The sequence below is a fragment of the Lactuca saligna genome, chromosome 4 (genome assembly GCF_052625555.1).
Source record: "Lactuca saligna cultivar CGN05327 chromosome 4, ASM5262555v1, whole genome shotgun sequence".
In the NCBI taxonomy this organism is placed as follows: Eukaryota; Viridiplantae; Streptophyta; class Magnoliopsida; order Asterales; family Asteraceae; genus Lactuca; species Lactuca saligna.
The window spans coordinates 200,597,252-200,741,430 of record NC_136420.1 but is presented as its reverse complement, the minus strand read 5'-3'; positions in this window follow the sequence as shown (position 1 = coordinate 200,741,430).

Here is a 144,179-nt window from a genome sequence, read left to right as displayed (position 1 = left end):
GATCTCATCAGAACATGTGTTAATTATACCTTGGATGGAATGTAGTTGATCAGGCTACATTCACTTCTTGATATCGCTAAAACAGTCCTGAATTAACCGAGATACTAGCGTTATATTGTTTGGTTCGACGTTATGTTCTTATTCCTAATACAAGCAGGGGTGTTTTATTGTTATGTGGTACTTGTCTTGTTCAGAGTTGGGTTAGTCCCTCTTTTGGTTTATAGTTGCATATCAATGTGTGGTTAGACATGCTAGTTCACTATAAACAAAGCCCTGATACCAACCTGTCACACCCCCGAACCAGACGGCGGAAACGTCCGAGGGCGGTTGTAACTCAATTGAATACCATCACAGTGAATATACATGAAACATAACATCATTCATCACCGTGCATTGAAATAGTACAACTGGTAGTGTTTACATTTAGTACATTGTCTCATAACATTACATTCCCAAAAAGTAGATTGTTCGATACTAGTTAAACAAACAACATGACATCACTGAATACATTTTTCCCTTCGATTTACCTGTTACCTGAGAATACAAGCATTTTGAAAAATGTCAACATATGAAATGTTGATGAGTTCATAAGTAATGTTTTAAATAAAACGGTTTGTATTGTTTTGAAAAACCACCAGAAAATCCGATATTTTCTGAAAATAGTATCGTATAAAAAGTGTGAAGATCCGTAAGTATGCTTGTTTGTTTCTATAAATGTAAGAAAAATTGTTAGACTTGGTATGCATCTCGCAGGTGTATGTATTGAAAACCCTAGGAAAACCCGATGTTTTCCTAATACTTCGAATTACGCGTTATATAATTTGTTATACCGTTACGACGTGTGTATTCGATAATTCCAGGTGTCATTGGATTAATTATGGTTTGTGAATCGTTATAAACACGCATTAATGAAAATGACTGGTTTACAACTATACAAACGATCCCTTAGGCGTCGTCTGTATCATTCACTTAATCCAACCACCCCGACTTCTCATAGCCCCACAACCAAGGAGAAGAGAGGGTGCGAAGCCCCCGATATTTCCATAGGTTGTTCAAGGCTATCGTGAATGCTAAGGGCCCTTGGCCCGACTCGCATTGGTGAATTCTCGACTTTGCTGGCAGTACCAAAGGACCCTTGGGGCCCAACAGCACAAAAGCCATTGAAAGTCCTTTTACATGAAATTAGGTCATATAAGACCCAACTACATGTAAGCGAGTTACCTTTGGGCCTAAAGATCATGTCATTGGACTAGCGAGGCCCAACAAGCACGATTTGAAACTTTCAGGCCCCAAGATGGTGTATCGACGTCTGGTGAATTCTTACGTATGTATTGACTTCCCAAAATTTCCGCGTGTGTATTGAATATCGTCGTGTTAGTAGTTTCGGATTCGTTATTGATTTGGACCGAATCAATTCGTTTAGTAACGATTTTTGGTGTTGATGGTGTATTAGGTTTTGTCGGTAGTCGCGGTACCAGTATTTTATCTCAACAGATTTATTGTTTAAACTTTGGAGTTTTTCTGTTTGCAGCCCCTTTCTTTTATGAGTTTACACTTTTAACCCTTTGAATAAAAGAATTTCCAATTTAGTCCTTAGACCATTTTTCTTGTCATTTTAATATCAAAACTTGTTGAAAATGGTATTTTTCAGCTCATATTTATTTGAAAACAGTTTTAGTCCCTCAAAATGAAGTTTTCTCGGTTGAATCCTCATTTTTCGCAACTTTTACACTTTTGGCCCAAAATAGAAATTTTTTGCATCTTTGGTCCTTTTTAAATATGAAAAGTGTTTTTAACCCTTGAAATGGACTTGGAGCACTAGTAGTCCCCTGTTTTACAGAAAAATACAGTTTCAGCCCTTCAAATTTGAAAATCTCGCATATGGGCTTTATTGGGCCGAAAAATTCATTTTTGGCCCATTATGCTTAAAATTTTACATTTTAGTCCTTCAAAAGAGTGTATTTCCAGAAAATTCATTATTGAAACTGTTTTGTCTCACTTCAACCATCAGAATTTCTATTTTGTCATTTTGGGCCCTTATACTTTATATTTTTGATATTTTGAGTCCAAAAATGGGTTTTTAGCCCAAAGAAGTTCATATTAACCAACTTGGTTATTTTTCTAGAAATGATTTGTATGTAGTAATATAATTTATACTAGTATCATATAACTTGATGCAAATCTCGGTTTTAAGGACTTTTTGACTAGATCCAACATCACAATCACATAAAAACACAAATATAAACATAGAAATCACACAAAGCATACATATACACATAGATCTACACATTTGCTTGTATCCCCCCCACAAAACTTATAAAACCAAAAAATAGGCGGTATGAAGCTCACCTTTGGGTGTGGTGTCGGTTTTGGAGAAGAGATGGAAGAAAATGAGATGATTTTCGGTCCTAGCAACACTTTGATGAAGATCTCAAATTTGAGGTGATTCTAGGATGCACGATCATGATTTCGTATGAGTTAAGAAGAGATGTTTGATAAATCAAGGAACCTAAATCATAGATTTAAGTATAAACTTACCTTAGATGATGATTCTTGTGAAAAATCTCCTTGAAATGCCCTTAAGTCTCGAAAATTTGGTGAAGAGAGGTGAGGGTGTTCCTTGAGAGTGTTTGATAAGCAAAAAGTGATTGAAGTGTGTGTGTGTGTGAGCTCTCGGCCGAGAACAAGAAGAAGAGAAGAGAGAGAGAGTTGAGAAGACAATCCTAGATGCATGTTGGTCCATGCATGGAGGTATGTGATGCATAAATAAGGTGGCAACTTCTCTAGTCAACTCTTCACTCCTTGGGTTTGGGCTTGGGCCGAGATTTGGAAAGAAAAAGGAGATTATTGGGCTTTAATGCCCCTAAGCCCATATGAGAGTTAGGTTGGGTGATTTTTAGCCCTATAAAATATAAGTGTGATTTTTATGCTTTATTAGGCTAGATTAGGTTAATTATGGTCCATAATAGTTCATAATATTTAATCTATTTCATTCTAGGCCCAATATGGCCCAAAATGTTGAAATAAATGAAAGTGGGTCCAATTAGAGCCCATTTAAAGGTTCTAAGCCCAAGATAGTCAAATTGGAAACTTATTGGCCCATTAGGTCCAATAAGGAAGTCCTAGTCCAAAATAGACCTAAACAAGAACTTCTAGGGTTTCCAATTACTTGTTGACTATTTGAAATGCTTGTATGGTGTACTTGATTGAAATTTTTGTTGCCATGAAGTAAGCATCTTACATGCTCTTAAGTTTTTGATTCAAAATTTTACTTGAGTGTTGTGATTACAAGGCATAAAATTTCTAGTTGTAACATGAACTCTTGGAGTTTAAGTAAAGCCCTTCACAACCAATAACGCATTATACATGTGTACTTTCCCATCCATATCGGTTTTCTTCTTAAAGATCCACTTGCACTCGACCATCTTACAACCTGGTACGTTGTCAACCAAGTTCCAAACTCGATTGTCATACATGGAATGAATCTCGCTGGCCATAGCCTCTTTCCACTTCACAGACTCTGTGCCTGCCATGAATTCCTTATAGTTGTTAGGTTCATCCAAATTTACTAGTGTGCTATCACTAATAAACTTATTGAAGGGCCATGAAAATGGTTTGGGCTAGGCTTAGCATGTGATTGTTTTTGGTTTCGTGTTTGTAATCTCACTTTATGTTATTTTGTACTCTGTTGTGTTTACGACCGTAAACACGTTTACGGTTGTAAACGTGTTTACGGCTGCAAACTAGGTTTGCGGTCCAGTTGGGTGTATATAGTGTAGAAGCTGGTCATTTGGGGGGCTGGATGCTCTAGAAGTTTACTGCCAGTCTTTGATTTGTACCTGACGATTTCTAGTGTTTAATTGTGTGCAAGCTCAATTCATTAATCTTATTGTGTTATTCTCGATTCATGTTTGTTTGATTATCAGTTTTAGATCCAGAATGGGACCTAACAATTGGTATCAAAGCAGTAAACTGATATCAAACTCATCCGATCGAGATTTTGTGTGTTCAAGCTGTTATTCTCACCGTTTGATCATTAGATTCTTCGTTCTAGGCATTGGAAGAACTACTTTCGTTTGGAAAATATGAATTTTAAAGGCTAATTGAGAGTTTACTACCAGCCGTGAACTTTGTTTACTGTCCACTTAAGTACCGTAATCTCTAAATATTCATACATCGTAAACAAGTTTGAAGAACAGTGAACCCATAAACTGTGAACCCATAAACCGTAAACCCATAAACCGTAAACATCTAAACCGTAAATCCAATACCATAAACTCAGTTTACGGTCGCAATCATTTCAACCGTAAACCTAGTTTACGGCCGTAATCATCTGCCTTGTCATATCAACCGTAAACTCCTTTGGAATTGTTAAATCACTTTAAATTTCAAATGGATTCTCAAACTCATTTTCAAGAACTTGATGCTGTTATGGGCACTACTACACGCATTCCGAGGTTGATGTCTGCTGAAGGTTTTCCCGAGTGGAAATATAGAATTGAGAAATACATCAAAATGAAAGATTTCAAGATCTGGAGAAGTATCCTTAGAGGTCTTGTTAGAGTCACGATGACAGTTGGAGGTCAGTTGATTGACAAAGCCATTGAAAACTACACTGATGAAGAGTTTGAACTGGTTGAAGAATAGGTAAGAGCATTGGCGACTCTAACCATGGCATTATCTCCTGATATTGCTCAAGGTTTTCGTGAATACACTTCGGCTAAAGCTATATGGGAAGCTCTTATTGAGGTCTACGAGGGCAATGAAGATATGAAAGAAGGTCGGCAGGACATGCTAAGACAAAAATTTAACATGTTTAACTACATTCCAGGAGAAACCCTTGAGGCTCAATTGCAAAGGTTCACCGCTCTCACAACTGACATGAACATTTCAGGGATCTTTTTGTCCAATTCAGAAATCAAGAAGAAACTTCTGAATGCACTTCCTTGATCATGGGAAATGAATGTTGCTGTAATTAAGAAAACCAAGGACTTGAACCATCTCACTCTTGCAGAAGTCATGGCAATCATCAAAGCCTGTGACATTGATGACAAACAGAGAGAAATCAACCATATGAATTCGTATTCTACTGCAAACCTTGGTGTTTCATCAAACAATGCAACACTATCATCCTTCATGACTTCCTCATGTCAAGCTTTCGCAGTTCAACAACCTCAGATTCAAACCCTCAATGCTGCAACATCGATTCCTCAACATCAAACTTCAAGTGTGCCCTTTCCACAAACTGTTCTTGCTCCCAATATGTCAGCCAAAGTCTCCTCTTTAAACACCAAAGAATCTGATGAAAATCTGGCTCTAGCCACTGGGCTAGTTAATTGCTACAATGGATTTGTAGTCGGAGATCTTCCACCTTAACTATCCTTTGCAGACTTGGACCATATACATCCCGAAGATGTAGAGGAAATGGACATTACTTGGCAGATTGCCATGGATGTCTTCAGAGCCAAACAATTCGCCATGAAAACAGGGAAAAACAATTGGGCTATGAATGCTGACAAAAAGGTGGGATTCAACAAAAGTATGCTGAGATGTTTTAACTGCCTCGAGCCGGGTCACTTTGCTCGTGACTTCCCGAAGCCAGATCGCAGAGTCAATAATAACCGAAAGATGGTTGCAGTAGGAAACAATCGTGCAGGAGCTACAACCAATGGAGAGACAGCTATGGTTGTTCAATCATTTGATTGGGAGGATCAAATTCAAGCCTTAGACATCATAGGGTCAGAGAATGCTCATCTAGCTCAAATCGATGATGCTGCTTCAAAGAACAATGATATTGATCCCGAGGCAGAGATGATGGAACTGCAATTTGCCCTAATGGTTTCCACCTCTTCTGAGACCAAGAAGCACGAGGTAAATCTACCATCCTATTCTTTTGCTTGCAAAGAATATGTTACACTTCTTAGCAATGAAATTCAAACCTTACGTAGACAAGTAGAGGACCAAGGTTATCAACTTAGGAAGGGAAAAAAACCACTTAAGGCCCAACTAGAAGCCAAAACAAAAGATTTTAGAAAAATTCAATCAGAATTCAGTGAAAACTGTGAAATTTATGATTATACTAAGAGACAACTTGATGCTGTGACCAAAGAACTTGACGAATTAAAAATTAAAAGTGGAAAAATAGATGTCAGTTTCAAAAATCATTCTGCTTCTAGTAAAACAGTTGAGTCTTTATATGAAACGAAATTGAAATTCAAAGAAAATCAAAACAAGGGTTTAGGGTATGATTGTGTTCCTCCTCCTTTTAATCATAACTACACATCAATCCCTTTGACACAGGACGAAACTGACAAGGAGCCACATCTTCGATATGGCAAACCTGCTGGTTTTGTTTCAAGAGGTTTTATTAACATTGAAAGTACTAATGTTTCTACTTCCTCTGCAGATACACCCTTAGATCAGGCCAAGTGTGAAGCTGGAGAATCTATTTCTGTTTTTAATTCTGATTTTTCTATTGTGAACAAATTTGAGTGTGTTTCTGATGTTAAGACTAAAAAAGCTTCTTGTGTTAGCTCATCATCGAATACTGTTGAATTTAATTTTTTCGATATGTTTGATGAATTGTTTGGTAATTCTGATGCTTTTGATTCTCATGTGGAATCATCAACTCCACAAGTCAAATCAAATGAGGCACCCTCACTTATTTCTCAATCTAATTCTCATGCATGTTCTTCTAAGAAGAGTAAGAGTGTCCGTAAAGAAAATAAATCTGAAAAATGCAATACAAATTCAAATAATAAACAGATTTGTTTTAATTGTGGTGTTGGTGGTCACATAGCTAGAAATTTTCAAAATAGGATCTTTGTAAACTATTTGTCACCAAGAGGGGAGAATGAGTCTCGAGGAAGTTCTTTAATTAGAAAATCCTCAAGAACTCGCTCTCGAAGTAAGGATCAGAAAGATAGTAAGAACAAAAAAGGGCTGGTTTTCAAACAAATAAAAAGGTTTTTACTAACAAAACTCAAAACAGTTTGTCAAAAACGAACAAGGCTCAGCCAAGATCGATTTCATCAAAAAGCAATTCTAGATCTTCTACTAATTTTGGTAGAAAAACCAAAAGGTCTATGCAAACTCCTGTGAAGTCTATTTCAAAACCATCAAAGAATGTTGTAAAACCTAAACTTCAATGGAAGCCCAAATCACTTTCAAGTTCATCGTTACCTCCCTCTGAAGTGATTAGAAATGAAGATCCTAATTTGCAAATTTTAAAATTTAAATCAGAAAAATTGAAAAGGAAACCTCGGACAGTGATGACCTGGGTTCCTAAGTCTAAATGATTCCGCTCATTTTGCAGGGGCAGTTGCGGAGGAATATCGTCCATCCTTGGTACGTCGATAGCGGCTGTTCCCAGCATATGACTGGAGACATCTCCCAGCTGAGCAAAGTTCAATCTTTTAATGGGGTTTATGTTTCCTTTGCGGGCGGAGACAGTGGAAAGATCACACAGCACGGAACTGTTACAAATGGAGTGTTGAGCTTTGAAAATGTCAACTTTGCACCTGAATTAAAGCATAGTTTGTTGAGCGTTTCTCAGATATGTGACAAAGGCTACTCAACTCATTTTACTGATAAAGAGTGTATGATTCTGAAGCCTGACATCGTCATCCCAAAAGAATGGATTCTATTCAAATCGAAACGAGATGGGAACACCTACATCATTGATATGAACAGTGCCTACCTGAACAAGTCACTTGTTTATTCTCAAAGGTTTCCGAACACAATGCAATGTTATGGCATCGAAGACTTGGTCATGCAAATGCGAAAAACCTGAATCGTCTTGCGAAAAATGAGATGGTCCGAGGCCTTTGTCACACTCCAAAACCATGAATGGCGGAAACGTTCTGGGGTGGAGGACGTCATGTAAAGTATCACAACACAGTATAACAGTAAATAATCAAACAACATCATCCATTGCATTAAATATATAATTTTAATACAAGCGTGTTCTGTACAGTTATAGACACCAAAAATAATGTAAATCAAAATAATAAGATGAGTCTTGGATGCGCTCCATCTTCCCAAAAGTTGGTCCGGGTACCTGTCTACTGATGACCTGAGAATACAAGTTATTTTGAAAGAGTTTATTAGCATAAAGCTGGTGAGTTCATAAGTATTTTAGTGTCGGTGTTTTTATCAAAACGTTTGAACATGTCTCAAGTGTAAGTTTGTAAAATGTATGTAAGTGTTTGTAAAAGTTTGAATCTCTCAGACAACCCTATATTTTCTATTAAAGTAGCCTTCTACCAAGGCTTAACTGTTTTGTATGTTCGTGTACTGTAAAAGTGTGTAATTTACTCAAGTGTAACTATCATTCTCAAAATATAGTTTGTACATAAATGTTTAAGTGAAAAGATCACTAATTGTGTAAAGAGTAAATTAATGTAGTACTATAGTGTTGTATTATAGGAACTACTGTTGTACTAACTACCTTAAACCGGATTTATATTAAGGTATCATGTGATAAATTGCACCATACTATCAACTGGTAACAACGACATACGAATGGTCGTAATAACGGAATGACGTTTGGCACCCACAGACCTACAGGTCCGGCTGTAGCTAGCAGCAAGGTGTAGGATAGTCAATCCAGTATAGATCTATACGCAAACTCACGCTCTCCCTCCAAGAGAATTCTGGCTACAACTCGGGCCATGACATTTAAGGCATGCTCCGATACAATGGATCACAATTGTTAACGTATTCTTGTATATGTAATGTAATGAACTGTTCTAGTATAGTTGTATATGTTCTTCCTCTAGTATAGTTGTATATGTTCTCTATCTAGTATAGTTGTATATGTTCTCTTTCTAGTATAGTTGTATAAGTACTCGTAGTAATAAGTATTGACTCATGAATGAACTGACTCATTTATCTAGAAATTGTAGTAGTATGATCCTATGTTACCCCGATGGTAACTTACTGATGATGTACTGATAAGTATGAATATGGAAGTACTTTTATGACTATACATGTATATTTGATATATAACAAATATTGAAACGACCTTCGGACGGTTACCCGAAATCCCACCAGACCACATCCAAATCGAGAAAAAGGAAATAGGGCGGATGGCCTTCCTAAGCCTTTTAAACATTTCTTATATATCTATATATATATATGGGCATGCAATTTATAAGAAGTAAAACAAAGTTGAATAAAATCATTTGATAAGTAAAAGAGTTTGTAAAACATTTTGAAGTAAAACAGTTTGATCAACAGTTTGAACAGTGATAAAATCATTGGTTTTCTAGTTATTAATCGCATGTGATTAATGTAATCACATGTGATTGATGCAATAACTATAAGCATTAAACTTGTATTCCCCCATAAAAGTATTTAAAACATTTAAATGTATTTCAAAGGTTAATTAACAGGGTATGAACTCACTTGTGGTGAGTGGATTGGATTGAAGTATCGGATACCGTGCTAGGTGGCAAACGGAGACTTGTTCACACGCACGAGCCTAGTTATCATATAATGAGCATATATATAACTAATTAGCCAAATAATAACTTAATGAAATAATTTGGGACACTCAGGAACATGTAAACACTTTGTATAAGTGTTGTAGGGCCTAATGGTTGCATCTAAGTTGCTATGGGACAAGGCTAAAGGGGTTTAAAGCTTCCAAGGCCCTTGTATAAGTGTTTACTACTCAATAAACTCCACACAAGGAGTTTACGGTCGTAAACCCTTGAGTTTACGGCCATGAACTCCAATCTTGGTGGTTTTTGGTGTTTTGAAGTGTTGTTTGATTTCTAGAATAAGCCTTGCTTGGTGGTTTAATCCTTTGGGTAGTTTAGGGCCTTAAAATACTCCTTTGTGGAGTTTACGGCCAAAAGACCATTTATTTTAAAGTTTACAACCGTAAACTCTCAAGGGATGGGTGTTTTAATTCTTTCAAGTCTCTTGCACAAGTAGGATAACTTCTAGGCTTTTGTTTAAGGCTAAAGAGGACCCTAAGCGCACTTTGGTGCCCTTACTTGGTGTTTACGGCCTATGAGCATTCTCTTGGCCGTAAACTCCCTTTAAGGGGTGATTTTGATGTGTTAATGTCCCCATATTAGCTAGAAGTAATTGAGGGTTAAAGTCTAAAGCCTTTAGGAGTGATTAGGGCACATTTAAGCCCTTGAATTTGGTGTTCACGGTCCAAGAAACTCTTGGGCCGTAAACACCTAAAGCTTGATGTTTTTGATTGTTTTCTAGTCTCAAATATGCATACATAATATCCTAAGCTAGTTACCTAACAAGGAAATGGGACTAGATGGCCTTTAAGCTTCATTTTGGAGTTTACTCCCCAAGAAAGTTCTTGGGCGGGAAACTTCCGAATCTCACATATTTGACATGTAATCTATGTTATTAAGCATATAACAAGCATTATAAGACAACTAGAGAAGTGTACTCACGATTTGGGATGAAAACCCGAAGATCCGTGAGAGAGAAAATGGCTTTTCTCTAGTTGGAAATGTGAATAATGAATGAATTTAGTTCAGAAATCTATTTATAGTCCTGAGATATTTTTGGCAGAAAATATTTTTATTCCGTAATTGGACTCTAACATTATGAAGTTTTGGAATGCTCAAGTTTCACAAACCCATGAGCATCCACTCTCTTGATATCTCCTTAAACGTAAACCCTAATGTACACAAACTTATACGAAAAGTCTAAAAATCGACTATGACTGTTATAACTTCTATTGAAGTGATATTGTTTGTATAGAATGGAAATTTCGGGTTGTCACATCATCCCCCCGTTAGAAGGAATTTTGTCCCGAAATTAGAATTTAAGCAAATAAGAAGTTACAAATAACTAAGAGAAAAGATGAGGGTATTTCAGTTTCATCTGATCCTCGCGTTCCCAAGTGAATTCCGGTCCTCGCTTGGTGTTCCAGCGAACCTTCACAATCGCGATACAGCTTTGTTTCGTCCGCTTGACCTCACGGTCCATGATCTCTACAGGTTCTTCCACGAAGTTGAGGCTCTCGTTGATCTCGATCTCGTCGAGTGGGATTACGAGAGTCTCGTCGGACAGACACTTTTTCAAGTTATATACGTGGAATGTAGAATGTACGTTACGAAGTGTGTCGGGTAGGTCGAGTTTGTAAGCTATGGGGCTGACTCTTGCGAGAATCTCGAAAGGCCCTATGTACCACGGATTAAGCTTCCCACGCTTACCGAAGCGTATCAAGCCCTTCCAGGGTGAGACTTTGAGAAGGACTCGGTCTCCCACCTGAAATTCCAAAGGTTTTCTTCGCTTATCATCGTAGCTCTTCTGTCGGTCTCTAGAGGCTTTCAATCGTTCACGGATCTGAATGATTTTCTCTGTCATTTCCTGAATGATCTTCGGAACGGTGAGAGTACTGTCAGAAGCTTGCCCCTGGCTAATTGGGTATCACCCACTTCTGCCCAGCACAGAGGGGATTTGCACTTTCGGCCATAGAGGGCTTCAAATGGAGTAGCCTTAATGCTCGTGTGATAACTATTATTATAGGAAAACTCAAACAGGGGTAAATGAGTATCCCATGCCTTTCCAAAGTCAATCACACAGGCTCGCAACATATCTTCCAGTGTTTGGACGGTTCTCTCACTTTGTCCGTCGGTCTGTGGATGGTAGGCTGTGCTCATGTCTAGCCTTGTTCCCAGGGAATGTTGTAGTGATTGCCAGAATCTTGAGGTGAACCTACTATCTCTATCGGAGATAATGGATATAGGCACACCATGTCAGTTTCTCCATCTTGTCAGTTTCTTTGATAGGCAGGAAGTGAGCAGACTTGGTCAATCTATAGACGATGACCCATATGGTATCAAGTCCACCCGTTGTCTTGGGAAACTTGGTTATGAAATCCATAGTGATCCGCTCCCACTTCCATTCTGGAATCTCTGGTTGTTGCAGTAAACCAGAGGGCTTCTGGTACTCGACCTTAACCTTTGCACAAGTAAGGCATTTACTTACGAAGGTAGCAATATCTGCTTTCATATTAGGCCACCAATATAGCTTTTTAAGATCTAGATACATCTTATCTGAACCTGGATGGACGGAATACCGGGTGTTGTGCGCCTCGGTCATGACCAAGTCTCAGAAACCACCGTGTTTCGGTGTCCAGATTCGGTCCATGAAATATAAGGCTCCGTCACCCTTGGCTTCTAAATTCTTGTCCATTCCTATGAGGGATTCACTCGGCACATTTTCAGGTTTCATGGCTTCAAGTTGGGCCGCCTGAATTTGTTTAGACAAGTGTGAATGGATGGTTATTGATAATGACTTGACCCTGCGATCAGAACATTCCTTCCGACTTAGGGCGTCTGCTGCTACGTTGGCTTTACCCGGATGATAACGAATATCACATTCGTAGTCACTGAGTAGCTTGACCCACCGTCGTTGTCTCATGTTGAGCTCCTTCTGATCGAATATGTGTTGTAAACTCTTGTGGTCGGTAAATATAGTGCTTTTCGTCCCGTACAAGTAATGTCTCCAGATCTTCAAAGCAAACACCACTGCTCCCAGTTCAAGATCGTGGGTCGTGTAGTTAACCTCGTGTGTCTTCAACTATCTCGAGGCGTAGGCGATGACCTTACCTCGCTGCATCAGAACACACCCGAGCCCTTGATTTAATGCATCACAATAGAGTATGAAGTCTTCTATCCCTTCGGGGAGGGATAGTATTGGCACGGTGCACAAGGCTCACTTGAGCATTTGGAACGCTCTCTCTTGTTTCTCTTCCCAATCAAAGGCCACGCCTTTCTGGGTCAAGGTTGTAAGGGGTTTCGCTATTCGGGAGAAGTACTGAATGAATCTGCGGTAGTAGCCAGCGAGGCCTAGAAATTGACGAATTTCTGTAGGCGTCTTCAGGGCTGACTAATTCTCAATGGCTTTAATTTTGGCTGGTGTCACACCCCAAAACCACGAACGGCGGAAACGTTCATGGGTGGAGGACGTCATGTACAGTATCACAACAGTGTAAAATAATAAACAAGCAACAACATCATCCATTGCATTATAAGTAAATTTTTAATACATGTGTGTTTCTTTCATTGTAGTAAGACACCAAAAATATACAATCAAAATAAAAGACGAGACTTGTCTGCTCCGTCTTCTCAAAACCTGGCCTCCGTACCTGTCTACTGATGACTTGAGAATACAAGTTATTTTGAAAGCGAGTATCAGCTTTAAAGCTGGTGAATTCATAAGTATATAAGTGTCATTGCCTTGTTTGTGAAAATTTGTTATAAAGGCCATGTAAATCGTTAAATGAAAATGTTGATGTACGTATGAAAAACCCTAGAAAATCCCTTATTTCCTATCAGTTTGAGATGTAGTCTTCTACCAAGACCCGAATGTTTTGTAAGTAAAATGATAGTTTTCCTTTAATTGTTTAGTACTAAAGTACTTAGTCTAACTCATCCTTTATGTGAAAGTATCACAAAATAAAGTAAACAGGAAAATGTACTACTGTAAGTGTTGTCACTGGGTACTAGGACTAACACATCATATGTAACTGTTATCCCAAGGTACTAGGGTTAACACGACCTATATAATATAACCTAATGAACATTTGAAGATTGTCCAATTGTCCTCTGTAGCAGCAGCAGGGGGAAGGAAGGGTTAGTCCCTGTAAAGGTACTCCTAATATAAGTAATAACCGTAGGCATCCGTAGATGTTCATCACCCACTGTTGCTAACAGATGGGTTCCGGAATGGTTAGTCCCGTTCGTATATCCCGAGGTACTACGGATAGGGGCCCATCTAGGTATCCCGAGGTACTAGGGATAGGGTCCTGTCTAGATATCCCGAGGTACTAGGGATATGCAGGAAGATTTACACAGAAGGTACTAATAAATCATCCTCGCAATTCGAGATACAAGTATTCATGTTAATGTACACAATTAAGTGTATCTACATAAAGGTACTCATGAAATGCGTTCATATAAGCGTGTTCATGTATCATGTAAGTATATGTAGACGTACTCTTGTATCATGTAATCAAATGTAAAGGTACTCATGTATCAGGTAATGTACTGGTATAGACTCATGAATGAACTGACTCTTGTGTGATTCCTTGTAATAGGAATCATGTTTGATATCTCCAAATTATCCCTATAATAATTTACTGGAAGGTAATTGGTTGTTCAAGTAGGTTTATACACTCTTACTACTCAAGGGTGTGAGAAACTAAATGAAAACTGTAAACTATAACATCAATACATATATATAAGAATATAAGTGTACATGCATAGTTTAGTTCAAAAATGTAAAATGGTTTTATAAGACATCTTATGGGTTTTGAACAATAATTAACAATGAATTTGGTGCAGTGACATTACAAAAGGATCGTTGCATAAAGTGTTAGAATCTAGTATATTTTATAAGTAACAAGAATTTGATATTCTTACACTTAAGAAAATGGATTTGGAGTTGTAAAATGAGAATGATTGGAAATGTGTTCAATTTGTCTATTTCACAAAAGTAAGAACCATAGGTAAACAGAAGTTAGCCGACTGTCAATACCTTTGATATTTATGATGTAAAAGTTTGGGAAAATGACCTTGTAAAAGGTCTTACATCATATCCATAGGAGATAGTTCTTGACATCATAAAGACCTAACCAAAAGTACTTACAGTACAAGGTAGTCACAAAGAAAGTACTACACAGAACATAGACATGAACATGGTTCGTTAAAACAAAGAAGGAAGTAAGCTATCTCTTACTGGCGACAGTCACCCCCAGGGTGAACCCTTAGTTAAGTTAGTTGACGATCCATATCAAGCAGGTGTCTCTCGTACACTCTCTAGTGTACTTGGAGCTCTATGACTTTGGCTCGGTTTTTCAGCTAGTGCTTGCAGTAGGGTCTCATGGTTTCGCTCTGATCTATCGTTAGCATCTTCTAGATGAATGGTGTGGAGGGTATGCATTCTCGCATTGGTATTAACATCTTAGATACGTTGAAAAGTCGTCCTGCTCTGAATTTCGTTTTGGGAAACTCTACGGATTATGATCTGTAGAACTCTATCTGCTGAGATTCCTTCACTTGAGTGGTAGAAGCTTCGGTATCCATTAAACGGCATAGGTTGATCTTTCTCTTCACTCCATTTTTCCAAGCATTCTACCCTAAGGAGGCGTCGGGCCATGAAGAGCTGGACGAGGGTTAGGGTTTGAATTGGGAGCTACTAGGGGTAGGTTCTCATCCTCGGGTTCGGAGTTATCATCATCTGAAATGTCTTCAGCATGGTGATCATTCAAAAGGGAGTGGATGATCATTCTCTGGTTCTTCTCCAAACCAACCAGCTATGACTTCGTTCGGAAGATATTGGTTGTCGTGGGGATGGAGTCCAACTATATTTTCTATGCGAGAATTTAAGGGTAAGAGAATAATTTATTAGACGAACTATCTAGATAATTATTTAGAAAACCTTCATTAGTTACATCGCTATTTGTGAAGTGCATACCAGCTATGTGTAATTTAACAGGATAGACCTTCGAATAAGTGACCTTAACTCCGTATTCACACAGAATAGGGGTGAAGTAAGATTTTCACAGATTCTAAGTCTATAACATCCTAATTACATATAGCCTTAGTGTATCCATTTAGCAACTATCAACTTAGTGATGAAGATACCGTTTTTAGTTTTCAAGTATAAAGTACTTATAGTAACACCAAATACTCCTATAGTATTTTAATTTTAATGTTATGTTCTATTGCTCTCATTGAGGTAGGGTTGGTAAGATTTTAGCATTGTTGCAACTACCCAATTTAAACTTAGGCACATGCTAGTCGACCCTCGGATAATATAGGTGATCAGGCTATATCTTCCCAGTTTTGACCATATGTCTCTAAGCCCACTTGTGTTGCCCAACAATCATAAGTCTTTTGTACTGTCCTAGTAACACGGGTTTTAGTATGAATGCAGGCACGTATACTTACTTAAATATTTTATTATTTAAAGTATAAACTCTAAATCAGAGTATTTTTAATCCCATTGTATTTATAGTTAGTATATCTTTTATGGGTTGATATACCGAATTCACTATAAACAATGCTCTGATACCAATCTGTCGCATCCCAAAACCAAGAACGGCGGAAACGTTCTGGGGAGGAGGACGTCATGTAAAGTATCACAACACAGTAAATGTAAATAAGCAAACAACATCATCCATTGCATTAAATATATAATTTTAATACAAACGTGTTCTGTACAGTTTTTAGACACCAAAAATATAATGTGAATCAAAATAATATGATGAGTCTTGAATGCGCTCCATCTTCTCAAAAGCTGGCATCGGTACCTGTCTACTGATGACCTGAGAATACAAGTTATTTTGAAAGAGTTTATCAGCATTAAGCTGGTGAGTTCATAAGTGTTTTAGTGTCGGTGTTTGTTATTAAAAACGTTTGAACCCGTTGCAAGTATAAGTTGTAAAACGTATGTAAGTATTTGTAATAGTTTGAATCTATCAGAAAAACCTATATTTTCTATTAAAGTAGCCTTCTACCCAGGGCTTAACTGTTTTGTATGCTCGTTTGATGTAAAAGTGTGTAATTTCCCAAGTGTAACTATCTTTTAACAAAATATAGTTTGTACATTAAAGTTTAAGTGAGGTTATCACTAAAAATGTAATGGGTAAATCATTGTAGTACTCTAGTTTTGTATTATAGGAACTACTATTGTACTAACTACCTTAAACCGGATTTATATTAAGGTATAATGTGCTAATTGCACCATACTATCGACTGATAAAAACGACATAAAGAACGGTCGTAATAACGGAATGACGTTTGGCACCCGCAGACCTGCAGGTCTGGCTGTAGCTAGCAGCAAGGTGTAGGATAGTCAATCCAGTATAGATCTATACGCAAACTCAATGCTCTCCCTCCAAGAGAATTCTGGCTACAACTCGGGCCATGACATTTAAGGCATGCTACGATACAGTGGATCACAATTGTTAACGTATTCTTGTATATGAAATGAACTGTTCTAGTATAGTTGTATATGTTCTTTCTCTAGTATAGTTGTATATGTTCTCTGTCTAGTATAGTTGTATATGTTCTCTTTCTAGTATAGTTGTATATGTTCTCTTTCTAGTATAGACTCATAAATGAACTGACTCATTGATCTAGCAGTTGTAATAGTATGATCCTGTGTTACCCCGATGGTAACTTACTAATGGTGTGTCTAGTACGTATGAATATGGAAGTACTTTTATGTCTATATATGTATATTTGATATATAATTAATATGGAAACGACCTTCGGATGGTCACCCGAAATTCCACCAGACCACATCCAAATCGAGGAAAAGGAAATACGGCAGGTGGCTTTCCTAAGCCCTTTAAACATTATTTATACATCTATACATATATGGGCATGCAATTTATAAGTAGTAAAACAAAGTTTAAGTAAAAGCATTTGATAAGTAAAAGAGTTTGTAACACATTTTTAAGTAAAACAGTTTGAACAATGATAAAATCATTGGTTTCCTAGTTATTAATCACATGTGATTAATGCAATCACATGTGATTGAAGCAATAACTATAAGTATTTAACTTGTATTCCCCCCCCCCATAAAGTATTTTAACATTTAAAATTATTTCAAAGGTTGATTTCAGGGGTATGAACTCACTTGTAAGTATGAAGATAGCGAGATGGAAAACCGGGCAGAGTTTCGTCTCGGGAAACGGATTTTTCTCGGGATTCTCGGGAATCTCGGGAGTAAAATCGACCCTTGGAACTTGAGCAAAATGACCAGGGATTCGGGTCTGAACGGGCACGGAAAACGAGGCAAAACGCAAGAAAATAGAGAGAGAATGAGCAAAATTTCCGGAAAGCCTCGCATCCCTTTTATAGGGGCTAAGATGCCTCGCGTACGCGGGGCGTACAAGACGTCACAGCTTACCGCATCCTCGGAAGAAACATCGGAGCGATGTGGACAGTTTGGAGCCCTTGATTTGAGTACGCGGGGCGTACGAGGGTACGCAGGGCGTACTCCGGTCCTATCTGCTGACTCCCTTTCGGATATTATCAAGAGTTTTTATTTATTTTTATATTTATTTTAAATAAACTTCTAAAATTCATATCTCCTTCATACGAACTCCGTCTTCGACGTTCTTTATATCCACGCGAAGGTGAGACTACGATCTACAACTTTTGTTTAGACTCCGTCGGCTAGTTTTGACTTTATTTTTAATATTATATTTTTAATAGGTCGGGACAGGAAAAGTCCGTTAAAGTTCCATAACTTCTTCATCCGACGTCCGTTTTCGTCAGACTTTTTACCGTTGCGCTAGTATTGTTGAGACCTTCGATTCTCATTTAGATTTTGTCGGCCAAAAGTCTCTCAATCTCTATTTCGAGTTTTTAGCTGTCTACTGTTATATCTGTAACTTAGAAAAATCACAACTTCCTCATACGTAGTCAGATTTAGACGTTCTTTTTATGTACGTTTACGGTTTGATGATATCTAAAACTTTCATTTAGATACCTAAGGCCAAAAACTATTGTATTGAAACTTTGCATTTTACGTTTATCAGTATTGTCGGTTTTGCCGAGAATCTTCGGTTGGTCATAACTTCTTCGTTATAACTCGGATTTTAGTGTTCTTTATATGTATGAAAACCTTGACACGATTCCTAATACTTTATTTAACCCAAATAAGATTTTTGGAAAGTTAAATTTTGACCTAAATTTGACTTGCGTTCCATCGTATTGCCTCGAAATATCGGGTTGTCACAACTGCTCCTAGTTCAAGATCGTGGGTTGTGTAGTTAACCTCATGTGTCTTCAGCTGTCTCGAGGCATAGGCGATGACTTTACCTCGCTGCATCAGAACACATCCGATTCCTTGGTTGGATGCATCGCAATAGACAATGAAGTCTTCTATCCCTTCAGGGAGGGATAGTATCGGGGCGGTGCACAAGGCTCGTTTGAGCGTTTGGAACGCTCTTTCCTGTTTCTCTTCCCAGTCAAAGGCCACGCCTTTCTGGGTCAGGGTTGTAAGAGGTTTCACTATGCTGGAGAAGTTCTGAATGAACCTGCGATAGTAGCCAGCCAGACCTAGAAATTGACGAATTTCTGTAGGTGTCTTCGGTGCTGACCAGTTCTCGATGGCCTTAATTTTGGAAGGGTCCACGTGTATTCCCTCTTCGCTAACAACATGGCCCAAAAATTCAACTCGTCGAATCCAAAATTCGCACTTGGAGAACTTCGCATAGAGCTTCTCCGCTCGCAATGTTTCTAAGATTTTACGGAGATGTTGACTATGCTCCTCCTTACTTCGAGAGTAGATAAGTATGTCATCAATGAAGACGATGACGAACTGATCCAAGTAAGGACGACACACTCTATTCATCAGATCCATGAATACTGCGGGCACGTTAGTTAATCCGAATGGCATCACTACAAACTCGTAGTGCCCATAACGAGTTCGGAAGACTGTCTTGGGAACATCCTCCTCTAACACTCGTAGTTGGTGATATCCAGATCGCAGATCTATCTTCGAGAAGTAGTTGGCTCCTTGAAGTTGATCAAATAAATCGTCAATGCGGGGCAAGGGATAACGATTTTTAATGGTAAGTTTGTTGAGTTCTCTATAGTCGATGCACATGCGAAACGATCCATATTTCTTCTTGACGAACAAGACCGGTGCTCCCCATGGTGAGAAGCTTGGTCGAATGAATCCCTTCTTGAGAAGTTCGTTAAGTTGACCAGAAAGTTCCTGCATCTCGGCCGGTGCCAAACGATAAGGAGATTTGGCTACTGGGGTAGCTCCTGGCACTAAGTCGATTCTGAACTCGACTTGGCGTTGCGGTGGTAAACCGGGAAGTTCCTCTGGGAATATGTCGGGAAAGTCGCGTACTTCTGGGACTTTCTGGATGTCCTTCAGTTCTTGACTGGTATCGACGACGTGTGCTAGGAATGCATGATATTCTTTTCGCAAGCACTTCTGGGCTTGAATGCACGAAATGATACGAAGGCTCGTACTAGGTTTGTCGCCGTAGATAATTAAGGTTTCGTTGTTAGGAAGGTTAAGACGAACTGCTTTTTCAAAGCACAAGATGTCGGCGCGAAGAAGACTCAACCAATCCATACCGATGATAACGTCGAAACATTTAATTGTGACTGGCATGAGATCTATCTTGAAAGTATTGATGGGTTTTGTTCATAAGACATCCTATGTGCTCATACAAACCCTAATGCTTGGATCTAGGTTTCTCTATTGTACATGCTTTGAATCCAAGACTATAAACCCTAATTCTAGTATATGAAATCGATATTAACATATGAATGGGTTCAAGAACATACCTTGATTGTTATATAGCAATAACAATCCTAATTCCACCTTGAATTGACTTTGGAATGCTTAGAGTCACAAGTGTCACTCCTCTAATGGCTTACAAACACCAAGAGCAAATGGAAAAGGTATAAAGAGAGAGGAGAGAGGTTAGAATTCGTCCTTAGGACTCCTTGGGAACAAGTACATGAATTCTAAGGCCTTAGGGTCTTTATATATGTGTAGAGATAGGGTTTTAGTCATTATCCTTATCTAGTTGCTTATCCACAAAGCAACCATAAGATAAGCTTTGAAAACCCTTATCCTTTATCCTTTGGACGATTTCAAGGATCCTTATCTCTTTGAATTCGTTCAACCCATATTTAGGATAACCATTACCATATTTTGTAACTATCACATAATTACAATTCAGCCCCTCAAGTTTAATTAATTACACTTGATCACAAAATTAATTCCTAATTAATTATTGACCAATATTAATTAAGAAAATATGATTTCTCCTTTAATATATTATTCTTATAACATATTAATAAATCATAATAACCTCTCTCTCTTTATTTATTTCTCCAATCAAGTTTCTTTGGTGAAGGCAACCCAAAAGGACCATGCACCATCGGGTCAAGTACATACCAAAATAGTTATGGACTTAGACACTAATCCAACAGTCTCCCACTTGGATAAGTCTAATAACTATTCTGCATATGACTTCAGATCCTGATCTGCAATCGTAGCTTTCCAAAGCCGCTGTCAACTCTGATCCTATCAGATACGCGTGTCCTTAGATAAGGGATCATATATTCCTCCATTCTAGATATCGTATGAGATATGATTTCAAATCATTCTCTTTGTACTACTTCTCAATTTCCGATTTATGATGACAGACTAATTGAACAAATCAAATTAGCCCTAGCCCGGCCGAGCATTTACGTTTGTCATCACTAAACCATCGAGGGGCCCAAAGATATCGCTTTTATCCTTCTTTGGATAAAAGGAACGGATAAACTTTGATACAATGCTTGCTTGCACTCACTAACCAAATCACACACAACAATATGTTTTATAACACCAAGTTACTAGTGCGTTTTCATATTACCAATGTGCAACCGATTAGCAAGATACAACTCACACATCTCGGTTTCAAGAATATAAGATGTTATCGTCTCACCAATCACTTGTGATACAATTCATGGAGTGATCCAAGTGAGCGTGGGTTTAATCCAATGCTCAAATTCATTTTCATAAGCACTCATGAATGTTGCAGCAAACATTTTCTTATGTCTAATACTCTTTTAGACAATCCACACACCAATTCACGACAGTCTTCATTCATATCTACTTCCAACATATTAACGACTGTGGCCCGTTTGAATAATTCGATTATTCTTAATAAACTCAATTATTCTGGAAGTCAAAACATGCAAAGTGAAACACAAGAATAATACTAATCCCATATGGCCTCAACCCTTTGAGCATAAATAAAACACGTTTTATTTATCACCATATCGATTACTCATTATTTGTCGTTTCGGGTAATCAACTTCTTACTTGAATTATTACACTTGTCCCATGCTCCTAGCATGCACACAATGTTTACCTATGGTTCTTACTTTTGTGAAATAGACTAATTGAACACATTTCCAATCATTCTCATTTTACAACTCCAAATCCATTTTCTTAAGTGTAAGAATATCAAATTCTTGTTACTTATAGAATATACTACATTCTAACACTTTATGCAACAATCCTTTTGTAATGTCACTGCACCAAAGTCTCAAAGACTATTGCCAATGATATTACAAAGTCCTCTAACGTAGATTGTTACAAGACAATTCCTTAGATATGATGTCTCTCACTCAAAGTACATTCCTTTGAACATCCTTTTGCATAAAAGTTTCTAATCTAGACATAGATTTTCAATATTTACTTCCTAATATGAACACACTTCCATATTTTCCTTATGACAACTCATTCTGAATAGAATCTGTTCTATTTGTAATGATGTCGATATGGTCCATCCAATATGGAAAGATTTCCATATTTTCCAATACTATACTTCCAACTACCCACAAGCGACCAATCCTCGTCGAACTTTGGATTGTCCTTTGATAGTTGTTTAATTATTTTAGTCAAAACCAATTCTAGTCCCTTTTTCCCTCTAAATGCGCTAGAAATTTGGAAAATTTTAGAATGGTCAAACATTAAAGCATTTGAAATCGATCCTATACCTGAAGCGTATGGGACACGACGCATAATGTTTTATTTGCTATGTTCTCAAAATTCGAATTGTGAAGAGGAATGCCGTAATCATAATCGAAATTTAAAGAACACACTATGTACCTTTGACTAAATTTATCAACACTTCTCAACCTAATCCTTTAGATTTGAAATGAAGCATAATATTCTCTACCTTAATTATAGCAAAACAACTTTACAACCCTTACGACTTTGCAAGGTATAACTCTTGTTTTTCTATAATTAATATTGCCAACTTGCAATACTTTCTATAATAATCATACAATCATAACTTTTATGCTCCCACTATCATGATGATTACTATAAAACATAACACTTATGCTCCCACTAGCTTCGACATGTATTCATAAACATCTTAACTTTCAGAGAGACAATACCTATTGAATTTCTTAAGTCCATGTTTCTAATACTTAGTGCTTTGATAATCTTTTATCAAGGCTTCTTGAACTTATACACCTTTGCCTTTAGATAGTTCATATGTGTGTCTCAAAAATTAAGACTAATTGCCAAACCTCACAATTCAAATTATGGAAAGGGATACCGTAACCATGATCGAATTCGAGAATGCAATTTTACAATCATTATCTTCTTAAAATCTTTCTTAGTGAAAGCATTTCCTCACAATCATTTTCATGAAGGAGGAAAACTTATGACACTTAGATTTAAATGGTGTATTTGTTCCTATCCATGTGAATTTGTTAAAACCAAAGTTTACGACAAATTCAAACTCATATGGACCGAGCCTTTTTTTAATCTTGATTTCTTGCCTTATGGTAGCACATCTGTCCACCACGTCTTCCAAGTAGTTAAGCATCTCACCCTTTTCCTATCAATGTACCTATCATTGATCAAGGTGTTTTGCCTTTTATGCGTTCAAAATGAGTACTCATAGGACTCACATGCATAATTAACTCAATTGGAACAGCACAGAATCAAAATATCGTCAACACGATAGGTTGTAAAACTCAACTCGTGTGCTAGTGATGATCGATAAGGTTTATTTGATTTGTTCTTGAAACTTTTCAAGACTATTAAGACTCCCACTGACTCCTTGACATATAAGATTCTCTTGTCAATAAACATTTGTTAACAACCAAATATTCAAGAGTTAGTGTAGCTTTTATCAAAACACTTCATAAATTGGTCCAAGTTGGTCTTTGTCCTATTCAAGACATCACAACTTTCCACATTTTATGAATGTTATAAACCTTTAATACTTCTCACTCATTGCCACAATCTTAACTTTAAGACTTGTTATTGGAATGAAGTATGATAGACTTCTTGATTTAACCATTTCTTCAATCCTTGATTCCTCTTCTTAAACATACAATTGTACTAAGACTTACTTAGAGGATCAATTGAGACATGGTTCTTAATCATTAAGACCCAGTATAAAGCATAAAATCTACTCTCCCTTCTTCTTAGAATGGAGAAACTTTTATCTTTCTGCCTACTTGATTCTTCTTGTTAGTTCTAGTATTGATCTAAACCCTTTAATCAATTCAGAATTACACTTAATCTTGTAAGGGTAATCATATTTACTAAGCCATTAGTAAATCATGACAAATATCTTTGTTACTCTTATGGTGAACTTGATCAACACACAACTTTGTGTACTCGATCTCCTAGTCCTTCACTTGACACTTTGTCAACGAATTTGTCTAATTTCCAAATATGAAATTTCTCATTCATCATGCAACCAAGTTGCGTGATTCCAAATTTCAGTCCAATTGAAACTTTGGGCGATGAGAAACTCTCCCTATTTGGTAAATTCTCGACATTCCCATAAATAACATAACTAAGAATCATATCCATTCGTTGTAGAAATATGAAAACATCAATTTTCATAACGATTTCATTGCAAGGAAGTAAACAAATAAATAAGTCAAACAAAATTTATTTTATTTATAAAAGCAGCGGAAAAACATTTGTCCTTACAATGCAAAATCTATTTGAAAAACTATGTAAAAGTAAAATTTCTAACAACTCTATCATAACTATCTAAGCTCAAAATCCAATCTTCAAGTCCATGCGATCAAGATCCATCTCTTGTGATTAGATTCATCTTGCTCTCTTATCAAGCTTCCTTTCTTTTCACCGATCCTTCAAAACATTCAAATGCAATCTTATCACATCATGTATTAAGAATCAATGAATAGGAACTTAACGAAGTTAGATAGTGGATTTTACTAGAAGTGTGGTCATACTTTTGACTCTCCCATCACTTAGATCTCTTAGGTAAATAGGGTAACTTCGTCTCCAATGCCCCTTCTCTTGGCAATAAAAGCAAATTGACTCTTTTGGAACAACACATGGAACTACTTCAGACATCGCCTTTCTCTTGTGATCAAACTTTTCGATCATTGCATGTCTTTCATTGCCATTGTCTATATCCATAAAGGTCTTGAAGGCAGATTCACCAATCAACTTTGCTTTTCTATTGCGCCAAACTATTGCTGATTCAGCAACAATAAGCATATAGGTGAGATCTATAAGGGTCACGTCGTGGTTTATCATATAGTACTCTCTTGCGAACTCACTATATGAGTTAGGAAGTGACTGAAGAACCCAATCAACAGCCATTTCCTCACAGACAACGGATCCCAACATTCTTAACCTATCAATGTGTGACTTCATCCCTAGGACGTGTGCACACACCGACTTTCCTTCTTTATGTTCACTTGCCAAAAGGGCTTGAGTGATCTTGAACTTTTCAAGCCTTTGAAGCATGATTTCTTGTTCCTCGATCGAATCGTGGAATATCATCTTCATGTGGAATGCTTGTTCCACGGGATTTGGGAAGACCATAGTTGTCGAACTTTGACATCTACAAAACGGGAGAAAAACGAATTCAAGTTAGTTGATAGATTGAGTCCTTAGTAAATCACCCAAATGAAATACTAAGGCTAGGACCCAACACAATATTCTACAACTCGGGAGAGGGATGCCGTAACCCTAATTGCAGAATATTTGAAGGTAAGTGAATGACGATTCACTAATTTCCACCACGAAAAACGAAAAAGAAATTTAAGTTTTAAATCTATGAAAACTCCTAGATCCTTTGAGATTCATTGAACTTTCAATGGCATGTTTAAATCTCGATATGCCCCTCTTGTTTGTGACTGGGATGCCGAGGATCACAAAGCGGGTGTGAACAACCATGCAAAATTACATGGTGCCCTCACATGTTACAGTCACCTATTCGATGTGTCGGTAAACCACACACGCTCCACCGAACTATGACAAACATTGAGTCACCCTTTGCTACCTTTGCTTAGAACCATTTAGTGTGCCGGTAAACCACACACGCTCCACTAACGTCTTCGCAAGGGCACAAAGTGTAATTTCATGGAATTGCATCAATTCACTTTTGCCTAAGTAACTAAGATTGGGAATTTGAAAAACATTTAGTTACTTTGTATTTCATTATACTTATAATGGAAGGTTTCATCCTATCCTACCCGTTCGACTAACGACCCTCCACTAGTCAAGAGTGCGGTGGGTAAGAGTGGATACCCATTCAATCGCCATTTTATTGGCAATTTCCTTAAACACCCCTTATAGACCAGCTTCATGAATGAGGCCTACTAACGGTAAGACTGACTTTTACTCATACATATATATAATGTTACACTTTTAATGTTATATATATATATAATATAGGGTGCATTTCATACTTTTAAAATACTATGTGGTCGAATTTAATAATTATACCTTTAATTCAATTAAATTGCAAACCAAAACTTTTATGGATTTATTAAATCTCTTTTAATTATACACCTTAATTAATTAATAAAACCATAAGGGTGTGATTTGAACTTTTCAAAACAATACTAGGGTTTTAGAATTTAACACTCCTAATTAAACCTTTTTAATCAACTTTTAAATTCCAAAACTTAAGGGAAAGTTTTGAAACATTTCAAAACAATTTAGTTTTAATCTATCTTAAAATTTCGAATTTATGACATTTAAATTAAAATTTTAAATATTAAAACTCTTGATTTAATAATTATCTTGAATTAGACTATTAATTTAATTATTAAATCATAAGGGATTATCTAAATAATAAGGATAATTACCATTTATACATTTAAGTTATCCTAATCCCTTAAATATCTATATAGATTTCGAAAATATGGATGGATAATGCAAGATCTTGAATTACCATATATAACAATTAAAGGATAATTACAAGATATGGGATAATCCAAATCCCTAAAAATTAGGATCTTATCTTGGGGAGGAGGCAAATTTCGAAAATCAAGGGATTATAACAAACCCTAGATTTCGAAATTCAAGGGTTTAAGGAAAGGATTTGAAGATCTTATTCAAACTCTTGCAAATTAGGGTTTGCAAACCCTAATCTCGAAAAACCCTAGCCTCTTAGGGTTTATTGGCAATAAACCCTAATATATAATGTTCATACAATTGAAACCAAACCAATGGCTCTGATACCACTGATGGGTTTTGGTCATAAGACATCCTATGTGCTCATACAAACCCTAATGCTTGGATCTAGGTTTCTCTATTGTACATGCTTTGAATCCAAGACTATAAACACTAATTCTAGTATATGAAATCGATATTAACATATGAATGGGTTCAAGAACACACCTTGATTATTATATAGCAATAACAATCCTAATTCCACCTTGAATTGACTTTGGAATGCTTAGAGTCACAAGTGTCACTCCTCTAATGGCTTACAAACACCAAGAGCAAATGGAGAAGGTATAAAGAGAGATGAGAGAGGTTAGAATTCATCCTTAGGACTCATTGGGAACAAGTACACGAATTCTAAGGCCTTAGGGTCTTTATATAGGTGTAGAGATAGGGTTTCAGTTAGTATCCTTATCTAGTTGCTTATCCACAAAGCAACCATAAGATAAGCTTTGAAAACCCTTATCCTTTATCCTTTGGACGATTTCAAGGATCCTTATCTCTTTGAATTCGTTCATCCCATATTTAGGATAACCATTACCATATTTTGTAACTATCACATAATTACAATTCAGCCCCTCTAGTTTAATTAATTACACTTGATCACAAAATTAATTCCTAATTAATTATTGACCAAAATTAATTAAGCAAATATGATTTCTCCTTTAATATATTATTCTTATAACATATTAATAAATCATAATAACCTCTCTCTCTTTATTTATTTCTCCAATCAAATTGCTTTGGTGAAGGCAACCCAAAAGGACCATGCACCATCAGGTCAAGTACATACCAAAATAGTTATGGACTTAGACACTAATCCAACAAGTATGGCCATCTAAAGCTAAGGTACAACCTACGTATATGAAGTTTGAACTCTCCGTTTTCTCGTTATCCATTTCTACCGTGAATGAGTTATCTAATGCACATGGTTTTTGTTTAAGCAGGTGTGCAAATTTGTGACTTACGAAACTTTTCTCGGCTCCACTATCGAAAAGTATGCAAGCATATGAGTTATCGAGGAGGAACGTACCAGTAACTATCGTAGGATCAGCTACTGCTTCCTCATGGCCTAGGGCCATAACTCTTCCTACTCCGCCAGCCATCCCCTCTTTAGGGCAGTTCCTCTTGTAATGGCCCACTTCGCCACAACCGTAGCAGGCTTGGCCCATACCGACATTAGGGACCTAGGTGGCTTGGGCTGTTGGAGCCTTGCAGTAACAGGCGGTGTGCCTCTTCCTGTTGCAGTTAGAGCAGAACATCTCCTTGCAAGGTCCGTGGTGGTGGAAGTTGCACTTGGTGCACTTCGGAAGGGTTCCAGCATAAGTTTTTGCTGGTAAGGGGTTCGCAAGGACAACCGGAGTCACTGTGGCAGCATTGATCGCCACAAGTTGTTGTTTATTGGAGGATCCTTGCGAAGCCCCTCTTTTCCTCTTATTCCACCCCTTCTTGTTGTAGTCGGGGTTGGACTTTTGTGGTACAGGTGTATGGTTTGTTGGGTTCTGAGGTTTCCGGTGATCTATGAGAGATTGTGCCAGTTCCTTGGCACTATCAAAAGTAATAGGCCTGGAAGCTATAACACTTGACTGGATCTGGGGCGACAGCCCCCAAATATATCTTTTTATCTTTTTGCTCTGGGGAGCAACCATGTCAGGGCATAAGTTTGCCAGATCACAGAACCTATTCGTGTAGGTTCCTATGTCAGATCCAACCATTTGCAGGCTCCAGAGTTCCTGCTCGAGTTTTTGTATTTCTCCCCGAGGACAGTACTCTCTCATCAGCATGTCCTTCAAGTGTTCCTAGTTGATGGAATACGCAACCACCAGAGTCAGGTACTTAACATGGCTGTTCCACCATGTTAGTGCCCTATTAGAGAAGGTACAAGCTGCGAACTTGACCTTGTTGCTTTCTTGGCAAGCGCAGATTTCAAAGACAGATTCCATCTTTTCAATCCACTGCCTTAACACCATAACCCCACCAGTACCATTGAAGCTGCCAGGTTTGGTGTTTGTGAAGTCCTTGTAGGTGCATTCCCGAGGGTGTCCGTGGCTTTCACTGTGGTTCGAGGGAGGTGCACCTGTTCCCGATCCACTAGGGATAGGAATGTTGATTGCTGACACAGCAGCTGCAACTGCTACTGTGAAAGCTGCCTGGAACATGTTGGCATCAAAGGGGTTAGGTGGTAGAGGAGGTTGAGGTTGTGGTGGTGGAGGAGGCGGTGGTATCGGTGTTTTGTTGTTTGGGTTACGCCTTGTACTTCTGCATGGCGGCATCTTTAACTATACGTTTAAAAGATGACGACATGAATAAGAATAAATGATTTATGAATGTGTCCCATGGACTAACTTCCCATAGTCCAACAACAGAATGAATAGAACGACTAACTGAAAACGACAGTAGTTGGATAATAATTTCCATAAGATTAGATATTTGTCAATAATACTGGAATTACAGATGTATCAAGTTCGGGAAAAATGGCCTAGAAGTAGGCTCTACATCAACAAAGATGGAAAATTTTGACAGAATCAAGACTAGATCAAGAACTAACAGGTCTAAGATTTATACAGATAGGAAATTAGACCCAAGTTTTACATAAGCTAGGTTATATCCAAAAGATGAGTCGACGAGCTTCTATCGGCGACGAGAGCTGCTTGCATGAGTCCTCGATCCCGACAGTAGACGTTCAATGTCCCTTATACGCCTGTCCGACCTTGCTTGCTGAGCTCGAAGTTCTCTAACTTCAGCTCGGGTTTCAGTAAGTTCCCTCTGCAGATTTTCATTGTGGACTAGAGCCCTTTCATGAGCAGACTCTAGTTGGCGAATGTGGACAGTGTTAACACCAGAGTTGGCGTCAACTTCCAAAACTTGATTGATAGTCTCTTGAGCCATTATCGTGTTCCGAGAAATCCTACGCACCATGATTGGTAGGACTCTATCAGCAGAACCTCCTTCAGTGAGGTTGTAGAAACTTCAGTCTCCATTGTAGGGAATGGGCTGACCTTGTTCCTGACTCCATTCAGTCAAGCTAATGGCCCACAAGGGTGTGGGTCCTTGAAACACAGGATGGGGGTTCGGGTTTGGGTTTTGAGCATTTGGGGGTAGGTTGTTGACTTCTGGCTCCGAGTCAGAACTATCAGAAAAACCCTCAGCATGGTGATCATCCAAGGGGATTGGGTGATCATCTTCTGGTTCTGCCTCTAGCCAACCAGCATTGCCTTGTTTTGGGAAGTACAGATCGCCATGGTGAAATCCAACCATTTTAATCTACGCGAGAAAAGGGATATAAGAAATAGCTAAAATAGAGGAACCAACTAAGATAATTTCAGTAAGATCAAATACCCATATGGTATTTCTTTATGGTTGTGTTGGTAAGTTTTTAGACTTGTTGCCACATCACAACCATTCTTGGGCATATGCTAATCACTCCTCGGACCAGCATAGTTGATCAAGCTATGCCATTCCCAAGACTGATCATATATCCCCAGGCTTACTTGTGATATTCAACAATCGTAATACTTATGTTCTTGTCATTGTGACACTGATTTTAGTATGAATACAGGCACGTATAGTTACTTAAATATTTTATTATTTATAAGTATAACTCTTAGACAGAGTGTTTTAATCCCATGTATTTATAGTTAGTATATCTTTTATGGGTTGACATACTTAATTCACTATAAACAATGCTCTGATACCAATCTGTCACACCCCAAAACCACGAACGGCGGAAACGTTCACGGGTGGAGGACGTCATGTACAGTATCACAACAGTGTAAAATAATAAACAAGCAACAACATCATCCATTGCATTATAAGTAAAGTTTTAATACATGTGTGTTTCTTTCATTGTAGTAAGACACCAAAAATATACAATCAAAATAAAAGACGAGACTTGTCTGCTCCGTCTTCTCAAAACCTGGCCTCCATACCTGTCTACTGATGACCTGAGATAATATCCCATTGAACTTTGATAGCAATGATGTGTTTTTATCCGAAGTAAACCTCGACAACTTGCTTGACAATGTCGATGAAGTAGCTCATGTAACTGCTGAGACAAGGGTAGAAGAAGAAATTTTTGTGACTGCACCTTCCACTTCCAATCTAGAGGCGGAAATAGTAGTTCCTATGGTGACGGTGTCAGGAATTCCTCCTTTTGACACTGGGTTACCTACATCCATGCCAATGGAAGAAGATCTCACCACCATTCAAGCCACTCCTCCTCCAACAAAACGTTGAAGACTCGTTCTGAGACTTGCAACTTGAAGTTCAACGACACAAAGTGCTACAGCTCCTCCAACAATCACACCAGCTATTGTCTCAGCCGAACCCATAATTGAAGGTCCCAACACTGTATTTGAAGCAGGTGGTTCCTCAATACAAGCGGATCTCTTCCCTCCAATACTAAACAAAGACGATGCCTCAGTTAAGCTAGCTCATTTATTAGCTGAGGAACAATTCTCAACACCACCTTCTCATGGCAAGGGAATCTTCATCGGAGGTGACAACACAAGAGATTGCTCCCCTTCACTCGAAACCCAGATTAACACTCTCAAACAGAAAAATGTTGGACTTGATCAGAGGAATACTGAGCTGATAATCAAAGTCGTAGAACTCCATTCTGAGAATACCGAGCTCAACATTCAATTGGCTGAACTTAAAGAAGAAGATGCTCTCAAGACAAAGCAAATTTCTGATATTCAGACGCAGTATCGTCGTCTGGCTGCAAGTTTCCTTGAATTGCAGAACAAGCTTGAGAGCAGGTTTGGTGAGAATTTTAGTATAACTACTGATGAACCTCATATTGATCCCCCTGTTCCAGATACCCATCATGTTGATGCTCCAATCTCCTCTCAACCAATTAGATCCACGATAATTGTAAATCGTTTTGAAGTGATCCAGAACAGGCCTACAGAGCTGCGAAGGTAAAAGGAGCTAAACGAAAGAAAGCTACTAATAAGTCAACTGATAAGAATAAATGGCTCTTTAAAAGAAGTGTGGATCATAAATCTCCTTGGGATAGGCCTCAAGTAACCTTCACTAACCTAAGCACCCAAACCTTCAGATACATATATGGTGATAGGTCAGGAATTATATCATGGGGATTTCATGATACACTAGATATGTTCATGGTTCGAAGGAAGAGTGGGAATAAAGAACCATATAAGGATGCTCATGATTTAAACTCCTTAATAAGGTTGATCTCATTGAGCTATCTAAAGCTCCCTTCTCAAATCCGTCAAAGAATTCCAAGGCCATTCAATTCAAATCTTTCTTAGAAGATCAAGTGGCTAAGGGATTTCCATCAATGAAAACTGCGGAGTCCTTTGTTGTAGTTCACAAGCATGTTTTGGATAAAGAAATCAACGAGCCTATCCGGGCAGTGATGTGGCCAGCCACCGCTCAAGTTAAACACATCCCTGTTCCTCAAAATTGCCCTGATGGATCTCTACACTCTATGCTTTATTGGGTATATGATGAAACATCAGATGCTGCTGTTATCAAGCTCAAGGAAGATTGCATTCGCTTGTATAACAAAAGGGATCTACTTCAGTTTGGTGAGCAAGACATTCATCAGCTTGCAAGTCATCAGATTGTTGTTGCTAATGAGCTATTTGAGCCTGCTGCAAAGGAATATACAAGGATGGTGGCTACAATTATCGACAAGAAAATATGGAATGGAGCTATGGGGAGATCCGATGTGCTGGTTGTTAAAAAAGACAAAATCCAAGCCTGCTCCAAACCAAGGGGGAGATTGAAGGGCCATGAAAATGGTTTGGGCTAGGCTTAGCATGTGATTGTTATTTGTTTTGTGTCTGTAATCTCACTTTATGTTATTTTGTACTCTATTGTGTTTATGACCGTAAACACGTTTACGGTCGTAAACGTGTTTACGGCCGCAAACTAGGTTTGCAGTCCAGTTGGGTATAAATAGTGTAGAAGCTGGTCATTTGGGGGTTGGATGCTCTAGAAGTTTACTGCCAGTCTTTGAGTTGTACCTGATGATTCCTAGTGTTTAATCGTGTGCAAGCTCAATTCATTCATCTTATTGTGTTATTCTCGATTCATGTTTGTTTGATTATCAGTTTTAGATCTAGAATCGGACCTAACACTTATCACCTTCAGTCGTAATATGGAAACCATAAAACTCTAGGGGAACACTAACTCTAATGGAACGTCTAAGAGGTAAGGACTCGTCAATCGGTTCAACAGGAGTTTCCTCCTCAGGTTGATCGCTAGTGTTGGAGGTTCCTTCACCACTTGATTATTCAAGCTCTTCAAGATCAATTTTACTCCCACTATCCTCTTGTCATATGAGTTCTCGCTCTCGAAAACCCCTCTCCTCGCAATGAAAACAACATTGTCACTCGATCTATAGAAGAGATATCCAAAGGACTTATGTGGATAGCCGATGAAAATACATCGCTCACTCCAAGGTTCAAACTTGTCATGAGTCTCTCTTCTTATGAAAGTCTCGTAACCCCAAACATTGATATGTTCCAACGAAGGAGCCTTCCATGTCCCCATCTCATGAGGTGTTTTGGCAACCTTCTTCGTAGGGACTAGATTAAGGATATGAACATCAGTCTCTAAGGTGTACCCCCAGAATGAGATAGGTAACAAAGACCAACTCATCATGGAACAAACCATGTCCAAAAAGGTTTGATTGTGCCTCTCAGCAACACCATTCAACTGCGGTGTCCTAGGTGGCATCAATTGTGAAACGATTCTTCTTTCCTTGAGGTAGTCGTGGAATTCAATACTAAGGTGCTCAACACCTGGATCAGATCAGAGCATCTTAATTTTCCAGCCCAGCTGATTCTCTACTTCTTTCTTAAACTCTTTGAACTTTTTAAAGGTTTCTAACTTTTGTTTGATTAAGTAGATATACCCATATCTACTATAATCATCGGTAAAAGTCATGTAGAAGCAGTTCACATCCCTTATGGTGGATCTAAAGGGCCCACACACATCGGTATGTATGAGATCCAATAAACCCTCACCCCTTTCCCAAGTACTAGTGAAGGGTGAATTGGTCATCTTTCCAAGTAAACTAGACTCGCACGTGTCATCGTCCCTAAGGTCGAATGACTCCAACACTCCATCCTTTTGGAGTTGGGATATGTTCTTCTTGTTGACATGTCGAAGACGACAATGCCACAATCATTCATTATCCAAGCCATTGGAAGAATCGACTTGCAACACATTATTTCCTACGTTATCTACAACCATCACAGCTTCATATATACCATTACAAGGCAATGCTTCAAAATAGAAAACACCATTCAAATAAGCATTAATAGAACCAATTTCATTATTAAATGAAGATCTAAATCCTTTTCTATACAAACCATGAAAAGAAATAATGATTCTCGCCATTCAGAAGAGTAGCAACAATTATTCAAGTCTAATCCTAACCTACTACTAAGCACTAAAGAGTAAACCCTAATCTTGGTGACAAGTGACACTTTCCTATTCCCCATGATTAGGTTCATCTTCCCATGCTCCACATCCCTACTTCTTTTAGGCCCTGCAAATCAGAACAAATGTGAAAACCACATCCTGTATTGAGAACCCAAGACATAGTATGCGATGAGTTATTATTATTAGAAAGAATATTATAAATACATGCGAAGGTGGTCTTTATCTTCCCATCCTTGATGTCCTATAGGTACCTCGGGCAGCTTCGTTTCCAGTGCCATTTCTCATGGTAGTAGAAGCACTCTGCTTCTTTGGGGTTGGTAGAGGGGGTAGCAGAACCATCTTTGGTCCCACTAGAAGAGGAACCATCATGAGACTTTCCCTTGAAGCTCTTATGAGGATATTTCCGCTTCTTTCCCTTCCATTGAACCATCTTTGGTCCCACTAGAAGAGGAACCACTAGTAGGAGTCGATGCAACAGATTCATCTTTTAGACAGTTCTCAGCAGTCCTTAGTAGGCCGTGAAGCTTGCTCAGAGTGACCTCCTTCTTGTTCATATGATAGGTCATACGAAACTGGTTGTAACAAGGAGGTAAAGAGGGAAGAATGATATTAATCTCCAAGTCCTCATCAAAGTTAGCATTTAACTTCAGCAAGCGGTCCACAAATCTCTACATCTTTTGTAGGTGGGTTGTGATGGACTCTCCATCCTTCATTTTGGTAGTGATCATTACAATGATGATCTCGTACCTTTCCTTCCTAATGGTACTTTTCCATCAAGTCCCGATGCATCTTGTAGGGGTAGAAGTCGTCGTAGGACTTTTGGAGTTCACCAATCATCGTCGCGAGCACATACTATTTGTCCTTGTTACGAGTGACCATTCAAATGTTGTGAATCCAATCATTAAAACTAGATCTATCGAAAATCACTCTCCCACACAAGTTCATGAGTGAGAATGAGCCAGAAGGAGTCAAGCCAGAAGTGTTGTTGTTTTGAGTAGAAATTTGAAACAGAAAAGGAACAAAGTTTAGATTAGATAAGAATCCCCAATTAAACACCCAAATAAGAAATTAGGGCTAAGAACCAACACAATTATTTACAATTCAGAAGATGGATGTTGTAATCTAATTACAAATAATTTGAAGTAAGTGAATGACGATTCATTAATTTCCATCATGAAAAACGAAAAAGAAGTTTAAGTTTTAAATGAATTGAAACTCCTAGATCTTTTGAGATTCATTGAACTTTTCTATGACATGTTTAAATCTTGATATGCCCTTCAAGTTTGTGATTAGGATACCGAGGATCACAAATAAGGTGTGAATAACCATGCAAATGTACATGGTGCACTCAATGTTATTATCACCTAATCAATGTGTCGGTTAGCCACACACAGACCATTTATCTATGAAAAACATCGAACCACCCTTTTCTACCTTTTCCAATCCCAAATACGTGTGTTGCTTAACCACTCGCGCTCCACTAACGTCTCGGCAAGGTGCAAAGTGTAATTTTATGGATTAGCATACAATTTTACATTGTACCTAAAGTATCTAAGATTTGGAATTTGTAAAAACATTTAGTTACTTTATAATAATTCTTTATACTTATTAGTGAGGAATTAGTTTCCCTATCCTATCCATTCGGCTAACGACCCTCCACCAACCAAGGAAACAGTGGGTGAGAGTGGACACCCATTAAACCACCATTTTATAGGCAATAACCTTATACGCCTTATAGATCGGCTTCGTGAAGGAGACCTGCTAACGGTAAGACTTGCTTATCTTATATATATATATATATATATATATATATATATATATATATATATATATATATATATATATATATATATATATATATAATTATTAGTCTTATAATATTATAATAGTATAAGTGTTGAATTTTAAACTTGTAAAACTCTAGGGTTTAGAATTTAAATATTTCAAAATTAAACTTTTAGTCAAAAAAATTCAATTCCAAAACTTAAGGGCAAATTTTGAAACATTTCAAAATATCTTTTAGATAAAATTTGAAAATTAATTAAATCATATAAATAATAGTTATCACAAAATTTGACATAATCTATTTACATACAAGATAATTCAAATCAATTTACAAATAATTTATCTATATCTTATAAAACAAGCAATTATCTTAAATTGACAATTATCCATTAATTCGATTAGGATATCAATTACCATAACAAAAAATCTGATTTTTATTTTTGAAAAATAGTTTATGGTAATTATCGTAAGAAAATTTAGGCTGAAAATTCGGAATCCAGCAAAACAGCTGAACTCACGTCCTGACCTTCTCTGTGTCACGTCGTGAGTCCACTCTCAAACAGAAAAATGATTTTGCAGCTATGATGTAACGTCTGTGTTTCTAGGTTAAGCATTAATGTAATGGTGCAATAGTTAGGGTCAACAATTATAACCTACTTTGAAGTAATAAATAAAAATTATTTAATATTATATGATTTTGTGTGCATTATACTTAATTATAAGATAAAATAAGTTAATAATAAAAATAAGTGTCAAAAATAAAATAATAGATAATTCAAATATCTATGAAGAAAGTTTTAGTGGTCGGGATAAGGATTCCGGAGATATAAAGAACGCCGAAATCCAAGTTATAACGAAGAAGATACGACATGTTGAAGTTTCGCGTCAAAAACGGCACGACACGGGAATCGTACAAAGTGAGTTTATGATAAACTACTTTTTATCCTTAGGGTTCTAAAAGAAAGTTGTAGAGTACGTCTCTACCTATGCGTGGATATAAAGAACATCAAAAACGGAGTTCGTACGCAAAAGTTATGACCTTCCGAAGATACAACTGTCTAAGGGCATGACACGTGGCAGAAACCCTAGCCACCTTAAATCATGGTGTGAAACATGTCACGGACACTAATCGGGGCTAGAAAAAACGTTTTAAAGCTACGGGATCACTCATGGAAGTTCACGACGTGAACCTATCATGTTCACGACGTGAATGGGCCTAAAACAGCTTATAAATAGCAACTTCAACCCTTTCATTCCTTACATCAAATATTCTTTCTCTCTCTTGTTTTGTGAAGTCGTTCCACGTCCCGATCCTGATGATCGTTTTTAGTTAGATTCTATCTACTCACGCTACTAAGGTGAGTGCATATTTATTTTCATCTTACGCATAGATATGAAGTATTTTATATAAATTACATGTTATGTGTGCATATTGTCTATATACTTGTTATCTATGTTAAATGAAAACTATTATACATGTTTTAAATGATTTAAACTATATATGTATTTTATATCTACAAATATGTTGGGGTACAACATGGGTAGATGAAATATTTGGTGTGTGATAAAATGATTAGAGGCCTCGATGTTGTTGTTGATCTAGTCATTTTGCAGAGTATAGATGACGACCACAGACTATTCTAGACAGTCAAGTGGAACGCTAGTAGGCCCGCAACATGTATGTGTTTGTGAATGATGTGTTCACTAGTGTACTCTATCCCCCTCATGGTTGCCTTACGAACATTTATTGTTGAGGAAAGCCCTTAGCAGTAGTGTCCATCCCAATCATAATCCTTAGGCTAAGTCCCTTACGATAGGTGTTTTAGGGACGTAAAGTGAGGATACCAGGAATAGGTAATCGGGTTATTGTTGGTTGATGAAATTAATAGATTTATTTATTGCGGGTTGAAAACCCTATGTGCTCACCAGGGTCCCAAGTCTGACACACTCAATTTTCTCATATACAGGTACTGGAAAGACAGCACAAGAGTGATGATCAGATGAGAGATCAATGGATTATAGGCTAGTAGAATAAATAGATATTATAATGCCTATGTTGTTTAAGTTTATGCTTTTGATCTGTATTAACAAACTAGGAAATTGTAGGATTTGATGATTGTGAGATGAGTGTCTGCTATATTTTAGACATGAGCACTAGTTTATTTTAGGAAAGATGCCTAAAATGATTTTATGTGCTAAATTCTTTATGTTATAGTTGTAAGAATGCCTTATATGCTATTATTTGTTCAAATCTATGGTCTATTGTCGGCCGGATCTGGAAACCTTATGTGTTCAAAATTCTAAACGTTCGACTACGATATTAGAACTAGCATGTAAACGTTTTGGATTGATAAGGATGACTTAAACATTTATCGTACATAAGGATCTAAATTCGCCTACTTTGGTGTATAGATCGAAATGGCAAGAACCCGAAGTGGAGTTGGAAATGCCAATGTAAATAACAATCAATAGCCTCAACCCTAAGTAATTAAGCAAGTACCAGTTGTAGCAACTGCACCTGAGCCAATGACGATGGACGGGGTACAAGCGATGATCCAGATGAAGTTGGATCGCCCGATGGAGGAGATAAGGCGTTTAATTCAACAGAATAGGGATGAACCTATGATACATGTTGAACAACCTGAGTTGAATGACAGACAGTCAGAAGAAGGGAATTATAGTAGGATTGTTAGTAAAGCTGAACCGCCAGTGGTTAGAAGGAATAACCAAGATGGAGGAAACGACGAACGTGGATGCAAGTACAAGTACTTCATGGAATCCAAACCACCGTGTCTTTCTGGAAGCCCAACACCAGTGGAAGTTATGAACTGGATCTCCGAAATGGAGACAATGTTTGAGAGTTGCGTGTATAGCAACCGACAGAAGACCTTTCCTGCGAATCCTCTATTAAAATCTGGAGTACTGAGCTGGTAGAAGCTACTAGCTGATTCGATGCCGAAGGGAGAAGCTAGCAAGATGTCTTGGGAAGATTTCCCGGTGCAACTAAAGATGCAATACTGCTCTGATCAGGATCTTCTAGAAATCAACAATGAATTTCAGAATTTGAGAAAAGGAAAAATGAGCGTCACTGAGTATGCCACAAGTTTTACAGAGAAGATGAAACTTGTTCCTTACCTAGTTCCATCTGAACTCTCCAAGGTCAACAAGTTTGCCCACGGATTACCAACAAATTTTGGTCCAATGGTCAAGCAAACAACCACCTTGAAAGCCGCCATCTGGGCTGCTAAGAATGTGGAGACCTAGATAAAGGAAAAGGGTCTGGATAGAAATGAGGTTGGTGAGAAAAGGATGTTCGATGGATCTTTAGGGTCCAACAAGAAAAATACATTTTCAAAGTCTGATTCGAAGAATTTTGGAGGAAGAAGAGGTGAAGAGAAATGGTGCGAGAAGTGCAAGAAGAATCACTTAGGGAGATGTGACGGAGGAGTCACTTGTTTTAGGTGTGGAAAGCCTGGGCACTATGCCAATGAATGTACCCTCGACAAGAAAGTTTGTTATGGGTGTAATGAAGAAGGTTACATCTTCAAGGATTGCCCGAAGAAGAAGGAGGCGGCAAGGCCCAATGTTCCACCGAAACCAAAGCCAGAGGTTTCCAGATGACACTGGAAGCAGCAAGGGATGAAGCAGATGTTGCTTCAGGTACCTTTCTCGTAAATGGATTACCTGCCAATGTATTATTTGATTCAGGAGTAAACTACTCCTTTATATCACATAAGTTTGGTAGAAAACTAGCATTGCCTATAGATAAACTTAATATTACTATAGTTGTAGAAGTTGCCAGTGGCAAGTTCATACCTGTTAGTAAATGCACTAAAAATATTGTTGACTTGAACGGGAATAAATTCCACGAGGAATTATTACTCATTGAGTTGAATGGTTTCGACATCGTGCTAGGAATCGATTGGCTTAGTACGTATGATGTTGAGATAGTATGCAAGAAGAAGATGGTGAGAGTAAACCCATCTGGAAGAGAGACATTTATGGTGTATGGGGACAAAAGTAGAGTAAATTCTGGAATCATTTCCCTGATGAAAGTTAGAAAATGTTTGTCCAAAAGATGTACATCATACTTGGCATTTGTGATCGATACTAAGAAGGAGAAGAAGGAGATACAAAGTATACCCGTGGTGTGTGACTATCCGGAAGTCTTTCCCGGAGATCTTTCTAGATTGCCCCCTAATAGAAAAGTGGAGTTTCAAATAGACTTGTCGCCAGGATCAACACCAATAGTGAAAGCACCATACCGATTAGCACTGATGGAGATGAAGGAGCTTATGATACAACTTCAGGAATTATTGGACAAAGGTTATATTAGACTTAGTTCATCACCCTGGGGAGCTCTAGTGCTATTTGTGAAGAAGAAGGATGGAAGCATGAGGATGTATATAGACTACCGAGAGCTTAACAAGGAAACGGTGAAGAATAAGTATCCATTGCCAAGGATTGATGACCTGTTCGATCAGCTGCATGGTTCGAAATATTTCTCAAAAATCGATCTTAGGTCAGGATATCATCAGCTGAAGGTGAGAGAGCAGGATATTGAGAAGACTGCATTCAGAACAAGATATGGACACTACGAGTTCTTGGTTATGTCATTTGGACTGACCAATGCTCCAACAACGTTTATGGATTTGATGAATAGGGTTTTTAAACCATTCCTTGATAAATCTATAATAGTGTTCATTGATGACCTTCTAATATACTCAAAGAGTCAGCAAGAGCATGGCAAGCACCTGCGAGAAGTATTAGAAGTTTTGAAGAAGGAAAAGTTGTATGCTAAGTTCTCCAAATGTGATTTCTAGATTCAAGAAGTCTAATTTTTGGGTCATGTGGTTAACCAAGAGGGGATAATGGTTAACCCAACAAAGATATAAGTTGTAATTAAGTGGGAACAACCAAAAAGTCCCACGGAGATTCGAAGCTTTCTGGGATTAGCTGGATATTACCGAAGATTTATCCAAGGCTTTTCTTCTATAGTTGTTCCACTGACAGCTTTGATCCATAAAGGAGCCACATATGCATGGAGTGAGAAACACGATGAGGCATTCGAGAAGCTAGAAAAGAAGTTTTGTGAAGCACCAATTCTTTCTCTACCTGATGGAGTTGAAGACTTCGCAGTGTATAGCGATGCGTCGGGAGTCGGGTTAGGATGTGTTCTAACTCAAAGAGAAAAGGTGATAGCATATGCATCTCGACAATTAAAGGAGCACGAAAAGAACTACCTTACTCATGATCTGGAGTTGGCAGCGGTAGTTTTCGCCCTAAAGATATGAAGGCATTACCTCTATGGTACAAAGTGAAAACTTTTCACTGATCATAAGAGTCTCCAGTATCTCTTTAATCAGAAGAAATTGAACATGAGACAATGATGCTGGCTACAGTTACTTAAAGATTTCTACTGTGAGATACTTTAACACCTTAGTAAAGCGAATGTTGTAGCTGATGCTCTAAGTTGAAAAGTAAACTTTGAAAGAAAAATGCCAAGAGCGTTAAGAATTGAATTTGCCTCGACGATTGTGGAAAGCATCAAGAAATCTTAGGTTGAAGCTTTAGAGAAAAATGACCGAAAGGAAGAACGTTTACGCAAAATGTTGGTATTTGGTACAAATAATCAAGGATTGAAGATATTTCAAGATAGAATTTGGGTACATAAGATGGGAGGAATAAGCGATCTTCTAATAGAAGAAGCTCACAAGACCATGTACTCGATTCATCTTGGTAGCACTAAAATGTATAGGGATTTAAAACCCTACTACTGGTGGCCGATGATGAAGCTTGATGTTTCAAAGTATGTGGCTGAGTGTGTAACTTGTGCAAGGGTTAAGGCACAACATCAGAAACCGTATGGGAGTTTAGAATCTTTACCTGTACCCATCGGTAAATGGGAAGACATTGCCATGGATTTTGTGACTAAACTGCCCATAACGAAGAACGGTCACGACATGATTTGGGTAGTTGTGGATCGCAATTGCGTACGTGAAGGAAGTGGTAAGACTTCACGGTGTGTCATTAACGATTGTATCAAACCGTGTTAGTCGTTTCACGTCAAGGTTTTGGAAGAGTCTACAAGAAGAAATGGGTACAAAGTTGTGTTTAAGTACAGCTTACCATCCACAGACTGATGGTCAGAGCGAAAGAACGATTCAAACACTGGAAGATATGTTGAGAGCATGTACCCTAGAATTCCAAGGTAATTGGGATGAGCACTTACCTCTGGTAGAGTTTTCCTACAATAATGGTTACCATTCGAGCATCAAGATGGCACCTTATCAAGCTTTGTACGGACAAAAGTGTGTACGTTGTCTTGTTGGCATGAAGCTGGAGAAAAGCAGTTTATGGGCCCTGAGATAGTCCATCAGACTGCTGAAAAGTTAAAGATGATTAGAGAAAGGATGTTAGCAACTCAGGATCGTCAAAAGAGCTATACTGACAAGAAGAGACAATCGATGACATTCGAAGTTGGAGACTCGGTTTTGCTCAAAGTCTTACCATGGAAGGGACTTATACAATTTGGAAAGAGAGGAAAGTTGAGTCCAAGGTTTATTGGACCATTCAAAAATCTTCAGAGGATTGAGAACCAAGCTTACAAGCTAGAGTTTCCAGAAGAACTGGATGGTATTCATAACACTTTCCATGTGTGTTACTTAAGAAAGGTTACGGGAGAAGTTCCCGATATAATTCCAATTTCAGAGTTAAGGATGGATGAAAATAAGAAGCTAATCGAAGAGCCTGAGGCAATCATTGACCGTAAGACTAATAAGTTGCACCAAAAGATGGTTGATTTAGTGCTTGTGCATTGGAAACATACGAATGGGCCGAACCTCACCTGGGAAATATAGAGTGACATGATGAGTCGCTGCCCACATCTGTTTGTTGAAGCATGATTTCGGGATGGAATAATAGTAAGGAGGAGAGAACTGTAACGTCCGTGTTTCTAGTTTAAGAATTAATAAAATGGTGTAATAGTTAGGGTCAACAATTATAACCTATTTTGTGTGCATTATACTTAATTATAAGATAAAATAAGTTAAGAATAAAAATAAGCATCAAAAATAAAAAATAAAATAGATAAGTCCAATATCTATGAAGAAAGTTGTAGTGGTCGGGACAAGGATTCCGGAGATATAAAGAATGCCGAAATCCGAGTTATAACGAAGAAGATATGACATGTTGAAGTTTCGTGTCAAAAACGGCATGACACGGGAATCGTACAAAGTGAGTTTATGATAAACTACTTTTTATCCTTAGGGTTCTAAAAGAAAGTTGTAGAGTACGTCTCTACGTATGCGTGGATATAAAGAACATCAAAAACGGAGTTCGTACGCAAAAATTATGACCTTTCGAAGATACAACTGTCTAAGGGCATGACACGTGGCAGAAACCCTAGCCACCTTAATTCACGGCGTGAAACATGTCAGGGACACTAATCGAGGCTAGAAAAAACGTTTTAAAGCTACGGGATCACTCATGAAAGTTTACGATGTGAACCTATCATGTTCACGACATGAATGGGCCAAAAACAGCCTATAAATAGCATGTTCAGCCCTTTCATTCCTTACACCAAATCTTCTTTCTCTCTCTCTCTCTCATTTTCTAAAGTCGTTCCGCGTCTCGAGCCCAACGATCTCAAACCGTTGACCGTTTTTAGTTTGATTCTATCTACTCACGCTACTAAGGTGAGTGCATATTTATTTTCATCTTACACATAGATATGAAGTATTTTATATAAATTACATGCTATATGTGCATATTGTCTGTATACTTGTTATCTATGTTAAATGAAAACTATTATACATGTTTTAAATGATTTAAACTGTATATGTATTTTATATCTACAAATATGTTGGAGGTAAAACATGGGTAGATAAAATAGTTGGTGTGTGATAAAATGATGAGAGGCCTCGATGTTGTTGTTGATTCAGTCATCTAGCAGAGTATAGATGACGACCACGGACTATTCTAGACAGTCAAGTGGAACGCTAGCAGGCCCGTAACCTGTAGGTGTGTGTGAATGATGTGTTCACTGGTGTACTCTATCCCCCTCATGGTTTCCTTACGGACATTTATTGTTGAGGAAACCCCTTAGCAGTAGTGTCCATCCCGATGATAATCCTTAGGCTAGGTCCCTTACGATAGGTCTTTTAGGGACATAAAGTGAGGATAACGGGATTGGGTAATCGGGTTATTATTGGTTGATGAAATTAATAAACTTATTTATTACGGGTTGAAAACCCTATGTGCTCACCAGGCTCCCAAGCCTGACCCACTCAGTTTTCTTATATACAGGTAGTGGAAAGACAGCACAAGAGTGATGATTTGATGAGAGATCAATGGATTATAGGCTACTAGAATAAATAGATATTATAATGCCTATGTTGTTTATGTTTATGCTTTTGATCTGTATTAACAATGATATCCCAAGGTTTTTAATATAATACATTTCTATGGAAATGCTTTGATAAATTCTTTATCATATTTTTGGGAACAAATTCCACAATATATTTCTTTAAAAATATACTCTGATTTTCAAATAAATTATAAACAAATCGGTCTTTTATGGCCGTGAATTTGGGAATGTTACATATGAACAATTAACTTTGCATCAAATACAAAAGAATAATCATTCTACTCTCTGATGTAAGTGGTGGGTTTTGAGCATTACATCATTCCTATGGTGCACATACAAACCCTAAAGATTGGATCTACTTTTTCTAATTGTACATGCATAATTTTCTAAGACTTTCAAAACCCTAATCTAGCATATCATAAAAATCGAAATTATGTCTAATAAACTAGTTAGAACATTACATTTGATTGTTGCTTGAAGAACTTAAGCTTTTGAGAAATTTAGCACCCTAAGTGTTGTTCATCTAATAGATCACAAACACCAAAGCAATGGAGAATCTTAGAGAAAGAGAGGAGAGGATAAAAACCAGCTCCAAGAACTTCTTAGGGTTAGTGTAGCCAATTTTGGGAGCCTAAGGGGTTCCTTATATAGCTGAGGAGTTAGGATTTCAGTCAAACACTTATCCGGTTGCTTAGGCTCTAAGCAGCCCATAAGAATCTTTTAGAATCCTTCCTTAGGCGAAATCTTATGGGCTTATCCATAAGGATTTCGTCCCTACCCTACTTCAGGGTTTCCTCAAGCTACTTTTCAATTATCCGATAATTACAATATTAGTCCCCTTTATTTAATTAATCTCTTTTAGCCATAAAATTAATTATAAATTAGTTCTTGACCAATATTGATTAAACAATATGATTTCACTTTTAATATATTGTTCGTATAATACATTAATAAACCATAATTATCCTATCTCTCCATCATTCATCAAGTCAGGTTGATTTGATGAAGGAAACCCAAAGGACCATGCTACTATCAGGTCAAGTACATACAAAATATAGTTATGGGCTTAGAAACCTAATCCAACAGTTTTTATGTTTGTTTGATTGTTTGTCTGATTTATAAGTCGACGTATTTGGTGGTGGGTTGAGGTAGTCCTACTTTGTGTGGTATGCCAAGATACCTGGACGGGCCAACCGTGTGTTGTAGGCCAAGTGCGGTCTAGTCATAGACTAAAGGCCGATACTGTAGAGCGGTCCAATATTACTGTAGGCCTTTGAGGCGGTTCAGTCAGACTGAAGGCTCATGTGTGAATGTGGTGTATGTATATTGTGGTGTAGGGGTGAACATTTGGACCGGTGGATAGGACCGGATCGGTGAACCGAACCGGACTAGACCGTTTTTTTGGATCCCCGATCCGGTTCTCGGTTCTAGGAATCCCTCAAAACCGGTCCGGTTTTTTCCTGGCCCGGTGCGGTTTTTACCGGCTATAGAACCAATTGGACCCGATTTAAAAAAAATTATAATCTGTGAAAATTTTTAAACAACCATAACTCATTTGATTTAAGTCGAATTGACATGCGGTTTTTTTCTAACGTTTAATTTACAGTTTGTAGAAGAATTTAGACTATAATTTTTTCTATTTTGGTATTATATTTAATGAGTTGTTGTATTTCAAAGTTGAGCTATCAAAGCTGAAAAATTTCAGCTTTTCAGCAAGATTTTTAAAATTTTCTAATCTGTGAAAATTTTTAAACAACCATAACACATTCGTTTTAAGTCGGATTGACCTTCGTTTTTTTTTTTTTTCAACTTTAGTTTGCAGTTTATAGATGAATTTAAACTATAATTTTGTTGATTTTGGTATTATACTCAATGAGTTACAATCCTTCAAAGTTGAGTCATCAAAGCTGAAATATTTCAGGTTTTTAACTATTATTTTAGACTATAATTCTGAATTTTTTGTATCTTTGACAGATAAATCATATGAAATGGATCTTGGTGAACATGATTTATATGTTAGTTGGTTTTATTTGGAAAATTAATTTTGCAATTTATAATATTATACATCAAGGTATATTAGTTATGCATGAAACAAAAGCATAATCAATTTTACAAGTTGTATCGTATCAAACCTAACAACATATTCGTTTTAACAAATTCTATCAAAACCAAAAACTTATTTTAACGACTTGTATTATATATAATTAAAGTTGTGCCGGTCCAAACGAGTCCAAGAACTGGAAATCCCGGACCTGGACCCGGACACGGACACGACTCATCCGGTCCGATCCACGGTCCACAATATTCTCCATAACCGGTCCGGTTCGATTCGGTCCAAATGCTAACCCGTATTGTGGTGTGTAGTATTTTGGGGGAACTCACTAAGCTTTGGCTTACAGTTGTGGATTAAATGTTTTTCAAGTACCTTTGATGATCGCGGGAAGACGAAGACGTGTCTCTGCACAATCATCAACATCATTGGAGTTCTGCATTTAACTTATATATTTGCGTTTTTTTCATAATTTTAATTTGAACAAATGAGTTTTCTTAACCTGGGTTTTACGATACTAATGTCTTACTTAATTAAAAATGAAAACTTTGTTTGTAAAAATGGGACATTACAGACTGATACTATTTAAATTATAAATTAGGAAGAATTTCATATATGCTCTTTTTAAACATCAAAATATCATATTTACCCAACTTAATTTCTAAATATCATATTTATCATTCATAAAATTTCTAAATATCATATATACCATTCATAAAATTTTGAAATATCGTATATGTCATTTTTAAACATCAAAATATCATATATATATGCCCTTCTTAAATATCAAAATATCATATATGCCTTCTTAAATATTAAAATATCATATATGAACTTTTTAAACATCAAAATATCAATGATAATATTTAAAATATCCCCCATCTACAAAATGATAATAATCAACAACAACAAAAAACTAAACAATCAAAATATACATTCCATATAAATGGTTAAAGCTGAATATTTTTGTCTGTCAAGATGCCGACATTCCAAGAATTTATAACTTCACATTCCATTATCATAGACGTAAGGATAATATGGTTAAATTTCTTAATTATTATAATAATTCTAAGATATAAAAAATGATTATAAAATATTAAAAACATTATAAAAAATGATTTGGGCAAATATGATATTTTGAAGGTTTATGAAGGGTAAATATGATATTGAAAAATTAAACTGAACAAATATGATATTTTAAAGTTTAAGAGGGGCATATATGAAATTCTCTTCTACATTATACAAATCTGAAAAGTTTCATTTATACTCTACATGTTTGAAAAGTTTCATTTAAATTATACATGTTTGAAAAGTGTCATAGGTATTGATTAAAAGGGCTACACAATGATTTTTCTAGTAAAAATTAAGATAAAGTTTTGCATTTTAATTTTGATTCTATTTAGTGTTTATCGTCAAATGGTAGGAAATTGATTTATCAAGGTAATTATCTTTTCATTTTATTCATATTTTGATTACTTTTTTTGTACATATCTATATAACAAACTTGATGATAATGTTCACATATGACCAACTGCAGCAAGTTACAACCTCACATAATAGTTATATCATTATTATATGTGAACATTTTCAACAAGTTCGTTACTTAGATATATACAAATAAAATAGAAGTTACCTAAATATTAATAAAACAAAAAAATAATTACCCTAATAGCTCAATTTCCCATCAAATGGCAATCTAAATTAATTTAACAACTTGCTTTCTGTTAACACATGAAGCATAATTTCAAGAATAAATAGTATTTTTGAAATAATGAAAATTAGTTCAATAGCGTTCTCTAAACCACAATTCACAAATTTAAAATTACATAAAGATTTTATTTCTTATAACTTTTGATTTTTAAAACATAAAATTAAACGATTAGTAGTATTGTATGGGAAATTCATATTTGCAATTCGTAAAACAGAAAACCTTTACTCATTCAAACTTAACATAAGATTAAAAAAAACACGAGAGAAATTGTGGTCCTTGTGTAGAATCTCATAACTCATAAACACTATTTCCGAAACAAATAATGAAGTGTACATACAATGATACAAATATGAAATTCACAATTCAAGTATCAATAACAACAATATATTTCAAATATATAAAAGATTATAAGAAGTCAGAAATTATTTTAAGCAATGTTTTAAAATCCAGGTCAACCCGGCCGGTTCAACCGGTTGGACCGTGATCCGGGATAGAAGGCGGGTCAATTGAAAACAGTTTTTTGTAAAAATACGGACCGGATCGAACCAGCTGGGTTTTTCTTAAACCGCAGTTCGACCGCTTATGTTGAACCGGTTAAAACCGGATTGATCCGTTTTAATAGGACTTGGATAGTTGGATACAAGTAGCGAACGCCAGAACTACGAGCCGTTTGCCATTTCTTCAATGTTTAAAATTTGTGCACATCAAATTATTGGTTTTATATGTTTATGCATTATGCTGGAAAATAAAAATATATAAAAATAGAAAAAGACCATAAACCAGGTTGACCCGGCGGTTCAACCGGTTGACCCGCGAACCGGTCATCACACCGGGTCAACTAAAAACCCGGATTTTAAAACATTGATCTTAAGACATTGTTCTCGAGTTCTACTTAAGGAGGAATATGGGTGAATATGGAGGGAAAGTGAGGGATGTCGAAGAAAAATCGTGTTTCCGAGTTTAGTTGATGGATGAAAAGTGAGGGGAAAGAACAGATTTTTGAGCCATATTATTCTTCCAAGTTTTCTTCCCAAATTGGACGGATTCTTGAAGAAAGTAGGGAGAGGGAAAAACTCTTGTTTATTTTTTCCCTCCTAACTCGAAACACATAAACTTAAAATTTTATCTTCATTTCCTTTCATTTCTTTTGAATTCGGGAATACGGAATAAGAAATTTTTTCATCCCCTCCATTTCTTTTTTGTCAATATTTTCCTTCCGATTCATTTCATGAATTTACAAAAAAACTGTATCCAAGCTCCCTGTCACCTTGTGTTCTCCCCAGCTCCTCAAAATAGACATGCAATTGCATTTATTAAGAAAAAGATTAGGAATGCATTTTTTTTTTGGCACTCCTATTGCCGCCTTTCATCTTCACTTTTCAGCAGGGTCGGTCCTGAAAAAATAAATACTCTCGATGGCCTAGGACGAACAAGAAAAAAAAGCTCTTATCTTTATTATAATTTTTTATTTTTAAATAAAAATATATAATAAAAAAAATTGGATCATGTACAGCTGCCCAGTTTGCCCCCTCAAAGCCCCCATGATTTTCAGATTTAAACAACGTGTTATGAACATATTATAGTATTATACCGTAAATAGATAGATCATATTATTTGGACCCAAAAACAATTATAAACGATAATATATGGTAAAAGTTTGACTTTGATACACCGTGTAATCTTGCTGCCCTGGGTTGTGGCCTTGCCCTTAGGCCGCCCAGGCCATTTGATGTAAATTGTATAAATATTCCCGTGATTAGTAAATATTGTTTTTATGGGAAGTATTAGAATTCAATAAGAGTGATCGGTATGGGACACAACAAGAAAGGACGAAGCTGATGTGGAAGTCTGAAACGCGGTCATAACGGGGGGAACACCCCCCCCCCCCCCCCCAAACTCGTTGCAGCTCGTCGCGGTGGATTTCGTGGCCGTTACCACCGGGTGAAACAAGAAAAAATTGGACCATTGGTGTATTAAACCTTTGACTTAATTAAAAAACATTAAAATAATTTATTCTTTTCCTATATAAATATCTATTATCTAAACAATTTTTTACACATACCTTCTCATTTTCTCTTTATATATCTTCAAAAAAAATTATGGATACTTTCGAGTCGTCCGATGATTCTGATGACAATATATTCTTCAGGATGATGTATCATTATTACACTAACGACCTGCTACAACCAGATCCAACCCCGCTGTAACGAGACGTGCTATGTTAAACAGGAATCGCGATGAAGGACACAAGAATCTATATCGCGATTAATTTGTTGATAATTGTGTATACATGGCGAATGACTTCAAAAGAAGATTTCGTTTGAATAGGGATGTGTTCTTACGAATCGCCAACACATTGGAAAGTCGGTATCGCTTCTTTACTATACTTTTATACAAAATAAATAAAAATGTACTACATCTTTCTTTTTAAATTTACAACATATGCAATATATTTTTAAATTGTAGTTAATTTATGTTTAGGTATGAATTTTTTCAATTGAGATATGATGCTATAGGTAGACGAGGGTTTACAACATTGTAGAAATGTATTGCGGCCATTCGTTTGATGGCTATGGGGGAGTCACCCGACACCATGGACGACTATATGAGAATGTCCAAAAGAAATACAAGGGAGAGTTTGTATACATTGTCAAGGGGTGTTGTTGAAACATTTGGAGACGTGTATTTGCGGAAACCTTCGTTGCATAATTTACAAGAATTATATGCGGCGCATGAAGAACGCCATGGGTTTCCCGGAATAATCGGAAGCATTGATTGCACACACTGGAAATGGAATATTTTTTTTCCAGTAGCATGGAAAGGCAAATACGCAAGTGGTCATCACGAATCACCTTCGTTGGTTTTAGAGGATGTTGCTTCTCAAGATTTATGGATTTGGCATGCATTTTTGGGGTTGCGGGTTCCAACAATGACGTTAACGTTCTTGATTGGTCGCCAATATTCGATGATCTTTTGAATGGAAAGGGCCCAAATGCTCCTTTCACGGTGGATGAAAATGAATACAAATATGGGTATTACCTTACAGATGGAATATATCCTCAGTATTCCACATTCGTGAAGGCATTCTGCCACCCGGTTAAAGAACGAGACAAAATTTTTAAAAGAAGACAAGAAGGAGCACGTAAGGATGTGGAACGTGCTTTTGGAGTTGTCACAACTAGCAAAATTGGCTAGGAAATTCTATCCTTTTCTAAACAATATCAATGACAACAAATTGTAACCTTGACCTGATAATGCATATGATGTTATTCAATGACAACAAACTTTCATCAAAATCCAATTATAATTTATAAAGCCCAAACTTCATGCAAAACACTACAAAGGTCAAAGTAGGGTTTGGAAACTCTAAGAATCCCGGCTTAAGTCCATTTTGGACTAGGATTTTCTTATTGGGTCCAATGGGCCAATAAACTGCTAATTTGATATTTTTTTGGGGCTTAGAACCCTTAAATGGGACCTAATTGGACCCACTTTCATGAGACTTGACATTTTGGACCTAAAATGAAATGAATTACGCTAATGGGCCTTATTGGGCCATAACAAACCTAATAAACTTCAATGGGCCGTGAAACCCATTCTTTCATTCTAATTGGGCCGTAAACCCTCCTAAGGGCCTAATGGGCCGAAAACTATCAAAATGGGCCTCCTATTATTGGAACCAAGCATTAAAGGCCCATTCCCTCTCTCTTCTTTCTCCCTCTCGGCTTAACTATATATATATATATATATATATATATATATATATATATATATATATATATATATATAAAGAGAAGTTTATGGAGGATTAAGGGAAGTTGACACCTCAATGTTGTTTAAGGGATAATGAGGCTTTTATACAACATGTATCCATACATTCTCATACTTCCATGCAAGGTTACTTCTCTCTTCCCTCCCCTTTTTCTTCCTCTCGGCCGAAGCTAACACACACACACACACATTTTCTAATCCTCTCCAAACCACCCTCAAGATCACCATCCATCTTCCATCAAGATATCTCGAACCTTGCTTGAGTTTTTAAGGATCTTCATCAAGTTTTTCAACCTTTAGTAAGTTGGTATCAAACACAAACATCTACTTCCATCTTAATACTAAAACTCCTTCTTACATAGCTTTATTTCATGATCTAATCTCCTATAACTCCTCTAAGTTCGAAAGTCCCTCCAAGTTGTTGCTAGGATCCAAGAATCTCTCCATATCTTCCTCAAAATCGAACCAACAAACCTCATGGTGAGTTCATACCCCCTTGTTTTCAGTTTGTACTTGTTTTTTAGGGGAGAATACAAGTGTTATGTGTTAATCTATGTGTGTTCGCATGTTATATGTGATATCCTTGGTTTATGTTGTGAAAATCATGTTATTAGTTGCTATACTTCGAGATCCATAACAAAACTGTGAAAGATGCATAAACAAGAACATAACTAACAACATAATACAAAGATCTAAGAATCTTTATGGTTAAAGAAGTGAAAAACAAATCCAAAGATTTTATAAGAGTCATTTTTGCAAAAACAACAAGGATTTGGTTAAAAGATGACATTTTCGGTTTTTTATGAGGGTAATATGGTATTTATTTAAATAAAATCTGATTTTATGAACATAATACTTTTCAAGGGGTCAAAAATATAAATACTATCCTATCGGGCTTAAAAGTGGGCCTCAATGATATTTGGGCCCAAATTTCGAAAATGAAGATGTTTGGGGTTGAAATTGTAAGTTCACTTAAAGTATGAGTCAAAAACACAAACAAACTATTTCAGAGGATGAAAATGATCTTTATTACAAGAATTGGACCAAAATGCAAAGTTTTTGGAATTTGGATAAAAAATGTAGAACTTACGAAACTTGGGGCTAAAAGTGTAAACTTTTTACAAATAAGGGCTGGAAATATCAAATAACATGACTTTGGGCTGAAATTGTAATATAAATTATTTTTTGGCCGAAAATGCCAAGAAAAGTGATTTAAGGACCGAAAATGTTATTTTTCATCGGGCCTTCGTGGTCCCATTTTACAATTATTAGGCCCAATATAATCAAACATGTTTATTGGGCTTCCAGTGACCCAATTACATGCCTACGGGACCTTCTATGGCTATTACATGCTATTGGGCCTTAGTGGCCCATTTGCATTGCTAGTATGGTCCAAATCAAACATATGCTTGATGGGCTAACGTGTCCATAAGCATACTCGACAGCCTATAAATGACACACATGATTAGTGGGGCACAACGTCCTTTTTCGTGTTTGTTAGACTTTACTTTATACTATGTAAACATCAAACGGGTTGTAATCAAATTCATTCAAATTCATGGGGTAATATTGGGGACTTAGTGAGAAAATATCGATCGGTACCAGTAAGTGTTGGTCGTAGTCTGTAAGTTGTAACCAGAGTCTCATGGAGGGAGAGCGAGAGTTTATGTATAGATCTATACATGTGTGACTCCCCCACACTTGAGTTGTTCACTACAGTTAGACTCGGCCAGTCTAGGGTGACAAAATCTTAATCAAAATCGGTATTTGTAAAAGTACCAAGACAGGCGAAATAATCATTATCATGCACGGTTATAACGACTCATATAGAGATCCGTTATCATTTTATCAATCATGGGGAAATCAACTTCATACATGGTGGTTATTAAGTGTGGTTATGCGATAATACAAAATCATACTACTGTTTTGAATCGGAAAATATCAGATTTTTTGGGAAATTTATATCATTTATTTTAACTCAACAAATACAACAAAATGAGCACTTTTGAGAAAGTCATACAATCATACTTGTTTTGAAATCACGTTTACAATCACATATATTGGATCATCACGTCACGTCGTAAACAAATTTTACTTCAGAAAATATCGGATTTTCTGGGTTATACAACGATACAAATCATTTTTATATCAACCATGTTTATGAACTCACAAACATTATCTATGTTGATCCTGTTTTCAAATAACTTGTATTCTCATGTAATAGATAAGCAGAAGATAATTGTCAAGCGTGTTAGGAGTTCATGTTTTGTGATTTTCAAATGATATACGTTTTAATTATGTAATATTTGTCCAATGTACTTGTTGTGAACTATGTAAGTTGTACTATGTAATGTTGGTGATATATGTGTTTGTTTCATATATATTCATTGTAATGGTATTCAATTGTTCGTCACGCAAGCCCTCGGATGTTTCCATCGTCCGGTTCGAGGGTGTGACATGAGTGCTGAAGGCAAAGTGACATATAGTTGAACATGCAGCACGACCATTGGATTTAGAAACTTTACGATATATCATGTATGCATGTATCATAATGCATAACATAGTAGTAGAAGATAAATGGCGAAATATTGCACACTATATCCCAATGGAGCCTAGACACGTTTAGTTTCAACCAGGAACAACAGAGTATTTGCATCGCGTTGTTGACATTCAGGACACAAATAAATACAAACAACTTCGAGAAGACTTTGTAGATTATATCTTCTATGGTAACAATAACGATAACGAATAGCGTTGTATTTTTTTTATTTGGGTAATATATATATATATATATATATATATATATATATATATATATATATATATATATATATATTGAATTTAGATGTTATATGTAATTTAATTTTTATGTTAATTTTAATCTTTAAAAATTATTATATGTTATTTATAATTTTTAAACATTATGTTTTATTTATTACGTTATATTTAAAAATTATTTGTCTAAGTTAAAAAAAATTCGTAAAAAATAAAAAAAAAATTATAAAATGGAAAAAAAAAATTGGTGTTATAACAAGATACAACATGATGATCATTTCTCCACTTGGTGTTATAATACTATTGATGATGTGACACCAAAATAGTGTTAGATCTAGTTGCTCACACCTAATGATCTAATGGACCTTATCCCAATAACCACTCATCTAGGTCATACCCGCAACGTCATTTTTTGAAAAAAAAAATGCTTTTTTAATAAAAGAGTATTGGAAAAATTGCAAAAGTTCATAAAAAAACGTTAATAATGATTTATGGTAAATAAATTATGAAACGATCGACCCTTTTGTTCTTATCTCCTGCAGTGGAAGCGAAAATTTTCACCTTAACATTTTATATCGATTAAGAGGTGTTTGGTTAAGCTTACGACTTTTTATAAGCACTTTTCAACTTATAGCTTATAACCAATGCTGGTCCAAGACGATTTGAGGCCCGAGGCAAAATAAAATTTGAGGCTCTTCGCCGCTGCACCTCTAAAATTTTTGTTAGATTTAAAAACTTAATACAATATTTTAAAATTGTCTTGATCCCTTACAAACTTTGTTTTTATAGTTTTCATTTTTATTAATAGAATTTTTATTATTATAATTTCTTAATTATTATTTACTCACACATACATAATTCTATGGATCGAAACTTTATTTTTATAAACTGTGGTCCACTTTGCAAATGAGTTCTCCAACACATCGCATGGTGTGAAAAATAAATATTAATCATATAAAAGATAAAATTTATACGATAAAACAAAATACAAAAAAAAAAAATCTCATAAAAATCACAATATAGAAGCAAACTTAAACCTAGCATAATTTAATTGATTAAATCAACCACATGCAAAGGATCACAAAAAAAGTAACGTTTTGTTGATGAATCAGAATTTAATCTCTTTTCGGAAGCTTTTGGCATGAACTAATAATATTTCCTTCATATTTTTTATGATCTTTCCATTTTAATTTGTATAACAGGATAAGATATTTTGCTGATAAATCAAAAGTTTTGATAGGATATATTTGTAGAGTGCACTTTTGAAAAAAAAAATGTTTACACATAAGATTTCAACAATTTTTGTTGTCTTCGCATTTTAGTGGTCCCACCTTGGATTTTTAGAGGGGCCTTTAACATTTGAGTAAAATATATATAAAAAATATCACTTCTAGTAGTTGTACAAGGTTCCAACACAAGACATCAATTACATCCATTTCAGTGTTTCAATCAGATGAACTATAAGCACCTTTGGTTATTTTAGGGAAAAATATATTTTTTTATTATATATATATATATATATATATATATATATATATATATATATATATATATATATATATATATATATATATATATATATCTCAAGGTTCCGAGATTTGGCAAGGTCCGGGGCTGTCGTCCAGCTTGCCAGCTCTTTAGGACTGACCCTGCTTATATCTTATAAGCTAATAAGTTGGGGGGGGGGGGGGGGGGGGGGGGAGGAGTTACTTATAAATTTTGACTTATTTTCGGTATGAAACATTGATAAGTTATTTCTATCAACATATTTTTTTTTTAACTTACACCGGTGTGGAATTAATAATAAGTTAAAAAAAAAAAAAAAAACTTAAATAAGGTTAGCCAAACCCACTCTACATACGTATATACAGACAATGTTGTGAGGATTTGGTATGAGGATTACATAAGGCATTGTTTGACGTTTCCACTTTGTGATGCTATTTCTATATTCAGCATGCGATGAATTTCTTATGTACATGTTTTAACAAGATATGTTAGAAAAGTAGTGTTACTTTATAATTTATATAAAAATAAACATATTTAAAAAATTATTTTAAATATTTTCTATAAATATTTATAAAAAAATTAAACTTTGCATTTATTATCCTTTTCAATTTTGTCATAAAATATAAAACTATATTTTGCTGACCACAACAAACCACAAAAAAAAAAAAAAAAAACCCATAAAAATGATGATTGGTTAGAGAAGATGATTGGAAAAAATAAAATTGTCTGGAAAACTAATATTTGGCCGGAAAATTCATATTTTGCCAGAAATGATACTAGAAACCAGCAAAACCCTTTATTACTGGTCATAAAGTTATAATATGAACAACTTTAAAAAAATTATGGATAAATTAAATACAAAAACTAATTTAGTAATCAAATGTAAACAAAATAAAAAAAATGCATTACCCTTTCAAGCTATTATACTTGTAAAAAATAAGATAAACTTAAATCAAGATCAAAAATAGCTCAAGATTATAACGTTATCGTGTGCTTTGGTTAGAGATAAATGGAGATTAAAAATATGGTAAACAAAAGTCTTTTTGTCTTCTTTTTGCTGAATTCAAAATTAATAAACAAGAAGGTAGTTACTCTTTTATGGCATTATCCCTACACAAATAATAACAAAGGCTAAAAATCAAGATAAAAAAATAGCTCAAAATTATAACGTTTTCGTGTGCTTTGGTTAGAGATTAAAAATATGGAATACAAAAGTCTTTTTGTCTTCTTTTTGTTGAATTCAAAATTTATTAATTAAAAAAATAATAATAATAAGTAAAGTTGAAATATGAGATCAACCTTCTAGAACAGTATAGATATAAACAATAATCTTAAGTGATTATCCAAGTTCCCTTTAACATATTTTTCAGAGAAAAAAGAAAGAGCAAGCAAAGAAAAGCGGAGAAAGGAAAAAATTTATTATGTTCAGACTTAAAGATATATGGAATGAAAATAAAATATTTTATTTTTTCTTTACAAACCATTCGGAAAAGAAAGTTAGAAGGAAAAATGATTATTCTATTTCTTTACATATGAAGCTTATGCACACCAATTTTTGTTATTTTCTTTCTCACTTCTATTCATTTTTTTCCCTTAAGTTGAATTCTGTATTTGGGTTCTCATTCTTATTTTAATTCTATTTAGATTAAATTGAAAAAAAAAATCAACTTGATTTATATTATTTAAATTGAATATGTTTTGTTAAATATCAATGCTTTATGGTGAGTTTTAATGATTTAATCACTAAATTGACGGAACTATAGTGAGTTCTCTATCACCAAATTAACGTATTCATTTATAAGTTTATACGTATTCTTCTGAATTTTGTGAAAATGTTATGTAGGCTGTAAGAATTTGAGTAATGTTAATATTAGTACTAATAACTATTATTTAGACTATTTTGTATACTATTTTATATTGATCAATCTTGGTGAAGTCTAGCATTGATTTTGGTGAAGTTTGGAAGAAAACCGGTGCTTGTGGTGTGAAAAATTGCAAAAAAGTGTAAAAAATCTACAATTTGCGCGGCTTGACTGCTTACCCGCGCAAAAGTTGTGCGACTCAGGCCTTACCCGCGCAACTCCGAGCTAAAAATTACTCTAACACGAGGTGCATTCTGATGTGCGCGCGCGACTGAACCCCTACCCGCGCAAACATTTGCGCGGCCGACTGCCACCCTTGCAACCTACTTGCGCGACCTGCCTTCCACCATTGCAGATTGTTGCGCGGCCAAGACCAAATCCTCCCCCTTCTTTGGCGCAGACCAATGATGCTAATTCTTTATTTGCACGACCCATCCATCACCTGTGTAAGTTTGCGAGACTGACCTCCCACCCTTGCATTTATCTGCGATACTACCCCTCACCTACGTAGAGATCTGCGAGGGTGCCCTCGCAAATCTGCCACTTAATAAGAAAATTTTGAGCCATTGCATATAATTCCTTTGCACGACCAAGCTTTCACCCGTGTGTATTTAGGCGGCCAAAATCTCCACCCACACATCATTGTGCGACCCATGCATTGCTTCCATAACATCCTCGCGGGCGTCCTCCACCTTGATCCCGATATGATGTTTCCTTACTCTCATCCTAAGAATTGAGGACAATGCTTAATTTTAAGTTTGGGGTGAGGTATTCTTACATTTATTTTTTATTGCATTTAGGTTGTATATAATTGCATTTAGAGTAAGTCATTTAGGTCATTCATAAAAATTGCATAAAAATTTCAAAAATATTGCATATTTTCTTTCTTTCTCTTCTAATTTTCATACTTTTTAGATGCGTTCTAGTTTAAGTTCATGCATTTTTGTTATCTATTGTCTTCTCATCCTTACAGGTACCATAGCGCTGAGTCATAAGTATTGAATCATAGATTGGTACCGAGTCTTGATATAGAATTCTTTGTATTGGATAAATGAGACACGCTATGAGCCTCATAGCCCACTTTGAGACCGCTTGTGTGGGGGTCAGATACAGGTAGCTTGATTGAGTCTAGGTGCGCAGGGATGTGGTTGGTCAGACTGATGTGTGTGAGCAAAGATTAGTTCGATAAGGTATTTTGAAGACATTGAAGACTCGCATCTTGATTTTAGGGGGAATACCCCTTATTACTCTGCAGTCTTGTCCAAGCCTTAATTATTTCGATTCTCACCACCTTTTTAAGATAGGTTATCATTTTTCCAGGGGTCTAGAGTAGATAGTTAGATAGATTTTCTTTATCATACCTTACATTGATCAGGTGTTTGATGAACTTTGAAGCGGATCCCCCAATTCCCATTTTTGGGACCAAATTTTTCGGTAACACCGATTTTTTAGTCATTCCCCACCATTTTTAGTAGATATTGATACATTGTTAAAGATCATTAGGTGTTCATGTTAGCCTCTATTTATTACTCCATTTTCACACTATTGGAGTCCTATGTTATCTAGTGGAATTCCTTAGACCTTTCAAGAAGAAAGACAAGAAGAAAACACAAAAAATGAAGAAATTGAAAAAGCGAAGACAATAAGAGACAATAAAAGAAGATTCAAGAAAAACAACAAAAACAATGAAGAAAAAGAAGCAACACAAAAAAGAACAATAATCCAAGTTCAAGACTTCTCTCTAAAAAAAAGAGAAAAAAAATACAAAATAAAAAAAAGGAGAGAAAAAAGGAGAGAAATAAGAAGACAGAAGATTGAGGAACAAGGAGAATGTAGAGCAATAAAAGAAATTCAAAATTGAAGATTTAAGTTGTAAGGTTAAGTAGATTTTTCTTATTTTATTTTATTTTTGATTTTGGTGAGAAAATGCAATGAAGATGAGACGGTAGACTGTAAATGACAGTACAAGGGAGAAGCCCTTGGAGTTGGATGTTTGTCCGGAGCCCATGCTGCAAAACCCTATTTCGTTAATACACTTTAGCCTGACAAATGTAGTGTGACAACTAGGGATGTCAACGGGACCAAACGGGAGCGGAAATAGCTGCCCCCACCCCCGGTCTTGTCCCGGATCCCCAACTTACATAGCCCCCGATTACCTCCATCGCCCCCGGTTCCCTCAGTTTATAGGCTTAAAATTCGATTTTTTTTGCTAAAAAGCTGCTTTGTTTTAGGCTAAAAAGACTATTTTTAATAACTCTAATAGCTTAAAACCTAATCTTTTTAAAACTGCAAAAATTAAAAATCCAACATTACGAATCCAAGACTATAAAACGACAATTCCAACAATCTTACAAATATAAAAAAACGACAATTCTAACATTACAAATATAAAATACTTACATGTCCAAAAATATATGATAAATTCACTACATCTTCAATATCCATTAACTGGAAACGGGAATGTGAAACCCAACCTAAACCTAAAATTATAAAATCTATTTTGTATATGTATTTTATATTTAATATATATTTTTTACATAAATGTAAAACCGCGGTCCCCGCGGGAGTACGGGATGGAAATATCGACTCCCGACCCTGGTCCCGAAAATATACGAGGTTTAATTTTGCCCCCGCCCCCGCTTCCGTTCCCTGTTTTTTTAAACATTTAGTCACGTACAATATTGGAGTCCTAGGGGGGGGGGGGGGGGTGACATCCCTAGTGACAACCGTCAAAATTTGAGACAGTTCTAGATTTGGATAAACACAGTTGCACATATAGGCACGATACATACTAGACTTGGTAACTTGAAACTTGGAAACAATTAGAAACAATGGATATTGTACTTAGATTTCACATTGATACGTGACTTCTATAGTTACTTTAATTGTAACAACTATTCAAATTCGGGTCACTCAACTTGAACACCTTTTCATGAATCATATACACACATCATGCGTTTGACCTAGTAGTAGAAATTAGGTCGGAATCTCATAGGAACTTAAGTCAGAGTTGAAAACTAGGACTAATATACTTGATTCTTCAATTGCGCTTGAATCTCGGAATCACTACATAGAAAATGACAATAAACCGATAAAAATAAATTACAAACATTATTTCTTACTGGAATAAGAGTTAGGAAACCCAAAAATAATTCGAAGTCCTAAAGATTCAATATATTTTGATATCCAATGATTTATTAAATCTCAAAACCCTAAAAACTCAAATTTATAAATTTTAACCCTTAAAAATCCATAAAACTTGGTATGAACTTTATAATAGCAATTTAAAATAATTAAATTCAATAAAATATAATGAAGGAAAACAAAAATAAAGTCTATAACATTTATCCCTAATTATTAGGCTAAAGATCAAGAATTTTATGCATAAAAACTTGGTTAAGTTGCATATTTTATAAATATTTGACATTTTTATAAAAGATTTAAATTTTATAAAGATAAAAGAGAAAGAGATGGTATTACACCTCATAAATGCGGCCATACAATCCCCATACATCTTTTCCTGAAATCATAATCACATCCCTCATTTCCCACACTTAACCCTTCTCTTTCTCTCTCTAAAATTTTCTCTCCTCCTTCTCTCTAGAAAATACGAAGTTAAAAGCAGAATCTGTGGGAGAGATTTTTCCAATCGATAATTCATGAGTCCACATACATCTCGGTATTTTGGTGGAATATAACCCCAAAGAGAAGACAAAGGAAATGAGCTATCCAGAGAGATAGAATCTTTATTTTTTCCCTTTTCTTCTCTCTGAAATCACCATTCTTTCCCCCTCTCTCTAACCCACGAAAATAATCAGTCAAAAACATCATTTTACTCAAAAAATATTCATCATCTAGTGTTATACATCAAGGTAAAATCGAATCCCTCACATTTCCTTTACTTTACCTTCAAAGATTACAAGTTTTCTTACATTTTCTTGTTCTTCTACACCATTCTTTATAAACCTACATGTTCATAACCATGAATGCCAATTTTGATGATGGCGGTGGTAGGATTTCACCCGGAAACAACATGCATGTTGTAAATGGTGAAGTCCCATGACCAAAACCTAAGTCAAAATCAACATAATGCACTTTTTCTACAAGTTTTGGTGGAAAATCACCACATGCACCATAAGTTTTCTTTCAAAAACAACTTTTGAACATTTCAAACTCATGAATGGTCTTCTAACCAACATGCATGTAATGATCTTCAAGCTTAGATGCTAGATGATCAAAGTTTGTTTCTAAAGCTTTCAAAGATGTTCATAAAGGATTTATTCACAAATAAATATCTAAAACTTCTTTTCTGTTCAAATCGGATTTTTCCCAGAATCCAAAAATTAAAATAAGATGATCTGTAAATTTTTAGAAAATAAATCATTTTTCTCAATTTATTGTAATTTTTGCAAGAAAATAGAGCAATAATTCACATAAAATACTTTTTGCGGTCAACAAATTCAGGGAAATTTCTGATATTACCCGTACACTGATTAAAGACGTCCCATGAAGTTTCATGAGTTTATGTGACTATCTTCTGTTGATTTCGAATTTATTTTTGTGGAAGAAAACTAAATAGTAAAATTAAGTTATAAATGTCCAAAGCCATATTTAATAAGTTTTGCATCTTATGGAAATAACAAATACTACATACACAAATTTACAGATTTTTCCATCAGCATTTCGTATGATGCCCGATGTAATGAAGGTTTAATGGGTTAAATTGGTAATAAATAGCTACACTTGTCCAAAAATTATAAAACTTTACAAGAATATCTTATAATATATATTAATTGTGAATAAAAATATTATTGAATTTCCCTTATAGTTTATTACATTTTCATGAACTAATATTATTTATGAGAATAAATCAGTTAAAAATAGTTAATCTGTTCTACAAATTTCAAGAAATTTCCATAACATCTTATATTACAGTTTAACCCTAAATATAAAGTTTGGGAAGTTTTATAAACAGTTTAGTATATATTTTCATTTTTAATAGAATAAATAAACAAAAATCATAAAAATAGGTCAATTTATTCAAAAACCAGTTTATGTACACTTTATATGAATTTTACAAAAAGTTTCGTAATTTTCATTTACTGTTGAATAATTATTTACAAATTAATGCTTATTTAAGTGAATAAAACAAAGAAAATATATACACTATTTGGAAACGAACTTTTATATTTTTCCTAGATTTTATATGTCTAATAACACTATTAAAAAAAGTTTGGGAAATTTTAGAAATTATTTTCTAATTATCTTTATTTTTGTTAGAATAAACACACAAAAATTATAAAATCAGGTTAAACTGTTTGAAAATCAATTTGGGTATTTTTTCCAGTTTATATACATTGTATAACAATTTTACAAATAAGATTGAGAATTTTTATTAACTATTTATTATTTTTCAAGATTTTATGATGTTTTCAAGGAATTAAATGGTGGAAAAATAGTTAAACATATTTAAAAACCATGAAAAATTACAAGTGTGTTATAAATTATAGTTAGAACTGAAATGTAAAGTTTGAAAATTTTTAGAATCGATTTGATTTAGCTTTGAATTTTTAGCTTGTAAAGCCCTTCCAAAAGTGCTAAAATGCATTACAAACAATAACTGTCACACCCCAAAACCGGAACGGCGGAAACGTTCTGGGTGGATGACGTCATGCCAAGTATCACAACATGCAGTATAGTAATCAAAGTACAACAACCATTGCATTAATAGTAATAGTTCAACATAGGTTACATTTCATAAAGACATCAAAGTAATACAGAAACTAGTACAAATGCAGCTCGGTTCTAGGCTGACTTCGCAAAAGCTCCTGGGTGTACCTGTCTATCGCTGACCTGAGAATACAAGTTATTTTGAAAGCGAGTATCAACATTTTTATAAATGCTGGTGAGTTCATAAGTATTTAGTGTCATTTGTGTAAGTCAGCATTTTTATTCCAAATAACTTTATGAAAGGTAGTAGTTTAGAATCTACGGTGTATTAGCGTCCTTTCTAGAAAATCGTATATTTTCTAAATAAAAGCAGTCTTCTACCAAGACCCGACAGAGTTATGTTTTAAAGAGTAATTTTCCCTGAAATACTATCATTACCAAAATACGGTATTGACTTTAAAGAAAATATGAGAATATTCATAGTAAAAATACTAGGGGAAAAATGACATATGCCTCAACAGTGACACTGCTGACTAAGGCAAAAGAAATCATAGAATCTAGGAGAGTATCGAATGAATGATATGCCTGGCACAGTCTAATAAAAGGAAGCACAGACTCTAGACAGTGTCAAATGAATGCACAGCTAGCAAAGTCAATACAGTGATAAATCTTATTACCTTAAGGCCATGAATTATAAGGTAAACATGGAGATACTCGTAACCATACTGATTGACAATAGAGAACTTGACGCCATGCAAACGTCGGAATGAATGTGACATTTGTCACCCCCTTGACTTGGTCGGCTGGGGACTGTAGCTAGCAGTCAGCGTGTGGGAGTGTCAGTCCCGTACAGATCTATACACACAATGCCCGCTCTTCCTATAGGAGACTCTGGTTACCAACTTGACAACGGGGAAATCCGTGTCCAGAGGATGCATCTCGTATTCTGAATTCTAATATAGGTATTGGACTAATGATAGAGACTCACGAATGAACTGACTCCTTTGGAATTCTCGTACTAGAAAGAGTAAATAGAACCTCCTAACTATTCCTATAATAGTTACTAGTGTCTCTGGTCTATGAACGGTGACTGGAAGAATGCCCTTGCTACCCAAGGGAAATGAATTGGCCGATGGAAACCTTTATGTCTATACATGTATACATAATATATAACTAATGTTTGAACGACCTTCGGATGGATAACCGATACCCACCAGACCACATCCCAACGAGGAAAAGGAAATAGGGCGAACTGGCCTTCCTAAGTATTTCAAACATTATTTATATAATTATACACATACCGAAATTCATTTAATGAAAAATCTATGAATGATGAATGGAAGGATGCCCTTGCTATCCAAGGGAAGTGAACTAGTCGATGAAAACCTTTATGTCTATACGTGTATACATGATATATAACTAATGTTTAAACGACCTTTGGATGGATAACCGATACCCACCAGATCACATCCTAATGAGGAAAAGGAAATAGGGCAAACTAGCCTTCCTAAGTCTTTCAATCATTATTTATACAACTATACTAATACAGACATGCATTTAACGAAATAAAAGCATAGAAGAAAACTCTGATGAAAACTCTGGAAAAACCTTTACACATAAGAAATTTACGACTTGATGTCAGTTTATAAAACAAGTTTTGAAAATCTTTGGAATCCTTTGAAAAACCTGTCATACTTTATCAAGCATTGAAAACATAATTTGGAACCTTTAAGTTGGATAAACAGTTCAATATGCAAAATCTATTTTTGCTATACAATTATTAATCACATGGGATTTATCTAATAACTGTACAGTTTAACTTGTATCCCCCCTATAAAAGCAGTAAGATCATTTAAAAGGTTAATTTAGGGGTATGAACTCACCTGCTGTAAGTGGATCAGATGGAGGTGTCGGTTGGGTGATCGGTGTCAAGTAAAGACTTGAACACACTTAGTGACCTCGTAACATATGAAGGCATATGTTTACATACAATTAGTAATTATATTACTAATTAAACACATATAAGCATCGTAACGTGCGGAAAACACTTTGGTCAAGTGCTAAGAGGCTATTGGGTTGAAGTAAGGGGGTGTATGGACTAGTTAGGGAGTTTACTCTTCAAGAGTAAACTCTTTATGGAGTTTTCAGCCCTAAGACCATATCCCCAAGAGTTTACGGCCGTAAACTCATGGGTGGCATGTTTTTGGATGCTAAAAGGTCTTATATCACTTGTAGGGTTTGTCTAGATTCACATTTAGGGCTTAAGAAGGGTTTAAGGGTCCAAATGAACCACTTAAGGGAGTTCACAGCTGTAAAACTAGAGTTTAAGGCCGTAAACTCTCACTTGGTCATTCCATTCATGTGTTAAGGTCTTAAATGCAAGAATATAAGGTTCTATGCATTATTCTAAGTCAAATGGGGAAGTTAGGGCATAATTGGTTCAATATGGGAGTTTCCTTGGGGGGGGGGGGTTTACGACCGTAAACTCGTAGGTCCTTGTTTTCTTTGATGTTTAAAGCCCTTACTTCATTTGTGGTTGATTCTAGACATTTACCCAAGCCTTAGGAGGTGTTTAAGGGCAAATTTAACACCCTAATTGGTGTTCATGGCCCAAGAAGAGGGTTTTACGGTCCAAGAGTGTTCTTGGGCCGTAAACTCTTGTTTACTCTCCATATGATAAGATTTTGGTGTTCTAAGCTCATATGTGTAAGTCCACAAGTCATATCTAAGCACTAGGTGTGATTTAGGAGGGTTTTGGGGCTTCAAAACCCCACTTATAGGTGTTTGCGGTCCAAGAGTGTTCTTGGGCCATAAACACATGATTTTGCCACTTTTGGATGTCTTAAACACGAATTTGCATGTTAAATGATCTAAAAAACAAGTTAGGGTAGATCACTTACTAGTTTGGGGCTTGAAAGAGGCGTTTTTGGATCAAAATCGGTTTTGTAGTGAGAGAGAGTAGAGAGATGGTGGAAAGGCTACAAATGGAGTCCACTCACCCTTATATAGGGTTTGAGTTTGTGGCTCGGTGGAAATCTACCCGATACTGATGTTGAATGGTGCTTTTAGTTGTACTGATTGAATGGTTGTAACTCAACGGGGTCGTGAATTAGAAATTCTTAAAAAATTGTATCGAGGGCTTTTCACGTGTTTCTACCGCTTTTTGAACACTCATGAAGTTATAGTAAAAGTCCCAATTTAATTAACCTAATCCAAAAAGGTTAATGGAACAATTTAATAAAGCGGGTTTTATTAACGGAATAAGGGTTAAAATGACGAGATAAATTTCGGGTTGTCACATCATCCCCCCGTTAGAGGGAATTTCGTCCCGAAATTTGGGTTTAGGCAAGGAAGTAGGCATGAACAATCAGGTAGAGGTATGAGGGCACTTCCTATTCGGTTGGTCCTCATACTCCTAAGCGAACTCTGGCCTTTGCTTGACGTTCTAACAAACCTTCACTTACAGGATGCAGATCCTGTTTCGTTCAGTTAGCGATTCCTACAGGTTCGTCTACGAAGTTAGGGTTTCCAATGATTCCTATCAAGATGTCTGGGGGATACCGAGAGTGACATCGGGCAAACACTTTTCAAGTCTAAGGAGTGGATTGACTTGGGGTTAAACTTATGGAATTTCTGAAAGTAGTTGTGGTATGACGAGGGTTGGACAAATTTTTGTAAGGAATCTCGGATGGTCCTAAGCTCTTGGAAAGGTAGAGCTTTTCAGTACTTATAACATAGTGTATTTCCATGGCGATATCATCACTGGCGCGATCGCTATTCTGAAGTTCTAAAAGTTTTCTCTTACTGAGGGTGTAATTCCCGGGTTGGTTCTTAGAAGATCCAGGTTATCCTTGGATTCGTGTTTCCTGATGATTTGCCCTCGGAGGTTTTTCTAGTTCATCAGATGAATTGGGTGCCTACGGGTATCTGTTTGCTGCAGGGGAGTCTATCTCAGCCTCGTGCAAAATGAATCTGCATTTCTGATCCTCGAGGCGTTTCTATTGGAAAAACCCTCGTAGTCAGTGAGATAGGGTTTTACCAGACGAGTGTTTAGAAAGTTTTTAACCTTTTCATCATCGTCTAATTGATTCTTTCACAATATGATTCTTATCGGGAAAGAATCATGTTCTTACTTGCTATACTGTTTTATGAATAACAGGCTCTGCTCAGGGATAACTCAATCCTTAGAGATTTTCTGAAGTGTTGGACTGTCTCGGGAGGTGGTTCTACTATTTCTGTGTGACATAGTATTCTTGGAACACCTAGTAGTCCAATGAATCTCTAAGACATGCCCTATTCTCCATGGTGGCGGTGTATTCCAGTTCCAGAAAGCGCGTTTTCTTGTATAACCCATCGACTAACACCTAGACTGGTGTTGAGCCTAAAGCCCCTTCGGGATCTGGGTTATGAGGCTTAACGCAACTTACTTTCAGACTTTATTCAAGTATTCTTGGCTGTGGAAGTTATCTTGTGGTTCTTGGCATTCTAGTATTCACTTCTGAGAGTGCAGTTTATCTTGTACAGGGTGATGGTGACTCCTTTCACGTGGGGAGGCGGAGTGTCCTAGCCACCATTTGTCAATAACGGAGTGGACAAATTGCCTGAGTAGTGCGAGCGTCTTCTGCAACTACTCTTCTGGTGGTTCTGAGTTTTCTCGATTTAGATCAAATCTAGAGAGTCTGGGGTTCCGTCACTCGGAACTTCTAATTTCCCTCATCCATTCTTCTCAGCATTTTACTTATCGCAACTTCCAAGTTTCCGGGATATCTTCTGAGATACTTAGTTCGTGGGATTAAGCGTGAATGGATGGTCGTAGTCAATGTCCTTGACTCTTACGACTCAGACTTCTTTACCAACTGAGGGTGTTGGCTATTATATTGGCTTAATCGGGATGACAAAAATTTCGGATTTGTGGTTATTTTAGTAGTTCAATCCGCGGTGGTTCTCTCGACTCTAGTTCCTATTCTACGGGATAAAATGAAGGGTTTTACTATGAGCTTCGTGGTAGAGCTCATACTTGGCTTAACCACTAATACTTGGTGTATGCAAGCCATATATAATTGAGGTCGGCAGGATGTTCAGTTGTGTGACTCCACCCCAGACCCACAACCAAATGAGGAACAGGGAGTAGGGAGGAACCTGATTGCGAGGTGCTAAGGGTCTGTCTGGGAGATCTACGGAGTAGGTTTCGGGTGGTTATCGTCTTCTGGAATGCCTGTAGTGTCTTTCGCTTTGGGTTCTATTTTTCTAAGGAAGAGATGGTTAACAGCACGTGATACCCTACTCAGGGGTATTTCGGAAGGTTTTAGATAAGGGAGACGACTAGCGGATCGCATTAGGTTTTATTATTAAGTTCGGAGGAACTTTTATTTGACGAATGGCTTCGGTGAAAGTTCTTTTGCACAACACTAGGAATTTACATATGGTTGCACTAAGTCGAACCATGATTGATAGAGGCGTCGAAGTTGGCATACATCGACATGATATAGAATGAGGGTCGATAGGGCCATGTGTTGAACTGGCACACAAGTTCTTGGTGTCTTGGATTTCATCACGTGTATCACTGCCGCGGATACTTGGACTGATAGATTTGACGTCAAAACTATAGAGGGTCCTGAGGTTTCGGAATAATGTACTTTTCATGAATGGATTCTCACGAGGTCTCTCTATAATTGCTTAGCATATACTAGTCATGTATAATTAAGGTGGGAAGGATTGTTGACTGAGCGACTCCGCCCTAAATCCACAACCAAACGAGGAACAGGAAATGAGGCAGCATCACTCACTCGAGGTCTATCCATCTTAATTATACATGGTTTTAACTTATATACCGAGCCATTATAGCTTTACCTAATGAAATTTTGAATTCTTACAACAGTGCTGCGACTTTCGCCTTAACGGGAGAGTAATTACATTTAGAATTAGCCTTTTAATGTTTTCGGTTAGTTATCTGAGATTGAGAGACGTACCAAAAATTTTACCGGGTTCATTGATGCTTCTCCTAGGTATTAGGGTTAGACTCCTCCTGTGCCTTTGTCGCTTCCTTCAGTTGGGCAGTCTCTCTTGAAGTGCCCAATTTCACCACATAGATGGCAAACTGGACTGGACCCCACATTGGTGGTTGATGTAATGAACTCAACCGGGGCTCTGCAGGTACGAGAGGTATGTCCCTTCCTGTTGCACCTAGCGCACAAGAGTTCTCGACAGATACCATGATGATGGTAGCTACACTTGCTGTAGTGGGGGAGGCTTCCTAGGTATGGTCTTCCGGGTGTCGGGATGGAGGGGTTGACAGGGGTATTAACTGTCTTAGCTCGTCACCCTTCAGATGGTCCTTGAGCTGAGGTACTTCCCTCCTCGTTCTTGAACTTTCTCTTCAGTGATGTTGGTTGAGGTTCTTGGGTGGCTGGGTACGCAGGTGTTGGTTGCTGCTGTCCATTGCTAGGATCGGGATTCCCGATAGGGCTCTTGCTAACATTGGCGTTGTTAGCATTCAGTTGAGCCATGACAACTATTACGGCTGGCGAGGCTGCAGCTTGGAACGTAGCTTCATCGAATAGGAGAGTCGGTTTCCTGCCAACGGATTGGTTACGTTTCTTCGGGGGCATGGTTTTCCTACATGGAAAGGAACACAAGCTGATGAGAGACGATGGTCAACCCTGGACGTATCTATCTTTACTATAATAAGCATAAATTTTTCCCGTGCCTTGGATATTGGTTATCTGAGTGTCGACCTACGTCCCTATGATGTAGTCTGGGTATTCAAGGTAGGAGTAAGAGTATCGGAAAGTCATAAGATGGGAGTTGTTCGTACTAAGTTACCTTTATGTTGGAAAAGTTCACTCTCCGGCTTGGAAAGAATTGAGGACAGTTCGGAACAAAGATTGAGGAAAGAAAGACTCATAAGGACTTATGGGTAAACACTCTCAATCGAGGTGTTGGGATCCACTCTAATCGTATTACTTGCAACGGTAAAAGGCAATTTACCTAACACATAGCGTGAGTAGTGTAATCACTAACTCACTAAATTGTATTAATTGATGGGTGTATTAGTGCGACAATAATGAGGAAAAGACACTTCTCGGGTTCCATGTATTGGTTCCCTCTGTCTACCTCTTATCCTTGACTGGGACCGATGTTGGTTCTCTTCGGGTAGTTACATCGGGTTCTCTTCTCATGAAGACATATTGAATTTCTACTCCGTCTTACTTCTGATCCTGACTGGAAATCTCGGAAGTTCAGGCGGATTTCCCACTGGTGTCCCTAAAAGCTATAGGCACTTGGTGGTTTCAATAGTCTCATCCTAGTTCATTTATTTCCGAACTGGAAATCTTCTCAATGAACTTCTTCTGGGTCTGAATCAACTCTTCTGTTGAACATTGAAGTGGATAAGGTTTTCTACAGGGTTCGTGCGAGAATGGAAATGTCTAAAGAATCCTAAGATATTATTAAAACATTCCACTGGGTGATCCATATCGAGTCCTGCTATAATTACATAGGGCACTCAAATTATATATAACTTAGATCCGATAGGCCTTCGAGTATGTGATACTACTCTACATCCACATCCTAACGAGGAAAATGAAGTAGAGCGAAACCACACATTGTTAGTCTATGTGATCCTTATTATATATAACCTTGGAAGTATACCCTTTGTCATCATAGGTATATCAATAAGGATCTTTTTAGTTTTTCACCCAAGGTTAGCTTATGGATCCTAAAATACCCCTATGGTATTTTAATTTCTTGTTTGATTCCTAACTTCTGAGTATGATTCTAGGACTAATGTGAGTCTTTTAGTATTCCAAAATACTCCCATAGTATTTTAAACTTTATGTTTGGCTCTAGCATTCCTAGTTGGTAAGTTTTAGACCTGTTGCAACACCACCATCACTCCCAAGCACACGTTCATTGCATCTTGAATAAATGTAGTTGATCAGGTTACATTTATTCTAGCTTACGATTACATAACTGCCCAGGTTTGACGGTAATGTTCAACATCCGAAGACTTTTATTCTTGTTCTTCTTGTGATACTTTTGTTCGGGTATTTAGATTCTGGATGTTCTTATACTTTGGTAAAATATGGTTATATTTTAAAGTATACTTCTTGGTCAGAGTGTTTTATCCCAATGCATTTATAGGCTGCATATCTTTTATTAATTGATATACTGAGCTCACTATAAACAATGCTCTGATACCAATCTGTCACAACCCAAAACCGGAACGGCGGAAACGATCAGGGGTGGATGGCGTCATGTCAAGTATCACAACATATGAAGTATAGTAATCAAAGTACAACAACCATTACATTAATAGTAATAGTTTTACATAGGTTACATTTCATAGAGACATCAAAGTAATACATAAACTAGTATAAATGCAGCTCGGTTCTAGGATGACTTCGCAAAAGCTCCTGGGTGTAACTGTCTATCGTTGACCTGAGAATACAAGTTATTTTGAAAGCGGTTTTCAATATTTTTATAAATGCTGGTGAGTTCATAAGTATTTAGTGTCATTTGTGTAAGTAAGCATTTTTATTCCAAATAACTTAATGAAAGGTAGTAGTTTAGAATCTATGGTGTATTAGCGTCCTTTCTAGAAAATCCTATATTTTCTAAATAAAAGAAGTCTTCTACCAAGACCCGACAGAGTGATGTTTTAAAGAGTAATTTTCCCTGAAATACTATCATTACCAAAATACGGTATTGACTTTAAAGAAAATATGAGAATATTCCTAGTAAAAATACTACGGGAAAAATGACATATACCTCAGCAGTGACACTGCTGACTAAGGCAAAAGAAATCATAGAATCCAGGAGAGTATCGAATGAATGATACGCCTGGCACAGTCTAACAAAAGGAAGCACAGACTCCAGACAGTGTTAAATGAATGTCATAGCTAGCAAAGTCTAAAACAAGGAAATACAATGATAAATCTTATTACCTTAAGGCCATGAATTATAAGGTAAACATGGAGATACTTGTAACCATACTAATTGACAGTAGAGAACTTGATGCCCTGCAAGCGTCGGAATGAATGTGACAATTTTCACCCCTTGACTTGGTCGGCCGGGGACTGTAGCTAGCAGTCAGGGTGTGGGAGTGTCAGTCACGTATAGATCTATACACACAATACCTGCTCTCCCTACAGGAGACTCTGGTTACCAACTTGACAACGGGGAAATCCGTGTCCAGAGGATGCATCTCGTATTCTGAATTCTAATATAGGTACTGGACTAATCATAGAGACTCACGAATGAACTGACTCCTTTGGAATTCTCGTACTAGAAAGAGTAAATAGAAACTCCTAACTATTCCTATAATAGTTACTAGTGTCTCTGGTCTATGAACGGTGACTGGAAGAATGACCTTGCTACCCAAGGGAAATGAATTGATCGATGGAAACCTTTATGTCTATACACGTATACATAATATATAACTAATGTTTGAACGACCTTCGGACGGATAACCGATACCCACCAGACCACATCCCAACGAGGAAAAGGAAATAGGGCGAACTAGCCTTCCTAAGTCTTTCAAACACTATTTATATAATTATACAAATAAAGGCATGCATTTAACGAAAGATCTGTCAATGATGAATGGAAGGATGCCCTTGTTATCTAAGGGAAGTGAACTGGTTGATGAAAACCTTTATGTCTATACGTGTATACATGATATATAACTAATGTTTAAACGACCTTCAGACGGATAACTGATACCCACCAGACCACATCCGAACGAGGAAAAGGAAATAGGGAGAACTATCCTTCCTAAGTCTTTTAAACATTATTTATACAACTATACCAATACAGGCATGCATTTAACGAAATAAAAGCATAGAAGAAAACTCTGATGAAAACTTTGGAAAAACCTTTACACAAAAGAAATTTACGACTTGATGTCAGCTTGTAAAACAAGTTTTGAAAATCTTTGGAATCCTTTGAAAAACCTTTCATACTTTATCAAGAGTTGAAAACATAATTTGGAACCTTTAAGTTGAATAAACAGTTCAATATGAAAAATCTATTTTTGCTATAAAATTATTAATCACATGGGATTTATCTAATAAGTATACAGTTTAACTTGTATTCCCCCTATAAAAGCATTAAGATCATTTAAAAGGTTAATTTAGGGGTATGAACTCACCTGCTGTAAGTGGATGGGATGGAGGCGCCGGTTGGGTGCTCGGTGTCAAGTAAAGTCTTGAACACACTTACTGACCTAGTAACATATAAAGGCATATGTTTACATACAATTAGTAATTATATTACTAATTAAACACGTATAAGAATCCTAACGTGCAGAAAACACTTTGGTCAAGTGCTAGGAGGCTATTGGGTTGAAGTAAGGGGGTGTATGGCCTAGTTAGGGAGTTTACTCTTCAAGAGTAAACTCTTTATGGAGTTTTTGGCCCTAAGACCATATCCCCATGAGTTTTTGGTCGTAAACTCATGGGTGGTGTGTTTTTGGATGCTAAAAGGTCTTATATCACTTGTAGGGTTTGGCTAGGTTCACATTTATGGCTTAAGAAGGTTTTAAGGCTCCAAATGAACCACTTAAGGGAGTTCACGGTTGTAAACATAGAGTTTAAGGCCGTAAACTCTCACTTGGTCATTCCCTTTATGAATTAAGGTCTTAATTGCAAGAATATAAGGTTGTATGCATTATTCCAAGTCAAAAGGGAAGTTAGGGCATCGTTGGCTTCAATATGGGAGTTTCCTTGTGGGGGTTTACGGCCGTAAACTCGTAGGTCCTTGGTTTCTTTGATGTTTGAAGCCCCTACTTCATTTGTGGTTGATTCTAGACATTTACCTAAGCCTTAGGAGGTGTTTAAGGGTAAATTTAACACCCTAATTGGTGTTCACGGCCCAAGAAGAGGGGTTTACGGTCCAAGAGTGTTCTTGGGCCGTAAACTATTGTTTACTCTCCATATGATAAGGTTTTGGTGTTCTAAGCTCATATGTGTAAGTCCACAAGTCATATATAAGCCCTAGGAGTGATTTAGGAGGGTTTTGGGGCTTCAAAACCCCACTTATAGGTGTTTGCAGTCCAAGAGTGTTCTTGGGCCATAAACACATGATTTTGCCACTTTTGGATGTCTTAAACATGAATTTGCATGTTAAATGATCTAAACAACAAGTTAGGGTAGATCACTTACTAGTTTGGGGCTTGAAAGAGGCGTTTTTGGATCAAAGTCGGTTTTGTAGTGAGAGAGAGTAGAGAGATGGTGGAAAGGCTACAAATGGAGTCCACTCATCCTTATATAGGGTTTGAGTTTGTGGCTCGGTGGAAATCTACCCGATACTGACGTTGAATGAGGCTTTTGGTCGTACCCGATTGAATGGTTGTAATTCAACGGGGTCGTGAATTAGAAATTCCTAAAAAATTGTATCGAGGGATTTTCACGTGTGTCTACCGCTTTTTGAAAACTCATGAAGTTATAGTAAAAGTCCCAATTTAATTAACCTAATCCAAAAAGGTTAACAGAACAATTTAATAAAGCGGGATTTATTAACGGAATAAGGGTTAAAATGACGGGATAAATTTCGGGTTGTCACAATAACACAAAATGATATTTGTCACAAGCAAATGTTAATAAGTCATTTGGTGTATGGAAATCTGAATTTTCAGAAGAGCATTTGGAACTTATACAAATCGTAACTTTGACACAGTATTGACATAATTCTATTGTAGAAGTGATGTATGGTAGTATTAGATTTCAATTAGAGACTCATTAGTGTGTAACATCGTTGTAGGAATCGGCAGTGGTACAAGTGGAACTTAGTTTAAGGCATCATTTTCATCATCTCAAAGCATTGTGAGTATTCACGACTCCCCTTATTTTCGGTTTTTATGTTTTGGGGTGGAAAACCATGTCCGAAAAATTATTTGTTGTTCATTGTATTTAAATTGATTTGTATCAAACTTGATTGCTATTTTTTGCTATGTATGTTTATGCAACTTGAAACATGAGGCCTTATCGTCTTAAGTCCCTTCCGTTACACTTTACTCTAACCATTAACTCTTTGAGCCAATGATCATTATGGATAGCGCTTTTAGGAATTCACAACTCCTCACTCTCCTGATTTCTTGAGTGCATGATACCATATTCATCTATGGAATGATAAGCATATATCTTTATAGGACAACAGTCATAGGCTTGGTTATGAACTCATTTTTTGCTCATATACATACAAACTAACTTATTTATTATAACAACGGACTTTGTTTCTCATTATGGCAACAAAATTTTATTATTGGAAACTTATTTACTTATCTTAGCAATGAAATGGTTTGCTCTTTGTAGCAACAAACTTATTTGCTCTTTGTAGCAACGAACTTATTTTCTCTTTGTAGCAGTGAACCTGTTTACTCATTGAGCAATGAACGTTGTTTTTCATATTAGCAACAAATTTCTATTTATGGAAACTTTATTACTCGCTTTAGCAACAAACTTCTATTCATGAAAACTCATTTACTTATTTTAGAAATAAACATTTGTTTATGGAAACTATTATCAATATTTTGATTATCATGATTTCAAACTATATTATGTTTTAAACCTGTGAGTAATCACCAACTATTTTTATAGTTGCCGCTCGTTTTACATGCTTTTTCAGGAATCATCTAGTAAGAGGCATGTAGAGACACATCAGTTGTAGGAGCATTTGCATGTGTTATATTTTTAATACATTGTAATTTATTTTGAAAATTAGTTCAAACTCATTGTAAATTGTAATACTTTTTAATACTATGATTGTTGTTGTCTTTTAACTTTTGCTATGAGATCCTTTGTGTCACAGCCTAAACCAGAATGATAGAAACGTCTGGGGTGGATGACTTTCATGTATTGTATCATAACATAGAGAATAATAGTGACCAAAGCAAAAACAACCATCATAATTATAATTGAAAAGGTTACGCTGTTGCGTGAGTTAGATGTTTCAAAATCAATTATACTATGATGATAGAAAAAATGAGTTTTGTCTAACACCTTCGCGTCCTATCCTCAAAAGCTGGTAGTTACCTGTTTTAGTGATTACCTGAGAATGCAAGTAGTTTTGAAAGATTGTCAATAATTAACTTGGTGAGTTCATAAGAGTTTGTATGAGTAATTGTAAACCTTTCCTTGTAAATGATAGTGTTTGTTTCTAAAAAAAATCCTATATTTTCTTTATAAATGAGTTATAGTATTAGAAAACCCTAAGTCACTCTAAATGCTTTTATTAATCGTAGGAGGAAAACCTCTTATATTCTTAAAGAATGTCGTTCATATTAGGTCGTATGTATATTTTCAATTGATTGTCTTGGTACGCAAATATACTCTTAAAGAATTTATAAACCTAATTGTTAAATCATTCTAAAAGAATAAAACTCTTAATTAATGTAACATAATCACTGAAATCTAGAAAGTTGAGTTTATAGCTTTTTTTATGTATAATTTTCGTACACATGCATAACAATCAACTAATTCATTGAGAATCACAGATGTATTATGGTTATACATTCACATAAGTTTTCACATACATACATTTATTTAACAATCACTTTATTCTTTAAGAATCATTTTACTTCTACTAAGAATAAAAAATAACACTGATTCTACAAAAATCATTTGGTTATTCAAGAATCACTTAATTCTTCTTCTCAACTTAATGGTGCACCAGATTTATTAAATTGCAAATTTTGATTTAAAATTATTCTAAATAATTGACATGCATTCTTCAAGAATGTTTCATTCTCAAAAGAATCTCTTAAACCCCATTCTTTTAGAATGCATTAGTAATTTTTCAGAATATATCTTCTGATTTATATTAAGTTTTATATGATTCTCAAAAGAATATGTCAATTTTTTTATTTCGAATAATTATTATTTGGGACAAATTGTTATTATTTATAATATATGCCGTCTCATTTTATAAAAATGTTCAATTCTCAAAAGAATCTCTTAAATGGACATGCATTCTTCAAGAATGCATAATTATAAAAAAAAATATTCATTGAAGTCTTTTCTAATTAAAGTGACCCTATGTTTTTTAATATAATTAATTTAATTATGATAATAATGTATGCTGAAATTTTAAATTATAAGGTAATTAAGTATTTAATTAAATTCCAACCAAATTAGGAAATTAATAACACACGTTTCTTATTTTGGGTTTAGTTTTAAAAACTGATTATTAAAGTTCCATATATATTTACGATCATGTACGATCATGCCACTGAGTCTCAAACCATAGATCGTTTCAACCGGACGTTCCACATTTGGTCACACATTCAAAATATATGAAATTCATATTTAATCCTAACCCTACATATATATATATATATATATATATATATATATATATATATATATATATATATATATATATATATGAGTTAGCATACTTAGATATTCATAACCAATAATTATTTTACATCAAACATAAATATGTGAGTCTTTAGTACGAAAATGTCAATTTTTCTAGTTTTTAACTATTCTGTTCATGTTTTAAGAAAAATTATAGAAAAATTATCGTAAGTAGAAATGTTGATCCGTGAAATCTCAAAGCTTAGAAAATGAGTCTACTTTATCCATAATATTTATCCTAACCTTTAGTGGTTCCTTACCAACATAAAAATGTTTATTTTTACAAACTGGTTCGAAACTATTCTGAAAAGATAGGCCGTTTTGTAAAAATCATCATAAATTGTAAAAAAATCGTATGAATGCGTGTGAGTAGTCCTTAAAAAGGTATATACATGAAATATTTTATTATTTTATATTTTTGAAATATACTAAGTTTAATAAGGGTAAAACATTCTTTGAACAGACCACAACTTTTCTGTAAAAAACTGATCTTTAAGCTTAGTTATGTTTTAGTGACTTAATTTGTATCCCCCCTAAAACTTGGAAAAAATTGAAAATATAGGGTTATGAAATCGACTTATGTGTTTTGTTGATGAGTGGAAGGTTGAGGATGAAGAGTTTCAAGTCAAGAGCACTTGAAAAATAGTTGGAGATTTTGATAATCCTATGGACGTTAATATGTATGTAAAAGATTTAAGATTAGTATAGAAGTTTGTAGAAATATTATAAGTTTGAGGAAATACTTAACAAAAATGACCCAATAACACCTTTGGAAAATCGTGGCTAGAGAGCGGGAGTGATAGTTTCTTTTGGAGAGAAAAGTAAATCTTTGGAGGAAATGGCGAAGTGAGATTTTAATCTTCTGATCATTGATTTTAAAAGAAGAAATAAGGCAAGTGGATGGGGTTGTTAGGAGGAGTTATGAGGGGGATAATTATTTAACCAATTCAAGACTAGCTAGAGTTAGAGAAGTGACATAAAGGAGACTTGTGTCATGATGGGGAACTACTTGCACTTAGTAAAATAAGATAAATTTTTATAATAATTTATTATTTTGTAGATATGATGTGCTTTATATAAACTAAAGCTTCAAGATGGGTATAAAATATGAGGTTAGAGGGTCTAATATGTGAAAAACATGAGTTTGATGGAAATCCCGACGTTAAAAACTCCAAAAATGAAGAAAAGTTTGTAACAATCCAATATCCGGAGTGGGGTTCGAAGTGGGCTAGGTCCGGAGTGAGCAGGCTCCGAGATGTGAAGGTTTAGGTTGCAAGAGTTCAGGATGCGAGGGTTTGGATGCGAAGGTTCAACATGCGAAGATTTATATGTGAAGGTTTATTATGCGAGAGTTCAGGATGCGAGGGCTCGGATGCGATGGCTCAACATGCGATGGTTTAGTATGCAAGAGTTTAGGATGCGAGAGTTCAGGATATGAGGGCTCGAATGTGAGGCTCAGCATGCGAAGGTATAAGGTATTGAGGGGGTCTAAGGTGAAGTTGCCGTTTCCCGTTTTCTCCTCCCATTTCGAGTGGTTTTCAACAAATTGAAGGGTTGGGATGGTATGTGTGTTTATGGGAAAGGTTAGTAGTATGGTTCTTGTTACCAAGAAAGATTTGGGAGAGATTCAAGAGAGATTTAGGATAGAGGGAGAGATTTAGGAGAGAGAGATTGTGTTTTTAGCCTTTGTTATGGTTTTGCTCCATAATGTTAGGATTATGAACTCCATTACGCCGTGTTATGAGTGTTATTTATCCCCAAAGGATACATAGTTGAATTTTATCGAGTTGTTGCATTACTCACCCTATTTAGGGTTTAAATTTGACAATTGGAAAATCCTGAGTGATACTTTGTATTATAATAGTAAGTTGTACATTAGGAAACATAACGTTTTATCCTATAAACCTAATACCAGTCGAGTTGACTTGATTGACTTGTTGACTATGGTTGACCCAAAATTGACAGTTGTCACATGTTGTACTGCCACGCCTCGTGTTTCCGCTTAAGCATGGTGTGATAAAAATAGTATCAGAGCCAGGTTATAGAGAATACCAGTTTTCCTTTGGAGAACCACAACTATAGCCAAAAAATTTCAAAACATTTTTAGATACTGAACATACTACTGGTATAACTAATTCGAGTATGCATTATTGGACTTTAATTAAGTATAGTCTGGCCAATGCTTAATTAAGGAAAGTTAATGCGAGGCTGGAAATGGTTATAGTAGAATTATGTTCAAAATGATTTTCAACTTAAACTTTTGAAAAACAAATTTTTTCTGTGTGCATACAAGCATTGCATATTATAAGCATTCATTTAGATACACTAAGAAACTAAGTGCACTTTTATAACAATGCCTTTATTTAGAAATATTCTTATCCCTTATCAAGTGTTAGGCTAACCAATTAGGTTATATCACTAGCCACTCTAGGAGAAATCCACTTAGTACTAACAATGAGTATTTCTTGGTATTTATTGGCTTTAGACATAAGGTTAGTAGCTTGATAGATACTAATAATAATCCTATGTCAAAACCAATACCAATTATACCTCAATACCTCTTCATCGTCTTCGTACTAGAGTTACAAATAGGAAAAGCTTTCCGATACCAACAAAGGTGACAATTAGAGCATCACGTAAGGAGGTAGATGAGCCGCCACTAGTAATCACTTGAATACCATTGGCGAGCATTCCTGATTCGACTCACGAGAGACACGAAGGTTTAACCTATTGTTACCAATATAAGACACATTCTTTCTACGCTATGATTTATCTCTAGGTTGTTTCCACCTTGAGCTTAAAACTTAACATAGGATATCCCTTTGACCCAAAAGCTTTTCTTTGGGTAGTTCTTACCCTACCATCTTTACTTTGAGTATCCTAATTCAAGCACAAACCATTCCCCTTTTGGCAAAATTTACAAGGTCAAATTCGAGACCCCCATATACACTAATGATCATCTCGAGTATACAACTATCTTACACTTTCCAATTTACTAGCATGTTTCATGCCCAACGTTTAACCTTAAATTTTCATGCCCGATCAAACATCGCACTACTTCGTAGTACGAATTCTTCCTACAAATTTCGAATCCTCCTTCAAACATTATTGTTTACATACATTCATTTGAGACTTATCGACATTACTAACATTCATATCGTTATAAAGGGTTACATCCTCTTAAGCTGTGAGCCAGACACCAAACCTATAACTTAACCTTTGACCTCTATAAAAGGTCGCGAAACTACATTGACACATTAAAATGTTTCACAAATAATTTTTCTTGTCATTTATTTTGGGGAAAAGACACCGGTAATCACTTTATACTCGCCTTAGTATTTAGGTACGATAAGCTACACTAATATACCTTTTCCTTACTTCTTAATATTCCATCAATAACTTATTTCACTTCATTTGTTTTATTTATCATCAATAAAAATACTTTGTAACCACTTCATACAACTTACCAGACTTTCCTAACAATGTGGGCCACATTTCTTGCTAAAAACAACCAACTTTACTTTTGACTAGGGATGAGAATTTGGCTCGAAAATTCGAACCGAACCGAATTAGACCCGAATAAGCAATTCGATTCGGTTTTCGGGTGTCTATATAAGGCTTATTTGGTTTTCGTTTTATTTGGTTCGGGTTATCCGAGTAAGGTCTTATTCGATCCAAAAGGACCAAACCGAATATGAAAAGTCACATTTTTTCCCCTTGAACGATTGCTTATTCAGTCTTGTGTTCTATCAATCGTTACCCAAAATACCCACGTAATGTTTAATGTTTAACTTATATATTTATAGATAGATTTTTGGGTGTTTTGGATGTTTAATGTTTAGTGTTTAATATGTTGCTTAATAACTATATCTTAAGATTGTGGTGGTTGGATTTTACATTTTATATATCAAGAATAGTTAATCTGTGTTATTTGTGTTATTTGTGTTTATCACAAGCTACAAAAGTCATACAAAATACAATATATATAATCACATTGTAAATGTTATTTTGGTTATTCGGGTCCTTAATTATCTTCTACGTGTTATTTGGGTTATTCGGGCCGGAACCGAACCGAACTTAATACTACCCGAACCGAACCGAACCCGTATTACTTATTTGGTTTGGTTTTCGGTTCATACAATTACCCTTATTCAGTTTTCTGTTTATTTGGGTTCGGGTCGGTTTGATTCGGTTCTGACCCAAATAACATCCCTACTTTTGACAACTTTCTTTAACTTAACACTTTTCTTCAAAAATCAATTTAACCAATATTGGCTTTAACTTTGCTATTTCAATTTCATTTCAAATCTATTTCAATGGATATATGTGCTTTTAAGGGAATTTAGACCATTTTAAACATTGCATACCATTTTGACATGTTTAGAAAAACTTAGAAACATTTTCTTTTCTAAAAGTGTTTAAACTATATGCTATAAAACTTAAACATATGACATTAAAGTTCATGTTACGTGTAAAAGCTTCACCGAATCTTTCAAACCACTTTTGTTTTGTCTCTTTTGACCACTTTCTCATTCAGGCACTATACTTTACCTAAATGTGTTTTCTTGAAATCTAATATGATCTTTCTGCAACTTTCTACTTTACACATGTTTCTTAGATATCTCTAATTCCTAAATTTCCAACACACCTCATTTGTTTATCTTATTTCACACTAGTTTTATAATCTATAAAGTTTCTAAAATTTTACAGTATTTCAAAACTTAGTGTTCAATTTTAAACTTCTAGTAACGCACTTTCAACAATGTTTAATTCTGCTTTTAAATATACTGAGTTTTACCTTATCCGTTTTGACCATTGTTGGACTCCAGTCTAAAAAGTCAAAGCTGTCATATTTTCAATTACTAGTTGTAGTGTTTCTTCATTTTCACAAATGCAGTTTAACTTAATTGATAACTCATGAATGATTAGCAAACACTTTAAAACTTCCATGTGTCTATTTAATCATCAACATACATCAATGATTGAAGTTTGAAGTGTTTCTCAACCTATTTTTTTTATCTACCTATATGTATTGTTCTTAAAATTTTAACAATAACAATCATTGCTGCTACCTTCCTTTTTTTCCCCGAACTTGATTTGTTTCTCTCCTTTTGATTTTAGATCTTGTACACCCATAATAACATAAGACATTGACTACCTTTGTTTCTATCTATTTTGCTTCTTTTGGTACCATGTTCATACACATACAGACTAGAAGTCTACCCTTATCAATCTGAGTGATTAATATGTGTGTGAGACATAATTTTGATTTAGTCAACTTTGATGTATTAAAATACACCTTTTTATCATATACATTTTGTTGTTATTTTAAAATCTACTGTAAACAAGTAATCTTTATTTACATTTGTTCTTTCATTCTAAATTTAGAAACTTGATTTTAAATGCAATTTTCATTGTATTTTCCTTACAATTAATACACAAGATGAATACCCTTGTTCTGATCATTTTTCTAAATCTAGAAAATATATGTGAAAGAGTATATTTTCTTATGTTTCTTCTTTTCTTTAAAAATATAGAAAGTTTTAAATGTTACGATTATCTATCCTTCAAATGATTGTTTTTGTAGGATTACTAAATAAAGAATGCACTATTTTCAATGATTGACATTTTTATACATTTCTTAAAATAGTATTCTACTTTGCAATTTCCAGTGAGTTCCTAAACTCTCAAACATGTTTTCAGAAATATTATGACTCCTCGCAAACAAGACTTTGTCCTGACTTAAACAATTGGACAATTTTTCAAAAATTGTAATATGAATATTTCTATATAAATTCCCTCATTGGTGGCTTAAACTTTTATGCTTAATTAATATCTTTATTATTTTACTACTTCGTTTGATTTCCACACATGTATCTTCATTCTCTTTGAATTGTCACACATTTAATAACAATGAGATTACTTATCATTTCTAAACGCTCAAAATGCTACCTAGATAATATGATTTAAAATATCATAAACTTTCAGCTCCTTCATTAGAAACAACGAATCTCTAACTACATTCTTCACTTATGGTACAATTATAGTAAGAGTACCTGTAGTAAAAATTATTTCTTTGGAAATCCTCGACCTTTTCATAATTTATTTTGTTGATGGCACTTAAATAGTCTTCACATTTGAGATGTATGAAAACTTCGTTGCCTACCCTTAGCACGTATTTTGTTGATGGCACTTATTTTGTTGATTGTTTCTCTTTCAATCGTGTTATCCCTTCTTATTTCGGAATATATCTTTTGTAGATTTAGTAGCCCAGACGAAAGTGAACAAATATTCCCTAATTTTTCTTTATTAGGCGGCAAATTTATAGTTAGTGCTGATTTAGAATGCTACTCAGGGATCCACATGGGCTTAGCACTCAATGCAGTTACTGCTTCAGGAAAACTTATAACGCTCTTTTAATTTTGATGATATCAAACTAGATAATCTTTTTCGACTAGGTCGCCATGGTTGGATCATGATTCCATGATCCTAATTTCCCACAATCTAGACTGTAGAAATTGAATTAAGGAAACCCGAATTTGATTATAGCTAAAAAGTCTGGCTCTTCCCTAGAGGAATTAAGCCAAATAATCAAAGAGCTCTCAATGTCACCACCTCTCAAACTATACAATGGTATTTGGCTGAGTTCTAATAGAATACATCACAAATTGAATTCGGGATGATATTCTTTCAACCGGGGGAGATTGTGACAACCGTAAAAATTTGAGATAGTTCTAGATTTGGATAAACTTAATTGCACGTATAGGCATGACACATACTAGACTTGGTAAATAGAAACTTGGAAACAATTAGAAACAATGGACAGTGTACTTGTAAAATCCCAAAATTAAAACCAAATTTTTTTAATTAAGTATTTATAAACACCAGTAGTCTGAAAACGTCAATAGTACCATCCTATATCATAGTCAAAACCAATATGTTAATAACAAAAACATGCCATGAAAACAATATCAGAGTACAAATCCCAAAGATCTCATAATGCGGATAATCATAGTGTGATGCGATGCGATCGTGTAGACTCTTTTCCTTTTGAAGAAGAATTACCTGAAACATAAACTACAACTGTAAGCACTAAGCTTAGTGAGTTCCTGATGAGTTTTGAGCACTATAACAACCTTATGATGCATATGAAACCCTAGATTCTTTGGATCTATGATTTCTATAATTTTACATGGATTTTCAATTTTCCAAAGTATACATCCTAACTAGCATACAAGTGAGGAAATACAACATAATACAATTTAGATGAAGACCTCTTAATGTAGTTTGTAGTTCTTGAAGTTTGAAAGCTTTAGCACCTCAAGTGTGATGCCTCTAATGTGTCACAAACACCAAATGCAAGAGGAGGCTTGAGAGAGTAGGTTAGCTAGCTCAAAATCGGTTATCAATCTCTTAGAATGAATAGGCAACCAGTTTTAGCTCTAGGGGCTTCCTTTTATAGTGTCACAGAGGCTAGGGTTTCATCCATGCAAACCTTAATGCACAATGGGTTGGTTTTAGTATACTATAACATCCCATGGTGCACATACAACCCTAAAAGCATATGATCTATGTTTTCTCTAATTATACATGTAATATTGTTTCCAAAGCTTTAAGCCTAAAACTTGCATACAAATGATATAAACAACATAAAGTACTAGTTAGGAGTTTACCTCTTTATGTAGCTTGTAGAGCTTGTTGTATTTGGCCTTTAAGTACTTAGCACCAATAGTATGAATACCTCAAATGGAATCAAAACACATCTTGGACAAAGGTGACTTTTGAGAGAGTATTACTTGCACCAAAATCGACTCCATGAACTCCAAGAACCACTTGTCAAGATTTTGGCTATGGAGTAACATATTTAAATGTACGATTCCAAGGATCATGGGTTAACCCTAATCCATACCCATGGGTTTATGATCCATAGTTCATGTGCCCCAACTCTTTATGTATCATTACATAAACTTAGTCCAACATAGACCAATGGCCCAATCTATATGTTTTACTAATTACCATAATTAGTCCCCATATATTTAATTAGTCCCCATAGATTTAATTAGTCTTTTTTGATCACCAAATTAATTCAAAACTAATTCTTGATCAATACTAATTAAATCATATGATTTCATATTAATATATTACATCTTATAATATATTAATAAATCATAAATAACCTTCTTCTCAAAAGTCCATCCTAACAAAATGTCACGATGATATGCAACCCAAATGGACCATGCTACTCTCGAGTCAAGTACATACCAATTATAGTTATAGGCTTAGACACTTAATCCAACACCATGAGATTTCATGTTACTTAGGCTCCATGGATTAAACCTCCATGGACTATCATATTGGTTTAGCCTATCCTAATTAACCATGGATTATTGGCCCACACTATAAGAATCCTTAATTTACTTAATCAATCCTCATATATTTAATTAGTCTCTTTTGATCACTAAATTAATTCTTGATCAATAACAATTAAATAATATGATTTCATATTAATATATTATACCTATAATATATTAATAAATCATCAATAACCTTATTCTCAAAAGTCCATCCTATCTAATTGCACTGGTGAAGGCTACTGTAACACCCGGTTCCTGGTATGTACTTCAAGTTATAAATTATGCACTTTTGTATTGGGGCTCAATGAGTTGGAGGCCCCAACTCATCGAGTAGGGAATGAATTAGGATGTGGGTGCACGATCCTACTCACAAGTCGGAAGCCCTGACTTGACGAGTAGGAACTGGCATATGAAACCCTAATTTTTGGGGTTTTGCACCCTATTTAAAGGGTCTTATGCCCTCCTTAGCCTTCCTTACCACCTCCCTTGAGTCTAGAAAACCCTAACCTCGTTATTCCTCTATTGTTGTGTGTAAGGAGCTTGGAAGGTTAATTTTGAGAACAAGGAGTAAAGTTTAAGGAGCTTGAAGCAAAGAGAAGCCAGTGGATCCGAGTTCTTCTCCATCTTGGCTTCATATATGAGGTAACCACTTATTACCTTGACTAATGGTTAGCTAGATATTTTCATGCTTGGGTTTAGGAACCTTTTTAGGGTATTGTTGGGTCTTGGTCAATCTTATTCATGATCTGAGGTTGTAACCTTAGATCTGGACCTCTTCAAATCCTCATGACCATAAAGTTCTAACCTTTGGCAAGCTATGGCCTTATCCTTACCTTAAACTCCTTCTAGAGCCTAGTTTTGGGCTTTTAGACATTGCATGCAGATAAAGTTTGTAATGTTACATGGTAAATACGCCTTAGGTGGCTAGATCTAGCTTTTGGATTCAATGAACTCGAATGAAAGCCACAATATGGTATGGACTTAAGGGAACTTGATGTGTCGTTCATAGGACTCGGCGAGTCGGGTTATGATTTTCCAGTTTTCTATCCCCGAGTAACCTGGTTGAGTGTAGAAAATAAATTGACAAAACGGACGTGGTTTTGGACTCAAAAGATCATAGGACTTGGTGAGTGAAAGAATGAGCTTGGGGAGTACAAGCCTATGTCCCAGCATCTATGAAGGCGAACTCGGCGAGTTCAGGATGAACTCGATGAGTTCAAACAAATGAGTCCCAACACTATCATAAAAGGGAAACTCGATGAGTTGTAGGATGACATGACGAGTAGGATTGCGAGCTATGAAACCCTAAGTCATAGAACTCGACGAGTTGGTGGATCAACTCAACGAGTTGAGTCAACCAGGATGTTGACTTTGAATTTGACTTTGACTTTGACTTTCAACTTAGTTGACCTCGAAATGGGGAAGTTAAGAGTATGGATTGGTAATTAAGGAAGGTTGTTACTGTAATGCCCCAATTCTCAGGTATTGATTTATGTATGAATCCTTTTTGGTCTTTGGGACTACTCGACGAGTCGGTTGCCCTACTCATCGAGTAGTAGTGGGATGGTCCACGCATTTTAGTGACCTACTCGCCGAGTCCAAGAAGGGACTCGATGAGTAGGAGCTGGTAGATGAAACCATAAATTTCGGGGCATTGCTCCCTATTTAAAGGATCATTGGCATCCCCCAACCTCCCCTTTACAACCTCTTGTCTCTGTTTAACCCTAATTCAAATGTGTGTTCTTTTGGAGAGTTTAAGCTTGGAGGAAGGATTTTGGTGAAGGAAACACTTGGGGAAAACTAGCTAGTTGTAGCAAGAGTTAGTGGGATTCAATATCTACATCAATAAGCACTCTCTTGAAGGTACTAGAAGTTTTCCTTGGCTCATTTTCACCTAAAACCTATTTTGTATGAGTTTTAAGAAAGGTTTCTTGTGCTTAAGCCAAGATCTAAAGTTGTAACTTCAGATCTGGACTCCCCTTGGCCTCTAGATTCATAAAGTCATCATCTTCGCTTAGTATGAGCCTTACCTTAAGTGTGTTTCATGCACGTAAAGTTTTCAACTTTACATGATAAGCATGCATAAGGAAGTTGGATCTGCAATTTGGAGCCTTGGCATGGCTTAAAATGTGTCGGTATGGTTAAAGTACTGAAGGGACTCGGCGAGTTGCATGGTCGACTTGGCGAGTCATATGAAGATGGGCATGAACCCGACGAGTTGGATGAACAACTTGGCGAGTCTGATGAAGATTGTCATAGACCCGACGAGCTAGATGAACAACTCAACGAGTCATTTAAGGTTTCCTAATTGATGGATGTGTGTGAAATTGTCGAGTTGCAAGAAGGAAAACTCGACGAGTGGCCTTAGAACTTCAATCGCGAGCCTTAGGAACTCAACGAGTTACTCTAGTGACTCGGTGAGTGAACGAGTATCTCAAGGAACTCGGCGAGTAGCTGAGGATACTCGCAGAGTTAGGGTCAACATGGACTATTGACCTTGACTGTTGACTTTTACTTTGACCAGGGGTTTACTAGTTGACTTATGGGGTACCTTGGAAGGTTAGGAACTTACGAGTATGGTTCTATTATGATAATAGGTGGTGGAGTTTGTGACAGCAATCTGAGAGTTGGGGTTTATCTACCATGCCGACTTTTGCGAGGTGAGTCACCTCACTATACTAAGGGGTCTAAGGCTCCAAGGCCGACCCATTGGATATGTTATTCTAGCGGTGTTAGTATGTTGGGTATTAAGTTAGTTTTGCATGATATTGGTTATGCTGGTTAGGTGGATCTGTAGGACTACCTGTGTTGTTATATGATTATCTGCATAATAGTGGTTATGCCAGTTAGGTATATCTGTAGGACTACTTGTTTTGTTATATAATTATCTGCATGCTTAGTGGTTATGCTATATGTTGATATGTTATGTGGGATGGGTTGAGGTGAGACTGCTTCGTGCGGTAACCAAAAACCCCAGGAGCATTCCAGTTACGGGCTAAGTGAGACTCGTACTATGGGCTTGATGGCAAGCCAGTTGTGAGTTGTGGGCCCATAAGGCAATCCAGACTCACACTGTGGGCCCAGGGGGGTAATTCAGTTTGTAAAGTTGTGGACCCATTGCATGTTGTTCAGTTTTTTATGTTATGATATTGTTGACATGGTCACATGGATTGTATGTGTATCTGTATTTTGGCGGAACTCACTAAGCTTTCGGGCTTACAGTTTCAGTTTACTATTTCAGGTACATCAAAGGATCGTGGCAAGGTGAAGGCATGATCGTATCGATCCTCGTTTTGATAATTCTGTTTCTGGGATACTCTGATATAATACATTTGAAAACATGTTTTGTAATAACTATTGAATTTGGAATGTGTTTTAAAAGTTTAAAATTAGCTTGATTTTTATGGGTGTTATAGTTATGTGTAGGAGTTTGAGAGGGTTGATCCCAGTATCGAGCACAGTTCTGACACTTCACGACATTTAGGTGAGTTTCCTTCCAGTAGAGGTGGGTCTAAGGCACCAATGTCGGCCTAATAGTAGGTGATTATGTTCAAGATAATTGTCTTTGTGATAATTATCTGGTTTTCCATTATTTGTTATGCTATTGTGCTGTTACGTTATATTATTATGTGGTAGTGGTAGGGGTGAAATAGTCCTCGGTTACCGATTGAAATAGACTGAAGGGGAGGCCATCACCCATATATATGCTTGGCATTATCCGGTTGAAGTAGACCAAAGGGGAGGCCAACACCTAGATATACTTGGTAGTATCTGGTTGAAATAGACCGAAGAGGAGGCCAACACCCATATATGCTAGGCAATCATCTGGTTGGAATAGACCGAAAGGGAGGCCAACACCCGGATATGCATGGCTATGTATGATTGTATCGTATACGGTATGATGGGGGAACTCACTAAGCTTCGTGCTTACGGTTTATAGTTTTTGTTTCGGGTCCTTCTTTTTCCAGGGGAAAGGAGCCGACTCAGTAGCAGTGCATTACTCACTATTTTTCGCATATGATGTCCCTAAGATTTTGTACTTTGACACTATTTATCATGATATGTATTGACTTATGATACTCTGGCTTCCTTATGGTTTATGTTATGATGGTTTCTTGAACAAATGGTTTTCATGGTTAATAACTAAAAATGAAATTTTTGGACTTGAAATTTTAGGTTGTTACAAGTTGCTATCAGAGCCTTGGTTTGAGGGATTCAGGCACACTCTCGGGTGTATCTGGACTTAAACAGAGGACTTGGTATGAAAATTTTCAAAAGAAAAACATTTTTACAAAAAGAATCTAAAAAAGAATTTGAAGGAGAAAGAACTTTGAAAAGAACAAGGTGTGTGATGCATGTAATCAGTCGAGCTCAAGTAAGTTTTTTCCCCAAGATACCCATACATGTTGTTTTGATATATGATATGATTATAAGAATTGCATGCTAGATTAGGTCTAATGATCTTGGGAGATGTCTTATGCGCCTAGTAGATGTACTATTTCAGAATTATGCTAGAACTTATTGGTCAGTAATATGATAGCCTGATTAGGGTATGTTTGGTTAGGGTTGCCCAATGCCCGAATGCAACTTGGTTTGTGCTTTTAGGGATTCTTGTTATCTTTAGCTAAATAGTGAATGAATACGTTATGTTACATATCGCGAGGACTAAATAATTTCAGAAGGTTAGGTTTTGCTCTATTTCGCAGCTCTTGTTTGAGTCCAACCGCTGTAGGGTAGGACCTCTCATTCGAAGAATTATTTGATCTTAGTGATATGTAATTGTATTTATGAGCCGGTTAAGTAAAGGTAGTGGGGATTCCTTATGCAGATGATGATGGAGAGTGGTTTGGAAAGTTATCCTAGGGAGAGCCTAGGATGGGATTAGTGCATTAAGAAGTAGTAGTAGAAGGGACCTGGTGAAGTTGAGGCAATCCTTGAGGGATGTACGGATAGATGTGGAAGGTAGTATGGGCCCGTACTACTGAAAGCAGAGGATCCGTACTCGAGTCAAGGAGGGATGAGATGGAAATAGGGAACTTGTATAATATGTGAAACCTCTTAAGGTTATGTATGATCGTGACAGTTATGTATTTTATTTCAGAATGATGATGACACGTCACGGAGCAGGAGGTTCAGGGTCTGGGTCAGGATCATGTTGAGGTTCGGGTGCAGGATCCAAGCCAGTTGATGATGGGATACGAGATTTTATCACATCAGATATTGTAACAACCCGAAGTTGTCCATCGCCGAAACCCATTTCGTCCATAAAACTTGTCTATAGCGGTTCGTTCCGATCCCGTTTTTGGGCTAAATTATTTAAACTTATAAGTTTGTTTTAATCTTATAAGTGCTCAAATCCTTTAGAAACTCATGAAAATGGCCCAAAATCATTAAATTGAAAATCTCCAAATTCTATCCCGCCGGGTTACGATAGCTTAATCGGGTGCGACCAAAAGCCCTGTTTAACATCGGTATCGGGTAGAATTCCACCATGTCCCGAACTTAGGACCCATTTAAGGCTCAAAAGAATTCATTTGAAGCCTTTCCTCTCTCTCACTACTCTCTCTCTAACCTCTCTCCTCAAATCAAATCTAAGGGTCCAAAAACATCAATTTAAGGCTTCAAATCATCAAGGTATCTTCCCCAACTCCTAGTATATCATCCTTAGCCTTCAAATTCGTGATTTATCTATGATTTAGGACCAAAATTATGTGTTTACGGCCCTGGAACACCCTTGGGACGTGAACACATATAAAAGGGGTTTTTATGCCTTTAAACCCTTCCAAAACACCATTGAGGCTTAGATATGACTTATAGAATTATGGAACTGGACTTGGAACACCTTGAACATAAATTTAGAGGAGTAAACATGAGTTTACTGCCCAAGAACTTGCTTGGGCCGTAAACTCATTATCATGGAGAGTAAATTCCTTCTAAGGTGTTAAATTGCCATTTAAACACACCAATAGCCTTGGGATAAATTCTAGAATCAACCACAAACGTATTGGAAACCTTAAACTCAATGAAAACACCTCCCTTAGGAGTTCACGGCCGTAAACCCTCCCAAAAGGGGTTCCTGGGCCGTAAACTCCCAAATCATGGCCAAATGACACCCTTAATTCCTTCCAAGGCTTGTGTAGTAGCTTAAAATCACATGTGATTAAAGGAGGACCACCAAGAAACATTTTGAGCATGTATATAAGAGTTTACGGCCGTAAACATATATTTTACTACCATAAACTCCTCAAAGGGTCCCTAAATTGCTTAAATCACCTTTCCATGCCTTGGATCTAACCGTAGAATTTTCCCTCAGGAGATATGAAGCCATTTAGCAACCAAAAGCACCCCACCATGAGTTTACGGCCGTAAACTCATGGGGAATGTATCATTAGGCCCAAATACACTCCTAAGAGTTTACTCTTGAAGAGTAAACTCCATATCCAAGCCATATGTGTCCTTAAATGCCACCCGGGTCCCTCCAAACGCTTGTAATGAAGTGTTTTCGCATCTAAAAGTGTTTGTCCTTAACAAATAAATAAATCAAGTCCTAATTAGATAAAAATGTGTATCTTTTCATAATACATAGGAATCTTGTGCGTTTGCAAACCCAGAACTGACGCTTAGCATCCAATCCGACGTGTTCCTCAACCGGTGAGTTCATACCCCTACCCTTTTTCAAATGTTTTAAGGGGGGGAATACAAGCAAAAGTACAAGGAAATCTTGTACTCAAACTCATTATTTTCAATTCAAATGTCAATATTCTATATGTTTTTAATATCGAAAACTGTGTTAATCAAATAAGTTCGAATTACGAGGTTAGCTTTCAGACTAATCATAGATTTCTTGATAAAGTGTTACAATCTAAATTATATTTCATAATCTACAAATAATTCATACTAATCATCAATTATAACCAATACGAATACGAATACGAATACGAATAATATTAGGAGTAGGAATAGGGATACGAATACGACTGTGAATGCGAATACGAATACGAATACGAATACGAATAGTATTAGGAGTAGGAATATGGATACGAATACGACTGCGAATACGAATGTGAATACGAAAACGAATACGAATACGAATAGGATTAGTATTAGGAGTAGGAATACGAATACGAATGCGAATACGAATATGAATAGGACTACAAATATAAATACGAATACAAATATAAAATATAAATATGAATATGATTAAGAATAGGAATATGAATACGAAGGCACGCATCTAGGTACATTCAAGTGTAAAACAAATAGGATATCAGAATTCCTAGCTAACATAACAAGTATGATAGATAATCAAACATTACATTGGGATTCAATAACTAAACTTGCTTTTAGGAAAATATAGGATTTTCCTGGGATAACAATTGTGCATAACCAGATTCGTGTAATAAAAAAACTAATCAAACTTTACATATAAGAAAATATGGGATTTCTCGGATAACAAACATTTCGGAAAACCAAAGGGAACTTGTACATTTTCAAAAACAAATATCCTATGAACTCACCAGCTTTATGCTGATTTTCAAATTGCTTGTATTCTCATGTCCATATTAGACAGTTACCCAACGATCCTTTTGGAGAAGACAGAGCGTACAGAAGACTCGTCTCTAATTTTGATCATATATACATATGTATAACACTTGTAACACTTTACTTTTGAACAGATGTAAATTCTAATTTGTAATGTAATGGTTGTTTACTTTGCTTACTATGTACATTGGATTTAATACTCAACGTGGAGTCTGCCCCGGAGCATTTCCGCCTTCGGTTTCGGGGTGTGACAGATTGGTATCAGAGCCCTTGTTTATAGTGACCTAGTATACCAAACCTTACATGGTATAAAACTATAAACACTAAAGGGCCTAAGTGCTAAAAGTATACCTCAAATATAAGTATTTTCAAAAGTATACAAGTATACCCAACCATCGAAATCCGTAACTACTGGTAGAACAAAACATAAGTAAATGGGTGTTGTACGCTGCGGTTAAACCTGGGCAGTTATGTAGTCCTGTGTAGGATCAATATACCCTAGCCAACTATATTCATTCGAGACATGGCCAACATGTGCTTTGGAGTGACTGTGGTGTGCGGCATGCCTAAAACTTAGCCAATACCCAAACAATGAGTCGTCGTTGTAGCGAGACAAGAAATACTATGGGAGTATTTTTCGAGCCAAATCCATTATAGAAATCCTCATCCCAGTGTTGCTCCTCAATCATTCCTTTAGCGATAATTTATTTGTTTTGATAACTCCTTCCTGCTTTATCGCTTAATAGAATTCTATGTCTGTTCTAAAGAGATATCCCTTGTATCATATCTCTTGATTCAATTCAGAGGACTTACCATCCTCTCTTTCCTGATCTTATTAGATCAAGATGCCTCCAAGAAAGAGACCCAACTCAAAGACCAACAACAATCCTCCTCCACCACCACCTTCTCTTCAAATCGATATGGTAACACTTCAGGCAGCCATTACTGCCGTAGTGACAGCAGCCATATCGCAAACGAACCCCAGTAGTTCAGGAGGTGGTCCCCAGCCTCAAAACCAGGAAGGTAGCCAGGGACACCGAAAGTAGTGTTCATATAAAGACTTTATGAACGCAAGACCCACATTCTTTGATGGCACAGGAGGTGTCATTACTCTAACTAGGTGGTTAGAGAAGATCGAATCTGTCTTCGAGATCTGTGCTTGTTCAGAATCCGACAAGGTGAAGTTTGCCGCCTGAACTCTCACCAATAAAGCTCTGACTTGGTGGAACGGCCGAGTCAATCCCTAACTTTACCTGTAGCCAATGCTATGGGTTGGGAAGTTATGAAGGAACTTCTGCACGCAAAGTATTACCCTCGGGGTGAAATTCAGAAGCTAGAGCATGAACTCTAGAACCTGAAGATGAAAGGTTCCGATATCGCCGCCTACACATCCAGGTTTGACGACTTGGCGCTTCTTTGTCCAGGGATGGTTACTCCGGAAAGTAAGAAGATTGAGAGGTTTATCTGGGGATTGACTTAACCAACCAAAGGGAACGTTTTAGCTGCGAAGCCGGATACATACGACAACACCAAATGCCTAGCGCAAATCTTGATCAACCATAGTGAGGATGTAGAGGAAGTAACCACCACTCTTGAGCCGACATAAAGAAGTGGTGATAAAAGAAAGTTTTGGGAGGCGGGGGAGAAATGTCAGCCTTCACAAGAGTTCTCGAAGAAACAACAGATGGTAGCAGTCTACGCTGCCACTACCCCTGCTACTGTGTCTGTCGTAGGTTTCCCAACCCAAGCACCTATCACTATGCCGGTGTTCTCCCGTGGTGTAACCAGTGCAGTTACCACCACTACATCACCGGTCCTTGTCATGTGAAATTTTGCAAAAATTGTGGCCAAGAGGGTCAACTTGCACGGAGTTGTAGAACACCAACAAATCAAGCTTCCAGAGCGGGCATCAGTCAGGCCTGTTATAGTTGCGGTAAAGTTGGGCATTATGAGAGAAACTTCCCTAATGCAGCAACAACTGGCAACACTGTAAGAGTCCTAGCTATAGGACAAGGTGAGACAGCCGCCGATCCCACAGTTGCCTCAGGTATATGTTGGGTTTTGAGCAATCTAACACTTCCTAAGTGTGCATGCAACCCTAATAAACCTTGGATCTATGTTTGTCTAAATACATGCAAAATAATAAATTTTCCAAGGTTCATAACCTATCTAACATGCCATGGGGTACTTTTAAACATAAAAGAGTTAGAAGAGATTACATACCTTTTTGATGGGATTGATTCTTTGGAGTTTGAGAGCCAAGCACCAATAATGTGAATGCCTCAAATGGAATCACAAATCACCACAAACACTTGGAAAACTTTGAGAGAGTATACACACTCTTGTATTTTCAGCCACACACAAGCACACACACTACTTCACTAGTTTCATTTGATGCTCCATAAGCATGCTTATATAGTGTGCATGGTTAGGGTGAAACCCTAATAACCCATGTCTTTTCCTTTCCAAGGATCCATGGGTTGAAAGCTCCATGGATCATCCATGGACTTCCATATAAGCCTAGCCCATTAACAAATGAGTATTAGCCCACACTATATAAAACCAATAGCCCATAATCTAATTAGTCTTCCTTTTAATCTCTAAATTAATTCATAATTAATTTAAGACTAAAACTAATTAAGTAACATAACTTCATTTTAATATATTATAACTTATAATATATTAATAAACATATGTGTATAACTCTCATAAAATTATCCATAAATAGTTCGGATGAAATGCAACCCAAATGGACCATGCCGGGTTGGGTCAAGTATATACCAAATAAGTTATGGACTTAGACACCTTATCCAACAGACTCCCACTTGGATAAGTCTAATAACTGTATTTGTCTATATAACTTCAGGAACCAACCAGCAATCGTAGCTCTCGAAAACTCCGCTGAACTATGAAGCGCCATTTTAAGACAAGTGATCACATAATCCTCTGTTCTCATGATATCAGCTGGACAAACACATGGAACTATGTCTTGCTTATTGTCTGGCAGGTTTTCTCGATTTCCGATTTGTTTGACAAAGAACTTAACTGAACACATCAATTTAGTTCTGACTGGGCCTGGTACATGGGTCAACACAAAATCATCGAGGGGCCCAGATGTCGCTTCTATTTCTAGAAGGAACATATAAACTTTGACTCATATGCTTGTTCTACTACTTGTTGAATTGTACACAAAGGCACGTTTTATAACATCAAGTTATTGATGCGTTTACGTGCAATCAATGCACAACCAACTCATAGGTAACAACTCATATCTCTAGGTTTTAAGACTTATATGATATTATCGTCTCACGATCACTCGAGATAAATTCCATGAAGTGATACAAGTGAGCGTGGGTTTAATCCAATACTCATAACTTATGAGTACTCATGAATGTTGCAGCAACCATTGCCATGTCTAAACACCTTTAGCCATCTACAAACCCAATTCATGACAATCTTGATTCATACCTACTTCCGACGTATGATCGATTGTGGAGGTTTGAATAAATTAATTATTCTGGAAGTCAAAACATGCAAAACTGAAACAATAGTAAATAATTAACAATGACAGTAACACTTTACTCATAAATAAATCACAAATTTCATTCATCATCAAACGTCGATTAGATTTTACAAGCTTCAGGAAAAACTATGTAATCTGTAAAACTAATATCGTCCCTCAGCCCGATGTGCCTCGCATGCTGAAAATGCTTAACCCTCGTCAGTCCCTTCGTAAGGGGATCTGCAGGATTCTCATCCGACGATATCCTCTTTGTCACGAGGAGTCCTTCTTCAATCTTGTGTCTTATGAAGTGATATTTTCTGTCAATGTGTCGGGATCTGCCATGATCTCTCGGTTCCTTGGCTAAGGCAACCGCACTATTGTTGTCACAGAAAATCTCCATAGGCTCCTTAATAGCTGGTACAACTCCAAGGTCTCCGATGAAGTTCTTTAGCCATATCGCCTCCTTTGCTGCTTCACTCGCTGCTATATACTCTGATTCACAAGTTGAATCAGCCACCGTCTCCTGCTTGGAACTCTTCCAAGAGATTGCCCCTCCATTTAAGGTAAAGATCCAGCCTGACTGAGAGCGGAGGTTATCCCTATCAGTCTGAAAACTAGCATCACTATACCCTAATACTCTCAAGTCATCACTCCCACCAAGGGTATGGATCCAATCCTTAGTCCTCCGCAGGTACTTGAGAATGTTCTTTACCGCGGTCCAATGAGCCTTGCTAGGGTTCCCCTGATACCTGCTGACCATGCTCAAAGCAAAGGCCACATCAGGGCGGGTACAAGTCATAGCATACATGATCGAGCCAACAGCGGAAGCATACAATAATTGGCTCATCTCAGCTATCTCTATCTCTGTACTCGAACTCTGAGTCTTACTCAGCTTGGTGTTGCTTTGGATCAGTAAATCTCCTTTTTTGGAATTCTGCATGTTGAACCTTTTCAACACCTTATCCAAGTAGGTACTCTGACTAAGTCCAATTAGTCTTCTACTCCTTTCTCTTAATATCCTTATCCCTAGGATATAGGCAGCCTCCCCTAGGTCCTTCATAGCAAAGCACTTCCCAAGCCAGGACTTAACCTCCTGCAAGGTTGGGATGTCATTTCCTATAAGTAGTATGTCATCCACATACAGTACCAAGAAGCTAACTATACTCCCACTAGCTCTGACATACATGCAAGACTCATCTTTACTTCTCGAGAAACCAAACTCTTTGACCTTCTCATCGAAACAAAGATTCCAGCTACGAGATGCTTGTTTTAATCCATAAATGGACTTCTTAAGCTTGCATACTCTATTTGGGTACTCTGCACTGACAAAACCCTCTGGCTGATTCATGTACACATCCTCAGCCAACTTTCCATTAAGGAAAGCGGTTTTGACATCCATTTGCCATATTTCATAATCATGAAATGCGGCAATGGCTAACATAACCCTAATAGACTTAACCTTTGCTATCGGCGAGAAGGTTTCATCATAATCAATACCTTGAGTTTGAGTAAAACCCTTCGTAACCAGTCGAGCCTTATAAGTATGCACTTTTCCTTCCATGTCGGTCTTCTTCTTGAAGATCCATTTGCACCCGACTGTTTTACAGCCTGGTACATTGTCAACCAAGTTCCAAACATGATTGTCATACTGGACTGCATCTCGTTGTCCATAGCCTCCTTCCATTTGGCAGACTCTGGGCCTGCCATGGCTTCCTTAACACTGCTAGGTTCATCCAAATTTACCAATGTACTATCACTGATAAACGTATCACCTTCCGTAGTAATATGAAAACCATAAAAACACAGGAGTGTTCCTAACCCATGTGGAACGCCTCGGAGGTACAGACTCGTCAGCTGGATCAACAAGAGTTTCCTCCTCAGGTTGATTGCTAGTGTCTGAGGTTCCTTCACCAATTGATTCTTGAATTTCTTCAAGATCAATTTGCCTCCCACTGTCTCCTTGGCTTATAAATTCTCTCTCACGAAAGACCCCTCTTCGTGCTACAAAGACCACATTCTCACTGGGTCTGTAGAAGAGGTAACCGAAGGATTTCTGTGGGTAGCCGATGAAAATACACCTTTCACTTCGGGGTTCAAGCTTATCTTGAGTCTCACGCCTCACGAAAGCCTCGCAACCCCAAATCTTGATGTGATCTAAATTGGGAACCTTCCCAGTCCACATCTCATGAGGTGTTTTGGTAACGTTCTTTGTAGGGACTAGATTGAGGATATGGGCGGCAGTCTCTAAGGCATACCCCCAAAAAGAGATTGGTAACAAAACTCAACTCATCATAGAGCGAACCATGTCTAACAAGGTTCTATTACGCCTCTCAGCTACACCATTCAGCTGTGGTGTCCTGGGAGGAGTCAATTGTGAGACAATCCCACACTTCTTAAGATAGTTAAGGAACTCGGTACTAAGATACTCACCACCTCGATCGGATCGAAGCATCTTAATGTTCCTGCCCAATTGATTTTCTACTTCCTGCTTGAATTCCTTAAACCTTTCAAAGGTTTTTGACTTATGTTTGATTAAGTAGACATACCCATATCTACTAAAATCATCAATAAAAGTCACATAATACTGATTAGCATCCCTTGTGGCGGTTTTGAATGGCCCACATACATCAGTATGTATTAGGTCCAACAAACCCTCACCCCTCTCACAAGTTCCCGTGAAGGGTGATTTTGTCATCTTTCCAAGTAGACAAGATTCACAACTATCATCCGATTTAAGGTCGAACGACTCCAAGACTCCACTCTTTTGGAGTTAGCCTATGCGTTTCTTGTTTACATGTCCAAGACGACAATGCCATAATGATGCTTTATCTAAGCTAGTAGAAGAATCAATATAAAACACATTATTTCCTAAGTTGTCTACAATCGACACAGTTTCATACACACCATCACAAGGTAATTCTTTAAAATAAAACACATTATTAAAGAAAGCATCAATACCACCACATTCATTATCAAACGAAAAGGTAAAACCTTGTTTGTACAATGCATGAAAATAAATAATATTCCTCTCCATTTCAGACGAGTACATACATTTATTCAAATCTAATTTCAACCCATTATTAAGCAACAAAGTATAAACTCCAATCTTGGAAACAGGTGAATCCTTCCTATTCCCCATGATCAAGTTTATCTTCCCGTGCTCCACATTCTCACTTCTTCTTAGGCCCTGCAAATTAGAACATATGTGAATAGCACATCATGTATCAAGCACCCAAGAGTTAGAATATGATGAGTATTTAGACAATATAGTGTAAACACCTGCGTGGGTGGGTTTAACTTTCCCATCCTTTAGATCCTGCAAGTACTTAGGGCAGTTTCGCTTCCAGTGTTCCTTTTCATGGCAATAAAAGCATTCAGCATCCTTGGGAATGGCAGAAGGAGTGACAGAACCGCTCTTGGTCTTTGATGAGGAGCCTTCAAGAGACTTTCCCTTGGTACCCTTCGAAGGGTGCTTCCTCTTCTTCCCTTTTCCTTGCCCGATAGCCAAAACAGGGGTAGATGTTGGAGTAGGAGTAGGAGAGGTAACAACCGCCTTACCCTTAAGACCGGATTCCGCGGTCTTCAAGAGTCCTTGAAGCTTGCTGAGGGTAACTTCCTCCTTGTTCATATGGTATGTCATACGAAAATGGTCATAACAAGAAGGCAAGGAGTGCAAAATGATGTCAATTGCCAACTCCTCAGGGATGTTTACATTCAGCTTCAGCAAACGGTCCACATACCTTTGCATCTTTTGCATGTGGGCCGTGACGGATTCACCGTCCTTCATGTGGGTAGTTATTATGGAGGAGATTATTTCATACCGCTCCTGACGAGCACTCTGATGGTACCTTTCCATCAGGTCTTGGTGCATCTCAAAAGGGTAGAAATCTTCATACGACTTTTGGAGCTCGGCTGTCATCGTGGCCATCATGATACATGCCACCTTAGTAGCATCTCTCTCATGAGTCCTGAATTCAGCGATCTCCTCAGGAGTGGCGGTAGACTCATCAAGCTCTTTTAACTCCTTATCGAGGACATATTCTTTGTCCTCATAACGAGTAACCATCCTGATGTTCCTAATCCAATCCATGAAGTTGGAACCATCAAAGATGACCCTCCCACAAAGATTCATGAGAGAGAAAGAACCAGTTGGGTTAGAGCCCGAAGCATTAGTGTTGGAAGACATCTGAAGGAAGAAAGAAAGTTTAGATTAGATATATAGAATCCTTAATAAGACACCCAAATGTAATATTAAGGCTAGGACCCAATCACAATATATTATACTTAGAAGAGGGATGCCGTAATCTAAGTAATAATATATTTGAAAGGTAGGTGAATGACGATTCACCAATTTCCACCATGAAAACAAAATGAATTATTAGGTTTAATTGGATTTGAAATTCCTAGATTCTTTTGAGATTCATTGAACTTTTCAATGACATGTTTCAATCTCGATTGTGCCCTTCAAGTTTTGTGACTGGGATGCCGAGGATCACAAAACAAGGTGTGAATAACCATACTAATTCACTTGGTACCCTTAATATTATCACCTAATCAATGTGCCGGTTAACCACACACGCTCCATTGATCTATGAAAAACATTAAGTCACCCTTCGTGATCCTTACTAGTCCAAGTTAGTGTGCCGGTTACCCACACACGCTCCACCAACGACTTGGTAAGGTACAAAGTGTGAATTCCATGGACTAGCACCATGTTCACATTTTTCCTAAAGTAACTAAGATTGGGAATTAAAAGGAGTTTAGTTACTTTATAATAATCATTATACTTTTAATGAGGATTTAAAGTCATTGTTCTACCCGTTCGGCTAACGACCCTCCACCGATCAAGCAAGCGGTGGGTGAGAATGGACACCCATTAAGTCGCCATTTTATAGGCAACAATCTTATACCCACCTTATAGACCGGCTTCGTGAATGAGGACTACTAACGGCAAAACGACGTGTTCTTATACATATATATAATAATTAACCATTAATGTTATAAATAGTATAAGGGTTGAATTTTAACTTTTAAAAATTCTAAGTGTTGGAATTAAAGTTTATTAAAGTGTGTGAAACTTTTCCAAATTCCAAAACTTGAGGACAAGTTTTGTAACTCTTCAAAACTTTTCATTTCATAACTTATGAATTAAAGGTTCATAAAATGAAGACTCTTCATTTTATGTAACTTATGTGTTTTTAATGTGTGTTAAAGAAATGTGACCTTTGGATATGCATAACTTGAGGACAAATTATGGACTCCATTAAAACACATAAATGATCAAGAATTAATCCTAAACAATTTAGCAAATAATTCCTATCATCTTCTAAATTCATAAGAACATGAACATGATTATCAAAGTTTCAAAAACTTATATGAACACTTACAAAGCATGAAATTTTGATATAAGCTATTGTAAATGGATTAGAAAAACCACTACACCCACTAAAATAAGTTTTAAAACATCAAAACAGTTTGGGGTAAAGTTTCTAGTCCATTTCCAGCAGCAAAAGTCGAAAATCTGCATTCTGAACCTTCTACTCGTCGAGTGCACGAACTTACTCGGCGAGTAGGTTGAATTTTTCCTTGGACTCGTCGAGTCCCCACATAAACTCGGCGAGTCCATCATGCAGACAGCAACGATTTCGACTTTTTTTTTACTATTTTGCATCAAGTATCAAACAAGCAAGCCTAGGCTCTGATACCACTGTTGGGTTTTGAGAAATCTAACACTTCCTAAGTGTGCATGCAACCCTAATAAACCTTGGATCTATGTTTGTCTAAATACATGCAAAATAATAATTTTTCCAAGGTTCATAACCTATCTAACATGCCATGGGGGTACTTTTAAACATAAAAGAGTTAAAAGAGATTACATACCTTTTTGATGGGATTGATTCTTTGGAGTTTGAGGGCCAAGCACCAATAATGTGAATGCCTCAAATGGAATCACAAATCACCACAAACACTTGGAAAACTTTGAAAGAGTATGCACACTCTTGTATTTTCGGCCACACACAAGCACACATACTAGTTCACTAGTTTCATTTCATGCTCCATAAGCATGCTTATATAGTGTGCATGGTTAGGGTGAAACCCTAATAACCCATGTCTTTTCCTTTCCAAGGAACCATGGGTTGAAAGCTCCATGGATCATCCATGGACTTCCATATAAGCCTAGCCCATTAACAAATGAGTATTAGCCCACACTATATAAAACCAATAGCCCATAATCTAATTAGTCTTCCTTTTAATCTCTAAATTAATTCATAATTAATTTAAGACTAAAACTAATTAAATAACATAACTTCATATCAATATATTATAACTTATAATATATTAATAAACATATGTGTATAACTCTCATAAAATTATCCATAAATAGTTCGGATGAAATGCAACCCAAATAGACTATGCCGGGTCGGGTCAAGTATATACCAAATAAGTTATGGACTTAGACACCTTATCCAACAGTATATTCCTCTTCGACAACCCTTCTGCTTGCAATCCTTTTTTCAATTCTAGTTTTGAAAGATAAATTGTTACCTATTCATTTGAACCTCTTCATAAACATAGTCCTCAATTAGTAACCGAAACGTCCTCCACCAAGGTAGCCAACAATGAGAAAGATGGTGTGTTACATTTTGAAACGCGCATCCCAAGGAACATAGAGCTTTTCAAAATCCTCATTAGGATTGATTCCGTAGCCTACAAACTCCGACTACCCTCTGGACTTAGCAGCATCCATCCGGTATCCCACATCTCTGTCCTTAAGGAGTATCTACCCGATGAAACCCTAGAAATTCCTTCGATAAGACCGAAATCAACGAAAGTTTGAACCCCATGGTAGAACCAATCGAAACTACAGATCGAAAGACCAAACGTACGAAACAAAGTCATATCCTAACAGTGAAAATTCGCCGGAAAGCCACACTAGAACTCAAATTCACTTGAGAGCGCAAAAATCCAACAAAGTAGAAGTATCTGTATTTCTTTCTGAATCCTTACATCGTATCTAAAGTTTGAATTTCTGGACAAAATTCCTCTGACGGGTTACGATAGCTTAATCGGGTGCGACCAAAAGCCCCGTTTAACGTTGGTATCGGGTAGAATTCCACAGTGTCCCGAACTTAGGACCTATTTAAGGCTCAAAAGACTTCATTTGAAGCCTTTCCTCTCTCTCACTACTCTCTCTCTAACCTCTCTCCTCAAATCAAATCTAAGGGTCCAAAAACATCAATTTAAGGCTTCAAATCATCAAGGTATCTTCCCCAACTCCTAATATATCATCCTTAGCATTCAAATTCGTGATTTATCTATGATTTAGGACCAAAATCATGTGTTTACGGCCATGGAACACCCTTGGTCCGTGAACACATATAAAAGGGGTTTTTATGCCTTTAAACCCTTCCAAAACACCATTGAGTCTTAGATATGACTTACAGAATTATGGAACTGGACTTGGAACACATTGAACATCAATTTAGAGGATTAAACATGAGTTTACTGCCCAAGAACTTGCTTGGTCTGTAAACTCATTATCATAGAGAGTAAATTCCTTCTAAGGTGTTAAATTGCCATTTAAACACACCAATAGCCTTGGGATAAATTCTAGAATCAACCAAAAACGTATTGGAAACCTTAAACTCGATGAAAACAACTCCCTTAGGAGTTTACGGCCGTAAACCCTCCCAAAAGGGGTTCCTGGGCCGTAAACTCCCAAATCATGGCCAAATGACACCCTTAATTCCTTCCAAAGCTTGTGTAGTAGCTTAAAATCACATGTGATTAAAGGAGGACCACCAAGAAACATTTTGAGCAAGTGTACAAGAGTTTAAGGCTGTAAACATATATTTTACTGCCGTAAACTCCTCAAAGGGTCCCTAAATTGCTTAAATCACTTTTCCATGCCTTGAATCTAACCCTAGAATTTTCCCTCAAGAGATATGAAGCCATTAAGCAACAAAAAGGACCCCACCATGAGTTTACGGCTGTATACTCATGGGGAATGTATCATTAGGGCCGAAAACACTCCTAATAGTTTACTCTTGAAGAGTAAACTCCATATCCAAGCCATATGTGTCCTTAAATGCCACCCGGGTCCATCTAAACGCTGGTAATGAAGTGTTTTCGCATCTAAAACTGTTTGTCCCTAACAAATATATAAATCAAGTCCTAATTAGATACAAATGTGTATCTTTTCATAATACATAGGAATCTTGTGCGTTTGCAAACCCAGAACTGACGCTTAGCATCCAATCCGACGCGTTCCTCAACCGGTGAGTTCATACCCCTACCCTTTTTCAAATGTTTTAAGGGGGGAATACAAGCAAAAGTACAAGGAAATCTTGTACTTGAACTCATTATTTTCAGTTCAAATGTCTATATTCTATATGTATTTAATATCGAAAACTGTGTTAATCAAATAAGTTCGAATTACGAGGTTAGCTTTCAGACTAATCATTGATTTCTTGATAAAGTGTTAAAATCTAAATTATATTTCATAATCTATGAATAATTCATACTAATCATCAATTATAACCAATACGAATACGAATATGAAAGTGCAACTAGGAACAGAACGAATACGAAAGTATAACTAGGAATAGAACAAATAGGAATACTAAAGTAATAATGCGAATACGAATACGAATAGAATTAGGATTAGGATTAGGAATACAAATACGAATGCGAATACGAATATGAATACGAATACGAATATGAATACGAATACGAATACGAATAATATTTGGAGTAGGAACAGGGATACGAATACGATTGTGAATGCGAATGCGAATACGAATATGAATAGTATTAGGAGTAGGAATAGGGATACGAATACAACTGCGAATACGAATGCGAATACGAATACGAATACAAATAGGATTAGTATTAGGAGTAGGAATACGAATACAAATGCGAATACCAATACGAATAGGACTACAAATATAAATATGAATACAAATATAAAATATAAATATGAATACAAATATAAAATATAAATATGAATATGATTAAGAATAGGAATACGAATACAAAGGCACGCATCTAGGTACATTCAAGTGTAAAACAAATAGGATATCAGAATACCTAGCTAACATAACAAGTATGATAGATAATCAAACATTACACTGGGATTCAATAACTAAACTTACTTTTAGGAAAATATAGGATTTTCCTGGGATAACAATTGTGCATAGCCAGATTCGTGTAATAAAATAGCTAATCAAACTTTACATATAAGAAACTATGGGATTTTCTTGGATAACAAACTTTTCGGAAAACCAAAGGGAACTTGTACATTTTCAAAAACAAATATCTTATGAACTCACCAGCTTTATGCTGATTTTCAAACCGCTTGTATTCTCAGGTCCATATTAGACAGGTACCCAACGATCCTTTTTGAGAAGACGGAGCGTACAGAAGACTCGTCTCTACTTTTGATCATATATACATATGTATAACACTTGTAACACTTTACTATTGAATAGATGTAAATTCTAATTTTTAATGTAATGGTTGTTTACTTTGCTTACTATGTACATTGGATTTGATACTCAACGTGGAGTCCGCCCCAGAACGTTTCCGCCTTCAGTTTCGGGGTGTGACATATATCACTAGAGGCATCCTTGAGGCAACCCCGGTTATTTTCGGGTCAATCAAGGAAGGGATCATTAAGCTGATGGAGGATCCCCTCAGGGCATTTAGGAGCAACATGGCATTCAGCCAGTCAGGCCGATGCACACTGTCCTTCAAGGACTTCCGGGGGAGTGGTGAACTAGATTTCCATGGGGGTGAAAGACTCCATTGTGGCCAGGAGATGGATTACAGACATCGCGTCTACACAGTTGACGAGCTTCTGCCCTTAGGGTTTGAAGGTTCGGTTTGTTTCAGGATGTTTGTGTTGGATTAAATGTCTAAGCGCACAACCATTATTGGTATGTATTCGAAACGAGAGTAGCATGGTCCATTTGGGTTGCATGGCATCGGAAAAAATTGGATAGACAAATGAGAAAAAGGTTACTTATGATTTATATTAATATATTATAGGTTCTAATATATTAATATGAAATGATATTATTTAATTAGTATTGATCAATAATTAATTTGGAATTAATTTTGTGATCAAAAGAGACTGATTAAATATATGGGGATTGATTATGTAAATCATTCATTCTTATATATGTGGGCTTGTGATCCATTGTCCTTCATGTTGGGCTTAACCCATGTGTAACCCATGGATACTCCATGGAGGTTAAAACCCATGGATCATGAAGGAAATGTAAATTCATGGGTTTACATGGTGTAACCCTAATGATCCACACTATAAAAGCACCCCATGGTTCATGAAATGGGTAGTAGAGTGTAGTCACTAAGAGGGCAAGGCCAAATTTCATAGAGTGAACCAAAGTGACCTCTTCTTCTGAAGTTACTCCAAGTTGTTTGTGGTGTTCTGTGATGCATTTGAGGTGCAACACTTGGGGAACTAAGCTCTTAAAGGATCAATACTTCAAGCTCTATCAAAAGGTATGTCATCCAACTTAATTTATGTAGTATAGTTACTCCACGATATGCTAGTTAGGATGATGCTTTGGAATTCCATGTGTATGGATATATAATAGAGAAAACATAGATCCAAAGCAAATAGGGTTTCATGTACACCATAGGAGTGTTAGAATGCTGAAAACCCAATAGTGGTATCAGAGCCTAGGGTTGTTTTCAATTATACTTGTTGCTACTTGCTGAAAAAAGCTTGAAAAAAAATTGATTTTCTGGTTTCTAGACAGCGAACTCGCCGAGTCGCATGAGTTTTCCTATGACTCTACGAGTCCACTGATAGAATCGCCGAGTTCAAGCACAAAACTGGCCAACTCGACAAGTTTGTTCATGAACACAATGAGTTGGTGCTCTAGAGTGCAGTTTTTCGACTTTTAAGGATGGAATTGGACTAAAATCATTACCCTTAGCTGTTTTTGAACCTATAAACCTGTTTTTGATGTTGTAATGATTATGTATATCCAATTTAAACTTATGATAAAAGTTTCAAGTTTTATATATGTTTATATGATTCTTGAAAATTGTTGATATGGATTGCTCATGCTTATGAGTTTTGGTAGATCATAGAAATTATTTGCAAATTGTTTGATAGTATAACTTTTGATCTAAATGCCATTTAATGGACTCTATAACTTGTCCTCAAGTTATGGAAAATGAAAGGTTTTTCTTTAAAAGTCTCATTAAAACTCATAGGTTATAAAAGAATGAAAAGTCTTTCTTTTAATGGTTTTAAAAGTATTCCATAACTTGTCCTCAATTTATGGAAGTTGAAAAGTTTTTCATTAAACCTTAATTAAACTCATAGTTTATGAAAATACAAAAGTTTTTGAATTGTTAAAAACTTTCCCTCAAGTTTTGGAATTTGTAAAGTTACACTTTTTAATACTTTAGTTCCAAAACACTAGAATTTTAAAAGTTAAAATTCAACCCTTATAGTATTATAATATTATAGGTTTAATATATATATATATATATATATATATATATATATATATATATATATATATATGTATAGGAGTAAAAGTCAGTCTTACCGTTAGTAGAACTCATTCACGAAGACAGTCTATAAAGGGGTATAAGGTTACTGCCTATAAAATGACAGTTTAATGGGTGTCCACTCTCACCCACCGCTTCCTTGACTGGGGGAGGGTCGTTAGCCGAACGGGTAGGATAGGACTATAATTCTCCCTTCATGAAAAGTATAATGATAAATATAAAGTAACTAAACTTTATTAAACTCCCAATCTTTGTTACTGTAGGAAAATGCTAATTTTGTGCTAACCCATGAAATTGCACTTTCCACCCTTGTTAAGTCGTTAGTGGAGCATGTGTGGTTAACCGACACACTAACCTGGGAGTAAAAATGCATGGAAAATGGTAACTTGATGTTAATCATAGATCAATGGATCGTGTTTGGTTAACTGGCACATTGATTAGGTGGTTGTAACATTGGGTGTTCCAAGCTAATTTACATGGTTATTCACTCCTTGTTTATGATCCTCGGCATCCCAGCCACAAACTTGAAGGGCACAATCGATATTTAAACATTCCATTGTATAGTTCAATGAATCTTAAAGGATTTAGAAATTTCTATTAATTTAAAACCTTATGTTTTTTATGGTGGAAATTAGTGAATCCTTATTTACATACCTTCAAATATTTTGTAGCTTGGATTACTGCATCCCTCTTCCAAGTTATAAAATATTGTGTTAGGTCCTAGCCTTAATATTTCATATTGGGTGTTATATTAAGGACTTAAATCAACTAACTTGAATTTCTCCCATGTGGATGTCTAGTTCAGACAACTATGATCTACCCAAATCTCTTGGAACAAGCTTTTTGAATGAAGATAATATCCCAAATGGCAGTCAAGGTGAAAGATCAGTCCCTTTGTTGTGCATTAATGGGATTGGAAATCATACTTCACTTCCTCCTCCTCCTCCAATTATTCTCCATAACCCACAAATTTCAAAGTCTTGAAAAGCTCAATGCCACTCAAGCCCTATTGGCAAGATGGAAAGTATGAGTGTACTCAGATCTAGGAGATGAAGTCACATATTGACAAGCCGGGAGAGTTGGGTGTCAAAGTCTCAAGGAAGTTGGCTGTTGACTAGATTCTTCAATCACTTCCTGAGTCATATAGTGAGTTCATTAAGGACTACTATGTGACAAACCATGACATAACCCTTAATGATCTTATCTATTTTCTTGATGCTGCTGAATCAGCAATGATTTGGAGCATTGGTAAAGCAAATTAGATTGGAAGATCTACTTCCGAAACTTACTTGGATATTGACAATGGTGACATTGGAAGTCCAGAAAAGCTTTCTCTTCCCAATGGAAAGGGATCGACCATGGTCAAGTCATTTGACCAATGGTAAAGAGAAAGGCTAAGTTTGAGACAATCAAGTGTACCATTCCCAAAGAGTCTATATGTTTCCTTTGCCAAGAGAAGGGGCATTGGTTGCGAAGCTCCCCAATTTACCCGAAAGTCCATAAGGATGGTAAAGTCAAAAAGTTTGACTCTACTTCGGGTAAAAGTCCACTATCTAACTCTATTAAGTTCCTATTTGGAGATTCTTATTACATGATGTGACTAGGTCGCATTTTGATGTTTTGTAGAATCGAAGAAAAAAGAGGAAGATTAAAAGTAAGTGCTTGCTGAATCTGATCGTTAAGATGGATTTCAATCGCATGGTTCGAAGATAGGAATTTTGAGCTGCTACTTAAGAGTTAAGATAGTTTGCTTAAGAATAGATAACAACATAGTTTTCATATGTATTTGCAATGTAAGGATAAAATTTTCCGCAATTTTTAAAATAGAAGGAAATTTTGATTTTATTTATTTTAAGTATCCTTACAATGGCATTTGTGGGAATTGTTGTTTATATGATTCCATTGATAGCAATATTGGAAAATAAATATGATTCTTTCGTTTGTGGTAATGTCATAATTTGCCAAATAAGGAAATATTCTCATCACCCAAGTTTCAGTTGGAAAGAAACTTGGAATTATGCAACTTGCATTGTGTGATGAATGAGATTTTTCATCTTTAGGAAATCAAGACTAATTCCTTGTTCACATGTACATGTGAGTCAAGTGAAGGACAAAGGGATCGGGAACACTTGGTTGTGCACTGGTCAGGTCCACCACAATGATCGATACGACTATTCATCATGATTTACTAAAAGTTAGTAAATATGGTTACACTTACAAGTTTAAGTGTAATTCTAAATCATTGAAAGAGTTTCAATGTATGACAGGGAAAATGAGAAGAATCAAATTAGGCAGAAATATAAAAGTTTCTCCATTCTGAAAAGATGGGAGAGTACTTTAGTATCATGTTTTATGATCATCTTAATGATTATGAAACCATGTCACAATTGATCCTATAAGGATATCTTAGTGCATTTGTATGGCTAAGAAGAGGAATCGTGAATTGTTGAAATGGTCAAAATCAAGAAGATGAATCATACTACGTTCCAAAATCAAGTCTTAGAGTCATACTCCAAGATTGTAACTTGAGTGACTTAATCTTAAGAAAGGTTTATAACACTTGTCAAATGTAGAGTAAAATGTTTTCTACTCTTGTACATTTGAAATTGGTAAGTTGTGATGTTTTTGAATAAAACAAAGACCAACAAAGACCAATTATATGAAGTGTTTGTCTTGATAAGAATCCGCACTAACTCTTGAATATTTGATTTGTCTTGGAATAGTTCTTGACAAGAGAATCTAATATGTCAAGAGAACTGTGGGAGTCTTTAGGATCTTGGAAAAGTTTGAAGAACTAATCAAGAATAAAACCTATAGTTAATCACTAGCACATGACTTAAGGTTTGTAACCTATCGTGTTGACATACTCTTCTTTCTGTGCCCATTCCAGTCAAAGTTGACTGTGCATGTGAGTTCTATGAGTTTTCAATTGATTCCACAACAACTCAGAAGCAATGGTAGGCATTGTGCTACCAAGTGGCAAGAAATTAAGATTGAACAAGTTCAGTCCATATGAGTTTGAATTTGTCACTAACCTTGTCTTGTGATTATGGTTTTGGGAAATTCACATGGATAGGAACACATACACCACAAAATATAAGTTTCATAAGGTTTCTCTCTGATTTATGAAAATTATGGTGAGGAAACGATTTTACTAATTATGTCGCACCCCCAAACCAGACGGTGGAAACGTCTAGGGGCTTGCGCGTGACTTCATCTTGAAATATCATTACAGTGAATATAATTGAAACATAACATCATCATCATCACCATGTAATATTACAACATTCATTGTTTACATCGACTATTGTGTTTGAATATTACATGCCAAAATAGTAAGAGTACGATGAAACTAAATATCACACAATATCCATTAGCTTGTTTCGTTCATCCTGCTTCAACGGTATCCTGAGAATACAAGTTATTTTGAAAACGGTCAACATAAAAATGTTACTGAGTTCATAAGCATGTTTGTGAAAATGATTTGTATAACTTTGAAAACCAACAGAAAATCTGATATTTTCTGAAAACTGTTTAGCCTGTTTGTGTTAGATCTTGTATTAATGCATGTATGCTATTGTTTATTTGACTAAAACTGTAAAGAGAATGTAGAGAGAATGTAAGAGCATGTAAAGAGAATGTTCCCAGACAACCCGACGTTGCCAAAAAAAAAAAGAAGATGTCTTTCGTAAACTTCATAACGTTAATTCCTCTAAGCGAGCCGTCATAACCATACTAAATAATGACAATTTCACCTATCTTAGCGTCGTTAGACGCCGACAGAAAATAGAATAAGGTTTTCGTCACCCTAGACTGAGTAAGTCTAACTGTAGCGAACAGCTGAGGTGTGGGGTGTCAACCCCGTATAGATCTATACACAAATCCTCGTTCTCCCTACAGGAGACTCTGGTTATAACTACAGGCTATGATCGTACACTTAATAGGTGCCAACCGATAAAAACTCGCTAGATCCTTAATCGAATTTACGCGAAGAAAAATGTATAAACTCATTCTAGGACCAATGATTCATGTAAGTGAACCACTAAGGCGTCGCTAATCATGTAAATCATTTCAAGACCCAAATGGAATGAGATTATATAACATGGGACCAAAATATATATGAAAGGACAACTAAGGCCCATTTCACATATAAATTATTTACAGGCCCAAATAGCACACAAATAGTATCCAAGGTCCTTCGTACATGTTAATGGGTCAATGAGGCCCAATAAACATGTAAATAGTACACAGGACCTATCATACATAGAAATGGGTCACAAAGGCCCAATAACCTAGAAAATGATCAAATTAAATCCATTTGTTGGTTTATCGTTGGTTTTAGTTCAAGTATTCACTAAAATAGCATAAAAAGAAGAACGCATATAAAATCCATTCCCAAGCCCAATAAACATGTAAGTGGACCACCAAGGCTCACTATACGTGTCTATTATTTCCAGGCACAAAAGGAATGTGAATGTCTATCCTAGACCCAATATACATGTAAAAGAACACTAAGGCCCACTAAACATGTACATTATTTCCAAGCCCAATAAGGATATGAATATCGTTTTTAAGCTGTTTGCTATTGTTTTGTTTATTTTAGCTTGAATATTTACAAAGTTGATATAAAAAGCCCACTTTTTGTAAAAATGACATTCTTGGCCCAATAAGCCAATAATCTACAATTAACACCCAACTTTTGTTAAAAACTTGTATTGATGACTACGTTGTCGTAAAAATAACATTTATAAACTCGTTTTTCTCAAAAATATCATTTTGGCTTGATTTTTGTGAAAATGCACATTTTTCTGGTTTTTGGCTTTTTCGACCTAGTTTTTAGAAAATTTGTAGAAAATTCATCGTAAGTTGAAATTTGGATCCGTGAATTCTGGAAGTTTGGAAATTTTATCTACTTTGTTAAAAAAAATTCTCATAATTTTTTATGGCTTCAAACTAGTTTAAAATTACTCATCTTCACAGGTTGGTCCGAAATTATTTCCAATATGATAGGCAGTTTTGTAAAATTCGCCAAACATTGTAGAAAAACCGTATGAAAACGTGCAAGTAGTCATTTTAAAGGTATAAACCTGAACTGTATCCATGTAAAACAGTTTTGAAAAATACTTCCATTTGGATGGTCAAAATAGTCCGAGATTGGACCAAAACGTTTCTGTCAAGAGCTGTTTTGTGAATTTAGTTTATAAATCTTTGAACACAACACTTATTTTTGCTATATAAAGTATACAAATCCCAGATCTACATGTTTACATGTAATACTTGAGATAGAACATACTTTTCTCATGTTTCATATGAAGATCCTAGTGATACACTTCAAGTTTCTTAAAATATTTGTAGATTAGTGAAGAAATCACACATAATCACCAAATGTTTCAAGGAAATCACACATAATCATGCATATACACATAGATCTACACAAATCAACTTGTATTCTCCCCCAAAAAAAGTAAAAACCAAAAACAAGGCGGTATGAACTCACCTTGGGGTTTGGTTCGATTTTGATGAAAGGATATGAGAAAATGATGTTTTCGGCCTAGCTTACTTCCTTGAAAAGATCTCGAAGATGTGGATGGTTCTAGGAGTGTAACACAAGATTTGTGATGTTTTGAAGAAGATCTAACATAATATGGATTTATCCAAATTAAAAGTGAAGTATATTACCTAGTATGTGAGTTGGAGGTACCTTCTTGAGCACACACACACCCACTTACGGGTTTATAGAAGACAATGGAAGAGTTCTTGAGGTTTTTAGGAGTGAAAGGAAAATTGAATGATTTTTGGTGAGGGAGAATGGCCTTAGGCCGAGATTAAGAAGAGAGAGGGAGGGGAGAGAGTGGAGTTACCTTAGCATGGAAGTATGAGAGTGTTGATACATGAGAGGTAAGTAGTGTGGAAGTCCTACATGTAAAAATGAGGTGTCAACCTCTTCCCCATGCAAGATTTCTTTTTTTTTTGTTAAGTGATGTTGTTGGGCCTAGATAATGGGCTATAGTAATAAAAATTAAATGATTTGGGCCTAACCTTGGCCTTGTTCGAAATTTGTGAAGCTCCAAGCATTTTTTTTCGGCTCATTGGGCCCTTAAGAAGGTTCACGGCCCACTAGGGCAAATGGAACCATTTATGGCCCAACAAGACCTATTAGAGATGAAAATGGATTATTTTAGGCCTATATGACCCAAAATACTAAAGTATTATGATTGTGGTCCATTTAGAGCCCAAATAGTCGATTTGAAAGTTTATTGGTCCATTACGCCCAATAAGAGAATCCTTGTCCATAAAGAACTTGAGTCGGGATTTCTAGGGTTTCCAACCCTTATTTGAACATATGAGATATATTTGAATGAGAATGAAGTATAGTATTCACTTAGAGTACAATTTATTACACTAGGTGAATGATTGCATGAGATTAGAATTTCCTAGCAAAAATGCTAGTTGTAACATCATCCCCCCGTTAGAGGGAATTTCGTCCCGAAATTCTTTCGAAAGATATGTTTATGAATGAGAGAATAGGTACTTCATATGATCTTCGCGCTTCCCATGTGAATTTCGCTCCACGCTTAGCATTCCATCGAACCTTCACAATCGGAATGCGACATTGTTTTGTACGCTTTATTTCCTCAATACATCGACTGGTTCTTCGACGAACAGGAGATTCTTGTTTATTTAGACCTCTTTCTAAAGGAATGAGAAGAGTTTTGCCTGATAGACACTTTTTCAGATTCGATATGTTGAACACAGGGTGTACGTTGTTGTGCTCTACAGGCAGCTGCAGCCTATAAGTCTTTGGACCAATCCGAGCAAGAATCTCGAACAGCACGATGTATTGTGGGTTTAGTTTTCTAGTTTCCTAAAGCAAATCATTCCTTTCCAAGGAGATTCCTTTAATGACATGCGATCCCCGACTTGACATCCTAATGGCTTACGCCACTTTTCAGAATAGCTCTTCTGTCGGTCTCGCGATGCTTGCAGTCAAGCTTTGATTTGGATTATCTTCTCTGTTGTTTTGCAAATGGTTTCTGGTCTCATGAGAGTACTGGCAAGTGATCTGCATTTATGATTATAAAGAGTTTCAAAAGGAGCAATCTTGATGCTCGTGCGATAGTTGTTATTGTATGAGAATTCAATCAAGGGCAACCGGGTATCCCATGACTTGCTGAATTCAAACACCCACTCTTGTATCAGGAATTCGAGTGATTGAATGGTTTGTTCGCTTTGACTATTGGTTTGAGGGTGGTAAACAACGCTCATAATTAGCTATGTTCCTATAGTCTTCTGAAATGACTGTCAAAGTCTTGAAGTAATCCCGTTATCTTGATCTGAGATAGTAGATACTGATACTTCATGGAGTCTCACGATCTGTATTAGCAGGAAATGGGCAGATTGGGTTAACCTATCGACAATCACCCAGATAGCGCCCAACTCAACTCTTATAATAATAAGCTTTGTCTTTTGACTTCAAGGGTTTTATCCATCCATGCAGTGCTTTCTTCGTGATATTCTCCGGCTTTGATGCTTTCAAGGCTGGTAGTAGATGTTGACAGTGTTTCATTCTCGCTTTGTGGGCAGACGAGTATGTTATTGATGACAATAATGAAAAGTATAACTAGGAATGGTTGAGAAAACTTGGTTTGTAGGGTCCATGAATAGTGTGGGAGCATTCGTTAGATTGAAGGGTATCACAATGAATTTGAAATGGTCGTGACGAGTTCGGAAGGAAATTTTTGAAATGTCATCTTCTCGGACTCGAAGTTGATGATAACCGATTCTTAGATCTATTTTAGAAAAGTAACTAGCTCCTTGGAGCTGGCCAAATAGATCGTCAGTCTGAGGAAGTGGGTATTGGTTTTTGATAGTGAGCTTATTCAATTTCCTAAAATCGATGCACATTCTGAAGGATCCGTCTTCTTGAAGAACAAGACCGGAGCTCTCCAGGCTGAGAAGCTTGGTCCGATGAATCCTTTGCTCAGAAATTTTCTTGATTGTTTGGATAACTTCTGAATTTCAGCAGAAGTCAGCGTATAAGGTGAATTGGCAATTAATGTGGTTCCCGGTATGAGGTCGATTCGAAATTCGACCTGTCTCACTGGGATATTCCTGAAAGTTCTTCGGGAAACACATCTGGAAAATCACATGCTACTAGAATACCTTGTATGCCTACCTCTTCTTTGGTCTTGTCCACAACATGAGTGAGGAAAACGTAGTTCTTCTGGTGCAGGCACTTCTGTGCCTTGATGCACGAGATAGGAAGAGGATTGGTTCCAGGTTTATCACCATGGATTATTAGAGTTTCGTGATTAGGAAGGTGAAGGCAAACGGCCTTCTCGCGACACATAGTATCAACACAGTGGGGGCTTAACCCAACCTTGCCAATTATCACATCAAAACTCCTAATATTTACTGGCATTAAATTTTATTTGAAATGAGTGATTATTTAGTGTTAAGGTGTAGTCCACAAAAATATCCTAGGTTAATTCAGTTTTTCCCCATTGGCCATGTCCACCGTAAAGGCTTAGCTTAGCTTTGGGGTTGTTGTTTTAGTAAGTGCTCGGATTTATTACTAACGAAACTTCACTCAGCTTCACTATTGAATAAGGGGTAAGCGGACGAGTTGTTAAGTGGGAACGTACCAATAACAACCATTGGGTCTTGGACTGCTTCGCCTTGACCCAAGGTCAGGACCATTTCTGATCCTTTTGCTCCTTGATTGTTATCCTTGGGGAAATTGCACCTGAATTGACCGGTTCCTCCCCACCTATAGCAGGTGTAACTGGTCTCATCATTGGTGTTGTTGTTAGGGTTGTTGCAATTGTTGTCGTTTTCATTTGGCTGACGATTATGACATGGATAAGTTCTATAGAATTTGGCGGTGTGATTCTTTCGGTTGCATTTGTTACAATGCATCTTCTGACAGGCTCCATTATGATGGAATTTGCACTGGTTGCATTTTGGAAGGCTTCCAGCATATGGTCTCATGGTTGTTGGTATAATAGGGGTCATGGTCGCATGAACAGCATCAACATGTTGCTTCTTTGAGAACCCTTGAGTGGGTTGTCCCTTTCTCTTACTTCAAGGATTTTGCTTCCTGCTCTTAAGCTTGGGGTTTGGAGTTCCTTGATAGGTTGTCACTTGTTGGTTTCCATATTCGTTCCTTTGGCTGGAGTTGTCAATGCTATTCTCGCCTCCATTAGGGTTGTTTGCATTGATTTGCGCCATCGCAGCAGTTACTGCCGCTGTTACAACAGCTTGGAATGTAGCAGAGTCCATCTGCAGGAGCGGTGTCTCGCGGGTGTGCTTGTTATTCCTGCGGGGTGACATTTTCCTGCTGCATGTTGATAATCCAGATCGTAAGTAATGATCATCATTCCTGGTTGTACTCTATAAATTTTGCATCTTGTTGTATGATTTTCATTGTTTCCATCTACATCCCTATGATGTATTTACGGTAGTAGGTAATCGCATATTTGGCACGATCGTTGCGTCTATCCTTAGAATATATGGTTTGTTTTGGTTTCGAGACCCTTAAGTATCTAGCGGTTTTGAGGGTTCGCTTGTGCATATAATTGAGTCTATGTAGTAATATGAAATAAATATAACACATAATCATTCCAGGGTAAGTACCATCTTAGTACACGAAAGAGAGTCATGTTGGATAGTAGGGGGAACTAGAAAAGGCTGGTCCTAATTGTGGCGGAAAGTGTCTGGTGGTGGTGCTGATGAAGTGGATGCACCTTGGAGACGAGTTACTTGTCGTTCAATATCTCGTAGTCGTATCTCCCAAACTAACTGTCTCAATCGGGAGTCTTCGTTCACTTCCTGTGTTTATCTCTCATCTCTCTCAATAGCAACCCACATTGGTTCTGTTCAATTTGGGGTGTCCTGAGCTTGGTTATCAATACATCAGGTGCGCCGGACCATGACTGGGAGGGCCTGGTCAGCTGGTCCTCTACGACTAAGATCGAAGAGACCTCAGTTCCTACCGTAGTGTAGTACCTATCCCCTGCTGGTGACTCTATCTCCAAATATCGTGTGCCTAAGGGGGCATTGGGCCACGAGGCCCACACGATATGTCGATACTCTGGCTTTACATGGAGGATTGATGTCATCGGATTCTGTATCCGAGTCATCATCACCATTTCCCTCTGGTTCTTCCTCTTCGAGGTCCACTATTGACTCGTCGGGTTCACCTGCAAGTTCTACTTCGTGTTCCTCCTGTGGTTCCTTCTCTGAGTCGGTCCACCCTGCTATTCACTGACTAGGGAGATAGGGGTTTCTTGGATAATGATACTCGTCTATAGTGTATTGTACGAAGGGGGGTATAAATATTAAAAACAAATAGCATACCAATTCTTCCTATAGTAATTAAATTTTGTTTAGGTTTTGTTCTATAAACTATTTGGATAATTAAATGGTAAGTTTTTGATTCATTGTCCATCACAATTACTCCTGAACACATGTTGGTCGTATTTTGAATGAATGTAGTTGATCAGGTTACATTCACCCCCAATACGACTACACAACTGCCCGATTTTAATAGCGATGTTCAAATCCTCCAAAGACTTTTATTGTTCTTGTGGTGTTATTATTCTAAAATGCACACAAAGGTATGTATTTTAATTATTATGTTTAGAGTTGTTTAGTCCCATTGTATTTATAGTTGCATATCCTGTATGATTAGATATGCTAGTTCACTATAAACAATGCTCTGATACCAATCTGTCACACCCCCAACCAGACGGCGAAAATGTTCAGGGGCTTGCGCGTGACTTCATCTTGAAATATCATTACAGTGAATATAATTGAAACATAACATCATCATCATCACACATGTAATATTACAACATTCATTGTTTACATCGAGTATTGTGTTTGAATATTACATGCCAAAATAGTAAGAGTATGATGAAAAAAAATATCACACAATATCCATTAGTTTGTTTCGTTCATCCTGCTTCAACGGTATCATGAGAATACAAGTTATTTTGAAAACAGTCAACGTAAAAATGTTGGTGAGTTCATAAGCATGTTTGTGAAAATGATTTGTATAACTTTGAAAACCAACAGAAAATCCGATATTTTCTGAAAACTGTTTAGTGTGTTTGTGTTAGATCTTGTATTAATGCATGTATGCTATTATTTATTTGACTAAAAAGGTAAAGAGAATGTAGAGAGAATGTAAGAGCATGTAAAGAGAATGTTCCCAGACAAGCCGACGTTGCCAAAAAAAAGAAGATGTTTTCTGTAAACTTCATAACGTTAATTCCTCTAAGCGAGCCATCATAACCATACTAAATAATGACAATTTCACCTGTCTTGGCATCGTTGGATGCCGACGGAAAATAGAATAAGGTTTTCGTCACCCTAGACTGAGTAAGTCTAACTGTAGCGAATAGCTGAGGTGTGGGGTGTCAACCCCGTATAGATCTATACACAAATCCCCATTCTTCCTCCAGGTGACTCTAGTTATAACTACAGGCTACGGTCGTACACTTAATAGGTGCCAACTGATAAAAACTCGCTAGATCCTTAATCGAATTTACGCGAAGAAAAATGTATAAACTCATTCTACGACCAATGATCCATGTAAGTGACCCACTAAGGCGTCACTAAACATGTAAATCATTTCAAAACCCAAATGGAATGAGATTATATAACATGGGCCCGAAATATATATGAAAGGACAACTAAGGCCCATTTCACATATAAAGTATTTACAGGCCTAAATAGCATACAAATAGTATCCAAGGTCCGTCGCACATGTTAATGGGTCAATGAGGCCCAATAAACATGTAAGTAGTATACAGGACCTATCACACATAGAAATGGGTCACAAAGGCCCAATAACCTAGAAAATGATCAAATTAAATCCATTTGTTGGTTTATCATTGGTTTTAGTTCAAGTATTCACTAAAATAGCATAAAAAGAAGAACGCATATAAAACCCATTCCCAGGCCCAATAAACATGTAAGTGGACCACTAAAGCTCACTATACGTGTCTATTATTTCCAGGCACAAAAGGAATGTGGATGTTTATCCTAGACCCAATATACATGTAAAAGGACACTAAGGCCCACTAAACATGTACATTATTTCCAGGCCCAATAAGGATATGAATATCATTTTTAACCCGTTTGCTATTGTTTTTAGCTTGATTATTTACAAAGTTGATATAAAAATCCCACTTTTTGTAAAAATGATGTTCTTGGCCCAATAAGCCAATAATCTACAATTAAGACCCAATTTTTGTAAGAATAACACTTTAATCTCCAATTTTGTTAATAACTTGTATCGACGACTACTTTGTGGTAAAAATAACATTTATAAACTCATTTTTGTCAAAAACATCATTTTCGCTTGATTTTTGTGAAAATGCACATTTTTCTGGTTTTTGGCTTTTCCGACCTAGGTTTTAGAAAATTTGTAGAAAATTCATTGTAAGTCGAAATTTGGATCTGTAAATTCTGGAAGTTTTAAATTTTGTCTACTTTGTTAAACAAATTTATCATAATTTTTGATGGCTTAAAACTAGTGTGAAATTACTCATTTTCACAGGTTGGTCCGAAATTATTTCCAATATGATAGGCAGTTTTGTAAAATTCGCCAAAAATTGTAGAAAAATCGTATGAAAACGTGCAAGTAGTCATTTTAAAGGTATAAACCTGAACTGTATCCATGTAAAACAGTTCTGAAAAATACTTCCATTTGAATGGTCAAAACAGTCCGAGATTGGACCAAAACGTTTCTGTCAAGAGCTGTTTTGTGAATTTAGTTTATAAATCTTTGAACACAACACTTATTTTTGCTATATAAAGTATACAAATCCCAGATCTACATGTTTACATGTAATACTTGAGATAAAACATACTTTTCTCATGTTTCATATGAAGATCCTAGTGATACACTTCAAGTTTCTTAACATATTTTTAAATTAGTGAAGAAATCACACATAATCACCAAATGTTTCAAGGATATCACACATAATCATGAATATACACATAGATCTACACAAATCAACTTGTATTCTCCCCCAAAAACAAGTAAAAACCAAAAACAAGGGGGTATGAACTCACCTTGGGATTTGGTTCGATTTTGATGAAGGGATATAAGAAAATGATGTTGTTTCCGGCCTAGCTTACTTCCTTGAAAAGATCTCGAAGATGTGGATGGTTCTAGGAATGTAACACAAGATTTGTGATGTCTTGAAGAAGATCTAACATAAGATGGATATATCCAAATTAAAAGTGAAGTATCTTACCTAGTATGTGAGTTGGAGGGACCTTCTTGCGCACACACACACACCCACTTACAGGTTTATGGAAGAAAATTGAAGAGTTCTTGAGGTTTTTGGGAGTGAAAGGAAAATTGAATGATTTTTGGTGAGGGAGAATGGTCTTAGGCCGAGATTAAGAAGAGAGAGAGGGAGGGGAGAGAGTGGAGTGACCTTAGCATGGAAGTATGAGAGTGTTGATACATGAGAGGTAATTAGTGTGGAAGTCCTACATGTAAAAATTAGGTGTCAACCTCTTCCGCATGCAAGATTTTTTTTTTTTTTTGTTAAGTGATGTTGTTGGGCCTAGATAATGGGCTAGAGTAATAAAAATTAAATGATTTGGGCCTAACCTTGGCCTTGTTCGAAATTTATGAAGCTCCAAGCATTTTTTTTCGGCTCATTGGGCCCTTAAGAAGGTTCACGGCCCACTAGGGCAAATGGAACCATTTATGGCATAACAAGACCTATTAGAGATGAAAATGGATTATTTTAGGCCTACATGGCCCAAAATACTAAAGTATTATTATTGCGGTCCATTTAAAGCCCAAATAGTCGATTTGAAAGTTTATTGGTCCATTAGGCCCAATAAGAGAATCCTTGTCCATAAAGAACTTGAGTTGGGATTTCTAGGGTTTCCATCCCTTATTTGAACATACAAGATATATTTGAATGAGAATGAAGTATAGTATTCACTTAGAGTACAAGTTATTACACGAGGTGAATGATTGCATGAGAGTAGAATTTCCTAGCAAAAATGCTAGTTGTGACAAATTAGATTTCAAGTAGATAGCAATTTTGATATTTTCATTCTCAATGTCGTTAATGGAGCATGTGTGGTTAACCGACACACTAACATGGACTTTTAAGAATGGAAAAAGGTCAAAACATTATGATTACGACATCCCTCTTCATAATTGTTTAGACACACATGTGAGCTATCTAAGGAAAGGTGTATGATTTTGATAAAGTCTTACCAAAGCATCTTGTATCAGAAATCTGAACTTTGGTAATGAAATTCAATAAAATATTGATTTCTAGAAGTCTAGCTAATTTTTGGGTATATGTCAAAGCTAGTGGGAGCATAAGTGTTATGCTTATAAGGATATATTCATCATGTTAGTGGGAGCATGATTATTATGGTAAATATTGCAAGTTAGCACTGTTAAATATAGAAAAAAAGTTTCAATTTGCTTTGAAAAGTTGTTTTTATATAATTAAGGGAGGGGAATACATACTTCATTTCAATTCTAAAAGCTTAAATTGAGATTTTAATCAATTTTAGTCAAAGATATATATGAATGTTATCTTGGAATGGTTCAACACAAAGAAATTCCATATATAGTGCGTTCTCAAAATTCTATTATGATTACGGCATCTCTCTTCATAGTTTGAATTATGAGAACATGGAAAATAAAAAATATTGTAGCAAAAGACTGGTCAAGTATCATGTCTTTATGTAAGACATCATGAATCATGTTCCATATGCTTCAAGTATAGGATTAATTACATGTGCTATAATATTTATCCATTCTAAATTTTCCAAATGCCTAGGGCATTAAGAGGGAAAAAGGACTAGAACTGGATATGACTAAAATGATTAAGCAATTGTCGAGGAAAATCTGAGGTTTACCGAAGATTGTATGCTCATGGACAGTTGGAAGTATGGTGTGAAAGTTTGGAAAGGACCATATTGACATATTCTGAAAAGTAGGCAACTCTTGTTCAGAAGAGGTAATCAAAATAGGAATATGAAAATGGTTCCATAGGTGGAAGTTATTCCCTAAATCTGTGTAAGATTAGAAAACTTAATGCAAGAAGGATGTTTAAAGGAATATACTTTGAATGTGAGACTTCGTTTCCATGGATTTGCTCTCCATTGGAATACTCTGTAATGTCTGTTACCAAGTCTTTGTGACTTTGTGTATAGTCATTATAAGAGGATCATTGCATATAAGTTTAGATTCTAACAGATTTCGGTAAATGGCAAGAATTTGGAATTCTTCTAATTATCATAAGGATTTGGGATTGTGAAATGAGCATCATTGGAATCATGTTCAATTGATCTATTTCACAAAGAAATGACCATAGGTAAACATAGTGTGCATGCTTGGAGCATGGCATGACTATTGTTTTTATTTAAGTATTAAGTTGATTATTCGAAACATTAAACAATGAATAATGAGTAATCAATATGGTTCAAAAGGTTCGGGGCCATATAGGATTAGTATTATTCTTGTGTTTCACTTTGCATGTTTTGACTTCCCGAATAACTAGGTTATTCAAACCATCCACAGTCGATCATACTTTGGAAGTAGGTAATGAGGCAAGACTGTCATGAATGGGTTTGTAGTTTGTCTTGGACATAGCTACAGTGTTCGTGAGTGCTCCTGGAATAAGATTCGAGTATTGGATACAACCCACGCTCATCTAATCACTTCATGGATTTTATCATGAGTGATTAGTGAGACGATAATATCTTATATTCTTGAAACCTAGACATGTGAGTTGTAATGTACAAGTTGGTTGCACATTGATACTATGAAAACGCACTGGTAACTCGGTGTTATAAAACATATTGTTGTGTGTGATTTGATGAGTAAGTGCAAGTGAGAATTTGAGTCGACCTTTATCCATTCCTTTTACCCTTCGGAGGGATAAAAGCGATATCTGTGGGCCCCTTGATGATTTAGTGATGACACCCCTAAGTGCTTGGCCAAGCCTGGACTGATTTGATTTGTTCATTTAGCCAGTCTTCATAAATCGGAAATCGAGAAACAATAGATGGACAGAGAGAATGATTAAAATCCATGTCTCAGTCCATATGATATATAGAATGGAGGAATATATGATCCCTTATCTAATGGACACGTCATTTGACTGGGTCGGAGTTCGACAACGGCTTTAAGAGCTACAATTGCTAGTCGGAATCTTAGAGTCATACTTGAATAATAATAATAGACTTATCCAAGCGGGAGATTGTTGGATTAGACGTCTAAGCCCATAACTATTATTGGTATGTATTCGACCCGAGAGTAGCATGGTCCATTTGGGTTGCATGGCATCAGAACAATTGGATAGACAAATGAGAAAAAGGTTATTTATGAATTATATTAATATATTATAAGTTCTAATATATAAATATGAAATCATATTATTTAATTAGTATTGATCAAGAATTAATTTGGAATTAATTTTGTGATCAAAAGAGACTAATTAAATATATTGGGATTGATTATGTAAATCATTCATTCGTATATATGTGGGCTTGTGATCCATTGTCCTTTATGTTGGGCTTAACTCATGTGGTAACCCATGGATACTCCATGGAGGTTAAAACCCATGGATCATGAAGGAAATGGAAAGTCATGGGTTTACATGATGTAACCCTAATGAGCCACACTATATAAAGGACGTCATGGTTCATGAAATGGGCACTACAGTGTAGTCACTAAGAGGGCAAGGCAAAATTTCATAGAGTGAACCAAAGTGATATTCTTCTCAAGTTATTCCAAGTTGTTGGTGGTGTTGTGTAAACCATTTACGGTGCAACACTTGGGGCACTAATCTCTTAAAGGATAAAGACTTCAAGCTCCGTCAAAAGGTATGTCATCCAACTTAATTTATGTAGTATAGTTACTCCATGGTAAGCTAGTTAGGATGATGCTTTGGAATTTTGTATGTATACATGTATAATAGAAAAAACATAGATCCAAAGCACATAGGGCTGCATGTACACCATAGGAGTGTTAGAATTCTCAAAACCCAATAGTTTGAGGGATAGAGCCAAAGACTGGTGGGAGCCAGTCAGTGACTCATTGGGAGCCCCAGCTATGCAAGCTATGACTTGGTCAAACTTTGTGACCAGGTTTAGGGTTGAGTTTGTGCCGGCCAAGGAGCTTCAGCAGCTGGCTAGGGAGTTTTTGGACATGAGACAGACCACTGAGTCGATAACGGAAATTACCGCCAGGTTTAGGGAAAGAGCTTTACTAGTGCCCCAATACGCGGGTGACGAGGAGATGAAGAAGACCCGGTACCATGATATGTTGAGGGATGACATTCGGGAGCACGTTAGTTACTCATCATGCCCATCATTGGATTATTTGATTGCGAGGGCGAGGGAGATGGAGATTGACAAGGGTTTCTGGGAAGAAACCCAAGGGATTCAACTCGAGTTCAAAGGGCCAGCAGGGCCGGGGCTGCTGTGGTAGATGCGGAAAGTCGCATCAGGGACCCTGCAGGGCAGGGGGATCAGGTTGTTACCAGTGCGGCAGGATAGGGCATTTCAGTAGGAATCAAAGTTGATGTGTTTCCATTGCAACCAGTGAGGCCATAAAAAGCCCAACTGCCCAAGGTAGACATCAAAAGTAGTAGTGCGAGTGGCAACGCTAGCCCCAATGACCCTGCGGATCACGGATGACCGACATGGCAAGACAAAGGTTCCTGTGGTGAGGAGCCAAGCCTTCTAGCTGACCACCGAGGAGGCGCGCTCCGCACCGGATGTGGTGACGGGTATGTTTTCTTCTCCCTAACTCTTATTACGTATCGGTTATAATCATGGTTGTCAAAATCAAGATCATGATCGTAGGATCATACGATCCTACGATCCTAGGTAAGAAAAACGATTCGGATCGTAAATGGATTGTATTTGGGGTAGGATCGTAGGTTGGATCGTACGATCGTAGGTAGGATCATAGGATCGAGATCCGATCCGATCCTACCTCCCCTTATTTATTTATTTATTTATTTTTATTATTATTATTATTATTATTATTATTATTATTATTAGTTTTGCAAATGAAAATTATTTTTACTACTTTATGTCTTTTACCCTTTACCAATTTACCTTTTATCATTTTTTGTTGTCATTTATGACTAATATTTTGAAGTTTTTATAACTTTTGAATGAAAAATTAAATGTTTGAAATATTTTTCATGTTTAAAAATTAGAAATTAAAATTATATTTTATTTTGTGGGATCTTAAGATCCCGATCCTGATCTTGCAAACCCAAGAACGATCCTATGTAGGATCCCAATCTTGACAAATTTGGTTATGACATTCATGAATTATGTTGTGTGTTTGTTTAGGATCGTTCCATGTGAACGGCACCCTAGTGCAGGTGTTATTTGATTCGGGGGCTACCCGATCATTCGTCTCTCTTGATCTTAGTAAGAGGTTTCCCGAGTCTTTAGGAAGCCTCGATTTCCCTTTAGAGGTCGATATTGTTGGCGACCATTCTATCCGTGCATCAGAGGTTTTCATAGAGTGCGTTTTGAGACTGTTTGACGAGCGATACCGTCGTAGACTTGGTCCCCATTCCGTTACGGGGGAACATGGTCATCATCGAAATGGATTGGTTGAGCTCTAATGGAGTGGTGATCGATTGTGTACAGCAGGATTGGTTCAACGTGAGAGACTGTAGCAAGGACCAACCCTGTGCTCCGTAGCAAGGGCCAGACACTACCTTCAGTAAGGTTGTGAAGGGTACGTCGCCTATGTTATGGATACCCGAGAGGTGGGAAAGGCGACTGTGGATGATGTACTAGTAGTGCGAGAGTCGTCAGATGTATTTTCAGAGGAGTTGCCTGGGATACCTCCGGAGAGGCAGGTGGAGTTCTAGATCGACTTGGTTCCTGGTGCGGCTCTGATAGTCAAAGCGCCATATCGGTTGGCTCCATTAGAGATGTAGGAGTTGTCTACACAGCTACGTGATCTGTTCGACAAGGGATTCATTAGACCGAGCAGTTCACGTTGGGGAGCCCCGATCTTGTTCGTGAAGAAGAAAGACGATCGCATCGGATATGCATATATTACTCGGAGCTAATCAAGGTAACGATGTTGAACGGTTACCCACTCCTGAGGATTGATGATCCATTCGACCAGCTACATGTTACATCTTGGTTTTCCAAGATTGATTTACATTCGGGATACCATCAGATGAGGGCCAGAGACGATTATGTTCCGAAGACTGCTTTTCGGACTCGCTACAACCACTATGAGTTCGTAGTGATGCCCTTCGGGCTCACCAATTCTCCTTCCGTGTTCATGGACCAAATGAACCGTGTATGCAAACCGATGTTGGATTAGTATGTGATAGTTTTCAATGATGACATCTTGGTGTACTCCAAGCCACAGGAGCAACACGAGGAGCACTTGTGAGAGGTATTGGATACCCTGAGGAGGGAGAGCTTTTATGTTAAGTTCTCCAAGTGCGAGTTCTGGTTGCGTGAGGTGCAGTTACTTGGGCATCTTGTCAAATAGAATGGGTTTCTGGTCGACCAGGCCAAAGTAGAGGCCTTGATGAGATGTGAAGTTCCGAAATCTTCATCTGAGATTCGGAGTTTCCTTGGGTTAGCAGGCTACTACCAGAGATCCATTCAGGATTTCTCCAAGATAGCAGTACCCTTGAGTCGACTGATTAAGAAAGTCGTTGTATTTCACTGGGGGCCTGAGCAGCAGGCAACGTTTGAGACACTAAGGCAGAGATTGTGCGAGGCACCGATCTTGGCACTGCCTGAGGGCGTGGAGGATTTTGTGGTATACTACGAATCATCCCTTTTGGGATTGGGCACAATACTGATGCAAAGAGGGCATGTTATCGCTTACACTTCGAGGAAACTAAAGCCTCACGAGTTGAACTACCCAATGCACAATTTGGAGTTGGGGTCGACTGTCTTCGCCCTCAATATTGGTAGAGACTACCTCTATGGGGTTTGATGTACCATTTACACAGACCACAAGAGTTTGAGGCACCTCATGGATCAGCCGAATCTGAGCATGAGACAACGTTGATGGCTAGATGTGGTGAAGGATTACGATTTTGAGATCCTCTACCACTTGGGGAAGGCCAATGCTGTGGCCGATGCTCTTAGCCGTAAGGCAGCCCCGATCACAGACATTTTTTTGCCGATTACAGTAGTGACTCCACTGTTGGAGCAAATCCGAGAGGCCCAACAGGAGGCTATGATGTAGGAACATCGGAAGAGCGAGCATATTGTGGGTCAGGTTTCCTCAATTGACTATGATAGTCGTGGGTTATTGACTCTGTACTATAGGGTGTGGGTTCCGTATAATGGAGGTGTGCGCTAGGTGTTGATGGAGGAGACGCACAAATCCATGTTTTCTATTCATCCCGAGGTGACGAAGATGTACATAGATCTTCGTCCTGGTTACTGGTTGCCCTGCATGAAGCGGGATATAGCCTGGCATGTTGAGAAGTGCCTGAACTGCAGGAAGGTCAAGGCAGAGCACCAACAGCCTCACAACAAGATGTAGCCGTTGGACATCCCCGTGTGGAAATGGGAAGATATTACCATGGATTTCATCACCAAGCTTTCCAGGACCACATAGGGAGTGGATTCCATATGGGTCATCGTGGATTAATTGACCAAGAGTGCTCATTTCATACTAATCTAGGAGAGCATTTCGACTGAGAAGCTGGCCGCCATCTATATTTGAGAGGTGGTAGCCCGACATGGAGTGCCAGTCTCCATGATTTTTGATAGAGACGTGCGGTTTACTTCCAGATTATGGAAGAAGTTCCATGACGAGCTGGGTACTCGTATGCACTTTAACACTGCTTTTCACCCGCAGATAGATGGTTAGAGCGAGCGGGCCGTCCAGAGATTGGAGGATATGCTGTAAGCATGCATATTAGACTTCAATGGTAGATGGGATACCTACCTTCCCTGGGCAGAGTTTTCTTACAATAATAGCTATCATGCGAGTATCGATCGCCATCCCTTCGATATATTGTACGAGAGGAAGTGTAGGACCCCGATATGCTACGGTGAGGTTGGGCAGAGGGTCATGGGGAGTACCGAAGTGGTAATCAAGACAACGGAAAGGATCCAACAGGTTCAGAACAGGCTTGAGACTCCTCAGAGGTGGCAGAAAAGTTTTGCTGACAAGCACCATTCGGACCTGGAGTTCCAGGTCGGAGATATCGTAATAACATTATTAAAGTGGGTTGTTTTTGAAAAGTTTAAATTTTTTTGAAAATTTTTGTTGTTACAGTAAGGTTGACGCAGGTAGGACCGGAAGGTTTACCGAGTCAGGACGGAAGTCCCCTGAGACACATGGACCGGAAGGTCAGGGCCTAGAAAGGCTTATGTGTGTAAGTAGTATTTTAGGGAACTCATTAAGCATTTATGCTTACAGTTGTTGTGTTATGTGTTTCAGGTACTAGTGAGGACCGTGGGAAGGCGCCGGCGTGATCTGTACACACTGACAAAAGAACTTTTTATGATCTTGGGATGTATTTTGTTACAATGACATTTGTTACACATGTGATTTCAGAATATTAAATAATGGTTTATGTTGTTTGAAAAATGAAAAATTGTTTTGAAAATTCACGTTGTTACAAGTTGGTATCAGAGCCTTGGTTTGAGGGATTCGGATGCACCTTCGGGCGTAACTGAACTCAAACCGAGGATTTGAGGAAAATTTTCATTTAATAAAATCATAAAAAATTTATAAGAGATTTTGTAATAACCAAGGGAGAAGCAGTGTGTACGGTCAGCCAGCGCCCGAACGGTAAAATCGCCAAAATACCCTTACAATATGTGTTATGAGATATGTTATGATATCTTATGCATGCTATAGTAGACTAGGTATTCATATTAGGACTAGAGTGGCCTGATTTGTGATGCCTTAGTCTAGGGGAACCTGCTGCTATGAAATACTTTGAGAGCGAGTAGGTATCCAGTGCATAGCAAGAATAGAGTACTCGTGATCCGGGGTCCAGGGAGGAGGATTTGGGGTGAATGCGGATGCGGTGTAGTCGGTAGTATTTGGCCCGTACTACTGAAGACACCGGGTCAGTGGGCAACCCAAGTAAGAATCCTTTGGGTATCGAAGGCCGAGTAGGGTTGCGTTATCGAGTGTGAGTATGCTCGATTGAGTCTCTGATATTTTTATGTTGTATTTCAGAGGCATTATGGTTGGCCCACACCACATACCTGGGATGAGCGGTGTGAGTGACGAGGAGCATCGTCAGATGATTCACGAAGAGGTGGCTGCGGCGATCCGGGCCGAGATTTCGGAAATGTTTGGGTCTATCAAGACCACACTGATGGAGACTTTCGATGAGTGGTACGCCGCGGTGACTGAGGCTGCAGCCGCTACAGCTACCACAGCTGTGGCTGCTGCCAGACCACAGGGAGGTGACTCGTTGTTATTCCGGGAGTTCAGCAACACGAAGCCCCCCGAGTTTGACGGGACGCAGGATCCGATCGCTGCGATGAGATGGATTGCTGGCATTGAGGGATGCTTCTACACATATTCATGTCCGGAGCATCTGAGGGTACGGTTCGCTTTGAACCAGCTCCACCTGGGAGCAAAGGATTGGTGGAAGTTCGTGACGGCGAACTTCACTCTTGCGGAGATTTCGGCCGTGACTTGGGAGAAATATACTACTATGTTCAGAGACGAGTATGTTCCCCCGGTGGAGAGGGAACAGTTGATTCAGGAGTTCTTGACCCTCAAGCAGGGTAATGATTCAGTTACTATTATCACCCGGAAGGTTCATGAGAGGGCGATGTTCTGCCCTGAGCAGGTGTCCACTGAACAGGCTCGGATGAGCCAATATTTGGGTGTACTGAGGAGGGACATTCAGGAGTTTGTATCGAACTCGACATATCGGACCTTTGCTGAGCTTCAGGAAAATGCCCAGAAGAGGGAGATCGAGTTGGAGACTCAGGACAAGGAGGAGGCCGAGTCTCAGTGGGTGGATCGACGGCCGGCTCAGTCCCAACCGGCAGCCAAGCGGACCAAGTCCGCCGATTTGAGGACGGGAGGTCAGAAGGGCCGCACTTGCGTAAAGTGCGGCAAGGGTCATGAGGGGCCCTGTCGATCAGGTCCTTGCTACAAGTGTGGCAAGGTGGGGCACATCGCTAGGGATTGCCCCAAGGAATTTATGGTTAGCTTCCATTGCAACCAGACCGGCCATCGAAAGGCCGAGTGTCCTCAGCTTCACCAGGGATCTGTGCCTACTGCTAGGGTTACCGAGACTCGGCCAGTGAAAGCCGAGGCTCCGAAGGCTTGTGGGAGAGCTTTTCAGTTGACTGCGGAAGAGGTTCGCGCGGCGCCCGATGTCGTGGTTGGTATGTATTCTTTCGTGTATTTACTTTTATGCGGAGATATTGTGCTTATATTATGATATGCGTAGGTACTTTTCTTGTGAATTCTGTACCTGCCTTGGTATTATTTAACTGGGGTGCGAGTCGGTCTTTTGTATCTTTGGATTTTATTCAGCACATCGGTATTGATCGGGAGGTGATGAGTTGACCTCTGAGGGTTTCCATAGCTGCTGAGAAAGCGGTATACGCCACCGACGTGATTCGAGGATGTGTTCTCGAGATTTTTGATGTCAAGTTCTCTATAGATTTGGTTCCTATAGCGATGGGAGATGTCTGCGTCATTGTGGGCATGGACTGGTTGACTAAGTTTGGAGCAGTCATTGACTGGGAGAGACAGCTGGTGACTATACGAGACCCTAGTGGGGGAGTGCTTACTGTGTATGGCAAGGGGACCCTGTGTGGGTCAGCATTTTGTTCAGCTGCCAGGGCGAGACAGAGTTTGCAGCAGGGATGCAGTGGATTCATAGCTTGTGTGATGGACACACGAGTGGCCGCGGGGAGGCCAAATTTGGTTCACGAGGTTCCAGTAGTGTGCGAGTTTTTGGATGTGTTTCCCGAGGACCTGCCGGGCGTGCCTCCGGAAAGGCAAGTGGAGTTCCGTATCGATCTGGTTCCTAGAGCGGCACCCATCGCCAAGGCACCTTATCGCCTCGCTCCACCAGAAATGCAGGAGTTATCCTTGCAGCTTCAGGATCTGTTAGGAAAGGGGTTTATTCGACCGAGTAGCTCACCTTGGGGAGCGTCGATTGTCTTTGTCAAGAAAAAGGATGGTTCACACTGGATGTGTATCGATTACTGAGAGTTGAACAAGTTGACGGTTAAAAACCGGTATCCGTTACCTAGGATAGATGATATGTTCGATCAGTTGCAGGGGGCATCTTGGTTCTCTAGGATAAACTTGAGGTCGGGTTATCATCAGATGAGGGTTCGGGAGGAAGATGGGGTCCGGGGCAGCAGTCCTCATTCAAGACCCTTCGTCAGAAATTGTGCGAGGCCCCGGTGCTCGCACTCCCGGAAGGGATGGAGGATTTTGTGCTATGTTGTGATGCATCTATATCTGGATTAGGGGCAGTGCTTATGCAAAGGGAACACGTTATAGCGTATGCATCGACGCAGTTGAAGCGTCAAGAGTCGAGATATCCCACCCACGACCTGGAACTCGGGGCTGTGGTGTTTGCCCTCAAGATCTGGTGACACTATCTTTATGGGGTTCGGTGTACCATATACACAGACCACAAGAGTTTAAAGTACTTGATGGATCAACCAAATATAAATATGCGCCAGAGGAGATGGTTGGATGTAGTGAAGGATTAGAATTGTGAGATCCTGTACCACCCGGGCAAGGCTAATGTCGTAGCCGATGCGTTGAGCCGTAGGGCGAAGAGCGCCCCGATCCGAGACGTCTGTATGAGGTTCACGGTGATGACTCCAATTTTGGACACCATACGAGGGGCCCAGGATGAGGCTGCGAGACCAGAAAACCGAAAGAGGGAGCGGGTTGTCGAGCAGGTATCGGAATTCGTTACTGACGGTCGGGGACTTATGACATTTCAGTGTCAGATTTGGGTACCATTTGTGGGCGGGATGCGTACTATTTTAATGGAAGAAGCGCATCGATGAAATTCTCGATCCATCCTGGGGCTACTAAGATGTATTTGGACCTAAAGAAGGAGTATTGGTGGCCCTCTATGAAGTGGGATGTTGCATGGTTCGTCGAGAGGTGTCTGACTTGTCGTCAGGTTAAGGCCGAGCACCAGCGTCCACATGGTAAGTTGCAGCCGCTGGAGATTCCCGAGTGGAAGTGGGAACAGATTTCCATGGATTTTATGACCAAATTGCCAAGGACTGCAAGATGGATTTTATGGATTTTATGACACAGATTTCGATGCAATTTAGGTGATTGTGGATAGATTGACGAAGAGCGCTCATATTCTAGCTTTCAGTGAGAGCACTTCTGCGGAGAAGTTGGTAGAGTTATATGTGAGTGAGGTGGTATCGCGGCACGGGGTTCCGATGTCGATCGTTTCAGATCGAGACGTACGATTTACTTCCAGGTTTTGGAAGAAGTTTCACGAGGAGTTGGGTACGAGGCTGCATTTTAGTACCGCATACCACCCGCAGACCGATGGACAGAGCGAGTGGACGATTCAGACGCTCGAGGATATGCTCCGAGCGTGTGTTTTGGATTTTGGAGGGAATTGGGACACCTATTTACCCTTAGCGGAGTTTTCGTACAACAACAGCCATCATTCGAGCATTGGTATGCCACCCTTTGAGCTGTTGTATGGAAGGAGGTGTCAAAACCCCATCTACTGGGGAGAGGTGGGGCAACGGGTAATGGGTAGTATGGAGATTGTGCTTCAGACGACCGAGCAGATACAACAGGTCAGGCAGAGATTTTTGACCGCTCAGAGTCGCCAGGAGAGTTATGCGGACAGGCGTCTGTCCGAGCTCGAGTTTCAGGTTGGTGACCTTGTGCTCTTAAAGGTCTCTCCTTGGAAAGGAGTGATACAATTCAGGAAGAGGGGCAAGTTGGCACCTCGATATATTGGACCTTTCAGGGTAATCGCTAGGGTATGTAGGGTAGCTTACCGGTTGGATCTACCTGTTGAGTTGGGTCAGATCCACGACACCTTTCATGTGTCGCAATTGAGGAAATGTATTGCCGACGAGTCGGCAGTGGTGCCATTAGATGATATTCAGGTGGATGCAGGCCTGAACTATGTTGAGAGACAAGTGGCAATTAGGGATCGAAAGGTTAAGGTTCTGAGGAACAAGGAAGTACCCTTGGTACAAGTGCAGTGGCAACATCGGAAGGGGTCCGAGCTGACATGGGAGTCCGAGTCTGAGATGCGGGAGCAGTATCCGGAATTGTTTTTGGTATAAGACTTCGGGGACGAAGTCTGGTTCTAGTGGTGGAGAATTGTAACAGACCGAAATCCAGGTACCTTTATTTAGCCCTTCATCTTTATATATGTTGTCATTTAAGGGCTTTTGTGTTGGGCGAGTACGCTGGGCGTACAAGGAGTACGTTGCGCGTACTCGCGCGCTTCATTTAAACGCATCCTCCCTCGGGTACGCTGGGCGTACCCAAGGTTACGCTGGGCGTAACTGGTCCAGACCCAAAAACCCTAATTTGTGGATTGGCTATAAAAGGAGTGAGATGGATGGGTGATTCGTTTAACTCTGAAATGAAAGATCTTCGTATGGTAGCAAAAGAACATCATGTTCTTTTTGTTAAAGATGTAAAGACTGTACGAGAAGATGTCAACCGAAAACTTCAAGAGATGAAGGTTGAAGTCTCAAAAGTGATAAATGAGTTGAACTCAAACTATTAGATAATCAAGTCGAATGTTGACACCACAGCGGCTGCAGTCACAAAGGTTTTCGAATGGTATCAATCCTTAATTCCTAAGTTTGAAGCGAAGGATAATGAAGATGTTCAAAATTTCGACAAGATGGAAGCTTTACTTGACCAACTAAAAAAATTAGTGTCCAATCTTGCTCAAACTTCATACTTAAATCCCGAGCTTTTAACTCAGAAATTACACATTCTGGATCAAGCTATTCAGAAGGCCTTTCCTCTAATTTCGAAGTTTGCAAATATGTTACCTACTGGTGCCCCACCTGCTATCACAGGGGTGCAAGGGGGGAGAAAAAGAGATGAAAGATCAAGTGGGTAAAACTTCAAAAGTTTCTAAAGGAGGAGAAGATAAGCCTAAAACTGTCGAAAAGGTGATGCCTACTCAAGTTTCGACAAAGGTAGTGTTGACTCAAATTTCAACTCCAATAGTTTCGAAATTCAATACAACACAAGCTATCAAAACCACAACAAGACCTATAGTAAAAGGAATTGTGTTTGGTTCAAAAATTGAAGGAGGGAGTTCAAGTTCTTCAAAGCCAAAGACTTCAGAAGCTGAAAATGATAAAGGGAAAGAGATTTTGGTTGAAAAATCAAAGGAAGAGAAAAAATCTGAAATAGAAGCTGAAATGGAGAAACAAAGGCAAATCCAAAGCATACCGAGGCTTTATGAGAATAATCCACCACACATGGATAAGGGAGATCCTAAGAAGTTACACAGTTACGAAAACATCAAAGCCAGAGTGTCATATAATCATATGTATGCATTCGAGAAGAAACCACGAAAGAGTTATTCTATCGAAAATTCTGATATGAATCAACTTGATTTTTTAGTTAACTAAATGATCTTCATAACAGCTCAGTATAAGGTTATAGAGAACTTCAAGAACGAAGATGAATTTCTTCATATGAAACTTAGATTTCATGCTGTTGTTGGAAAGGAACAAGATGAAGTTTGCTCACTCATCAAGATCATAAGGGTGTTAAGTATTTCAAAATATGTGATGTTTGAGAACATGATACATAACTTTCGTTATCATGTTGTTAGAGCGAACAACATTTCTTGTGATTTCTCAGTTGTTGATTTCCCTCTTATGAACTTGAATGATTTTATTCAAGTTTCCCTAATTTTGAAAGATATGGATGCTTCACAACTTCAAGAAACTGATAAAGAAGTTTTATGACTAGGTCTTGGTCACATCAAAATCTTCATAGATAATTACTATAATTCACTAGCTTTTACTGATGTCGAATTATCAACTGCACTTAGGAAGGAAGTGAAAGTGGTTATGGAAGTGACGAAGTCTCAAGCTGAACTGAACAAATATTCTGATGGGGAGATATGCTTAAAGCCATTAGGATTGGTATTTTCAGGAAAAGATAAGAAGGGGAAAGCTAAAAGATTTTTTGTTTCAAGCAAATCAAGTGGAGAGGTATACTACAGCTCAATATACGAACTTCAGGTTCGTATGAATAACTGCAAAAAGAATAATGATGGTGATAAAGCAGAGTTAAAGAAGTTTATGAGTTGGTATACGAACATTCATAGAATGATGCATTTTGTTGCACAGATTCTCTCCAATTGAGAAGTTCGACATTATATAACAAGCCTCACTTACTCCATCACTGGGGACCTAGGTGTTTGATTGTGTCGGTGCCTTACATAAATGGGCAATATGCCCCTTCCTGTTGCATTTATTTCATTGCAACTCCCGGCAAGGTCCATGGTGGTGGAAGTTGAATTTTTTGCACTTCGGTAGGTTCCCAGAATATTGCTTTACTGGTGTTAGGGTGGCAGGGGTAGTTATGGCATGAACAACCACAATCTGCTGTTTCTTGGTAGGGTTCTGTGTCGGCTGGCTCTTCTTCTTATTCCAGAACTTCCTATTTTTTTCGCCCCCTTTTTCTTTGTCGGTGACGGGGGCCATCACACCTTGGCAGACTCCATGGTCTATGAGTCTTTGAGCCAAGCGTTTTGCACTATCGAAGGTGAGAGGGTTAGAAGCTAGCACATTCCCTTGAATTTAAGGAGATAGTCCCTAGATGTACCTCTCGATTTTCTTGCTCTTTGGGGTAACCATCCTGTGACACAGAGCAAATAGATCACTAAATCTAGTAGTGTAAGCTTCTATGTTGTAACCTATCATGGTAAGGTTCCACAATTCTTGTTCTAGTTTCTATACCTCGCCCCTTGGGTAGTACTCCTCCATCATCATTGCGTTCAAATTCTCCCAAAACATAGAATTAGCCACTGGTAGGGTCAGTTACTTGACATGACCATTCCACCATGTTAGGGTCCTATCGGAGAAGGTACAAGCATCACAATTCACCTTGCTCCCTTCTGGGAATGAGCAGATCTCAAAGACTGATTCTGTATTCTTGAACCATTACGTTAGGGAAATGACTCCCCCGCATCCAATAAAGGATTTAGGTTTACCGTTAGCGAACTCTTTGTAAGTGCACTCCTTTAGGTGTCCATGCCTGTCTCCATAGTTAGAGTTGTTGTTACCACTACCTGCCCCACTTATACCACTCGCGTGGATTTGAGTCATGAGGGCTGTCACTGCTGCCTGGAAGATAGCAAGATCGTACTATGGTGGTGATGGTGGTAGATTTGTTGACATGTTGTTATTGACACGTCTGATTGGTCTACGAGGCAGAATTATTTTGCTATAACGTTTAAAGAGGAAATAATGATAAGTCCTCTATTGTTGTTATGAGTCAGGCGATATTGAACAAGATTTAATTTAGTTCCAAAGGCATAATATCCTGACTTTTATAGTGTTCTATAAGCGATTTAAAATATAAGTCTACCAAAATAAGTACAATTGCAATTTCAATTCATGAAATTTATAGCAACGCTCCTAATGAACTTGTATAGTGTTGTAGTGCATAAAATACTCCAACAATATTTTAACTTTATGTTTTGTTCTAGAGTTCCTTTGTATATGGTGTTGGTAAGTTTTAGACTAGTTGCAACACCACGACCATTCCTATGCATATGCTAATCACCTCTTGAATAAATACAGTTGATCATGCTATATTCTTCCTAGACCTGATTATATATCCCAAGGCCTACTCATCCTGTTCAACTTCATAAATACTTTTGTATTGTTCTTCTTGTGATATTGTTCTTGTGTGTATGCATGTATGTATACTTTTATAAAAATATTGATATATTTTAAAAGTATAACTCTTGGTTAGAGTGTTTTTATTCCATTGTTTTTATATTTGTAAATCTTGTATGAGTTCATATACTTAGTTCACTATAAACAATGCTTTGATACCAATCTGTCACACCCCCAAACCGAAACGGCGGAAATGTTTGGGGGCGGAGGATATCATGTACAGCATCACAACAATTGAATAACAGTAATCAAATCAAACAAAAAGCATTACATTGATAGAATAGTATTTACATTGTGTTCAAACATTGCTTTTATGACACCAAAAGTGTATAGCAAAAGTATAAAAGACGTGACACTATGAACCTCCGTCTTCTCAAAAAACCTACGGAAGTACCTATCTACTTGTTTCCTAAGAATACATGTGGTTTTGAAAGTGTATCAACATTTAAGTTTATGAGTTCATAAGCATTTTGTTTTAGAAGTCTTTCATGATTTCTTGAAAAATGATAGTGTGATTCCTCCAGAAAATCCAATATTTTCTGTAGTAAATGTAATGTAGTCTTAGGTCTTAAAACCAAAATGTATGTATATTATTGTACTCTGTAATAGTGTACTTGTAGTTTTATTAGTGAATAAAACCATGTCAATAAATGTTTCCCAGAAATGTATATTTTGTACTAGAAAATAGTGTATTGTACTTGTATGTAGTGTTATGACCCTTACCTGTTTTCTCCATATGATCTCTTAGTTTATACAAGTTATACATAATCAAGATCGAACGGACAGTCGATTGTGTGGTTCTCCCCAAAGCCCACAACTAAACAAGGAATATGAAGTGAGGCGAAGATCACACATTCTATTGCCTATCAGATAATATTTATATATAACCCTAATGTATAAACCAATGAATTATAGAATTAGCATTAAGAATCCTTTCTGAAATGTATGTTTAACTGTACTAGGAAAGTAGTGTATTGTAGTAGTGTTTGTATGTAAACCCTTTGTATGTATGCCTGTAATCCACCAGCTATAGTGTTAAAATAGTGTATTGTAGTCTTATTATTAGAATAAAACTAGTTAAAGTTATGTTTGTTCCATAAACAAATGTTTTAGTTGATATTTATTGTGAGTGATTTATAACCATGCTAAAATGACTAGTGGCTTGCACGACGTTCTTCAGGTTTCAGAATGTTATGATATTTGCCACCCCAGACCTATCGGTCTAGCTGTTGCCAGCACCTAAGGTGCGGTATTTTCAGTCCTGTATGGATTTATACACAAATTCACACTCTCCCTCCAAGAGACTCTGGTTATAACTCAGGACTTTACCTTGAACTATAGTGGGTAAAATGAAGTAGTGGCTCACAATCCTATATTAACTAGTTTACGTATAGTGTTCTAGTGTTCTCTTGTACTTGAAAATGTATGTATTACCCTTTATTAGTGTACTTATATTATAAAATAAGTATACTTAAATAATTATTTTAGTAGTGTATCCTTGAAATAGTGAAATAATTTAAGTATTCCATAAACTATACCAATTATAGTTTATATGCTTGTTTCTATATAGTGAGCTTGAACTAGTAAAATAGTGTAGTGTTCCCTAAACTATACCTATTATAGTTTATATGTATGTTCTTGTATCGTTCCTTGAACTTAGTAAATTAGTGTAGTGTTCCACAAACTATACCTATTATAGTTTATATGTACGTTATGTATGAGATGAAAACCATTGCATTTTAACAGTTTGTATAAAATGGTAATAAAAGATTTGTGAAAATACCCCTTTTGCTCGACATGTTACAAAAGGGTTAACAATATAGTGAAATATATTTTATACTCATATATTTATAGCATATATAATTAAGAGTGAAAAAACAGTCGAATAAGTAATTCTTTCCTAAACCTACAATCAGACAAGGAACAAGATTTAAGGAAGAATTGCCAATTCTAAGTCTGTTAAATCTTAATTATATATATAAATATATATATTTTGGTAAAACGTTGTAGTTAAAATAGTTTGAAGCAGTTGCAAATGGTTTGAAATCGTTTGAATGTTAACACAAGATTTCTTGTGTTTTACTTGTATCCTTCCCTAAAAAGATTGAAAATAGTGAAAACATAGGGGTATGAACTCACCACTAGTGCGTGTTCTTATTCGGATAGCAAAACGACAGAGACAATCCTTGGGCTAAAGTACGTAAAAATAGCGGAATTCTAATAATATTTAAACACGCAATTATATTTAAATTAGCGAAATGATTATTTAAAGTGTTAGATAACACGAGATTATATAAGAAATACTTACAAAATCACTTGTTAATTATTTGGATGTGTTCTTGGTGTTTTTGGGTGAAATATGAATTTTTGAAGATATGCTTGGTGTTCTTGAGTGAAACTTTAATATTTGAAGGAAATTATGAAGATTTGAAGATGGGATGAATGTTCTTGATGATTTCGGTTGAACATATGAAGATTGGATGAAGATCTGAGCAATATCTTATGAAGATATGAATGTTTGCGGATGAGTTTTGAGAGGAATTTGAGAGTGATTTGGTTTGGGAAATGAGAAATGAAGTTTGTTTTCGGCTGAACCTATATATATATATATATATATATATATATATATATATATATATATATATATATATATATATATATATATGTATAAAAAGAGGGGTTTTCGGTCCTTAGCATTAGGTATTTTCGGTCATAATAGGCCTTAAATGGGGTTTTCGGTCATAGCATTCATCATAGAGGGATTTTGGTCATGCTTTATTCAAGAAAAGGAGATTTCGGTCTAGACTATATATATATATATATATATATATATATATATATATATATATATATATATATATATATATATATATATATATATATATATATATATATATATATATATATATATATACACACACATTACATTATCCTAATTTAAGTTAAGTATTAGGCTTTGGTATGAACAAGTGTAAGATTTATTGACTTGTATTGACCCGAAATAATCGATTGTTACACTATATGCCAAGGTGACAACTTTATACCTCAAAGATACAGCCTTTAATGAAGAATTTCTGGATCTAGTGTCACTCCTCCAAGCTAGGTGCTCCTCTCTTCAAAACTCCTCAAAGAAACACCAACAAACACATACAATGGCCTTATGGTTTCGAGGTTAGGGTTTTGGACGATGGGCTAGGAATGAGGCTAACACCTTGGGGTTAAGGTGTTCAAATATGGTGCAAACCCCCAAAATTAGGGTTTCATTTCACCCGGTCAACTCGCAAGTTGAGACCTCCCAACTCGTCGAGTTGGTTTCTTAAAATCCGCGGCCCATAACATCTCTACTCGATGAGTCTGGGGATTCCAACTTGTCGAGTTGCTCTATAAAAATGAATAATTCATAAGTTTATGCTATATTTCTTACATTAAATACACGTAAATCCGAAACTTGGACTCCAATATATAAAAATCAATTTTCGTAATTTTCCCGGCTTTTGTACACTTTATATGAATTTTACAAAAAGTTTCGTAATTTTCATTTACTGTTGAATAATTATTCACGAATTAATGCCTATTTAAGTGAATGAAACAAAGAAAATATATACACTATTTGGAAACCAACTTTTATATTTTTCCCAGCTTTTATATGTCTAATAATACTATTATAAAATGTTTTGGAATTTTAGAAACTGTTTTCTAATTATCTTTGTTTTTGTTAGAATAAACACACCAAAATTATAAAATCGAGTTAAACTATTTGAAAATCAACTTGAGTATTTTTCCATGTTTATACACATTGTATAATAGTTTTAAAAAAAGATTGGGAATTTTTATTAATTGTTTATTATTTTTCATGATTTTATGATGTTTTCAAGAAATTAAATGGTGGAAAAATAGTTAAACATATTTAAAAATCATAAAAAATTACAAGAGGGTTCTAAATTATAGTTAGAACTGAAATGTAAAGTTTGGAAATTTTAGAACTGATTTGATTTAGTTTTAATTTTTTAGGTTGTAAAGCTCTTCGAGAAGTACTAAAATGCATTACAAACAATAACACAAAATGAGATTTGTTACTTGCAAATGTTAATAAGTCATTTGTTGTATGGGAATCTAAATTTCAGAAAAGTATTTGAAACTTATACAAAACCTGACTTTGACATAGTATTGGCATAATTCTATTGTATAAGTTAAGTATACTAGTATTAGATTTCTATTAGAGACTCATTAGTGTGTAACATCGTTGTAGGAATCAGTAGTGGTACAAGTGGAACTTAGTTCAAGGCATTATTTGCATCATCTGAAAGCATTATGAGTATTCACGACTCCCCCTATTTTCGGTTTTTATTTTTGGGGTGGAAAAGCATGTCCGAAAAAATATTTATTGTTCGTTGTATTTAAATTGATTTGTATCAAACTTGATTGCTATATTTTTCTATGTATGTTTATGCAACTTGAAACATGAGGCCTTATCGTCTTAAGTCCCTTCCCTTACACTTTACTCCAATAATTAACTCTTTGAGCCAATGGTCATTATGGATAGCGCTATTAGGAATTGACAACTCCTCACTCATCTGATTGCTTGAGTTCATGATACCATATTCATCTATAGAACGATAAGCATAGATCTTGATAGGGGAACAGTCATAGGCTTGGTTGTGAACTCATTGTTTGCTCATATACATACAAACTAACTTACTTATTATAGCAACAAACTTTGTTTCTCATTATAGAAACAGACTTTTATTACTGGAAACTTATTTATTTGTCTTAGCAACGAACTTGTTTGCTCTTTGTAGCAACGAACTTGTTTGCTCTTTGTAGCAGTGAACCTGTTTACTCATTTGAGCAACGAAATTTGTTTCTTATATTAGTAACAAATTTCTATTAATGGAAACTTTATTACTCGTTTCAGCAACGAACTTCTATTCATAAAAACTTATTTACTTATTTTAGAAATGAACATTTGTTTATGGAAACTGTTATCAATATTCTGATTATCATGATTTCAAACTATATTATGCTATAAACTTGTGAG